Raw genomic sequence first — 144,179 nt, 5'->3', positions numbered from 1 at the left:
TTATAAATTGTTTCTTTCAGAAACTCTAGTGGTTAAAAGTTACATGTGTTCGAACACTTCAATAAAATTCTACACTTCTCTTCACATTAACCTGAAATTCAGGAAGGAATAAAACATTAATTACACTGTTTCAAGTATACTACCCTGGTAGATGTTGTATGAACTGATGGAAGATAATTAGCTCAAATTAGTTAATGTCTAATTCTTAAATGTTTCACTCTCTTAAATCACCTTTCCTTTATTTGGACTTTCCATTAAGGTTTATTTAGGAGCAACTTGGACACACCTTTTGGCTATTGAGGTATTGCAAAGTACCTATGGTGGGGCAGGGCAGGGCTTTCACATTCTGTTTTCTGACCATCTGAAAGGAGCAAGGACTTGTCAAAAGGAGAAAAAGAAAGCTCAGAAACCCTGTTGTGTGTCCAGAACTGTAATATTCAGAGGATAATTCTTAGTTTGTTAAAATCAGTAGTCGTGCTAATTCTTTGATAAAATAGGTGTAAACCTAAGATTTACAGTCAGGCAAATACGCTTACACATGTTGCATCCTTCAACTGAGGACACTTAATAGATATCAAAAGTGATATTTGGTATATAATTTGTATATATTAAGAGATACTATTTTGATCTATATTTTTAGAAAAATGTTTCTTTTTAAACACTTCCAGATGTTTTTATTTCTTCACTAGCGCACCATGGAGAAAAAGTGCTGCTGAACAAGGTCATAAACTGACGCGGTTGGTGTGACAACCAAGATTCATGGGCCAACAGTGGTTTTATCCTTTACATTATTCTGGTAGTACATACTGGTATATTAGGTAGTATATATTCTACAAATGCAGTTTGCTAGCTGAGTTAGAAGCCAAAGATACAATATCCTGTGATCACTGCAGGATGCTTGAAGAACTTCAACAGTTAATTCTTTTTCTACCCAATTTTCTTTGTTGTGTTCTGTCCACTCGAATGCATGTACTGGTCATAAAAGGCAGTATTATAGCTCTGAAGATTTGAAAAAATATATCAGAAGCAGAGAGTGTTTTAAGCGTCCTATGATCTCATTTAAGATTGCCTTATAGGTTCTAAGTACAGAAAATCTAGCCTATATAACAGTTGTGTATCTCTTTGCGAGGTGTGGCTTGAGTGTTAAGAACCACAAGAATTTCAAATTGAATTTTAATCACCTCTGAGTTATGTGACAGATCCCTTCTGTGAGGGGATTGGGAGAAACATTTATTTAACTTAATCTTGTTATACTCAAAAAATGAATGAATATATTCTTGGACATTTTTACCATATGCTTGTTCTCTGTTTTGGCTGGACTGTGGAAAAACAAATTAAACTGACATGTGTAAAACATGACTAGGAAGAGAAATTCAAATGCGTGTCCTCAGAAAACTTCAACCATAAAATCTTATGTTACTCAGATATTCTAAAATGCTTCTGCACTGAATCCATTCTCCCAGCTATACTCTCACTATTTTTGCCTTTGTGATATCTACTTGCTACTGGAGAGCAAGATGATGGGAAACAGAAAACACATCTCTCTACTACCTAGGCAGGTACAGCTTCTTGGCTGCTGTACTGTACATAGAAATTATAGAATTGTTTTTTAAATACTAGGGTTTAATGATAACCTAATATCATTTAAGCGGGGTTGAAGGTTCCTATGAGTAAAAGAGAATGGTGAAATCCAGTTCTCTTCAGTTTTTCTGAAAGGAGATATGAGAACGATCAGCTATGGCTCAGTCTTGTCATTTGATGTGCAATGATATGATGTCTCATTTGCTTTCTTCCTAAATAATCAAACAGTATGTTCCCTTTGTCATTCCATGTGGTTTATTTCCCTAGATCTCACTAGAGTTTCAAATATACTAGGAAATGTCCCTGCCCTTGTCTAGCTATTTCTCCATCCATAATGGGGATCTGAGAATTCCATAACCAGCCCCACAACCATAACCCTTGCTGATGTCACCTTGACGAGGTCCCCACTGAGATAAGAACTGGACTCCTCAACAGCTGCTGGCAGAATCCAGCTCAGCAACCCAGGTCATGGCTGCTTCTATTCCTTTAAGGCAGCTACATCATTATAAACATTAAGTAAGGAGAGAAGCTTCAGCAGAATTTGTGCCTGCAACTGTATCCAACTTAGCTATGCTAGGACTCTCAATTGGATGTACATGGTATGGTTTAAGTATTTTCCCCTTTGTTAATTGCCATGCATTCAGCCCAACTACAAGGAAGGCAGAAGTTGGTCCTAAGCATAGCCAACTCGTCAGAAACCAGCTGATCAGAAAACAACTGTTGTCCTGAAATACTTATCACAGTATGAAAGTGTGTTAGGTGTAAGTCAAAGCAATATTTCTTTGGGCATTAATGAAGTCAGATTTATAGTGCTGAGTAGGCAGTGTATTACTGGTCTTAATTATAATTACAGTATGTGCAACTACCATTTCTTCCCCACTTTATCATTAATGACAAGAAAGTGGGACCAAGAGGAAGTGTTCTCTGATCAGCGGTTTTATAATTACAATTTTATTTATTGCCATCAACACAGTGGGAAATTCTGATTTTTCATATCACAGATAGGGAAAAAAAGAAGCAAAACACAACTTCTTACTTAGTCTGTCCAACTGAATTTCCCAATATTTGCAGTTTTACAGAAGCTAATATGCTAAGCCTTATGCTTTAGTTCTGCTGACAGAGTACAGCAATTTTTTAAGACTGATAGAAGTCAGAATATATCTTCTACCATTTGATTGACAAAAAAATCAGGCTAGATTAATTGACTATTTAGACATTCAAATTTACAGCCTAGACAAGTAGGTTGTTGCATAGGATGATGTCAAACACTGAGATGCAGTGGATCATGGAGAGTGGACCAGCCTATGCAGTAAGTTTTGAAGCTGGCTGGAGTTCCTGCATCTCCTCCTTCTAATCCATATGCAACTTTTTCAATCCTCCTTAGTATAGTATTCCTCCCATTTAGCATGGAAATTCCAAGCTCATACTCCCACAGATTTTTGAAAAATAGATCTGTAACTATTCAGAAGCTTCTGTTTATTGCAGGGAAGTGTGATTTCTTCCTGTAGTGTTGACTCCTGCTGTGCCAGAATGATCTTTGAGATTCAGGGGGAAAATAGCAGGGGCTATTTTAAATGTTGTAATGTTAATCAAAAGCTACCATCCAGTAGCTAGTTCCAATTGAGAACAGTATCAAAGTATTTCAGATTCTTTCTAATAAACCCCTGTTTTTCCTGTGTGCCAGCAATATCTAGGACTATGTCATAGTATTGATTTTGTGCTTCTCTCTAGGACATATGGTTTCACAATGTGAAAGAGTATGTGAAACAGCCTCTGAATAACAGCACTTAAAATTATAACTCTTTTTTCATGGAGTAGTTCTTGTCAAGAGTACCTTCAAACAGTGGCTAATATTAAATAATCGAACCAAGACATTTTGATGTATTTCTAGTGTTAAGGTCCCAAACTGCAAAGATAGACTGGCAGTGAAATGTAATGATGTATAAATATTGGAGTGTATTAAATAAATATGTTGTAGATATTCAAATTAAAGTGGAATAGATAAACTTTAGTTAATAAGATTTATGCAGATTATTTAGGCTGGTTGAAGATTGTCATGTATGTTCGTTTCTTAAACTAGGGAAGACTCCAGCAGAAACTTAAGTAAGGATCCCAGCCATTTTTGCTCTTCTCTAAAGGCCTCAGACTTCAAGCATAGTAAATATGTATATTTAGTGCAGTACCTTCTTACAGCACTGATGACTTTTTTTAACCTTATGTTGAGGTTAGATAAAAGAAGGTTTGTTGTGTATGTGATGCTGCTTTTCATTGCTGTGCAGCATTAGCCTGGAGCTCAGGAGAATGAAGTTGCATTCTCAGCACAAATGAATATTTCTAAGTGTCTCAATCGTACTTCACTTTCAGAGAAGTGCAATAAATTTTATTTCTCTGGTATGATATATCATAGGATTTTGAGGTACTCACATGCTAAAGAAGCAAAAAAATGTTTAATATTGAATGCAAAATTTTAATATTTGCACAGAAGAGCGAGCAGAGGATCATTATACTCTCCTCACCTTGCAGATGTTCAAGGATGTGAAATAAGCCTCCTATATTAATGTGAGAAGAAAAATACCCACACATGATATATTTCCTACAAGCTTTCTTAGTATTCATAGCATACAAAAAGAAAATTATAGTTTTGTTTATCTGACATGCCAATATATTTTCACAATGTTTTCAAATGTTAACAGCAGTATTTCTGAAATATTTCTGTCCTGGGAAAATTTCAAGTAAATAAGCAGTGTTTTCTGCCACTACAAGCAGTCATCTTTTTTTGCATTGCTAGCACACTTCTTTGAATTCACTGTTTATTCGCTTTTATTCACTTATTTATGTAAGTTTAAATTATATACATTTTCCTCTGAAAAGAGAATTGATGCCATTGTTTTGCCCTGTGTCTTAGACTTAAACAGTTGCATAGTTTTGAAGTTATTTGGTTCTTTATGTAGAGCTAACAAACTCCTCAGATGTCATGGTCTTTTTCCTTTGAAGATAGTAGAATCGTTATTTTTAAACCAGTAACATAATTAAAAAGCACTGTGAACTTCTTTTCAAATTATTCCAGTTTAATTTGTCCATATAACTTTTCTGTTCTTTTTATCACTTGTTAAAGACACATGATTTACAATGCGTATTATTGTGCAATGCTGCTTTTGAAGAAATGCATTAGATTTCTGAAAGTGATTGCATAAAACAAAAGAGTCTCTGCCTCTTGAGGTTCATTCATAACCAGAACAGAAGCTGAAAAAAATTTTCTTCTTTTAGACACCTCTCAAAATGTCTGTGTCACAGAGTCAGTTCTGCTTTGTCTTGCCCAGTTGACTTCTTCCAGAAGAGGAGGAAGGGCAAATGTCTACATGGGTAGTTTTGGGAAAGTCACTAAAAATTTGTGTTTAGGCCTCTAAATAAAAAAAAAACAAACCAAAACAAAACAAAAAAAAAAAATTAAAAAGTCCTCATGGACAGTAATGTCCTTTACTAATGAAATGGTTTACATTTGTGCATTGTGAATGATTCATTACAATAATTTCTTTATGCAAACCCAGGGAAGAGAAGATAAATGCTTATTCTCTTACCATTGAGCTCACTTTAAACGGAGATCTCAAGTGTTTTAGCTTTTTGGAGAACCCATGGGTCTGTTTAACTTTTCATTGCTTTTAAAATAAGACATATAATCAGCATGAAAATCCACTGCCTTCTTTATTCTGAATGTTGTGTAAGTGAAAAGCTGACCTCACCTGGATGTCTTCACAATTAAATACTTTGAAAGTAGAATGTGCATTCAAGGAACACTGTAGTGCCAATGGCTCAGCTGGTGTGTTGAAATGAACTGGGAAGCCTGGCTGGTTGAGGCTGTTGAATGAAGCATTTGGGGATTATGGCAAAGTACAGGGTCAGTTCATCTGAAAGCCTTCATGATAGGGAGGTCCACCTTCACACCCCCCCACTGTTCCCAAGTCCTGAACTTTAGAACTGTAACAAAAAAAAAATCTTAGTCCTATTTACCTCCTCTGATAAGCACAGAGAACAAAGGAGTGAAGTGCAGCATAGCAATACAGCCCACACCAAACCAGGATATACATTACAGGCATCAGTGGGGAAGAGGATTCTGCCAGCACAAAGGCAATGAACCTGTATGGGTTGTTGTTGCTGCTTGCTCTGATTGTAATGGGTGCTGATGTATTTTGTGATCAAGAAGCAAGAGATATGGGACCAAATCAATTTCTGTAGATACTTGAAGATCAAAATAATCATGACAAACTGAATTCAGAGCATTCTTCTTCCACCTTGTCCGGTGCTGCCCCTAAGCAAGGGGGAAAGTTCTACTGCCATAAGAAAACACTAGAATGACCATGGGTGATTGTCTAATCCTGATTGTGAAAAGCTGTGGATTAGGGTTCCAGTTTCCAACCTCTGGGAATTTTTTTACTTGGTTTGATTGGGTTTTTCTTGCTTTGTTGGTCTGGTTTTTTGGGGGCAGGGCGGGAGTGTAATTTTGTATTTGTTTATTTGTTTGCTTTTAATTTTGTTTTTAGAAGTATTTTGTCTGAAATCAAATTTTAATGTAAAATTGTTCTATGAAGGACAAACTAAGCTTGAAGACATGCTAGAGTCTTCAAGTGTTCAAGAGGAGCTAAGAATTGAGAAGAGTTTTAGTTGAAATCCTACTTTTTAGTAGTTTTTCAGCTATTACAGAAAAAAAATATGGGATCATCCTTGCATCCTCTGGCCTACTCCTTTGAGAAATTATCAAAAGTATGATTTTATTACATTGCAGACCTGGAGGACCTTCTTCTTTCTTGAGTTCCAAATACACATGGGGTTTTTTGGCAGCCTTCCATCCTATGCAGGTTTTGAAAGTATATTTGGCTGAAATTTAATTTTGTCTTGCAGCAGTAGTTAATTAACCTTTGTCCCTCTGAGATGAAGATTAAAAACTGTCAGTAGTCTGTTATCTATCTCAGTTTTCACAGGTAATTGCTAAATTGAGCTGACAATGCACTCCATCAGAACGTTGTCAATTTTGGTAGCAATCTGTGAGAAACTCTTTGGTACTAGTAAGCCTGTAGAGGCAATATCTGATAAAACAAACATAACCATCTCACATTGTGTGTTCAGCTTCTACTGATGACTCAAGCTCTTTTCCTACACAGAATGAAGTCAAGATTATTGGCTAAACTACACATGTCCTTTCCCACCAGGCACAGTACTGTAAGTACTGTTTAATGCATAATCCACAGCATAAGGTACTGCAAGCAACAAGGCTGCCTCTCTATACCTTATTTATTCTAGCCAAACCACATAAAAGGATGGATTAAAATGCTGACTCAAGATATCCCTAAATTATGTCACCATTATGTTACAGACTTGTCTCAGCAAAGATGACTCAGCCCTTTGGTGGTGAAGTAATTTCCTAAATTGTAACATAGCTATAGAATGTTGAATACATTGCCCAGAAATTACAGTGGAAGGCAGAAGGCAAGAGAAGTGATGCAACTGTTTTTCTTCACTAGATTTCTCCCTGGTTTTTTATTTGGTTGGTTTTGACAGTCTCCTAAGATGTTTCTGTTCAGCTAAACACCAGGTACTTAGCTACCAGTGCACAAACTTCACTCCACTGACTTCAGGTTCCATCTTCTCAAAAACTCTGAGGTCAACAGTCAGCCACTGATCTTGGTGACAAGTGGAAACCCAGATGGATTTTGTCAGCCACAATGGAGCCATTCCAGGTAAACCATGTTTTAATAGATTGGAATCTGGCCTGCTTACTAATTCCTTTTCCTATAGTATTTGTGGAAAGTGGAAAGACAAAATGAGAGAATTCTTGTCCAAGGAGAAGAGTTTACTCAGTTGCCTAGTACAAATATATAAAGGAGGTAAGTAACAGGACCCATTTTTTGCCTCAGTTGCAGCACCTCAATGTCCTGAGGCAGGAAAACAACAGAATTAATCAAAGAATATGCTAATTACTTTCTTTCAAAAAGAAATTTTATTAAGGACTTTATTTGGTCAGATTAAAAATGATTGATCCTTAAATTTATGTATTTCTTCCTTTCCTGGCAAAAAAGGTATCAACACACACATGTTCACATAGGCTTTCAAGGTATCTGTCTGTCATAGTTCAGAGCTGATACTCCCAATATTTTATGTACATCTTGAAGCTGCATTTTACACTAAATTTGCTGTCCTTGGTCAAGGCATTCCCAACCACCATACTGTTTCCCTCTAAGGCCACTTTGCAACATGTAAGCCTGGGAGTCCTGCAACTTGTCACCCTCAGCTCTTCAGTCTTCACTATTTTGCAGCAGATTTAAGTCCATTGATTTTACTTATTTTGACTTTATTTTTTACAGCACTTTACTTTTTTTACAAGTGTCTTTTGGCTTTTCAAGAATAAATCTGGGCAATTTCTACTGTCTTCTCAAGCTCTGTAGCTCACAATGTGTTACATAGAGCAATTTTAATTGCTGCCTTCATGTCCTGCTTCATTATTCCTAGTATGTGGTGTTTTTCCCCACTAGTCACATAAACTAGGAACAGGTGTCTGTTAAAATCTGAAAATGTTCTTTCTTAATGAAAATGAAGATAATAGCACCTGTTGGGTTACAATTGTGTGCTCCTTATCTTCAGATACTTCTTAATACATAAATTACATGTGAACTTGAAGGAATGCTAAGTCTGCAGATGGAAGGCAGAGAGCCCTTGACAAATCAGAGGGCTTGACAATGATCAGCTGTTGGAAGTTCAACAGGGGCCAGTTCTGGATTCTGCACCTGGGAGGGGGCAACCCTGGATGAATTGGCAGAAAGAGGAATGACATGATGGAGAGCAGCACTGCAGAAATGGATGTGGGGGCCCTGGTCGAGGGCAAGTTGAACAAGAGTCAGCAGTGCCCTGGCAGCCTGGGGGGCAGCCCTGTCCTGTCCTGGGGTGCATCAGCCACAGCATTGCCAGCTAGGGTGATGGAGGGGATCGTCCTGTTCTGCTCTTCACTGGGGGCTACCTCAAGTGCTGGGGCTTTCTATTCTGGCAGTTTTGGGTACCAAAACATAAAGAAGTAATTAGGAGCAAAGGTGGGCTACAAGGATGGTGAAGGGCTTCAAGGATAAGCCATATGAGGAATGGCTGGAGTTACCTGGTTTGTTCAGCCTGAAGAAGAGAAGATTGAGGGGAGACCTCATTGTGGTCTTCTACATTCTCATGGGGGTAGGTGGAGGGGCGTTCACCAATCTCTTTTCTGTGAGGAACAGCGTCAGGGCTTGAGGAAATGTCTTGAAGCTGTGCCAGGAGATGTTTAAGCTGGATATGAGGGAAAGGTTGGACTTGTGAGTCTTTCAACTCAGAATATTCTTTGATACTACATATTTTTACTGAGTCCTTTACTGTCTCCATCTTTCCCTTACTTGACACTAAGCTCTGAAGCCTGGCATTGTCCAGTTTGGAAAGCACTCTAATACTTGGATTCTTTAGTCATTTAACAGGTGCACAGAAGGAAGACCAAAAAGAAGCTTAAGGAATAGAAAATGGGAAGAGCAAATAGGAAGCCCTTGAACTAAAACCATTTTAAAGTAACTAAATAATGAAACTAGTAGGTAAGAAAGGCCTTTTTCCTGAATCTATTTGTGGTAAGAAAATCCCAGTCTGAAATGGTGGCCTCCTCTGTCCCTGCCCCATGCCATTCCCATTGATGTTCAGATAACAGCTTTGTTGATTGTAAGTATCGGTCTAAAAACTTCAAAGAGTGCTTGTGCAGCACTACAGATTTTCTATGTACTGCTATATATTATGTGGAGTACCAATCTTATGTTAAGCCTGATGTATGCCCTACAGGCAGGAAGAATTGTATATTTCAGGTGCGTTTGCAAAAAAAAAAAAAACAAACCGCAGCCAGAAAACCCAAACCCCAGCCTGCCCACTTCTCTCTCAAGATACTAACTTTCCATCAAATACCAGGCAACTCTTGGGTGCAGACATCTTTATGAAAAGCTGGACATTTACAATGGTATGTTGTAACTTTTTAATCAATATTATAAACTTCCTTTCTAATGCCAGTGAATTAGACTGCCATTTGGGATTTTTTCAAATAATGAAGGAGAAAAAGAAAATATTACAACAAAATGCTGAATTTTTATAGCCCTGGCCAAATGTTTTTTCTTCAGATTCAGTTCTCAGGATCACACATGGTGGTGTTGTGCTACAGGAGAAGATCTCTTAGCATTGCTGGGGAAAAAATAGCTCTCTCTCCCCGTTCCTCAGTCTGATCAGGGGCAAAAGGATTTTTTACACAAGGAGTGATTTGTTACTACAAGCTCTCGTAAGCCATGCTTATACAAACTAGGCAGTCTCACATGAATGATGGCAGAGTAGAGGTAGTTCTTTGTACATACATTTTAAATGGGGAAAATTAGGTTTTCTATACGTAAAAATCCTGTTCACCTTAGACCTAATGACATTTAAGCAACATAGGTGGGAATCAGACCAGCAATTTTGTTCCTTATGCTGTACATGGTATACAATGACAAAAATGTGGCATGTTTCCATTCTTGGCAAAGCACATCGACTTAGTGTGATGGAGCACAGAGCTTCAGACTCTCTTGAATGCATTTAGGCCTTACAACCAGAAATTAATTGCCTACTGCAGTGGTATGGATTCTTTTTAATAAACACTTCAACACAATTTGAAAGAAATTTTGTTGAACTATAATGAGTCTTTGTCTGTAGAGAATGAGTTTTTGGGAAACAGGGAATATATTTCTCAGTCCGTTTGAGCACAGAACTGTGAACCCGTGTAAAAGATCCAGGGCAGACCATGTAGTGACAGTTCTGAGGATTTTGTGGGTATGTCTGGCTGAGTTTGTGGTGGGTAGGTGCTGATGTTGTGTAACCAGTGATATTGGGTAACCCTGCAACCAATATGAATTGAATAGGTTGAGCAAACTCAGTTGTCCCGAGCAAGACACCTGAGCTGTAAAACCTCCTGAATGACCCAAGAAGAATGATGAAAGAGTGAGTAAGTCAGGAAAATTAATATAACCCAGGAAGCTGCCCAGGAAGCTGCTCTATCACTTCCCCTCCTCAGCAGGATGGTGGGACAGAAAAACAGATGAAAAAAGCCTTGTGGATCAAGACAAAGGCAGTTTAATAAAGATGGAGCAAAGGCTATGCATGGTAGCAAAGGAGAACAAAATATATATTCTCTCCTTCTCATCAGCAGGCTATGTCCAGTCAAGTAGGGCTTCAGAACACATAGCACTTGGGTCCAGATGACAAACATCTAAAGAACTAATGCTTCCCACCCATTTCTCTTATCTTTTATTGCTGAACAGATGTATTAGTTTATGGATTATTCCTGGGTCAGTTTGTCTCAGCTGTCCTTGTTGAAGGACATCCTTGAGCAAAGGGCAGCCTTGAGTGAAGGGCACCCTTGATTGCTGTGGGAGCCCTGCAATCAAAACACTGGTATGTCACCAACACCCTTCTAGCTCCAAATACAAAGTACAGCATTATCAGGACTGCTGTAGAGAAAATTAAATCTACCCCCTACAGACCCAATACACAAGCTGGACATGATACCACAGTGAGTCAGTGGTGGAAGTTTTGTTTGAACTAGTTTTGGCTCAGTTTCCACTCTCCTAGCCTTGTGAAAGAATAAATCTCCCTGGCAGTTCAGGCAAATTAGATTCCTAGAAAATAAAAAAAATTATCTAAGACTATAAAATGAATACACCCTTAAAGGAGAGAGAAATTAGCTGTAAATAGTGTTTTCTACATATGTTATTTGGAGTAGCATAGCTCTGTAACAGGCTGCAGTATAGGGAAGAATGAGTAGATCCATATCCTGGAGTCAAATGTACCACACTGTAACCAAGTGAGCTCTGTTATTTGTTTGAGAGTAGCTCCAAGAACATGGGAAAATTATTGTGGTAAGCAACTAAAGAAATGTTGTGTAATGTGGTGCTATCTGGACCAAATTGCTATCTAGCTGTACAAACTTAATACTGTCCATATGCACGAACACTGAAATAGTCCCCAAGAAATGCAAATGCAGTCTGCATTCAGTAAACAAGGACCACAGTATGCACTGGGGAGCTAGAGCTGTGGAGGAGCTTTCTAGCTGGTGTCTGAGTGAGGTCAAGCTAAAAAATACTGATTTCTTTGGAATTGTCAATGATCTACATGTTTTTCTGTAGAAAATGCTGGAGTACATATAAAAAAAAGTGTCTGAAACAGCCTGCAAATTATTGTGAAGCAAAATATTTTGTAACCTGAAGAATATATGAAGAGGTTCCAATTTAATATTTAATTTTAATACCAGCTTCTTATCTTGTGTCTAAAGCATACTCATTTCGATGTCTCATGACAGCACAAAGAATTTTAAGTGAGAATTTTTCTCACTGGGAGCTGTCAAACAAGCCTAAATAAACTCTGTTAGCTACTCCTTATCCCATGCAGTTATATCCTCAAATATAAGACCCTCTGCAATCATGCTGAGCCAAAAAAGTTTGAAAGTCTCACTCATCTGAATTCATAAACTACCCTGTGTGCCAACACAGAAAACAAATGCATGTTTCAAAGATGTACGCTATGTCTTTTTACCCTACTCTCTTTAACCCCAGTAAGCAGAACAGGGCCTAGCCTGTTAAGGTTTTTTTCAGATCAATCAGTCTTTTGATGCATAACGTTACCTTCTCATACCAGTAGTGAATTGCTTTAATGGGGAGGAAAGACAGAGCTGCTGATGCCAGTTCTGCTGGCATAGATATGAATAAGGGGCCTTCAGAGCAAGTGTTTACCCATGGGAGGTCAGGAAATAGGGAAGGCTGGAGGCTGCGGTCATGACGGCAAGGATTTAATGTTTTACTGGGTAGCAGCCAATGCTACACCTGCATGAATATATAAAGCTAAAATTCTCAAAGAAGTAGCAGCATTGAGATGTCTCTCCCAGCACCTCATCTGTTACATCTGCTCTCAATTCCTAAACAGCCAGGTGCATCCAGAAAGACTAAAGTGATTGATTCCATCTAAGCTGTTAGCAGAGACAGGACTGTGATACCTCATCAGTCCGATTATATGCAGTTCTCTGCACATACATAAGGAAAGCTCTACATTTATAAGCTTTCCAAGGGTGTTCCCTACAAAAGTATCACAAGTAGATCACAGTGGTTTATTTCTGTGGTTTATTAGTCACAAGCAATGATCTCATTATCCCAGCAGAGGGAAATCTGGAGACATTGTCAAAGCAGATGGAGTTTTACAGAAGTGAAAGCAGCTCAATGTCATAAATATACCAGAATTAGCTAGTGAATGCCTTCCTTTTCAATTATATTACTGCAGAAAATGATTAGCTGATGTTATTGCTTATTATGCATTAGGAAATGTTCGTTTTTATGCTGCACTCCCAATAGTAGTATCTGGAACCTTAAATTCATCAGTGGTATCCCTTGACTTCCTGTAAAAATTACATCTGATTTGTAAGTTATTCAAACTTCTAAGTTATTGATAGAAGTGTGATATAGTATTTGGAATTTTTTTTCCTTTTTCTTTATGTATTTTACATGTGCCAAAAGTAGATAACAGTTCTTCATAAAAAATAAAGAAGTTATGCTTTAATATATTAAAAACATCAGGTTTTATAGAAAGGGATATATATTGCTTAATGAAAAATCTTCTGGTGCTTAATAGAAAGTTACATTGTGGACAAAAAGACGTTTTTTTTCCTTTCTTTTCTCTCTCAAGTTTTCGTCTCCTGCAGAAACTAGAGAAAATATAATAGTATCTCCAAAAGGGAATTCTGCTGACCTACCTAGGGTGGACAGTAACAGGAACTTCTGATACCTGAAAAATGTGTAAGTGGCCATAGTCTCTAATGTAAAGGTAATCATGAGAAAAAAAGATTCCTGATTAGTCATGAGAGTGAGAAAGAATAAATACTTGAGTATTATTGAATGTATTGAAACTAGAATAGAACCACAACTGAGTGGCTTAGGATAAATTTGATCTCATTGTTCTAAAGGAAAAGTCTGGCAAAAACTACACAGTGCCAAGTTAGAATTATTCTGAAGTGATAGGAAATAAAATATTTGCAAAAACAACCAACTACAGACTCCTATTCAATTTACTGAGCCACTCTCCTTGGCCTTCTAGGCAAGCCCTTACCACAAAACTGCACTCCAGAATTTGAAATTTTGTTTTAATATTGCTAGTTCTGAAGAGGAAAAATAAACATATAAGAAATTGAACCAGAGGCATACTGCTACTTGAAGCTCAAGAATCACAAGGAACTCACCATCACAAGGAACTTCAACACCAGTGGTTGATTTCTCCCTTCCTCAAGCCTTCCCCACAGACTAGAGACCCCAGCACTACAGGAGCATGCAGTGCAAACATATATATCTTCTCCCTATTCTCCTAAGTTCATAATATAAACTAAGGTCATCAACAGTTTATACATGTCAGGCTGGAAGCAGTGGTAGGACTGTAAAGAGTATGCCATCCTCACTGTAGAAGTGATGGGTCCATGGATAGCTGACTCCAGAGCAAAGATACTTTTTTTATTTGTTTATTTAAGAGTTAATTTTAACCTTAGTCAGTTCCTTGGTTTTGTCAATTGTGGCTTTAGAAGCAGTCTCACCAACTTCATAACCACCAAAACTGAGGGAGGACAAGACAGGGGGAAGATGCCAGGGGACAGGGAGGCAGGAACTGCTGGCTTTAGTTTTGCCAGGAAGCAAAACTTTGCAAAACTTTGACAGAGAAAAACTTAGCTCTGTCACCATAGCCAGCAGCAGGGCAAGGGACAATGATGATTGTGGGAACAGGAGGTCTTCTGGGCCTGCAGCTGAGCCTACTGCACATACAGTTTAATAATGTCTGCCTAGACAGCCTGGGAATTCCATAATTTGTTTCAAGGATAAACTGTCCCAGCAGTGTATAGCAATTTGTGTCACTAGTCAGCTGTTCTGCAGAATACCTTGGTAATCTTCCTAGCCCCATTCACAAGTGCCTTCTAGGTGTTAAACTAGAATATTGAATTCAGAAACTGTGTGTTTGAGCACCATCTTTAGGATTTCAATGTTAAACTCCTCATCATCAGTACATAAATCTGCACTGACCTAAAGATATAGATGAAAAAAACCCAACCACACTGAAAAATCATATCACTGTATTCTAATTTAAAAAAAAAGAGAGAAGAAAGAGCAGGTTGATTTTTAGAAGTTGGTTGTAATGGTGGAATGACTTTTAATTTTCTTAAGCAAGTTGACTTTATTCCTGAGACCTTGAGCCCTGGTCAATGAAGAACTACAGGATCCTCTGCCAGATTCCTATAACCTGTGTATCTGTGAAGTTTGTCTGTTATGTCAAAGCTGAGGTGCTTTTACAGAAAGATGCCCTTTTTGCTGGACTTGTTATCTGGCCTGCATAGCAGGGCATAATACATTGTACTTATAATATAATTGAGGATAAACACACTCAATTCCTCACTTTGCATATATGTCAACTAGACACATTGGCTTTTTAAATTGCTGCTTCACACTGTATAGGTGATGAAGGTACCACGTTCTATGCAAATACTCATGAGAAAAAAATCACATTTCTGCATCACCTAAAACAGCTAACCATTAAATTGTCAAAAAATGGGTTGCAGGTGAGTCAGGGGAAGAGGAGGATTTTACACCTGCTAAGCAAACCATTGCCAGGCTAAGTCAGTATATTGTCAATTTATTTTGCTGGTGGCTAAGTATTTAGCATAGAATAGTGCTTACTCCACATTTGTTGGCAGGAAACAATCTTGTCATGTGGAAGTACCATAAAAATTAACCAGGATGTGCAGTTTAAGATACAATAGCTAGATAATAGGCCTTCCTAACTCACAGCGCTGCCTGGAGTTTTGATTTATCTCTATAAGGAATGAGTGTTATATGTGTTAGCACTAACACTATATGTGGTCCCACAAGAGAAGTCTTTATTCTCTGGGACAAAGCCTCTATCTGATCAGCATTTCAAACCTATCTGGAAGTGCTAGGTCAGCAGCACTTTAATTTTAATTGGAAATTTGTGACTGGTTTGACAATCCAGGAAAACTAGAGGAATATCTCATAGGTTTGTATTTTTAAGACGCAAGTATGTTGAGGTCAGTAAGTCAAAGGCCTTACAGAAGCATCCCCAAATTTTTTCAATTCCTGTGTCAGCAGAGCACTCTTACTATTTAGTATTTTGAGATTTACTGCCAGCAGGAAACCTCTAATGCAAAAACCCCTGGGGCTTGTGACTGTATAATTCTAAACAGTGTAACAATATATTTTGTAGCTTTTATCGCTCTGATGCCTGAGGCTGACAAAGTGCAGTTCTGTGAGGTTTACTTCCTCAGAATGATTTAGGAGAGGGTATTTGAGTAGTAGAGATGTTCAGAAGCGAAATGAGAGTAAGTGCTCTGTGTCAAAAAAGGGAACTGAAAGTAAAGGGGTTTGCTTGGGCAGACATCTCCTTCTGTTGCTTTCTCCTGCTGCTACTACTCTTTTCCCATGCAATGCAATATGCTCCTTCTGCACAGTGATTTGCTGCTCCTGTAGCTCTCCCATTGTTTCTGGCATATCTTTTCCAGCTGTTGCTTGGCAAGAGCCTTCCTGTCACCCTGTCAGTGTCTCAGTCTCTAGTGGAATGTTTGAAATGTGTATGCTTTTGGAAAGGCATATATAATGATGGTCTAGGCAGACCCTTGATGGTAGCTTCAGGCAAAAAAAAGGACAGTGTGACTAATACCCAGTCCACATTTTGTGCTTTTACTACACGTCACAGAACACAGTAATGTTTTCAGAATTTCTTATCTCTTTCATTAAAGAATTATATTTTGATTTCTTTTATAAGATTCTGGGATGTTCTTTTTCAAAACTGAAAATATAGTTTAAGCCTTTTTCTTCAAATTTATCATCCTCGTTCTGTATGGATTATTAACTTTGGTTAATAATCCATATCAAGGCAGATAATAATAATCCCTACTGAGGCAGATACCATAAATTTTTAGGGGACTAAATGTATTCACGTTGAGATGCAAAGTTCCCCTCCTTGTTTCCAAGCTTCCTGCCTCACACCAGGCCAGATTCCTTAATCAAGAATTCAAAGGAGTAAAGAAACCCCTTGTGGTCCATCCAAAGATAAACTGATGCTTTAAGTCAGATGCTTTTAAAATCTGCATTTACTCTTCCTTCAAAGACTTACCCAATTTTTTGTCTGTAGAATTTCTCTGCTTTGGAGCAATAGCAACATGAGAAATTGTTTCCAGTACATGTTCCATGCTGTGATGTGCCTTATTTTCCAATAACTCTACATAGAAGAGGTAGTTCTTGCTACCTGCTGAACTTGGTCTGTAGCTTTGGGCTGTTTGGAGTAAACCCATTTCCTGTCCCCTCCTCAATACTCTGTTAAGTTATCAGCTTCTACTAGTTCTTAAATGTGTCATGTTTGGTTAGCAAAACGGAAAACAGATTTAATTCTGTTGTATAAGAATTCCTTAGATATGGTTTGTGTATGGAGAAAAAAAAGGTTCTGTCGCCTTCACTATCAGAAATTTCTGCTCAGGGCAGTTAAAAAATTTATTATCAAAAATCATATCTCATTTCTTGGAAGACAATAAATGTGGGTAACAAGAGTGAATGGCTGTTGGATGAAACATTTAATTTCCCCATTTTAATCTTCCATGCAAAAATTTAGTGTTCAGTTTTTAACAGTTCTACTGGGAATTCACAGTAAGAAAAGACACATTTTGGTGGGACAATGTCATTATTCCATCACTGGTGAGCCAGATCTTAGCCCAGAATATTGATATCTTTGTCCATCAAGATAAACAACTCCTTTATTGCTTGGATTCTCTGATCTGTATCCTTTTTAATATTTTACTGCAACATAGGAACCAAAGAGCTGGTTCCTCACATTTTCTTTCTTCATCAAATGCCACCGGGTCAATTCCTGCTAAGAATGCATTGAATCTCATGATCTAATTTATCTCCAGATTTATAACTGCTTTCTTGATGTTCATAAAATGCACATTTTTCAATAGATTTTGAATTTTGTCTAATAAAATTAGAGAACAAATTGTTTGGCTTGGTGTGTTTTGTTTTGGTTTCATTTAAGGTCTTTTATTTGTTTGTTTCTGCTTTTTCCTTTCTAATCTTACAGATTTGAAAGAAAACTGCCATACTGAACATCAACACTTGTGAATTACCTAATATACTGTTTTGGAACAAATTATTATGACATTCATGACCTTTTCTCCCTTGCTAAGTTGCTGAAGATTTTCCTGACAAATCTGAAATGAGTACATTTCTGCATGTATTTGTGTATTGTCAGACACATATTTGAAAACGTGGAGAAGCTTGTGTTTCAGCAACCTACCCAGTGTGCTTTCATCTAGCATTTTTTACAGGCATGGAAAATATCTCTTTGCATGCATGAGAGTAATTAAATCTCTTGTTTGCAGTAGCATTTTTTTTGCTGACTGAGAGGTCCAGCATCAGGCTTGCTTCAGCCTATGAAAAACTTTGCCAGTCAACAGAACATCTGACTTAAGGTACTAAACAAATAAAACCTTTACTAAGTGGATGTTTTTCTGCCGTTCTGTACATATACTCCATTATTTGAGTAAAAGCTACATATGACTGCTTACTGAGCCTTTCTTCAGCCTTAGGACTGGGGCTCATGAAATATCAGTTTCCCTCATTTAATCTTCTTCTAGAAGAAACTCCTTTCTGATACGATTTGTGCATGGATAGCTTTGCCTGAGCTAGACAAAAATCATTTTTTTCTTTAGCAAAGGGGTTGGAAGAGCAGAAATGCTTTGATGCCTCTGAACAAGAGAAACGTGACACACTGGATCTCTTGATGTAAGGGGACAAGGAAGAAGAAAAAGTAGATTTGGCTTGTTTGCTATGAGGTTATTCTAACACCATTGTGTAGTAAAATAAGGAAATAAAACATAAGGAAATTATGAGTAGAATGTACGTCACATCTACCAGATACAAGCAGAAAACACACTTTTGAAGAAGGCAGGTTATTTTCAGATGAGAAAGCACATTGGAATGAACATTCCCTCATCTAACTCCTACTTTTTTGGTAGCTTTTTTCTAAGGAATGTTTTTTCATTGGGAAGGATTCCCGAGAGCTATTTCTAGGAGAAATGATAGAGAAACCATTGTGGTTTTCCTTTAAACTAGCATTTAATTACATCAGATGCCACCTACAATGTACTAAACCATCTGGCTTGTATTTCTTTCATTACTGTAAGTTGGCTTATGGAAAAAAAGAGAACTAGATTAACGTCAGTTCAAAGCTTGGACTGGCACACCTATCACCTACAGAAAAAGCTATGGTGATGTTAAAGTTATTAATTCAGCAATTGTTGTTCACTGTGGGCATCAGTTATACTTTTTTAATAGAATAGAAAGGGAGCATAAAGGCTTTATATTTCACATGTTTTTAGGACTGGTGAAAGAAAATCACAAACTATTTCTGCATAAATACTTCCCAATTTGGCCTGTTATCTCCTTCATGAAATTATGCCGCAACCTAAAGGCACTAAATTTTTTGGGGTTGAAAATGGGAAATTCCTTGTATTTTTGATCTCACTCCAAAAAATGATGTTTTATCTCTTGTTTTTTTGGTTCAGATTTCCCTGGAGAGCTTACACCGACTAAACTGACTATCCAGAGCGTATTGAAAATGGTGTTCTCAGGCAAAGCTGGAGCCTCTAGGCATGATTCTAATAAAAAAAAAATTTAAAAAAAATCCAAATTCACTATATAAATGAATTTGTAGATATCCTAAGGCCCTTATTTTCCCTTGAGAGTTATCTTAAGTATACTAATTATTTAGCAAGCATGACACTGCAGATTTAGTCTGAAGACTGCTGCTAATACACTTCTCTGTCCCATTGGTTGCAACCTGTCCTTAAGAGCATGCATGCACTATTCATGCTTGTAAGTCAGGATATCAGCCTACTCTTCTGACATTGTTTGAAAGTTTAGTTGGCTTGAGCAGTTAATAAAGATTTATAGTTGAGCAGAGACTTCAGAAATGTACCAACCCCATTATTAGCTGGGGACTCTATGCTCTTGTATATTGGGTTTGCTTCTAAGTGGAAGAGTGGAAAAACACAGAAGAGGTCAGAGTGACCTGACCCGACTCAGTTCCTCTCAATCTTTGTCCTACACTTCTTCCTCCACAATCCCCAAAAATGTCAACAAGAAATGGTCTCCAAGTTTCACTTCAAAATAACTGTCCCTTCTCAATCTGCTGTTAATTTAAAGCCAACATTACAGTACTCATGCTTGCACATGGTAGTGATTTACTTAATTTAGCAAGACTGATAACTATCTTTATAGATATTTGTTAAAACAGATATGTAGCCTGGTACTGAAAATGTAAAAAAAAACAACAAACCCTAACAGCTACTAAGGAAAGGAAAAAGCAAACCAATATTACACTTTTCACATTCTTGGGAAGCACTTATTTTTCTGACCCTCTGGCTCCTATTTTGACATAGCTCAACTTTTCTGTCAGCATATTTTTGCAAAAACATCACAAAAGGTGTGCAACACTTTCAGAAGTGCTTGTAATTAGGATTCACTGTTTATGGGAGCACCAACAGCTGAGAGGGTATGTGGATCACACACATTTCTTTCTTACTGCATTTACTGCTATGAGTCATGGAAAAGAGATGAATGGGTGATCCATCAGTTTTCCAAAACTGCAGCAGCCAAGTTCCTTTTGGTAGCAATTATTTGCTTACATATGCATATTGTACATAGATAGATTAATTTTGGTCTACTTAAATGCAGAGAGAATATCTTGTTAAAGACAGAGAGCCCAAATGGAGGAATACCAAATATAGGTGCCTTGTGTGTCTCATCAGCTACTGGCCAATGAGTATATACTTTTCACCAAGCTGTTCAATCCTGGCTCACCATGACAAAACTATTTTAAAGCAGTTCACCCATATATGAATGACAAAAAAGAAATGAGAGAAGCCTAACTATCCCTGATGGCATTTGCCCACAGTTACTTCCTTTTGTTTGAGTCCTTATATATAGGTTTTCATTGTGAAGGTTGGAAATTTTTGTTGTTAGTAGCTACAGGCCACATTTAGTCGCTGTTTTCTCTTAGCTCCACACAACCCTCAGCCTCACAGCTGAGTTCACAGCTGTCCTGTGATCTTCCTACATTGTGCCTCATTTATTCCTTCTTATGAGATGTACTGCTGGAGTGCTGTTTCCTCATCCCTAGTAAAACTCTTACCTAAGGAATCAAGTCACAAAAAGAAAATACAGGACAGAATTGACTGTATATTCAGGAGGTTATTTTCTAACAGGCCCATTCCTGTCACTACTGCCTGCAGAAGAGATCAGCAGGAGCTGAGGAAATCACCATACTTTGCAGAGCATACCTGAAGTACAAGTGCAAATGCACTATCTACAGTGCTATTGCTTTGTCAGCCCCTGTGCTCTGTCATGGACTTGGGAACTCTTAACATTAAAACTTCCTTGCATCTTTCCTCAAGTGTATAACCACTAATCAAAGAAAAGCTCATAGATTGAGTATGGGTAGTCAAGGCACCTTTAATTTTCCACCCCAATATACATCACTTCCTGAGGCCCGCCAGCCTGAGGATGCTCCCTTACGGTAGATGGGACCCAAGAGAAACTTACTCACAGGAGATAATGATTTGTGGAAATAATGCTAGCATCAGAGGTGAGGACACATTTCACCGAAGATCAAAGTGTTCTAGTAGCTGAAATATTTCCCTGCAGAGCAGCTTTTGCCAAATGCTTCATTGCTATAATGAAGAACCTTAATTATATGAGCAAGAGTTGCTAGAGTACGTAGTTGCTGGTAGCTTATCACATTTATGGGACAGTGCACTATTATTGTAGTTCCAGATGTGTTGTTCATATGCTCATTTACTAATCTTCTCCTCTCCCCTGATATTTTTTTTCCTCTTTTTTTTTCTATGTCAAAGGTTGACAAAATAGAGTTGTGCTTTGCATTGTCCTTTTGTGGTCATGTATAGAGGAACTAGAAAAAGGGACGCACACCACAAGGTTCTGCAACAACACCAGAATAAATTAGGGCAAAAAGAGAACAAACAGAGAATCATGAAAAGCGTGAGGATGAAAAAATTAAGGGAACACTATAGCATGGAGACAAGGATAAAAGAGCATAAGGTAACAGCAGTGGAAGACTAGCCAGAGCTTTGGCCACAGGGTGAGATCTGTGAGGAGACTTGAGAAAATGGCTCTTTCTAATGCTGCTGACCCAAGCTCAGAGCTCCCATTCAGACTACAGCAGAGCTTCAAAAGTTCTCCGGTTCTGGTGCTTTTGTCCAAGCCTCCTCAGTCACATTTTGTTCAATGCAGTTTTAGGAGAAGATTGCACTTTTTTTCTCAGTGTATGAGGAGTTTGGGAACAAGTAGAAGGCTGGGGGAGAAAACAATTGATGCACAAATATCTTGAAGATTTTCATGCTACAGACAGGCACAAGACAATGGGTTTTATAGGCAAATGAAATGCATGTGTGACAATTTTCATGCCCTATACTTGCAGCATACCTTGCTCTGGTTATTACATTACAGAATGCTAACTTCACATTTTCTTTACTGCGGGGAGGACAGGCCCTATATGTGTGATACATGTATCTGACATCTTCTAACAATCCAAGGTGTGCAGACACATGGAGTGAAGGGAGGGGAAAACTGGGCTATGTGTAAATTGTTGGAGCAATGTACCCAGCAGTCATGCTGCCACCATTTTCAGTGCGCAGGAAACAGCCAAGATAGCAGAACTGCATGAAGCACAGAGCAGCTATTCCCTTTGTAGCTGAACAGAATAATACCTTCAATGTAAATGCCTTCATCAAGAATTGCAACAATGCCCTGTAGAACACCTAGGCAGCTTTAACATCTACTCTCAAAATACTTCATGTGTCTGCAGAGCTGGTTTCTTATCCTAAATGACAATTTGGAGAAGCATGCATGAGCTTTGGTGTTGCACAAAGCATATATTCCCAGGGCTGAGGGATGGGAAACTTTCTTTTCCTGGTGTTGGTAGGGAACTTCTACATGTGGTGCTAAAAACCAGCTTGTCCTCATGGAGCAGCATTTCAAGGCACAGCAAATCTAGAGGCCCAGAGTGAGAAACACTCAGTCACTCTGCCATCCCCTAGTGGAGAGAGACTGGAGCCTTCCCAAGCATCAGAGGAGCATGAGGCCCCTTGGGATTACTGCAGATATGATGTGCTATCTGTGTGGCTCATTCCTTATGCTTTGTGCTGTTCATGCATGCTGGTCCTGCATATCCCACATTGCTAGGATCAGCTTTAGAACAGGAGTGGGATGTGAGAACAAAGCACTGCAGGAAGACCTGAGTTGAGGCAGGAAGGCTAGTTGTGCTCTTTTGCTACTTGGTAACAACTCATGCAACCGCTCTCGCAAGCAGTTTAGAGCCAATGAAGCTTTGAAAACCAACACCAGGCTGTAGCATGACCTGAGAACCAGGCATGCTTATGCCTGCACTGCTTTGTCCTGCGTACACTCTTCTTGTACAGCATGTTTCAAAAACAGTATATTTCCTAACTAGTTCAGAATTGCCTTTATTCCATCTAGACAGAATAAAGGTGGTTGCACAAACAGCTCTTTGAATTTATCTATAGGGAAGTAATGGAGATGAAAGATGTCAAAAACCAACAATGGTTTCAACAGTGCTTGCCAGGTCAGCTGCTTGCCAGGTTTAAGATGAGAAAAGAGATCAAGAATTCAGCCAGTCTTGTTGGAAAATGATAGTATCATAGTTTGAATAATGCATTTTCCTCTGCCTCATCTGTATTTTTGTGCTAACCAGGGCTTACTTCTGAGAGCCAAATGCAGCAGAAAATGTGTAACATTCTTCTTGGTCATGCACATATTTATTAGAACTTATTTCTCTCTTGCCATGGGGGAGGGAGGAAAAAGCATTGTCACCAGTTATTTCTTTGGTTTGATCCTCAGAGATTTGGGACAGTCTTAAGGGACATGCAGAGAAGATTTTGTATTTCTGAGGTGGTAAATAACTTACGGCAGTAAAATGTTTCTTCTCAGTGTGTCTGGTGTGAAATGGGTAGTCTCTGGGTGGAACTGGTACTAAAATGCCTGGGAGCAAGGCTCACAGCTAGAGTAAGGAGAGACAGTGCAACAGGAGGTAGAACAGGTAGGATTTTCAGCTTTAGCTGAAGTGAAAGATTAGAGCAGGCAGTAATATGGCACATATGGCACTGCGTCAAATAAGCAACTGTTTTACCCTTAAGAAGGGAACTTTGCTGCCTTTTTTGCCTCTCCTTTGAGCTGAGGGCTCTGTGACCATCATCACAAAGCTAATCATAGCGGGTGCTAAACTCTGCCTGTGCTGCCGAAAGGCACAGCCCGGAGGAAGAGGGGCTCACAGTGCAGATGGGCACACAGCAGGAGTCCCAGTCTCACACAGCTCAGCCGAACCACCTACTGTAAGCTGGTTCATAGCAAAACTTTATCAAATGTTTGGGATCTACTGGATAATGTCACACTGGGTTTATTCTTAATTTACATGATTTTTCAGGGCTTCAGACCGTTTTAAGACACACAACCAAATGCTGAGTGATAAATGGGGTTGCACTGTGTGAGACAAGTCTCTGTGAAACTGCAGAGTGTTCTGCAATGGCAAGAAAGCGAAGTCAAGGGGGAGAAAAAAAGCATATAGGGTTTTATTATCCTGGTCTTGATCCATGTGTTTCTATTTTCTTGGAATGAGAAACCTATATAACAACCATGTCAGTGTGCTTCTCACCTGTTCATGGTGCCTTCTTCCAGAGCGACATGCAGAGGACCCAGGGCAGCAGCACACCACAGAGAATTACATGGTGACTCCCACCACCACTTGCTGTATGCCAGAGGACCTCTGAACCCTTGAGGTTCTGCACCAGTTAAAATCGCCATTATACTCTCAGAGGTAGGTCACCTGTTAATATGAATTTTGGTAGCAGACGTCTTACACCACCTGTTCCATGCAATGTTGTGAAGAAAATGAAGCTTAGCACTGACCAGTTCACCTTGTCCAAAAGAGGATAATGTCAGCCCACCATATTTTTCAAAGAAGCTCTCAGGTATAAAGTAGAGCTTAATAACAGGGGTGTATTGGGGTTGTTTAGTTTGTGCAGCAAGGGTTTGATAGAAGGGGTGCAGGGGTGATTCTGTGGGGTGATGCCAGAAGCTGCTCCCAACAGACAGTGCCAGTTCCAGCAGGCTCTCAGATGCACCTACTGCTGGCCAAAGCTGAGTCCACCAGGAACACTGGTAGCAACTACGTGATGGCATAATTAGGAAAGAGTGAAAAAAACCCCACTGTGCAACAGCAGCTGGGAGAGAGGAATGAAAATGTGTGAGTGAAAGAACTCTGCAGACAGCAAGATCAGTGAAGAAGGTGGGGAATGAGGTGTTGCAGGCATCAGAGCAGAGATACTGCTGCCCTACTGTCACTGGTGAAGACTATGGTGAGGCAGGCTGTCCCCTCAAGGATGTCCAGAGTGGAGCAGGTATCGACTGCAGCTTGTGAAAGACCCCATGCCAGAGCAGCCTGAAGGATGCTGTAACTCTGTGGAAAGCCCATGAAAAAGCAGGGTCATGTCCTGCATGCACCCATGCACCATGGGGGACCACACTGAAGCAATCTGATCCTGAAGCACTGCACCCTCTGGAAGGGATACAAGCAGGGGCAGGTCTCACAGAGCAGCAGCCAGTGAGAAGGATCCATATTGGAAAATGGATCCAGTTCATGGAGAACTGTCTCTCATGGGAGGGACCACTAACTGGAGCAGGGGAAGACTGTGAGAATTAATCTTGCTGGGGTGGAGGGAGCAGCAGAGACATATGATTTAATAACCTGTTCTCTGTCCCCCTATGCCACTGCAGGGGAGGAGATGGAGAATTTGGAGTGAAGCTAAGCCTGGGAAAATTACTTAGCTAAATTAAACTGATTTCCCCAAATGGAGTCTGTTTTGCCTGTGATGGTAATTGCTGATGATCCTTTCTTGACCCTCTCTTGATCCATGAGCTTTTTGTTATATTTTCTTTCCACTGCCCAGCTGAGGAGGGGAGGGATAAAGCACCTTTGGTGGGCACCTGGTGTCCACCAACCCACCACAGCTGGCAAACTGACACAAAGGTCAAAAGTAGAGGGAATGGAGCTGGACAATATAACTGTTCCTCACACTACATGGCACGGTGAGAAAACCTGATGGGGAAATCAGGGTTGAAAAGACTCCTGCAACAGTCAAAGTATTTCAGTTCATCAGCAGCTATCACTATGTCTTTCACCTTAGTCACTTCTGCATCAAACCCATCACTGCTCCTCCTGAAGACAGCTGCTGCTGTTCAAGCTCAGTTTCCAGTTTTCTGTGAGATTAAAGAAATTAATGTCACTTAGCCTGCCATCTTCCTTGAGTCCTGATGCTGACAGTTGTGTCATCTGAGACCTTCCAGATTGCCATTTGTCAGTCCATAAGGACAAGGTGTCTGTCCCAAAAGGCTTCCTTCCTTCAGGGACCAGGTGTGGCACCTCTCCAAAGACTTTTCCCATGTTCCTCTCTCTAGGCAGTTTTACCTGACCAAAGAAAGTGGAACCCGGAAGTGCAGTAGCTGCTGTATTTTCCTTTTTTCACTCTCAAAAAGTGCTGCCAAGGTTGGCTTGTATTTGTGGGCTTTTATTTTGAGACCTGTGCTCAGCCTCAAAGCAGCTGGACAGCTTCACTGTGGGTCTGGCTTTTTGGAGAACTGCTGATTCTGCAACACACACCTTTTAGTGTACTTTCACCTCCAGGCAGGCTGGGGTTTTTCTGTTGCTTCCCATAACACATGAATGCCAACATCAAACCCACTTGCTGATTAAGGAATCTCAAACAATCAAAATCAATATTGAAGCATTTAGCCCTGATGAGTACATGGTGCCATGTTCACAAAAACATTTAAATTAATCACTCTCTCTGTAAGATGAACAGGTGGCATGTTTTTCACACCTCTGTTCTCAGAGATAAGAGGTGAAGATGGTATTACATCAGTGACAATGTTGTGTCTTGGGGCTGACTAAGAGGATGTCTTACTGTTGTAAACAACTTCTCTGATGATCATATGCAGGCATAGAGCCAGAAATATTTGTCAAAACCATGCAAAGTTGCACGCCAGAGAGCTCTGAGTCTTGCAAAGAGTTGCTGATATACTGTGACATATGAGCAAAAGGCCAGATGAGCAGCCCTTGTGGACAGAGCTCTCAGTTGCAGCAGTCACGACTGTGACAGCCACCCTCCCGCTCTTCTTCCCTCTCTCCCTGGATGTATTGCTTATAGGAACCAGAAGTTTCCAGTATAGAAAAATGAAGTATCCCATCTACCTGCGTAAGTTCCTGAGACTTACCCCCTATGTTTTGGTGTTTCTTTCATTGTGTCAAGATGTCAGTAACAGGATTGTCTCTGCAGAAGCTTGGCAGAGGACAGATCTCGTTCCTGTGTCCCAGCAAATGAATAATTGAGACAGATGTCACTAAAAGCTGTATCTGAAGCTGTATTAGAAGTGGAAGTTTCTTTCTTTTTTCACCAGATGATTCTAAGTGTTCTTACTGACATAAATGAACAAAATAAATGTAAGTTCCAGTGACCTCTGGTAAGAAAAGTTGTCCTATCCTGGCTTAGTTCCTGCAGTCCTTGTTCATATAAATCTTTTTATTACAACAAATGAGGCTTTTTGACAAGAATACTGTGACTCTTTTTACTTTTCTCAGAGGATCTATTTTTTTCTTATGTCATGGTAATTGCTTGAAGCAGCAGAAAACTCTCTTGTTACCCTGCTTCTCCTGCAGGAGTCTTACCTTTCTGACTACAGAACACAGACAAGGGACAAGGCAATTAGTTTATGGAAAAACGGCTGGTTTTATATAATTATTACTAAAAAAATAGATGAGTTTTTCAAAGTGTCTATTATGCCCTGTGTGCTTGTGCACCTCACTAGGAAGCTCTGAAGTAACCTTACAATAAGTACTACTGATGAAGTGAGGGTAAGGCATGGGATGCCAGTCATTCGATGCAGTGTTACAAAAGCAGCGCTGCTACCCTTTAGAAGGTTTTAACCCCCAAACAAAGTTCAAACCACTGCTGATTCTACTGGTTGAGGAGCATTGTAGATACTTAGGGGCAGTGTTCCTATGTTTGCTGTTTCAAGTCTCACTTAAATTCATTAGCTCTGGCTGCATATTCCTGACAATCCATTGAGATACCAATGGCTATGATGCCATTTATGGTGGGAGAATTAAGACATTTCTCAGGTGCGAAACAAGAAGCAGCAACAGCACATATAGTTTTTAGAAATAGTTCTGAGGAGCCCCAAAACCTTAAGCAGTACACAGTGAAGGAATAAAAACAGATGATGTGATGTACCTGAAATTTGGGCAAAAGGTTCTAAGAGGAAAAGGCAAAGCACTGAAATCTTGAACCGCGAAAAAGTATTCTTAGTTCTGTAAAAATTCTCTAAACTCTTTGCACCCCTCTGATTCTGGATTCTCTTGGTCTGATTAGAAAAAAACATTTTCATTTGCAGTTCATTCATGGTCAGAGGACTGGACTGTACATTTCTCAACTGGGAAATAGTTCAGTGTGCTGTGAAACTGGGTTTAGCCTGAGACAATAGGGAATCTAAAGCAGTTGCCCATCCACAAAGGTCAGTGCCCACTTTCTAATTACCTAAATATTTATTAAAATTTTTAAACATATTGTAATGTAAACATCTATATTGCAAATAATGGCGCAGGGCAGGGAAAGGTTATGGGCCCTGTGGCATGTTTGTTGGATAGGGCTGTGGAAATTTCTTACTTAAAGAGCTTAAATTTAGAAGGCATGTCTGTTCCCTGGAGAACTTTTCATCATAGGTGTGGATAGCTTTCCTCAGTGAGAAAGCTATTCAAATGAGCAGCTGCACATACTTGATCAGAGTTTTCCAAGCAGTGACAGCTCTGATTATTGTACTGATAATAGACAGCTCCAATAGCCCTTCCATGAACTGACTCTGCTGGCATAACCCTGGTATATGGGGGCAGGGAGCAGGAAGATCTGACTTTCTTCACAGCATTAACCAAGTGCCCTTTCTTAGAAAATGTGATTTGAAAAGGATTTTCTTAGTGCAGTACTGTGCAAATTTGCACATGGAAAGACAGCAGTGCAGCCCAGGAATGTGACATAAATGCCTCACTTAGTGTGTGGGGAGGCTGGGCAAGTCTGGGCTGCCTCAGCTGCCCCTTGCGCAGGGCAGCTGCTGTAGTGGCACGTGTTGGCCAACTCTGCAGGCCCACTGAGCTGAGGGCATGGCACTTGCATCAGGCTTTACCCTGATTTTTGTTGCAAGCACACACAAAAATTGCTGCAAGTTCCTTGCACCAAATGGCTTCGGCACTTCAGCTTAGGATACCATGTCCATCCTATCAGTGCTGTGCTGGCCTTCACATTGCTGTGGGAGGGATGTTTGAAGTGCTGCTCCAAAAAGAAGGACTCTCAGACAGCAGCTGAGAAGTGCCTTGTGCTCTCAGAAATTGCTAGGCACTCTTAGAGACAGAATTACTATGTCTCCTTACGGCACATACATGGCAGACAGTATGGGCCATTGCACCAACACAGATCAGAAAGCTTTAATTTTGCTCTATGAGGATATGCAAGTGTGTTGTAAGAGGCTGAAAATCCTACTTAAAATTGTTTTAGCAAGCAGTCATCTTCATATAACTTCACAGTTCAAGGTTTTATAAAGCTGCTGTTTTAGCCACAGTATTTCCTTCTGTCATGTATTTCCAGTGCTCTGGTTGTGATTCAGAGAATAAGCAAAGAAGCTCTTAAATAAAATCATGGCATGGCAATTTAATTCCCTTCCATGGACTCGGCTGGGTGCATTTTGGCAGTCTCTGAGGAAAACAGCATCTGTGCAATTGCAGTTAGATGTAAGCAGATAGAAGCGGGTGGTTCTAGTGGGACTTGAATCTACAGCAGTAAGTCCAAGTATCATCTTGATTTTGTCCAGCTCCAGTAAATGAGTCTGGAAACAGACTTCTGAGTAAGTTTTTAAAGAGACATGAAGCTACTTGGCCATCTATTCACCATCCTATGTATGTTCAAAGTAAGAAAAATAGTTTACATTTAATACAGACTTTGAAAATTGTCAAAAAGAGTCTCATTTCCCAGCTCCGTTCACCACACGGCCCTGTTGCCCTGGGCTGCTCTACTGCCCATTCTGACAGATCCTGATTATGCCAGCTGGAAACCAAAGAAGCACTGCAACTTAGAGTAATTGTCTTGGAACCTACTACCTAAAACAGTGAAAAATGAATAAACCTCGTGGCACTGGGCTCTGGTTTTTGTGGCTGTTGCCAATAGCTCCTTCTCAAAAAGGATGCCGTGGGGAATACATACAGTGCTTGGTCATCTATCAAAGTTTAGCCTTCCCCTCCACTTAATCTTCTTTCTTTTCACTCACTCATCTGCCCTCCCTGTTGTCCTCCATCCCTCCAAACCCAATACTGCTTACTGAAATGTGATTTTTTTATTCCTTATTTCCACCCTTGGAAATGTTTCTCTTCATTATAAATGTGAAATGAAATGCTGCGTAATACCCCCATATCAATGCATTACTCTACTGCTTAATGCATATACCATACATGAGATTATTTTTAATGTTCCAGAAGGTGGAATTTTGACAAGTAAAAAAATCTGTGGAGTGCCAGAATGTCCATTAGCATCAACCACTTTGAAATAGTACTCTTTTCCAAGATGTATGGCTATTTGAAAGTTTTATTGAGAGTGTAAAGATGATTTCCTAAGGAAAACTGTTTCAGATTAGCCATTTCCCTAGAGATACCACATTTCAAGAAAGCTGAGGACTTCAAAATCAATTTCAAGCAGTACTCATTTTCCTCCTTGAGGCAATGTTTTAAGAACTGGCCTTGTGCAACAACAGCCAACCACACACATTGGATGAGGGATCACGGTGAGTGACAGCAGGTGCAAAAGATAAACCTAGCCTCCTCCATGGTGCATTAGAGTTCCTCACACCACTGCTCCATCAACTGGAGTCATTCACCTGGAGCTTCCCAGCAGGAAGGGCACAAATTTGATATACATTTATTTTGCCTGGCAGATTATTTCAAATCAATTAAGACCTACAAAGACTGATGAGGGATTTAAAAAACTGAAAGCCAACAACCCCTTCCTGGAACTGAAGGCATAGTATACAAAGCATACTCCTGGGAAACAGGGATATGCTGAGGACCCTGACATGCAGGACACTGGTATAAGACTAGTACTCCTAGAATGCTGACATCAATATGTAAAGCTCTCTTACTGCTTAGTGACATTCAGTTCACTTGGAAGAACTGATAAGCCAAACGTAACACACTACTGTTGGTTTCTGCTGATAGGCTCTGTTACTATCTTGTATATAAAAACGCACTACCAAATTTCTTGAACACCCCTGACAAACCATGAACTTGTTTATAGACAATGAATGCTATAAGCTCACACAAATGCTGAAATAGCTACAAATGAATGGAGCATGACAACTTAGTTATTTCATAAATAGACCATCTGCATCATATTGAAGGAAGCAAGTTTGGTACTCATCAATTTATTGCCAACTCAACCAGCACTTTGAGTTTTCCAGGCTTAATAGAAAACTTGCTTCAAATCTGAACTTAAAATTTCTCTTGTCTTGTGTGAAAGTAGAAAGTGATTTCTTGTGCAGTGCTGATAGATGGAATTACCACTGATAGCAGAAATGAATCACACTGCATGAGGATGGCTGACTCTTGGTGATGATGGGGTTGTTCTTTTCACATGTTCAACATGCTCTGTGCCCCCAAACCAAGAAGAATACTCTGGACAAAGCTGGTGAGCACAGTGCATGGAAAAAGAGCTTTGAAAATGTGGAATTAGTCTTTCCAATAGATGCTGCAAAGCCTGAATTTTCTGTTTTGGCTGGGTTTTCCTTTCGGTTTTCTTTCTTTGTGGTTTTGTTTGGGTTGTTTGCGTTGGTTTTATCTTCTGTTTTGTTTCTTGTTGGATTGCTGTTGTTTTTTGCGTTTGTTGTTTTGGGTGATTTCTTACAGAAAAAGCTTGATGTTTTTCCATGGCCAAATTATCAATGTTCCCTGTAACAGATTAGCTCTGATCCCATGACACTCACTCCCATGCTCCCATGCTTACTCTGAAGAAGCATTAGGAAACTGATCCAGGTTCAAACTAACCAATGTGGTCATACAACCTTTCCTAGAGGTCAGCATCCACGAGTTAGCTGCCAAATCAGTGTCAGGGCTAGCATGGACTGTAAGGGTAAGCAGATGGGACCAGTCCAAATCAGTTTCATGGGTGTGCTTTTGAAGTACTCCTACTAATTACTGGCAGAACCTTTAATGTCACACACTGAAAATGCATATACAGTGGAACATTTGGTCTTCAAAATATACCTTTGTAGACAGTTTTAAGTGTCTATAACCTCAGCATTAAAAAAAAGAACTCTTTAGCTGACTGGTATAACATGTATTTATCTCCATCTTTATTTTACTTTAAAACCTTATTTCCTTCTAGCTGCTTTTTTCCCCCTCAACTGGCAATTTAATGGACTTGGCATGAGCTAAAGAATTCATTATCAGTCTTCATAAGAATTTAGCATGAAATTTAAAGTAGTACGTTAGTGTTTAAGGAATAAACGTTCAGAGTGTCAAATATAAAAATTAACTGACCCAAATAGTAGGCAATACTGTGCCTTGCAGGTACTTTAAATGAAGATGGGCATATTATGGTGACAAGTCTTTTACTGATCACCACAGTAACCTGCAGCACAATCAGGAAAGTAACACACATATGAGTTGCAGTCAAAAGGAAAGATTTCCAAAGTATTTTTAGGACACTCTCCCTTCCTTGCAGAAGCCCCTGGCATACATGTTAAATCAACGTGACAATAATACTGATAAAATTACAGGCAACAGAAGGGTCAAGTGCAACGAAAAAAACTCAAGCCTGCAATTTATTTATTGACACTAATAGGTTACTTTTTTCACCACAAATCTGTCTGTAAGATGCAAGTGTTTTTCTAATGCAAATATAATTTATGGAAAGGAAAAAGGGTAGGCCACCAACTGAAAGAAAACATTTATTGAATCAAAGTCAATACTTTCCTTTTAATATCTACAAGCCAACACTGAACTGACTTTATTCAAGAATGAACACAATGTACAAAAAAAGTATGTCTGTTATAAAAATATGTCAATTTTTTTCCTGGCTATTGAGCTGAAAACATTTTGGCAAGTGCAAGATAGTTTTGGCAAGCAAATTTAAGCTGCTATTACCAATAACGAAGATCAAATAATTTTGTAATAGTTTTGTAGTATATTTAAGAGTCATTGTTAAGTGGCATTGGAAATGCTAACCCCTAAAAAAATATATGTATCACTGCACCGCCATGTACTTATGCATCCAGACAATTGAACATCTCATCAGGAATCAGAATCTTTACCAGTGAACACTATTCAACCTACTTTGAACTATTCAACCAGATAAGTGACATCTACCACTGAAATACAACCTAGGGAAGGCAAACTACCTCCATAGCTGTGTATTTATGTGTTGTTTACAAACAGAGAGAGAAGCTTAGGTAGACTCATAGATATTTAAATTACCAGCTGTTGCAATGTGAAATCAGGGAAAGAATAGAAAGAGAATAAAGAATCATTTATGAGTAGTCTACATGCGTATTTGCACATAGAAATGGATTTGATTAGGATCAGTTATGCCTTATTTGTTTAGATGGTTTGGGTCTTTTTCCCTCATAAAAATCTAATGTAACCAGGCCTCAAATAATTGACTTCTCTAAAACCACCAGCAAGAAGCAAAAAAGGGACCATTTATAGAGATAATCTGAAAACAGTGCAATATTAAAATGCAGTTTCACAACATGTGAAAGAAACATGCTTTGGAACCTGAGCAAAAGGCATTTTACTGACTTAGTAAAAAGTCACCCTGTATGTTGTTTTCATTGGCACCTGTTCTGCCAGATTAGTATGTCGCTCTTAGCAACTTCCATGGCCCTAAATATTTAGTACACAGATACTGCCAACCACTTAGAAAGGTCTACTAAACTTTTCAGCCAATATTGCAGGCAGTCTGACATGCTGCTACTGGAAATGACTGTACAGGTTGAAATTAATTGTAGACAGAAAAAGAAGCAGCCAAACATGTTGCTCTTCTGTGTAAATAGACTAAAGTGATTCCACAACACTTAGATACGGTACTACACTGGTTTACAGTCTCAAGGTCAGCTCTTTCAAAATAAATATACTGAACATTTACAACAAATGCCTCATGAATGCAAGCTCTCTCTTTATTATTTCAAGACCAATTGGATAAAAACTAAAATAAAGACATGACTGAAGCAGCTAAGTTACAAGTCCTTTTTCAGAAACAGGCATGACTTGGTGCCACAGCAAAATTTTTCACATCTGCAGTAAGCAATTTTTTTTTCTTTTAGCACCAAGCAGGCCACCATAAAAAGCAACCCCACAAAGCATGCGGTCATCTACTCTGTTATTTTGTATGAAGTAATTATTTGTGCTTGCAGGTCTCAGACCTTTCAAAAATTCAGTGAACATTAGGTAATTGAAGACACTAGTGGAAACTCATTCATTTCTAAACTATTTGACTGGAGAAGAGATTAAAAGACTAAAAAGCAACAGAATGTTGCACATTAGTATTTCTGAGGAATGAGGAAAGCTAAGATTGGCGCTTTAATGTGCCTTAGAACAACTGAAAAGTGACAACCAATCCTAAACAGCTCTACATCCATGATACTGGTAGAGGCCAATGCGTGCATGCCACTGAAAGGCACAGTCGGACCAATCTGATAAGTGGCATCATCAGAGCAGAACAGCAACTTTTCACTGGACTAATCACGAAGGGTGAACAATGAACCATCACTTCTCTTGTCATGAGCACAGAAAGCAGTCACCAAGGCAAAAGAGAGGACACAGGAAAGAAGATACAGGAACTCACATAAACCTAAAAAACAGAAAACATGCATTAAACCAATTTTTGAGCATTCTGACCATTTTCCAACTGCAATACTGCTATACATTGACTTAACACCATACATCTTATGGAAGCACTGCAGAAGTGGTACCATAATCACATCACAAACTTCTTATGAGATTTGTTTTACAAATAACTTTGCCTGCAAAGATTGACCTATGAGATCACCTTTAGTTAAAACATGCTTAAGGTCAGACTGACACAGTCAGAACAATCTGCACTCCATTCTGTGAAAAAGTGATATTCTTACAAGATAGCTAATTTTTAAATCAGAAATGGATTTAAAAATTGGTCATCATAAGGACACAGATTTTTATAGGGAGATAATTATGAAGCAGTATGATTGTTTTTCATACTGCTCTGACAGCACCTAAGAAGTAGAATGAAATACTTACAGGAAAGTTATCCCCAAGGTTATCCTGCCTTTGTATCTACGAGTTGCATTTGAACATTTGCAGATATGCCACCTCCATAGCCTCCCTTGGATTGCATCTGATTCTGAATTGAGCTGACCTGGGGATAGAAGGGAAAAGAGGGGTAGAAGAAAGATGAAGAACAATGAGTTGTAGCATCTTCTTGCTTTTAATTTTATTTTTTCTCTAGGTTTGGTTTCCAAGCTCTCCTTTGTTACCAGTAAAGCTATATTACTTTTGCACAAGGACACGTGCATCCAAAGCTTGCTGAAATTTTAACTTCAGCATGTAGCTCAGCAAAAAAGATCAAAGAAGTGGTGCTGAGGCAAAAGTTTTTCCTCTGTCCTAAAGAAAACTGGCTGATTCATGGTTTCACTGACCCACTTGATTAATAAAAAATTGAAAAATCAAATCTTTTACTGGCCTTGACGCCACCTGACAAACTAAAATTTATCTTGTTATATGGAAAATGTTCTCAGGTAGGTATAATGAATCACACATTTATCACTAAGTAAACATCATTATATTAAAGGTATAATATCCAACCTGCAAATATCTGTATGGCTAATTCAGATCATTAAAACGGGGCCAAACTAGAATTTCCTAAATCCAAAAATGGAACTTTTGGTTTGTGGAACATTTTTGATTTATCTATTTATGTGACAACATACAATGCTTGCCTTAATTGATACTGATCCTTTAAATGGAGGATATCTACTTTTTAAACCACAGTAAATGTGAACTTTCCTGAACACAGCTTATTTGAAGGTATTTTTAGTCTGATGCATATAAATCTTCGTGCCCCCCTTTTCATGCCCCATGTTTGAACACATGCACATCCTGCTATGACTTTCACTGGCTCTATCAACAAACAGAAAAGGAAACCCATAGTTCTTTCCTGGTTGTGTTGCATGAGTCAAAATAATAATGTCCAAGTGCCTGCAGGAAGACAACTTGAATCTTAAAGGTTTGGCCCTTTCTTCTCTGCATCCCAGAGCATACATAACAACTACACAAAGAGTGGAAAATAACATTCATTCAAAGCTATGCCTGCAGGGCACCACTTGCAATTATTTCATCTATGCTCCTCCTTCACAGAGACCTAAAAACACTACTGGAATATCACTGTGCTGTGTTAAAACAGCACAGGAGAAATTTCCAAGCAGCTTGCATGATATTCTCTGTCTACAAAGATGAAAGAAATATATTTTCTTTTCCACAGCAAACAAAACACAAGCACATGTACAGAATGCATCAGCAAACTCATTCTTCCATGCAGTTTGTCAAACCTATGCGATAAAAGAGCCTGTTTTTTTGATCTGTATCCTCAATGGCATACTGCAATGCTATGCAAAGGATTGTGGTTTTTTTATGTATTTAAGAAGTGCAATGTAAAACCATTTTATACTTTGGCCTTTTGCTGAAATAAGTGATACAGCTGCAGCAATGCAATACTATAATCTTATTTTTCTTCAGGGAAAAGTGTTCAGGGCCAATTTTCTAGGGCATCTGACATCAAAGACTACAAACTCAGTAAAAGAGTGTGCTGAAGTGCATGGGGACGTATTTAAGAACTTTCATATTCTACCACACCACTCATCTTCTTCACTAAGCATCTTTTGCTGCCCATGGAAAAAAACAAAGTCTCAATTCAAGTTTTTTCCTCAGAAAATAATGAATCTACACATAAATGTATTCACAAGAGTGAATATAGGATGCTGGTAATTTTATCTGAATGAACGCTGAATCCGGCATAAAAAAACCTACAAAAATCTGCAGGCCATATCACCTTTCCACCTAAAAACTTGCTTACAAGACTTGAAAATTTTGGAGAGCAGCAAATCAACACAAATTGCTGGACTGAAGTATAGGTTTTCAAGAGTATTTCTAAAAGTTAGACTAATTTCATGAGTCACACATGAGTACCTGGATAAGGAAGTATCAGTCTTAAATTCAGAGACTACTGCCCTTAAAACAGAGAATGCAACAAATGGAACTAGTCTGCATTAACATTTCAGTAGCTATTTTGTATATGAAAACTTTTGTAGGAGACATACAATTTTAAAATTGCTATGCAAAAAAGGTCCTACATTTGTAGGCTTTTACGGTGGCATTCTTTCTGAAGCACCCTCCTTTTGAGGCTGAGCAGTAAGAACAAGCACTGTGAGATGTAATTTTTGGTTTTTTTCTTTCCCAAAGATGCCATTGCCTTTCTCTGATGATATGCAAGAGCAAGGTTCTTCTCTCTTATGTCTAATTTAGATGGGACTTAAGGATCTTAAAGATTTTGGAAAGGAAAGAGGATTGTACCCATTAAGGGACATGCAAACTGTTGTGTTGCTTATGCATCTCATTAAATTTACCTATTTCCTTTTTTTTACCCTCCCTTTTACAATTAGGAAACAGTACAGACAGATCTTGAGAAAGAAAACAATTGAAAACTACATGAAATACATGAAATCAAAGACTGAACTGAAGAATATGAAGCATCAGAGGAAAGAAATTTCACCATGTATTGTGAAAGCAAAATAATAGACTATGCGACCAGCTTGTTTGATTACTTTTTTAAAGTGTGGCTTTTGCTTTTTCAGTAATTGTTTTTTTCAATTTATAATGGCTTTAAATATTAATGTAACATATCCCATTAAATAAGGAATCAGCTTTAACTAAATTGTATCAAGTGGAATTTGTGTTTGGCCATTTAACTTGCTTACAGAGGTTTTACTAAAAATCATTTCCAGCCCACTATGTTGTTTTTGAAAAATATTTTATGATGTTGAATTTTCTAGCTATATCCTTCCTCATTACATGCCAAGTTAGAAAAAATTTTTGTGTGATCTCAGTAACACCAACTTAAACTAGCTGAAGATAAAAATTACTTCCCTTGCTTACATTTAAGCTTTTTTAGCTCCGCTTTCCATTCTGATATTTCTGACAGAGAGATTTTTCCTCTTTGTCAACAAGTCTTTGTCATCTCCAAATATGTTTTCCTTTAATGACTATTAATAAAGTCAAGAAGTACTTTTCATCTACATACAACCATTTTCTATATTTTATATTATTGACCTTAGAGACAGATTGATATTTCACAGAAATTTGAAGCTGTAAAACATACACCTCTTTCCATAAGCTCATTTTCATTATTTATCTTAGCTTCTGTTTTTTCACTTTCAGACAGCCAAAAATATTTATTGTGGCCATCTTCTACAGGAACCCACAAAATCTTACTGTGACACTGTTTGCTCTTGAAATAATTCACACTGCAAAGAGGGCTACAGAATATAGAAAAAGCTCAGCAAGAGCACCCAAACATGAATTTGTTTGCACCATAAACTGAGGTAAGTTAGAGTTCTACATGAAGTATATTTAAAACAGCTTGAGGCATTTAAGGTAAGAAATCTAGTTAACTATAAGACACTTGGATTTTTCTATATAATACCTGAATATATTTTCAAGTATACATCTGTTTTGGTTCATACATATAATCAGAGAGGATTTTTAGTTATAAAGTATTCTATATAATTTATACAGCATCTAAAATGTGTTATCAGTAAATATAGGAATTAAAAAATAATCCGTATTCTTGAATGCTAGTGTTTAGGACTTGGAATTAAAATGCTATAAGGTCATTCTTCAGTTTCATACCGATGCTTTCTTATAGCTGAAAGACTCCTTGCTTCAGCTACAACATACAAATACAGTGCTCCTGTATTCTGTCTAATATGAAATGATGTTCATCCACTCATGCTTACTGAATTCATTCCACTGAACAGGTCTCCAGATCCTACATGAGCTGTGTGAACAAAGTTTGTCGGCTCCCCAATCATGCTTCGATCAATCCGCCGTCGTCTTTTCTGAAAGAAAGGTAAAGAAAATATCTGAAATTCACTGAAAAGGCAAAAACTGTACATGTCATAAAGGCAGAAGTTAACCATCTATAGGAAGGATATTGCATATACTGTAAGGTACTTTAACAGAGTCAAAAAACAGAGACCAAATTCTGAGGTTAACCAACTCACTGGTATTACTGTCCTTTTTACTTGGAGGGTGTGTACCAACAAGCATGGATACCACTCCCAGCATTTAGGCCAACAAAACATTTCTTAATAACCCTAATAAATTCCACATTTATTAACCAGTATTTGCAATGTTTCATACAGTAACTTCTGCCTATATTTGTATTTAAATCATGGTGGGACAGATCAAATTTGAGTAATTCAAAACAAGAATTAATGATTAAAGTGTGTTAGAATAGTCTATGAAGCCACAAACTTACAGAATTTCTTATCTGCATGCCCTGATATTACTGTTTGCAATATACTTCATGGCAATGTCCAGAACAGTGCCTTGAGTTTGATCAAGGCTAGTCACAGATGTATCTTTACTGAACTCTGAACACATACACTTAAGATCACTTCCAGTATGCATGATTCTCGACTGTGAGCTGAAGGGGTGCAGTGCAGTACTAAGGCAAAATGCCAGCTCAGGGACTCTTCTGATTCCTATACCATGCGACAGAAAGCAAAAATTGCTTAAACTCTGCTTCCCAATTTTCAGAGTCACAGCTTCATTTTTCAGTAATCTAATAACATGGAAGTAAAAAAATTAGAGGCAGTAAAGAATTTCTCTAATTAAAGCTGCTTTGGTTGCCTGCCTCCAGCTAAGCATTGCATTTAAAGGATAAAAACAAGAAAACCCTATCCTCATTTCTTAGGCCACAGCCAGGAGCTTACACGGAGCAATTCGTGCAGTGTGTAGTCACCATATGCCCATACTCTGAAAAATGCCTGCATTTAGAAAAAAAAAGTTCACAATTCCAATATCTCACTTTAAGGTATGTTGTACAAAGTAGACTTTAAGAGCTAAAAACTTGACCTCAAGTGAAACCTTCCTATTACCTTAAAGTTCATTTGGTCTTGTTTTTAATGATCTCTATTTCTAATTGGCTATGAGGTTGTAAGACCACACAGACTCAAGGCAGGAGGGTACATGCCTCGAGTGGGCTAACTACTATTTCAATAGCTACAGATGAAATCTTTATGAATCAGAGCCCATACCTATGAGAATACATCATAAGGTTTAGCCAGCAAGTACAGAACACATTTAGTCCTGTCCTGCTCCTTTTCCCTATTACAAAAGGAGATTTCAGTAGGTTTCAGTACCTTCTTGCATGCTATGAATAGCTGGGATGAGGAGGAACACATAAAATTCTGAGGGAACAGCTAAATACAATGATCTGATCTAAGCTAAAACTACTAGTTTTCTCTAATTCCAAAGAATTTTGGAATTGGAATCAATCAATTGATCAAATAAAATATTCCAGCTGTAAAAAAATTGTATTACACCATCCTCTACTGTAATATCCTGTAATGCTGACACATGATCTAGACAGCTGTATAAAAATACATTGCTTAAATTAAAACACTTAAAATTATTTAATGCCTGTAGCAGTTGCCCCCTCCCTCTTTTAAAAAAACAGCAACCAAATGTATGTATCTACACAATACGTCCATAATTCATTTTAATAGATTTTTGATGCAGAGAAGATATAGACAAACTCAAAGACTTTAGACTTTTCTTATCTTGTTCATGAGTTTTTAAGACAATTTAATTTTTTTTTTTTCTGTTCAAAGTAATTTATTTTACTCCCTAACTTGTTAAGATCACTGGCATGCCATTAACAAGTGCTGGATCTTGTGAATGACTATAAATGTTTCTCCACTAATCATCAGGTAGTCAACCAGTAACCACTACTTAAACTGCACTGCCAACAAACCACGTCTCTTATCTTAACTAAGTTCCTTTTCAGAGGCCACCAGCCTGCTACATCTGCCTGACATGTGCCCACTGATGTGAGTTCCATGAAGCTGTGGAACAGTATTTAAATGCAGTGCCACAAAATAGATCACTGTGAAAGTGAATAAAAAATTGATTTACTTTTTTTTTTTCCTGCAGGCGTACCCATCTTCCAATTACATTACTGTTTTAGCTTGGATCCTGAGAATGCTTTTGAAGCAACTTTACCACTTCTCACTTATCATGATTCAATTTTAATTTTAGACTAACCCTAATGGAGTGCAAAAATTACACTTTTTTTAAAATGTAGCTGAACTTGAAGACTAACTGATGTTCTCCCACTGCTATCAGACATTGAGGCAAATGAACCAGGTGAGCCAGGCTGCAGTAGATCACAAGACATGTAATACACATCATGACTCCCCAGCAGCAACTGTTCTGCTATCCTACACAGCTGATCCTACTAGAATGTGCTGTTCCTGTAGACATGGTCTCAGCCACAACCAAACGGACCAATTAGAATGTGTAAAGACATTGGGAGCACTGCAAAAAATAATCTCTTTACGAGGAGTGTAACACAGGAGAAAGCAGTAGGGGAACATGCTTGAAAAGGTTAAAAAAAAGCTTTTACAGAGGACACCAGAAATATTAGCTTTGCCAGGATTTTATTCTGAGGTTGTATTTTTGGGGGCCTTGTATCTGTAATAATACATGCATAACAATGTATGTATGCTAATGTAAGAATTAACACAGGAGATCGATTTTTTTCAGCAAACTGAATTTCAAAGAAGCAGCATATTCATCTCCTACTTAGGAAGAAATTAAACATAGTTATGCTGATTTCCCTCTACCATCTGTGGTTTTCCATGCTCTCTCCTTGTGCAGCTCACAAGCCTTTTTACATGACTGATTTGTTGTGGTGAAGGACTCACTTTGTGTTCTGGGAGTTAAAAGTGCACTGCTTGGGAAGGGGCCCCTGTCTTCTCCAGGGCCACAGAAGCTGTGGCTGATCAGCTGAGATAATCACCATTACTTTCAGGAGGGAAAGACACATAAAATACTTCATGTTAAAAAATAAATAAAAAATACTGACAGGGCTCAGCAAAATTTAATGGCACTAGGCTTCACCCACATACCTCAAATTGTCTGACATCATACCATAATTAATTACCCCTAGAATACATTTACACACCACTGATTTAGTAATAAGTAGTCATGAAATGTGACTAAAGGTCATCTATAAAACAAATGAATGTTTATGACACTAGTGCAAAGAACTTCAACATACACACCCCTGAGTATTTGTACCACCTAAAGCTTTGTTTTCAAGATGTTTCTGACTAAAGAAATAAATGCCACAACCTAACTAAATGTCAGCCTAACTACAATGAGTCCTGTGTCCCCTATTTGCATTCCCTGTGGATTTTTTTCCTAGCAGGAGGGAAACAGAAGAAGGTTCATATTATGATTAGCTAACTTGACTGTTATCTTTTCTTACAGTTTAGGTCAAGTTGCTAAAACACTCGGTATCAGTGGACAAAAAACATTTAAAATCTGTATTACAATATTTTTCCCCCTTTGCCTTGTGCCAAAGCACATCCCCTTTTACTAGGAGGGCAAGGAGTGACAGGGTTGCCTGCCTCCAGGCAGATGAGATGAGAGGAAAAGACCTGTAAAAGGATCCTGGAAGTATACCATGAAGTGCCATCATTAATGGCTTTACTCAGTTTGTTCCCTTGACAGAAAGCTGAAGAATTTGGATTGCAAAGTAGATACCACGCAATCTTTACACCATGAAAAGAAAAACTGATCTTGAAATTGAAGCAGAAGAGATGCAGGCTTGTGTGTTAAATGTCTTGAGAGGAATGGAAATAGTGTGAAGATCCACCTAAGAAGCCCTGTTCTGAATGTGTACTAGATGCAATGAAACAGGATCACAATTCAGTTACCATAGAAATGAAGTAAAAATTGATCTTTTCTATTCTTAGCGTGAAAGTGATGCTTTGCACCCACACAGTAGCATTTGCTTCGAAATACAAGATTAGAAATGCATCACACAAAATATTTTAAGCCTGCAAGTTTCTTGAAACTTTAAACAATTTTAAACTTTTGCCTAAAATGTTAAACTAATTATACCATGTATTCAACCTGGGCTTCAGCAAAGCCACAAACATTTCACTGAAATCCTGTTTTTCACAGTTCCAAAGACTTTTTGTGGCAAGAAATTCTAAACTGTAATTTGTTTCTTTAAACATACTGATGGGTCCAGAAGTATGTAAAATTTACTTTCTACTCCCCTGTATTTTTGGCTTTCCAGGAAGACGTTATCTTTTTTCACTATCTCCAGATTTCGTCCAGAGCTCAGGCTGTGCTTCTTTAGCTCAAGCCCTTTTGTAAGTGATGGCAACACCTTCATGAGAGGTCCTCTCAAAAACAACAACAACAACAAAAACCAAAAAAAAAAACCACAAAAAACCAAAACCAAACAGTTAGGACACAGAGTGACACCAAGGTCTCAAACATATTAAAAAAAAATTAAGTGATGTCATTTAGATCTTGGGAGGTTGGCAATTACTATCCTGCTAGAAGCTGTAGTATATGGTAGAGATAATTCATGCTATTAATGTATAAAATACTGTAAAATCCAAGCTATGTCTTTGACCACCCCTGGCCCGGAGCAGTCTTATTTTCATTCAATTAGCTCCCGGACAACGTTAAGATAATATCAAGTCTTTGATGTCAGAATGTATGAATGGAACCTTCCTGGGCCATGATCTCTGACTTCCCCGGAATGTCCGGGCCACTCAAGAGCGATCTGCACCTCAATCGCATCCACCACACTGACCCCCAGCACCTCCCTGTTACATGTGAATGCCGACTTCTCCGGAGTGCTCTGACAACATCTAGGCACCTGGATTGGACTTTTGTCTAACCCTGCACATGTATGGCCTCGGTTCTGCATGTGAAGGGACACAAAGGAACACTCGGTCATCTCTGCCTCAGGCAGAATAAACTGTATAAGAACTCACTGCGCAAAGCAGTCGGTGTGAACGGGGAGACTCTGACTCCCGGAAGTCAGATCTGTGCTCACCCACCGTCGAACCCGGGCTCGACGCTGCCCTTGGATGTGGTGGGTTTTTTTCCAATCGAAATTCTGTTTCACTGACAATTTAATAAATAATTGCTAAATTTTCTTATAAATTTAGCTCTCGATTTGATCATTTATAACAAAGCTGAAGATGCAAGTGAAGTCAACTTTTGTATGAAGTTTCATACAAAGATATTCCAAAGTCAAGTGCCAGCCTACATTTGGTGGGTATCAAAAGCAAAGCAATCTGTTAAGCTCCAGAAGAGCACATTCTGCTAATTCTACCCCAGATATTTTGAGATGGCTGTGACAGACATATCAGAAATCCAAGTCTAAGTGAAACATAAGCGACAACAGCATTCCAAAGAATCCTACAACACAAAAGTCTGTGTGGATTCTACCTGCAGCAGGCAGTCCTCAAATGAAAGGTGTACTGCAGGTGCAGATGAGGAATGTGCACTAAAGTCCATGGTGGAAACTGAAGAAATTCAGGGGGGATGATGTATTATGGCCATATTGTGAATACAAAATCACTGAAAACAATGCTTCTTTATTAAAATTCACACATATGGCATCTTTCTCCTATTGCTTACCCATTTAATTTATCCTACTTTACAAAACAAGAAAAAGTGCCAACTCTTCCACAGAGAAATGTTCTTTATCCAGCTATATGATGTCCTGGCTATTTATACCTTAGGATCTCAGTAAACTAGACTGTTAGAAACCAGACAACAGAATACCCACTGTCCCCAATGTCTACATGAGCAAAAACTCAGTGGTAGGGACGGGCTGGATCTTTGCACCTCACTTTGAGAATAACAAAATTTGGTATGTAAGTCACAAGTAGTAAATCCTTGTTTTAATCACTCTCCTCTAAAACTAACACAGATATAGTTATGTTTGGATTGAGGAGAACTTTTTAAAAATTAATACTCGCTAATATCATCAAGCTATCACAAGGGAAGGATAACTTTCCTACTGCCAACTTTTTAGCATTTACTCAAATGTTATGAGTAATTTTTAGTAACTGTTTTATACATATCGTTTTTATTTATTCCATATGCAGTAAAAATACACTGCACATAGCATATTTATGAGTTGCTTAAGTTATATTAATATATCATACATCTAAACACATTTTTTATATCATTCCATATTTATCTGTGTCCCAAAAGTACAGGGCACAGTACAATACATTAGAAAGGAAATAACATGTTGATCTGATCTATCTAGTCTGATTTTGTGCAATGTGTTTCCAACCAGATCCAAATCAATATGAAGTGTTCGATATATAAAATGCCAAGTGATGTACCTTCCTTTTTTTAATCAAGATTATCTAGTCTTTCATTTTAACTATCTGTAGAAGAGGAAGTTTTGTTCAAATTTGTCGCAATTTCTCCTTATTCTTCAAGACACAATTATTTTTCATGACATATTATTTTGGCTTGATACATAATGAGGAAAAAACAAAACCATGTACCATGCTTTGGCACCTCAACCGATACAGAGCTTCCAAGATTAATTTTCCAGTCTTGTATCAATTTCTTCTCTAATTTCAGACTATTAAAAAATTAAATTAAAAGGAGTGGAGATTGTATAGAACAAAGTATTAGTAACACTCCACATTTCAGTGGGTTATGGCAGGAATACCTGTGGCTTCAGCAGGCCCCGTTCACCTGCTAGGCTTGCCTTCGTAGAGTCAGCAATGCTTACTGTTGGCTGGTAGGCTCAGCAACCTTGCCAAGCCAAAAAATAGCTTTCCACTTTCCTTAAATGAATACAGTCACAAAACAGGCCTATCTCTCTAGGCAAATGCTAACTAAAGAAGATTTAATTCCTCTCCACAGCCTTATTTGAGATTTAATAAACTTACTTGCTAACTCCCTACACAGAAACTCTCCCTGGTGAGTAGAGAACTAAATTATCCATCTGCACGCTATAAAGAGTTGACTTGCAGAATGGGTTTCTGTGGTCAGAGAATAATCACCTAACATTGCCTCCAAAAAGCTTTCTTTTTTAAAAGCAAAAAGATGACTGTGTATTCATAAACACTAGAAAGTTACACAGCTTTTAATACTTGTCTGCACAACAAGAGGATGAATTTTGACTTCTACCTCAGTCACTACATAGGCATCAAATACAATAAGAAACAATTCACTCTCTGATACTTCTTTGCAAGTGTGCCTTTTAAGTAACAGTATGGTAGTTAGAACATAATGAAATACAATAACTTTTAACATCATCTAACCCTTTGCAACACTAGGAGATCTAGTGCTAATACATCTGTCCATTCTAAACAAATCCAAACCTCAAACTCTCCTAAAGCAAAATAAACCCCATCCAACTGCTAAAGTAAAGCCATCCAACTGCTACTCTTATGATAGACAGGGCAAATGCAAATAAGGAATATGCTCCTGGTTTTCCTCTGCTCTATTTGTTTTCACTATATTTTGCTTTCACACTATGTGGGTGCACTATCAAGACACTGATAATACAGATACGATATGGATTTATTTTAATTAAATAAGAACTATCAGACTATAGGTTCTCACATCTATTGTGTTTGATGTTTCAGAAATAACCCTCAATCAAGCCTTTTTTGGAGAACTTCTGTTACCACTTATTCTAGTGATAATTTCATGATTACCCAATGCAAAAAGCAAACTCTTAATCTGCAAATTCACTTTGGATTCTTTTTACCAATAAAGATAAGCGTCCCTGAGGACATTTCAATGATAGAACTGTATGAAACAGAGCCATTTGCTAGCTTGGTATTCAAAAACTCAGCTGAAACTTCAAAAGCAGTTGCAGGCCAAAGATTAAAAAAAAAAAATCCCAAGGCAGAAAGCTAAGGGAAGGATTTAATCAAAGTCAAGATAGTCAACAATTTCAAGATGGAGAATCTGGATGGTCAGAGGAGAAACTGAAACCCTTCCCTTTATTTTCCTTCTTTGACCTTTCATACTTTTTGTATCTGCTCTTAAAAAATACCAGCAGCAAGACTCCCTCTGCTTTGGCACCCATCTGATCCTCCAGACACTAACACACAGGAAGGGCTAGGTACTTGCTCAAAATAGGAATTATCACCCTGTAGAGGTAGTTTTCTGTCCTCCCACATACATGCTGTTCTACTTCCAAAATAGTCTCGTAGACAGAACATCTGAATGTGTCTCAAGACAAGCTGTGGTCTGAGTGATGTGTCTCAGTTCCCAATAGTGACCCATCAAAATTGCCTAAAAAGTTTGTAGCATCTTGCATCAAACTCTACATAAGGGGGCTGTAAGGGCAAGAGTATCCCTTGCATTTGCCTTTGTGCATTGAATGTTTAAGACACATTTCTCCACACTTTCCACCCTAATTAGGAACCTACAGATTCATGTCAAAACCAACCAAAAGCATGTATGCATGTGAAGCTGAAAAGCTAACAACCATCTCTACCAACTAGACCATTAGGCAGCAAACTAACACTGTGAAAACAATGGCTGAATGTACAGGATCATCAATAAGTCAGTGTGGTATTTTTGAAGAAGAAAGGTTGCATGTTCTCTAAACATTTCCCTGAATATTGTGGTGTTCTCATTTTTTTCAGCTGTTTTAAATCTGTGAGGTTACACTGCAGTCCATCATCAACTATATAAAAGTTGATGAAAGAGACACCATACAGAGTAATATTAAAATTCCAGTCAGCAATAGCACATGTTTAACATTTCAGTGTTTAATTCAATTTTTGAACCATAAAGTGACAATGAGCATTTGAAGTGTAGGAGCCCAAATACTCTCTCAATGAGCCAGAGCAGACCTATGAGTTTCAAATGCCTCATGTCAAAACATGTCCCACACAGAAGAAACACAAAGATGCACAACTAAGGTAATGTGCAAGATAAATTGGAATGCTAGACACCGCCTCCAAACCACTGAATTTCAGTGACAGATTTATTCTAAATCAGCAACATCTGATATCTAAGCCCACTATAACAATGTTCTAACCAATGCTGTGATCTCCATCAACAAGATACCAAAGCCGCTGCCCTCACTAAAACACATTTTTCTCAGTCTCCTACTTGGGCAGTTTTTAGCAGATTGTTTAAAGATTCCTGACTGATTAAGGATCTTACAAACTGTGGCTTCATCACAACAGTAGCAGGAGGAAACCAGCACAGGCTTTGATGCCAGCTCTTAAGCAACAGAGGTAAGTAGCAGGTCTCCAGCACGCCCAGCTTTCATTAAGTTTCCAAAAGTTCATGACGCCTCATGATTTCTCTAGCTAAAGGAGTTAGGAAATTGAGACTAGGGAATGAAAAGAGGTAAGTTTTTTAATAATGTGAGCTGTTACAACTAGCATCTAATAAGCCGATTATCATGTGTACTCTGGATTTAGCTTTTACAGCAAAATCACTTGGCATGTACTGACTGACTCAAGTGGAAAAAAAATGATGAAATATGATTGTCTCTGCTCCTCAGGAAAACAACTAGCAGTCCCATTCATGTATATAAAAAAGCAAAATTAAAGGAAAAATAAAATAATCTGAAATGTCAGCAGAGACGGCATCATTAAATCTTTGCAAAATCAGATTGATTTTAAGTTTCGATTTCTCATCAAATTAATCTATTTCATAACTTTATAGATCAAACTGGATTGCACACTATCACAAACAGCTCTTTTTTTTTTGGCAAATTCACCACCTTCTAGCATCTTTTGAAGTATAAGCTTTTTGGTTTGTTTACACAATATTCCATTATATTATGATGACGTTAGTCATCATATGACAAAACTCGCAATTGTAGCCTATGTTTTCTAAATAAACAGGAAAAAATTGCCAGATGAGGTCAAATGACTCTGAAAGACAATAGGTCTTTTAAGAAATGTGTTTAGCTCACACATCAAAGGGAACTTGTTTCATTCCAGATGCTTGAACCACCTTCAAGTTACACAGTAAATCTGAATCTACTCCTTGGCATTAGCTAGAAAACACTGTCCTTTTCAAAAAACACATTAGTAAAATTTTAAGTTGACATTTGCAACTTTCAACTTGGCTGTCATTTTCTCCACAAATTTACTTATCCTTCTAATAATTTTACTTTTATTACTTTGGGTGGTTCAATGTCTCTTTCACTTGATTTTTTAAAAAGGTATTAAAAAAACCCCAGTAATCTAAAAGAATCACACTAATTTTTTACTACAGTAACTATATTGCTTTAACGTCTTTAGACCGTGAGTCTGACTGTAGATTAATAAGCAATCAATCAAAGAACAGTAGAACATCATGAAAGCAACAAATCCTAGACTCAGAGAAAAGTCTGGATTGGAAGAGACCTTAAAGACCATCCTCTGATCCTCAAGTTTCAACTGCCCTCCCAACACTTTCCACCAGAACACAATGCTCCAAGCGCCTGACAGGGATGTGGCAACAGTAACTTCCTTGTGCAACTTGTTCCAGTACCTCATGATCCTCACAGTAAGTAATTTCTTCGTGATAGCTAATCTAATCTAATTCTACCTTCTTTCATTTGAAAGACATTCCCACTTGTCCTACCACTAGCTGCGCTGGCAAAAAGCCCCTTCCCAGCCTTTGTAGGCATCCATGTCTGTCATACCAGCTTTAGTTTCTCAGCAAAAATCAGAGTATTACCATATTAACTCTACCCTTACAGCTGAATAATTTCCAATAGTTTAGCTGTTGCGTGATCGAGTGCTCATTATCAGCCTGCACAGATGAAAATAAAGTTAATCACTGAAACTTCAGAGTCAATCCACATCTATGACATGGGTAAGGAACAAAAACTGCTGTATAGGACATAGGAAGACAGACTAAGATACTGGGTTTGCTCATCTGTAAGAAGTGAGACATCTCCTTGTAGTCTTAATTGTCTTCCATTACCTATATAGGAGGGAACAGAAGACAGACAGCCATGAAGGTGCACAGTGGCAGTTTGAGCAGTTACAACCCAAAGTTACAACGTAGAAAAGATTAATTAAATATATGAATACAGTAAACATTTATGTAGGTGGTCAAACGCTGGACCAAAAACCCACTGAATCTGCATGTCCATCCTTTGAAATCCCCAGAATACAACTGGTCCTGCAAAGTCTAGCTGGTTCTGCTTTGAGCAGCTGCATTGCACCAGATGGCATGCAGAGGTGTCTTGCAGTCTAGACTACAAGCCTCTAGCTTCAGATGGCGATGAAGAGTAGGCTGCAACTGACTTTCCTGCATATTCTCCCCCTGTTGTATTGTTCTTACATCCCCCCATAACGAAAAATGATAATAACATAAAACAGAGGTTAAATGAATGATACAAGGACTCACCACAGCACAAACTTTCTGGGAATTTCTAATAGCTTCTTATAAAAAATCAAATCATGAAGTCTTGATAAGCGCATGCCATGAACTGTATCATGTTGAGCTTTCTTTCCATTAGCTTACTGACCTTTCCCAACAAGAACACAGGAAATACTTGCAAGATCATCTGGCATGATGAGAACTGCAGTTCTCTAGAGGATGTAGCCAGGATTACATGTAGCCCCTCCTGCTCAATCAAATGAACGTCTCCTTACTTCAAGATACAACACAAACAAAAGCTTTGGATGTGCTTAAGAACACTGAACATTGAAACAGTTTTGTTAAGAAATTATCTTCCATGCTGTAATAAGACTTCCTAGAGCTAGCTGACTAATCTAAAGAGGTTTGTTATGTCTTGTGTGTGCAGGTGTCTGAAAACATTTGCATCTTGATGGAAGCACACATGTTGCATAAGGTACATTACATGCAAGCCTTCTCTACTCCTTTGTACATTCTGTATCTTCTACAACACAATGATACGCACATTCAAAATTTCACTGCAGAAAACGAAACAAAAAATAAGCTGAAATATTACCTTAAACAGGTAATAGCCACTGTCAGACACAGGATTCTCACACCCACCATATAAAACCAATCCCTTAGTAAGCTTAACACTTTCTCTGGACCAACTAAAGTATCTACTGCACTGAAGGTAATACCCCTAAAGGCACTGCCATATGTTCTCACAAGCCTGCACATTCTGATTCACCTTTAACTATGACAATAAATCAGGGCCCATGTGGTATTTTCAAAAAATATCTTTATGAAACTCATTGTAATACCCTTACTGGGAAACAATGGATTTTTCATGAGTTATGGCACTGCTTATTTTTTAGCAGTAGGATTAATGAGTGGAAGATCTAGTACTTTTGCTACAGGCAAAGACAAAGCCACAATAATTAATAGCAAAATCCTCAGCAATCAACAAAAACACATGTAGTGAATTCATGAATTTTTAAACACCTCTGTGAGTATAATCTTTGAATCTTTGAAACTTGGCATTAGTTTGCCCAGACAGCAGCAGCTTCTTGTTGATATATGTGTGTATACGTATATATGCACATATATGCAACAAAATACCTGAATATTTTCCTGGTTTTCTAATAATATACTGTACTACTTACTTCTCAGTGAAGTTTTACCAAAATGAACTTGCTCCAAATGTAGATACTTTTTTTTTTTTTTTTTGGTACAAATCCCTTTTTAAGGGAAGTGATCCCATTACAGCTTTCTGTGTCTCAGTCTGAGACACAATCCTAACAGCTAACCTTTCTGGAGATCCTCCCATTGGCATTTCCTTGCGAAGTTATTTGTCACCTAAGTGACCTCAGCATTGTCTCGGGATTGTCCCTCCTGCTCCAAAGGTATGCTGATCAGTTACAACCTCAGCATGAGTGCTGTCTCAGAGCCTTGGATACCCCCATCTGCAGTAGGGGAGAAGAACTTGTAAGCATGAAATCACAAATTTCCTTCAGTGGCAATCCCATTTCCTGCTCTTGAGAGGACTTCTGCAAAGCTCCCAAATTTGACTGTCAGTCTGTTCATCCAGCTCATTTTAGGCAAATCATTTTGTAAAAAATAAATCCCAAAATACATTATTATGTGACAGTCTGTCTTTGCTTGTGCTTGAGACATCAAAGTAAAAAGGAGTAAGAACCTACACAAGGGAAGCAGGAACAGCCTCCCATGTTCTTCCCATACTAAGAAAAATAGTCACACATTTGAAACTTGATCTCACTAGTGGACATTGAAATGGTGACACTGTACACAAAATTATTAAAATACAATACAATAAGCAGCCAAGACAATTTAGCAAGGGGTGGCCAAGTAGGTATTTTAGAGATCCTCACACATCAAGCCTACACACAGCATGGCTAAAAGCATCTCTGGAAGAGTAGTCTACAGGAAGTCTTAAGGAATGTTCAAATCAGCAGCTGTGCTTAGACTTAGACTAGCTTTCTGCTCAGCTTTTGACATATTCAGAATAGCAACTAACACAAAAGCGTATGCCTGATGTGTGGCAAATATCCCCAAATGACAGAAGGGAAGTTGTTCAGGAACCAATTAACAAGTTCCAACAGAAGCATGGCAGCAAAGGAGGAGCAACACGGTGTGCCATTGAAATCCTGTGGGTTCAAATGACAGACAATAAAGACAAAAGGACATTGTGTAGGAAAATTAGTCAAGCACTGTAAGCCTACATATTTCATTACAACAAGGAACATAAAAAAGAAGTCCTTTCAAGAAGTGTCCCGCTTTCCTTGGCAAAACAAAGGAATCTCTACTGCCTGGTCCAATGTGCCATCAAAAGGAAAGCACCCAGACATGTGCAGACTCCTTTGTATACTCTTGCTGAGGCATGCCACAATTCCACAGGTCCTGAGTGTAAACAATCACTACTATATCAATTTCATCAAGTAAGGAAGAACCCCATATTCCTAACTTACTTGTCCCATTCTACTCCTCTAAATTCAGTGTTGTTGAAAAGATGTATTCAGGAGCAGTAGCAGAAAGAGCTTCTTACTGTACCACTAGCTGCTCTACAGAAATTTTGTAAAGTCAGGAACATTCACTAGTCATAATTTACTGCTACACTCACAAGTAGTATCAACAATATCACACCATCATTTCTAGAGATAGTGTTGGCTGTTCATACTATTAAGGAGAACCTTCCTACTTACTAATCCATTCTTTGGCAGCCTATCCCTCCTCATCTTGCAGGTTTTCCACACCAAGTTATCCATGATAAATTTATTCCTGCAAAAGTAGATTTTCTATTATTCTCTATGTCTTCTACTTGCATATTTTTGATACCATTACATACAATTCCCTCAGCCTAATATTGGCAATTCTGAGGCTGAATTCACTGTAGAAATCCAGGAAATACATAGTGTGGCTTTCTCAGTGTGTCAAATCTAGTGATCTTACAGACTAAAATAAAATATTGGAGCTTCTTATGACAGGAAGAATAGGAAAGCATGGTTTCCTATTGACAGCTGCACAGGAAGCTTTGGCATTGCAACACTGAGCACTATGGATAAACCTAAGGTTCATGCATTATTGGCAACTTCAGGGCGACTGCTTCCCAGTTCCACAAGTGTAGTCAGCTTCTCCCAAAACCAAGATACCCCCAACATCAGCTTTTGGCTATAGATCTGCAGTGACTGGCAGTTAAAGTCAGAATGAGGAATAAAAAAGAACAATAAACATACAGAGCAAAATCAAGTCTTCTGAAGAGCTGCTGGCTGGGAATTCTTAAACTGGCTGCATAATAATAACTGTACATTATTTATAGTAAGTATTTTTCATTTTACTCTTCAACAAATGGAACCATGGGATATCTAAAAGGACAGAACATAACTCCATATTCCTAACAACTAGAATTATGAATACAGAATTGAAAAGTAATTTTTGGTAGGAAGATAGATATTGTTCCTAAATTAAAGAAAAATGCCAACAACCAAGATAAAATATTACCACCACCACTCTGTGTTTCATAATTTGAAACAGGACAGGTACGCTTTACTAACACCCAGGTTTTCAGTGGACTATGGTACCTGTGCCAACTAAAAAAAAAGCTCTGAACTACTGGCTTGGCAGCATGGCAACTGCCAAATCTTGACCATGTTTGGTTATTTTAGGAGTTGCCTAAGCCACAATGTCATCAGGCTATATACCACCCAGAAATACGTTTCCATGATCAAGGCACAGAATTTGCAAGAACTGAATTTTCTTCCCAGATTTCTTGCATGGTTTCTATGCCCAAACCTTGCTTCAACATCTCACCAGGCTTCCCTGAACATCTGTCAATGTCCTTGAACAGAGGCTTCAGAGCAGCCAACTACAACTGCTGTCGTGTAGACATTGACAATGCTTCTCAACTATGGTGAAGTTTTAGACTATGGAGAGATGGATACTACATTAAAATAATTTAAGACAATAACTGACTCTGGTTTTCTCTATAACATCATTACAGACAATTTTAAAAGTAATTTCTTAAGCCTTGAAGGTCATTTTAATGCATACTGAAAATGCAAATACATTTTGAGTACAATTTTTGAATACAGTATTTGTCAAAACTCAAGGGAAAAAAATATTCTCCACAAAGAACACAACAAAGGTGTTTGCTTTCCAGCTGCAAAGCTAGAAAAAAATCAGGATTCAGCATTTTCATGAGACTCAACATATCCTCTTAGGGATTACTACATGAAAATATTGAGAAATTCAAACCTTTCTGCCCTTCCCAATTGTTTCCTAGCAAGGTTTACTTTCAGACCACTCTTCTGGGTTCAGGAACTGTATAGTTGCAGTTCATTTTCTTTTCAAGAAACTAAACCACATAAATCTGCATGTGGCTGTTTATCTGGGATAACAGTAAAAGCACAAACCACACCACAGTCTGTGTATCCTACAGAATTTCTTGTCTTAGGCATTATAAAAATAAGTGTCTGCTATGTTTGGGCATAAAAAATACTTTGTCAGTAATACCCCTGCAATGCCTGCAGAGCCAACATTGCTAAGAACCTAAGCTGAATTCTATTCCTTCTTGGGCATGACCAAATTATTTACTAAATTCCAGTGAGCTGAAGCAGGGGGATTGTTCACATAAAGCTTTCTGTACCAGTGTGGGAAAAAGATTCAGCTTGACTCTCTGAACACAGTGGGAGCTTGTAGAGCTGGCAACTGGAAGTTCAAAAGTGATTCCTTACCAGAGTCAACCACTTGATGTACATTTTAGTGATCAACAAAGAACTTTAGGGTGAAATAGGTTTTTGAGCTGTCTCAGAGCATCCTTCAAATGGAAAAGTTTGCTGGTCATTTAGACGAAAGTTACAAACACCCCAATACCAAATAAAATCTCACTCCCTTTATAATTTTCCTTTGTTTTTCACTGGGGAATAATGTGAGCTGACTAATTCCAGAACACTAAATTACGTAAATTGTTATGTAATGTAAGGTATTGTAGGATACCTGGTCACTATTCCTATAATAAAGATAGATCAGACTAGTCTAAGCTCTTCTGTTTTCTTTTACTAAACAAAGTGAACTTTATTTACACAGGTGTCTAGTCTAGAGGCACTGAGAAACAGACAAAGATATTGCAAAACATGATTTTGGTGATATGAAACATGCTACTAGTATACAAGGAGAATAATTTCACTGACTTGTGGGATGATCAAGACACCTCACATTTGTAAGGTGTTACAGCATTTGTTTTGCAGCACTTATGTCAGGTGAATACTGGCCCTGTCAGAAACTCTTCTTGTTTTATAATCTGATTAGATTCAAAAAAGCTGTTTACAATGAACATCTAGTAAGTAAAACAAAAAACAACAAAAACCAGAACCAAACCATGTAATCCAGAACTAGCACCACCCATTTTAAAATCTAGCTACAATAAATTTTTGCCTTAGCACCCAAGATGAGCTGCGTTCAAAGAAAACCATGATGCTTATACACATGCCCCATAAAAACTACTAATAAGCTTCCAAGAGTATCTTTGCAGTCAGCAGGATCCCAGGGAAGCACCAAGGAAAATACTCCGGCAGTTGCGCCTGCTGTAATTCAGCAGATTATCCCAAAACAGAAAAAAGAACCCAAAGCAAACAAAACAACCCCACCAACTAAGCAGCAACAACAAGAAAACCCCAGCAACAGAAAAAACAAAAAAACGACCACTACCACCAACAAAACCCCAGCCAAAAACCCCCCAAAGCCCCAACCAACCAAAACAGACCAAACAAAAATCAACTAAACAGCAAAATCCAACCCATAATACAACAAATATTTTCACAAATCAGAAAAAACGTCTTTGCTGTGTAGAAGAACCTGAGGTTCACAGCCTGCAGAAATCCTCACAGTATTCAGCTCTTTAAACACTAAATCAGCTAACACACAACTATGTTCATGCCTCAATCACTTTTTTCTCTGGTTTTAATCTAGGTGTGTATGTATGAAAAGGTGTGAACTTCCTCTTCATTGTCTTCTCTGTGTAGGAACATTAATCTCCTTTAATAATGGAAATATTGGCATTTTATTCCTGAGATCAAAAGAGCAGCTGAATCTCAGTGATGTGAGATGCATGGCACACGTTTTGTTTCTTTAAGGGTAGGACCATGCAAAGAGGCCTCAACTGCATCATTTCTAGTTTTCCAACAGCCAGTTTAATCCAAGCTTTCATTACAACCACATATTTTAAAAAACTATTTTTTAAATAGTTTTAAAAAGCAATAATTAAGGAGCTCACACACAAATCTTGTTTCTTTATTCCCTGAACTACACAGATTGAAGCTTTTTTCCTTCCTCCCCTAAATTTTCCTTTCTTTGCACTATTAACCCAGAAGTAATTTAATTTTTAAAATTTAGTTCCGATTTTAAAAAGAGAAAACATGCATTTGATATTCTTCCATGGAGAGTAAAAGGCCTGTGAGCTCTTTTGCCTGCTATTCTGTGGATCAGCAAGCCTATTCTTGCACTGGCATTTTTCCACGCCTCACAAGTTCAGCAATGCCAAGCTGCTGCCACAAACACAAGCAATGCATTAGGTTGCATATGTGCATGTATGTGCGTGTGTGTTTACACATCCCAGCGTATTTCTCCGGAATTGTGCCTGGCAGGATTTATTCTCCCATTTTAACAGTAATCCATTATTTGACCACCATCCGAGAGCCTAGGGATTAAATGGGGTTTTAGTAACTGCAATACAACAAGCTGTATTTAAAGGTAATATTTGTTCCAAACAGAGTAAAATAGGACAAGTCCTGTATAGATTTTACTCTAGTCTTTCAAGAAATATACTTGAAGTGCATTTTAGCTTATAAGCCACCTACATTTAGAATATCATAAGAGTAATTTCCTTCCATAAGTAATACCACTCCTTTAATACAGAATTCCAACTCCCAGCTGAACACAGACATATGAGCTTTCTTTAGGCAATTTAATGCCTGAAAGCATCAGCTTTTCAGTTCACAAAATTTAAAAAAACACCCCAAATGATAAGTTTTATGCAAATATACATAATGAGGTGAAGATTAATAACTACATTTTGTGCAACTGTCTTTCTTAAAATTTATTTCCCCCCTCTAAAGGGGGGAAATGATCCTTTAAGTTTTAGTGTTCATAGTTTTTAGATTCTGCACTGCCTAGGTGTCTAACTCTGAGCTTCATATTAAGTGTAAGTAAGTTCTCTTCACAGAGTAGGTAGACAAAACAATCATTTTCCAGCTTGAGACTAAGGGCAACTCTTAGAATTTTCAGTCCCAAAAATCTTAAGAGTGGACTGAAGAGAGAAAACAAGAAGGATGGGACTCCCTAACCTGAAGCTGTAATTGGACAATTCACTCCAATTTTCAAATAGATCAAAACTTATAAAAATGTGAGACCTTGTGACCAGTTGTCTATTTTGTGACCATTTTGGGTCCATCTTGGGTGTAGCCCTGGCTGGGCTCTTGTACTGCCCAAGGTGTATCCATTTTAATAAATACCTACTTTATTCCTTTAGCTCTGTCTAGTCTCTGTTCCAGGTCAGCCTCCCAAGACATCATTTCCACCTCTAAAATTCTATCATTCTGCTGTAATCTCCAATTAACATCTATTCATAAATCCTGTTGAAAGTACTTTCTTCCATTTTATTCAAATTAGATTAATTTTTCACGACGTCATCCTGTACGTCCCAATTTTTCTGTTCTTTCCTAATTTAAGGTCACAGGTTCTGAAGTCGCTGATGGACGACCAAGCAGCTCCCCAAGTAACCTGTCTAACATTTTCCAGCTGTAAAACAAGAATTGCAATGTTGAACCTTCAAGTGAGTCAAGCCTGAACTGGGAGAAAACAGAACTTGGCACCAGAGACAGAACTGGAGGGTTTCAGCGAAGGCGAGATTTGAACCTACTTGGAGCTGACACCAGAATAAAAGAATGCTAAATTTCCATAGCATTTACCTACACTCAGCAGTCATGACACACTGCCCATGGGAAATGTTTTGCTTTTTAAGTAAGTACAATACTTTTCAAGGTCACAATTTATTTTAACAAACTTGAAGTACAAAGCTTTGTATTACACCATATCCCACTCAGAGAGCTGGATGTAAACCAGAGGGCATGCAGACACTGATAAGCAACAAGCAATAACTATTTCCTCCTGTGCACTGTGATGAGATCTAAGTCTGGTCCAGAGATGGAAGACTCCAGGCGGCTGAACAGTACAGCATGAAATGCCACCCTATGTCAGCAAAGAAAGGCTGGTCTGGGCAAACTTAAAAAGATAAATCACAATTTGGGCTCAATTAAATTTCTCATTCCCTGGAGACAAGGCAGCCACATACCAACTTGAAACCATCTTGAGCAGATGAGAAACATGTAAATTGCAATGTGCTGAAGATAAGGCACAATTAAAGCAGTCTGATTTGAGAGCATCCCAGTACCAAAACATATGAACTGTGAAGTAGGTAGTCCTTTATGATACACTATCAAGCATCAAGGGTGGTTATGTTCACCCTGAAAAAGTTATACCACAAGCCAGAGAAAAGAAATTAAAACCCTGTCCATACTAAGGACAACATATTATAAACCCAGACTATTTTCTAAGCCTGAGTGAGCTGAATTTACAATTGTAATAAGAGAGATAATGTAGTTTAAACTATTTTTAAAAAATTCCATCTAAGCCTCATCCCTTTTAATGTCAAGTCACTTTCAGAGCATGATTTATTAAGAAATCACTCAGTGTTACACATTCATTTGAGAGAGTAAACACAAAGAGAGATGGTATCTTTCCCTGGCTACAGTTAACTACAGCTCTCTTGAGGATACATCCCAGTAACTAAAAAAACTCTCTAAAATTATTTGACAAACAAAAAATACCCAATGGGTTCAGAGAGTCATTACTTCCCCAAATCCGCATGCCAGTGCAGTTGACAGCTTCAGCTCTTCTGCCCTCCCTCCACTCTTCTGTTCTCCTCACTCTGGAGAACATCCTCATGTGGCAGGATATTCACCCAGAATTACAGCAGTCAGCATTTTAGAGTGATCGGCTAAGCCACTTTGAAGACAAAGGCAAGAAAATAATTACAAGTGATTACCTACTAAAGTCTGACTTAATGGATACCTTATAAATTCAGGATCTTTGAGAGCAGTGAAGAATAGCATTATTGTAAGTAAATGGGAACTTTGGTATCATGCATATCTCCTGTGTAAGTAAGTGTCATGACAGAAACTGCAGAACCAGAGATTTGAGGAACAGTCTGAAAAAGGAAAACTTTCAGCATTGTGAAATGCTAATGCTGGGAATTGAAAATGCAAGTGCAGGCAAAGATCTTTAAAACCGCAATTTAAAAATACATATTTTCTGAGTTGCACATTGGTCTTAAGAATTATCACCAACAGAGTAACTGAGATCCATTCCAGAAAAGTTACAATAAAAATACAGTGAGATATCAGCAGAGGAAGCCTCTAATCTCAATACTCCCTTTCATATCAACAGCAGTCAAAGCCAAAAGGCTGAACACGTAGCTTCAGGGCAACAACTCACTTCTCTATTCACTCACATAAAGCATACTTCCAAATAGTGTCAGTGAAAGTGCACATCTCTCAGGCTATATCCAGATTACTCCTGCCTCTAGCTGTTGGCAAGTAGAAATACCCTTAAATCTTCATGCTTCCCCATCTCCACTGCTCTGACGTGAAAGGCAGAATGGGATAAAACCACTGAACTGACAAACAATAGACCTAAGGCACACAAAAAACACCAGGGCTTTATAGCTTCAAGTTCCATTAGAAAAATTACAGAAAAATGACAAAAAATTGCATTGTAAATGCTTCAGCACAGTGTCCAAGGGTGTTTGCAAAACTATCAACTTTTGCTAGGCAGCATCAACTAGTTCTTGTGGAAGCGCCTTTTGTCAGTCACTCATACCAGGGTTTTGCTCTTGAAAATGTCTTCTCACTGAAAAATTTGGAGATTTAAGAGAAATAAGAAACAAGCAATTCAAGGGCTCTAGCACTGGTGTCCAGATCAACAAATAGCACAATCGACTTCCTGCCCACGTTTAAGTGGAAAGCCTGAGCTCCATGGAGCCTGCAGATATTAAAAGCATATTACATCCTTCTTCAACTATGCTGATAATGGCAAGACACATTATCATCAACAGAAAGCTGGCATAATTCTTGTTTCCAACATCCTTCAAGGAGCTATTTTCCATATCATCAACTAGTATCATATCAAGTAAATAGCAACAATGCGGCGAATTAAGGGCTAAAAATTTCCCAGCCATTATAAAAGAACATAAAATATTCAGTTAATTTTCATTCAGGTATTTATACATAAACACAAAACACTTCCTTTGTTTTCTTTGTAAACAGTTTAATAATTGAACATCTCCAAAGATATTTTAGGATGTGTGGTGGCTAATTTAAAGGTAAAAGAAAAATCCAGAGCAGCTCTATCAGGCTTAAAGCCATACAAGCAGATCAGGTTTTATAAATAAAAATCAAGCATTTTGCTGCTTTTTTGATTCTGCCCCCTTTGATAAGGTGTTCCCTCAAGTTACTTCTAACAACAGCACTGAATAGGAAAAAGAAAGAATTTCAAGCCTCTAAACTGGCAGTTCAAAATATAACTCAGTTGGGTAACTCTGAAATCTGAAGGTTCTCTAAGGTTGTCATCTTTTACTGAGTCTTTCCTAGGATTACTGAATGCAGTAGAATGATTGAATTTAATGAAAAAGAAAGCCTGAGTTTTAGGTATTTTAAGCCAGAAGCTGCACTTGCACAGAGCACTTGTACTGAGCACAGAGGCTGTACTGAACCAGTACTTCAAGTGGCAAGGTGGTATGTGTGCCTGCTGGGGGGGTGATCTATTCTGCAGTTATAAGGCACATGAATGTGCCTTGTGAATGTTTAATGAATGAATGTTTAATTCTCCTTTATAAGAGTTGCATAAATTGCAGTGTTAGATGTATCCTTTGCTGTGTCTATGACTCCTTCTCCAGAGAGGTAGCGAGGGCTGACAACACCCATCCATGGATAATTTCGTTAGGTAACCAGGGTTAGGATAATCTATGTCTCCTGAAGCATCCGGCACTCAGTTACACAGCAGTATGTGCAGGGCTTTTCCTGCCTCTCTTTTAAGACTGGCCTCCCCACTCTAAATACTACCTGTTGATCCTCTTTCATACATCAAAAGAGACACTAAACAAACTTCACTTTCCAAACCACTTTAAACATTTATGGCATACCATGCAACAAAACTATAAAAGCCCCTTAAAAAGCCACAAAATGGAAATCATCTAAACAAGAGACAAACAACAAAATATCAACAAATTAACTAGGGAAGGAAGCCTGGAACCAGAAGTAATAGAACATAGTTTATTCTTTTGTAGCAGAGCAATAATTTTACTGCAAGGTCAAAGCAAACTGGAAAGCTCAGCTGTACTGAGCTTTGGCCCAAATCAGGTGAGAGTGCACCAGATCATGACCAAAGGCTTCTCAGACCAAAAATTAACTTTGCAAGTTAAAAATGGACAGACCAGGAAGAAAGCAGTATAGGAAAATAACAGATTCCTGGTGAAGGCGACAAGCTTAGCCTAAGAAAGAAACCATGGACACTTCCTCTAAAAACCTGCAAGATTTCTAAGCTTCTGTTATTGAGCAATGCATCTGGTAGTGGAAACTTGGCAGAGTTTAGTGAATCATAGCAGTGGATGAGATGATAGCACAGAGGAAGCAGGTGAAAAATGACTGATCTTGCACTAGGAAACAAAATCAGCTTACAGAACCTATAAAGGATATCAGTGGGAGGTGTAAGAAAACATACAATCACAGAAAGTGCTACTTTTCCCAAAACAAAGGTCAGATCATAAGAAACTGAATTCAGGCTACTTAAACCACCAAGAAAATCTGGGCAGAGTTATTAATAGATTAGTATCTCCTCCTTGGTATCATGAAAACAGATATGAAAGCAACTCGTTGTCTGCAGTCTTCACTGTGGTAAAATACATTATGAATCAAAAAAAAACCCAACTTAGAGTGTGATACAAGAACACTCTCCCTTGGCTTTTGTTTGGATTCTACTGTGGTAAGAACCACAGGCTATCAAGAAGCCACCACAAGGAACATGCTTCTTTCAGCTGCATCCCTAATTAGTTTTGTTGCTTTGAATACCTGCTTTCTTCATTTTATCACTCTGTTTCAGAGCAGCTTAGAGCTTCCAAGGTGTGTACCTTCCATGATGGTGAGTACTGCTGTTTTGGATACATCAAGTGACATATTTAGCAACCAAAGTAACACTGAGGAGAGAGAGTAGAACACTGCTTTCCAAGACAGGTGTTTTATTTCACAGCAGCATGGGGCATACAGTTAGCACTGACAAAAGACAAAAGCTGTGCCAAGATACATTTCACTAAAAGATGATGGTAATACTTGAACACTGTCTTTGATTTAAGGAACCACAAAGAACACTAGTATATAACTACAACGTTGTTATTGCTCTGCTCCGGGGTATGCTATTCACAAAGTAATGTGCTCTTATTGTCCTTCCATAAAAATGACTGAAAGGACTCATGCATGTGCAGTTCTCATGTTAAGTGCACTATAGCTGAAAAGAATATAGATGCTGTATTTGGCCATTTTAAATGTATTATGCTAGAATTTTGCCAGCAAAATTCTGAAAGTGGTGACAATTCTGGCATCCTGGATTTCAAGAGAGAATGAAATTCCTTACCTCAACGGATGCTAAAAATACCACAGAAACATGCAACTATTAAGACTTTCTTTTTACTTCCCCCTCTAGCAAGGAGAGTTAACATTTATGTCACTATCCATGACATTAAAGGTGCCTCAGATATCAGCATCTGCCAAAGATACTGAGAAAAAATAATCACTTCAGAACATGTCCCCTGGCAGAAGGAGGGGACCCAGGAGACACAGGGGAGAATGGAAGCAGGTTACTACTGCTTGTGGTGACAGGCAAGTTCCCTCCCCGCCTGCCTCACCTTCCCAAGTGCCCTCACACAACAGGTATGAGGCCCTGGAACAGGATGGACAGACAGCTGATGATGTGGGCAAGGTTTTCCTGCTGTGCTGATTCTCCTTTCTCTGCTGAACAGTGACAGGACCCGAGGGAACATATGAAGATGTGTCAGGGAAAGTGTGGGCTGGATATCGGAAAAGATTCTTCACCAGAAGGTGTTTGGGCACTGGAACAGATTCCCCAGGGAAGTGGTCATAGCACCAAGCCTGAGAGAGTTCAAGAAGCATTTGGACAACACTCCTGAGCATACAGAGTGTATTTTGGAGCTGTCCTGCACAGGGCCAGGAGTTGGAGTCCACGATTGTTTTGGATCACTTTTGACTCAGGATATTCCATAATAAATAGAAGTTTAAAAATAGAAGGAACATTTAAAACACTGATCAGAACATTCGGCAAATTAACCTCCTGCTTTCAAGGCCTATTTTGAGAGGCTGGTGGTTGTTAGTGTTGCTACAAGACCACATTAGTCCTTCCCCAGAAGAAGGGCACTCAACATGCAATGGCTGAACATGAAGTGGCTGGGACACTTAGGCAGGCCATGAAAGTGGTTGAGATGCAGGCCATAAAATGAAAGAAGGCACATGAAAGGAATAAGACTGAGCAGATTAGGCATTTCTCCTTAGAAACTAAACTCAACTGACAAGTTGAATGCACAGCGGGGGACAGACACACAACTTTTAACCAAGTTTGCATGTTTCACTTAGTTTATGATACAATGGGAAAATATGTAACAGTATTTTGGGGCTGAAAACTAGCATGTTTTTCAGCAAGTCTCTCTCGAACATGGAAGCACACAACATCTGCAGAGACAGGGAAAACTGCTTGCTTATCACTAGTCTCATTTATCAGACTTATTTGCCTCAGAGTTACAGTACACGCTTTGCTATTTGTCAGAAATGGAAAACATTCCTGTACTTACTCAGAGGCCTAAGTGTCTGATTAAACACTCCACTTAGTGCAACCAAGCATGGCAGAGCAAGTGCTGTACAACACAACAGAGCAAAATGAGATGAGTAACTGCAGGGAAAGGAAAATGAAGTGCCTCTCATTAAGTATGCCAAGAAGGACATGCATCTCTTTTTTTGAGACATATCCTGAAGAATTTTGGCACTTTGTAACAAGCAAGTCTCCTACAACACTTGAAAGACACATTTCAGAAACTAGGTTAGTGCACAACAACATGCTATTAGGATCTTAAAGACAAGGATGGTTTTAACTATCAAGCCAATGCACACCACTGTATCAGCAGAAACACAGCGTGCTGCTTCCCTTTCCTTCACTTTCCACCTACAATCTCCACCTGCTTCATGAGTCATTATTCACAGACCACTGTATTAACATATGCGGATTTCTTGGGCAGTGACTTAAACAGATCACAGAACTCAAGATTTTATAAGGACTGAGCCTCAGGATTCTCAAAAACGAACAGAATATGCCATTTTGCTATCTGAAATACTTTGAACTGTCACATCTTATTCAAATATATGTTCAAAAAAAGAGACAAATAACTTTGGCTCCATACGAGTACAGCTAACATTTTAAAAGATTGCATGGTATCCAAGCAAGAGAGGAGGATCACAGCTTCCCATTCTAGTATCTCAGAGTTCATCTCCCACAACTCTGCTTGACTAAGACTGAAATAAAATTGCACTCATTAGTTCAAAATGTTAACGGTCACACTTTAATATTTGCATGCCATCAGTCTGAAATTCAGGCTTTGTGCAAAGACAATGCCTAATGTGAGGTTCTTTTTTTCAATCCTTTAGTTTCCCTAAAGCCAAATATTAGCAGCTGAGCATATTAATGTGAGGTTTCTTAATTCACTCTGGGTTTCTCTTGGTTTTACTACTGAAATGCTACCAGTAGTAATTGGGTTTTTTTTTTAACGTGTTTGTAAAACTACTGTATGACCACTGTAATTTCTATATATTCACTTAGCTTGATCTGGATGTCACATCGTAAAATGATGTTTCTCACAGTCCTAACCATATTCCTGGTTAATTCCACCTTCACACAGGCAGAATTTCTGCCAACAGCACTGGACTCAGAAACATACTCTAAAGGTACTTAAAAATATATGAAAACAAAGAATATTTCTGTATTTTCTGTTTTCCTAACATATGCTTTGAAATTTTCTTTTATCTAACTGTTTGCTATATACTTTTTCACACAACAGCCATTTTAAATTCTATTATTTTAAAAAAGTATTTATAATATGAATGCATCCCTTCACTCTTCAAAGATTTAATCTAAATACTAACCTAATAATTAAAGATGAAATCCTTTTTAAATTAAGGTGGTGGAGGACTGGATTTCACTTTGGGCTTTTCCATGTAACAATTTTCTTCTACCATCATTGTCTAGCCACACCCAAAGGCAGGCCTCAACTCATATAGAAGTGAGGACACCTATACACCTCCACTAAAAAGTTATTTACTCTAGAAAGACAGTTTACGTCCTCATCACCTTTTTCCCTACCCCTCCTTTTCAATTCCAACAAATATAAGCTTTTTCCAAAGACTTTGGACAGATTCAGTCTCAAGAACAGGAAAGTAACAGCAGTTTAGAGCAGACTCTTTTGATCCCCCATCAACGCAGGTTATCAGTTAATTGCTTAATTCTCACCAAGGCTGGCCAAACAGCCCTAATAAAAAAAAAAGAAAACTAAAAAACATGAATAATTTAGTTAATTATACAAAAACAAAGCGGTGCCAATATTGATACTTACAGGCTGAGGCTGTTCTGCAATACAGCAGTTGAAACACAACCAAAACTCACTCATTGTTTACAGTTTGAAGTGGGAACACAGATGAAAAGCAGGACTCAACCTTTGTAAGTCTGCCTGTTCTTTGAACAGGTTTATTTTTAATGGCTCCAATGTGAAAATTTTCTTTTCTGATGAGCTCTTCACCAAAGACAAGTCAGTCCCAGGACAAAGAACTTGAAGGCAAAAAGTTATTTTAGAGTCTTCTTCCAGAAGGTTGATCCCAGCACCAGAGAAATATTACGAATGCTTCTTTGGTCCCTAGCGTTACATGAACCTGAAAACAGAAGTACATTAATCAAAAAGAGAGAATACAAAGAATCTCAAGCTCCAAGCCAGCCACCCACACCACTGATTTCTTGGTAATACCCTGAATCACAGATTGAAAGACATTAGCAAACAAGTCAGGTGCTTTTTTCTACAGTGACTACTAAAAATGACATATAACATAAATCCATATGACAGTTACATTCCAGCTTTGGTTAGACTAAGTGATACCAAGAATTGGTGTCCAATCTTTTGGCAGTCATCTCCATTTGTTTCTAACTTTCAAATGTCATTTCAGACAGTGGTAATTGCCCATACACCCCTTTATCTTCTTAGAGAATCGTGCCTGTTAACACGTTATACTTCTCGATGCATACATACTTCTCATCATACATTCACAGTCTGAGATTTAAATGGTATTTAACCTCAACCCTGTTACACAATTGTCAGTTAAAGGTATGCTCTCCTAAATGTCAAGGAAACAAATACATTTCTGCACACAGAATATCTGCAAAATGGCTAGACCTGGTCAACACAATGTATTTGCTTTCCTTCCACCCTCTTCTACCGTATGCCTCATTTACAGTTTACTTCAAAATAGAGTATTAGTTGTAGACCTTGAAATTGTTTCCTTAAACCTCTAAAACTCCTCAAGTGGAACAAATGAGGCTACAGATTCCAACCATTCTTTTGCTCAAAAAATGTTTGTTGGTAAACCTCCATTCTGGTTCCTTTCAGTAGGAGTGCAATAAAAATTCCTGTGAGACTTCAGTTATCTTGCAATGTATCACAAACTTTGCTTCCAGAGAAAGTGAGATAATGAATATTCAGAAGCTTTTACTGGCATACTCCTTAACAATCCTTTATACACCTGCATCTTCACTCACACATATGTTTGCACAACTATGCAATTTCTATTTCTATGCAATTCCTCATAGTATGAAGTGGTTTGGAGGCTCCATGCAATGCATGAAACTAGGCATATATCAGTACACATGTTCTGTGGCAGAGCAGCTCCACTTTGCTGCCACCCTCATTAGTTCTCTACGTGCCAAGCACATGACCAAAGCTGTCCCTCATTTATTACACACGCGCCAAGTCACTGCACTGTGTGGCCACGACTAGCCACGTACTTTCCACAACTACTCTCTACAACACGCACAAAAAGAAGTAGTTTCCGTACTATCTCCAAAGTTTCTGGGAAGCTCTCACATTTCTTGGTTTTTGAGACACTATCTGAAGCTCTTTGAGAAAAAAACGCGTGCTGCAGTAACAACATCTAAATAGCAAAACCCCATCTAAAGTACTCTTGTCTCCTAGCTTTGAAAAATCAACTGATACTGTCAAAATTAGGTTTATCTGCTTGTTTCTTACATTCCTTGCTTAAACATCAGAACAGGAAGGGGGGTTGGGGGAGGGATATGCTTTGCTAGGTTATCCTGTTGCTAACACCATATAAAACAAAGCAACTTTTATTAAACAGGATACCTTGAGGGCAAGAAGGAAACATAAACCAGCAAACAATCCCCGCTCTGACAAACATACTTCTACACAACCTTTTGCTTGTCAGGCACCTGAAAAAAAGGTCTTAGAACAGTGCTAACATGACCTATTTTCACTACTTAAACAATGTTTTTCCTGATTTAAAGATCACTATCTAAATCCCATGAATGGAACATGAAATTGCAACAAAACTCGGGTTTCAACAACCAGTAGTGTGAAACCCAAGAAGTCTCTACAGAAGTTCTCACTCCTTACTTAGGCGGCTTCAGACCGATTTTCTCAATTATTCTGGTGACTGAAAATTTCATTAACTTTAAATAGCAAGAGTAACAAAGAAAACCTTGACAGAAAAATACTCAGCTGATCTCTACAGGCTCAGAATTTGCAGACCACACAATTATTTTCTAAATTTGATTCAGTATATTACAAAATCAGAAGTAAAATACATTTAACTCCTGTTAAGCATGTAATATTTGGTACTTCTAGTCCAGTGGGTGTACAGCTTATGTCTCCTTAAGAGCCGGTTAATTTACTTCTAAGACAGGCATGAAGTTGTTCTGAAACACAGCAATGCCCCCACCAATGCTAGTGGTTCAGATTATGAGGAACTGAGAAATCAAACAAAGTTAGCATTTTCAAGTTTAATATATTTTAAGCTCTAGAGCAAGGAATGGGTGTTGCACAGTGAGCATTTCTTGCTGCGTAAGTACCCCAATATTCTGATTTGTGACTCCTGAAACGATGATACTTGTTGCTTCCTTACAATCTCTTTCTGACTAAGTCCAGAACTGACATAGCAAATTCTTATTCTTAGAGAGGGTTAACTTTGATCTGCGTCTTACACCCAAGTACAGAAGACACACTCTGAAGGGCAGGGAGATTTTTTTTTGTTGATCTGTCTCTGTGTTTGCTCAGTCATAACTGGTTTGTTCACACTTCTCCAGCTCACTGCAGCCTCGGGCACTGGGCTGAGCTGAAGCCCTGGGAATAAACCTGAAGAGCTTTGTGTGGGCACCTGTGAGCATGGAAAGCTCTTCCTGGTTACAGAACACCTAAGGGTGCAGAAGTCTTACTCTACACAGCCACTCTGCATGCAGGACTTGTGACCTCCAGGACAGTCAAAGCTGACTCCCTGCCTTAGATCTAAAGCTTTTGAATGGCAAAGCCAAGCTAAAGATTGTAAATAATAACCTCTGATTACATGTTTATTCTTTAAAAGGCATTTTCAATTCTACTGCCTGTAAAGTGCTACATTTGCCTTTAATTTGGTGGTTCGACAATCACCAACACTTTTTCAATCTGTTGACTTTTAATTAAAACACACAGTTGACATATCAGTATATCTGGAGAAAACTGACATTAACTGCACCCCTTAAAAGGAAACAAATGCTTAGCAGTACTTTTCAGAGCTCTGGGATTTCATACATCTTCCCAGTCTGCTAAACAAATTATTTTTACAGGAATCAAGTTAAAATAAATACCAGGTATAAATCTGTTGCACCAATATGCAAAGAAAAAGCAACTAAGCTGAAAGCAAAAAAGTGTATTGATGCTAATGGTGATGTTAATGACAACACACTAAAACCTCTCTTTCACTGTCAGTAGCTTGTTTGAAGATCAAGTTGAAACAGGAAAATTCTGCAGTTCTTTTCCAAATTATTGGTTATAAAGAAAGAAAGAGAAAAAAATATCATAGTGGCCTACAGCTTCTAGTCAGGTAATTATCTAACATTAGCACACTAGCAATCTCTTGGGAAATTGTTCCTGCAAAGCTTGAACTGCACCCCAAGCCTAGCTGCAATTAATGAGGCCTCAAAATATATGCAGTATTTCACATCTAGTTCCCTCCTTTTTCATAGGATTAAGATTTGAATCACAGAACCATAGAATGGTCTGGGTTAAAATGGACTTCAGAGATCATCTTGTTCCAGCCTCCCTTCCACAGGAACACCTTTCACCAGCCCCATCCAACCTGGCCTTGAACACTGTCAGGGATGGGGCATTCACAACTTCTCTTGGCAACCTGTGCCAGTGTCTCACCACCATAACATGGCATGGTTTGCAGCATGGCTGCATTTGTCAGAGCAGACTTGCCAGATGAAGAGCACAACAGAGGCTGAAGAACACACTTCACAGTAACAGCTCTGCCACCCTTTGGTTTTGTTCTTTGCTCAGTCTGTGGTGCTCAGAGTGGCAGAACACCATAGAGCTCACATAGACAAGACAAGACAATTACTCTGTCTGAATCAGAAATTTATCAGTGATGAGTGATGAAACACCGATTTGTTTTTCCTATGTAAACTTTCTGAACTCTGAGTGCAACTTATTTTAGAGTGGATGATTCACACTACAAAAACACACAGGATTATCATGCTGAACAACTCTGTTGCATCTTAAGGCTTTTATACCTTAGTTATGATATCAATTTCGTAACATTTCGAGAAATTCTAAGTATAAAGAAATCAAAATTTTAAAAATAATAAATTGTTTAAAATTTAAAGTAAAACACCAATAAGGTAATTTTCTTCACTCTAAGGTTTATTTCACAGTGGCTGGTCTAATGCAAAAACCAAAACTACTGCTTATTGTAAAACACCAGTCACAAAGGCAGGAAGAACAAGCACTGCATTAATGATTAGTGGGCAAAGCACACTTCATAATAGTATCACCTCTTTTTCTTACTAAAACAGTATTAGCTTTTTGGTGAGAAATATACAGAGTAGGAAAGGAGGAAAGGTAAACTAAGATATCAATTTTCCCTCTGAGCTTTTTACATTTATTGATATAGAACAGGTTAGACAGCATTTACCTTAACTGATCCAAACAGGAATGTCCATTATGCTGTGGAGAGTCAGTTAGAACAAAACTACTTATTAAATATGCAGCCTGAAAACAGCCTGGTCTTTTTAAAAAGGCATCCTTTTAAGGGTGAATTTTCTATATCCTTTGACTGTATGCCGTTCACTGTGGCTTTACACAGGAAATGTGATAACAACACTCTTTGACAACCACTTGACATAAATAAAACCACAGGAAGACAAAAAAAAAAATTACAGGTGTTAGCATCTGAATTTAACTAGGCTTGCTCCAAAGCTCTGAGTACTATTCAAGAAGAATGGGGGGGAAAAGGGTAAAAAAAAAAATTTTGTTCAAATCATGACCGAAAATCATGCCATGCCATGTTATGTCCCAACACAACATGATGCGCCATAATAAGCACATGTAGGCACAAAGTCACAACCAAGCCCACTAACAGTACTTTAGTCTCAAGTACTTCAAAAGAAAAAAACCTTCCAGCTGTTCTTACTATAGGAGATTCATCCCATGAAATACAGGAGTATTTTAATTTAGTTTTTTATGCCTTAAAGGCTTTGAAAAACCTATAATTTCTTTCAATCCTGCAAGCTGTAAGTAGAAAATTATAATTTCTGAATGTATTTCTAAGACTTCTTTCACATTTTGCACTTTAAATTTCTATTGTAGCCACAATATTTCATCTTGATGATGACTAAATTAAGTCATATGGCAAACAGAAATGAGGGGAGGAAGAGGATTAAGGGAGAGGCTGAGCTCGTGCACACTTATACACACTTACAGCTGTAGCAACCAGAGGACACTCTCCAGCTCTCAAAGGAAGTGAGAGATGTTTTCATTTGCCAGCCTAATTTTTTGAAACAAACCATCTACAAGAAGCAAGAGGTTTTAAACAAAGACAACCTACAGAGAAAGTTACTTCCATTCATGAATTTTGTATCAAAAACTTTATCTCATCAGGGCACTGAACTTACAGAAGCACTCGTCCTCCATTCCCCCCTACAAGAACAGACACTTCTGGGCACTTGGACACGGATTTTAAAGCAGCAATTGTCTTCTGCACTTTCAAATCCTGAGAAACTTGAGCTGCAAATAACTCTTGCCGCACAAAAGCCAACACTCGCCATCAACATAACCTGCATGAGGCTGAAATTCTTTTTTCATTTCCTCATAATCTTCCCATATTGGTTCTGCATTAGTGCCTCCCAAGTCCCTTAAGGTTTAGTTTCAATACATTTAACAGTCTTCTTCAAAGTCTAAGTTAGGCTTTCTTGTGCATTTTTAAACCCTGAATGCATATGTCCTGACTCTGTAAAAAGGCTATTTTTATTCATGTCTTTGTGATGCAATTTTTCACATTATTACTAAAATCGTAAGGCAATAGGGCTTGATTTTGGGATTACTGGTCATCAGGAGTAAGTTCTTATTTTTTGCCCCTATTAATACCAAAATGGTTTTCACTAGTATATTTCCTAAAGCAACTTAGAAATAGCTTGTACTTCAAACCAAGCTCAACACAAATGAATAGCCATGAACAATTACTAGTATTAGAGCAATTTTCTTCTGAGTTTAAGGTTTGAAAGACTGTTGAAAACAGGGGAATAGTATGAAGGTACTATTTACAGCTTACTTAAAGGAGACGGGGTGATTTTTTAAAATTGTAGATGTTGCTAATAGTACAGAATCTAGCTTTAGGAATAATCCCATCTTTCACTGAACAGCTCCAGTTTTTGTGCTTTCAGTTTGTAGGAAGTCATCACAAGCTCCCCTGCAATAAATGTATCCACCTGGCATAATACATGGCAGAGCAACAAAAGATACAGGAAGGAAACCACAGCAAGTTTCTAAGGAGAAATACTAGGTTTTCCTTATCAGGCTGTTGATAGCATGAGAGGGAGATGTAAAGAAGGGGACAGCAGGAAAGCACGCAATTCTGTCAAGGAAAGTACTGGTCACCAAGTGTGACAGTAAACACATTTGCAAGTGCCAACTGTGACCTTAAAGCAGAAAGGCTTTAAACATTTTTATTTTATTTTTTTTACACTCCTATCTGCAACTGCCTGAGTTTTATTCTGTAGCCCTTCACTTATATTTATTTATTTCACGTGAGGGATCCAGCCCTTGAAAGGTCCTTACTATTTTGGGCACAGAGCCAACAAATGAGACAGTACCACTTAGTCACGTTAAAATTCATCATATCCAGTTATTTTCAAAGCTTCCTCCTGTCTTTAATTAATAACTACATTTGATATATATGGGTTCAATGCACCTTTCTGAAAGAGTCAATTCATAGCTCATACTATTCCCCACACTTACATGCCCACAGCAACCTACTTCTCTTGAAACCTCAGCACTAACAGTTCTGCACTATGAAAATTTAGAAAGACCTAATAGAAAACTAATAACCAAAATTTTTTTACTAAATAACAGGAACCCAAACCACAGATTTAATAAATATGTTCTGTCCTACCTAAAACATAGTCCAGGCATATTTTGCCCTACCTCCAAAAACAGCCAGGTAAGAACAAGTGAGAAGCCTTTGAGAATTCACTCGTATGGTTTAGAAAATCTGATTTCATACTGACTTCCTATTTGCATGAAAAAAAATGCTGTTAGATAAAGTTTTAATTGGTCAATAACATTTTCTTCTTAAGTGGCAAGTCCTATAGAAGGAAAAACAATGCTTTTCTCAGCTAGCCTCTTTGTTACTTCTAACAGGTAATACCAGTCAGGGAGGAAAAAAATGAACAGGGCAAAGTAATGGTTCAAGGCAAACCATCAACAACGTACCACTTCTGTAAAGAATGGAAAGAAAGAAACCACCCAAAAAAACTAACATTCCTGAAGAATGCCCAGTTATTATTATTATTGCCCTCTTCTACAGTAATGATGGGGAATCATCAACATTGGCATCCAGCGAGACCATAATTTTAAAAACGGTGCAGCATTAGAGAGAATGGAACAGTCTATGCTCACAACATACATGGCAGACCACACAAGATACTGAAGGGACCCTCACCCTTAGTACGACAACAGATAAAAAGCATTACTCAAAGCATTTAAAATGTTCTTTTTTTCCAGGGAAAACAGGAAACTAACACATCAAGGCAATATCCAAGGGAAGTTTGGGACTGAGGAAAGGACTAAGCGTGAACAAGAGAAGAAAGGCCATTTGAAGTGCAAGAGTTCACAGAGGCAAACTCTTAACAGTACAGGAAGTGTTCCATATAAAAAATATATCACTATGGCACACCACTATTCCAGACTTTAACCAGCCACTGTAAAACCTGTAAAAACTGTGGTGCAACACAAGTCTGACGTTGTACCTAAAGACCTTTTAATGCACTTCAGTAAATTATTGCTGCTACTTCCATTGTCCCAAATGCCTGGTGTGCAGTGCCAATTTACATGTGGACACAAGGTACTCCTATTTTTTTATTCTAGTTCTGTGAAAAGCATGAGCCAGGTGACAACCCACAAAAGGCTGGCTCCCCATTCACCAAAGCTTTACATCATTTAAATATTTCAACAAAGAAAGAAACCACAGTTCATTGGCTACAAGTTACACAGGGATCTTTCATTAGTATTACACCTTTTACTGGTTAAATGATTCTCATGCTAAGTAGTTCACATGCTCAGACTTTCTCCTGAGTCCATAGGTTTTTTTTAGTTCATGGGCTGTTGGTCGGTGGTCCCCATCTCCCTCTGTCAGAATTACTTTTTACTAGTTGGAGCTGGTCTCAACACAGTTGCTGTGTTTGCTTTATTAGTTTCTTCCTTATCGTAGGAGTCATGCCAAAAGTCCTTGTGGGACATAAATTCTGCTTTGTTTTTGTCCACTATCAGCAGTACATTCTTCTCCTCAAGCTTTGTCAACCTCCCCCTGGGTCTGAGATCACAGAAGAATGTCGAAGCCTAAATCCTAACAAGGCAATTCTACATAAAAGTAATTTATCTAATACCTGGACATCACTTCACCTCCCACTTGAGTGCAAAACAATTATGAGACCAAGTGCAGTAAGCAAAAGCAGTCTCACATTTTGTGGGACTGGATAAGTCAATGTCACTGTTACCCCATGAAACTACCCAGGATTCTCATGGGGCCATGTGAAAAGCCAGATGAATTTTCTCTGTTCAAGTCCTCCTTGGCATGCCACAATGCATGCTTCAAATAGCTAGAATGTATCAGCAGGATGTCTCTGCTTTAACTTTCAGTTCCACAGCTTGCAAAAAACAAAACAGAAATAGGTTTTTATTAAAAATGCAACAGAACTGGGTATTTTTAACCTGCTATGATTTAAGCTCGTTTAGATGACCTGAGCTCTGTATATGCATCCACATGTAGGCACATGGGATATGGCTTAAAGAAACTTAAAAGCTAAGACAAATCACATTTTCAAAGATACTTTGGGTCACTCTAGAGCAGAAGTGCAGTTTAGAACTTCAGGAGTGGGTACTCAGAGAAGTTGTAGGCAGAGACTTGTGAGCTCATGCAGTCATTTTTTCAAGCGTACTGATTCCCAAGAAGCAGTACATTTTCTTGTCACTGCCCAGTGTACTTTCAGAACTCATTGAAATGACCACTCTGCAGCTTAATACAGGTGACATCTCTTGGCTTCAATGTCTACCTCCATTACTGCTTGCTCATTTGAAGAGTGCTCACACAAGAACCACACGCACACAAGTCTAAATCAGGCTTTGACTGGTCTGAAGTGGTATCAGTTTTTCCTGACCAGACACTTGAGAAAAGTACACTGAACACTCGGTTCTTTTTACACGCAGTCCATTTTCAGACAGAAATTGGTACAGAAATATCACCCAAGTTTGGCAGGAAAAGCAGGATGTAACTGAGGCATATGGCAGAGCCAGAAAGCAAAGAAATTTTAGAACTTGTGAGAGGTGGCAAGTGCTAACTGGGCCTGTTTAGATTTCACTTTAAAGATAAGCATGGGGAGCAGCACGAGTACATTCACAAAGCAAGTCTCATAAAGAACGCTAAAGTCAGAAATCTGCATTCATGTAAAAATCGTCTAAAGAATTATGTGTGGTTTCAGACCACACCATGTAGAGAAGAAGAAAATTGGTAAAATGTTTGGCTTTTTCCTATTCTCCATCAATAGTCAGAGATTAGGCAGCACATTAATGTGTAACATACAGCATAAAGTGATGCCTAGACAGGAGGGTCAGGTTTCACCTTTTCCTAGCAGTATACAGTAGTAAATGGTTTTCTCCCCTGCCTTCAGACTTCAGTTGCTATAGGTATGTCTGGATTTTCCTTTGCCTGAAGTGACTTTAAGAAATGTCACTTAAGGCAAACAAAAATCCAGACATACCTATAGCAACAAAGAAATCTCGTCCAAGTACCATAATTTAAGTATGCCATAATGGAGGTAAGAGTGTCCTAATTCTGTAACACTTAAACAAGGGCAAAGAAAACAATGAACTGAAATACAGCCCCTGAGAAGCACACACAGAGAGCTCCCACACTTCCACAGCACAGTAAACTCCTTTCAGCCACATCTACACACAAGAAACCCACTAAATATTGTGACTGCATGTGCGTGCACACGTCCATACAAAGCCACACACACAACCTACAATTAGTAACTGCAGCAATCATAAAGTATTTCATTCCTATGGCTAAGGCTCTCATGCTATATCCAGCAAGTATGAAAATCACCAACTAGAAAGCTAATAAGCTTTTGCCTCTACAAACTTCAGATAGCCAGCTGGTATTAAGGAGAACAACTACCAATTGAAAAAAAGGTTTCTAGGGATACCTAATTAAAAAAAAACCAAACATGTATTAGAGTTGTAGTCAGTATGAAATAACATTTTTCAGTTCAACAGCACATTTTGATTTTTTTGCTGGAAGGAACATTTGTTTTTCAAAAGACAATGAAATTCAGAAAAGGGAGAAAAATCAGAAACTCTTCAGATTTTTTTATACACACAGTTGCTCTCACTCAGGCATTACACATGCCCAAAGTTATACCTCCTTACTAGCAATAACAGCAGTACCCATACAGGGTTGTTTATGATAGAAGAAATACTGTAATTTCCAAAATATCTTTTTTGGTAACTAATCTTCAAATTTCAGCTTGATTCAGATAAAGCACATTAATAAAATGCATATTAATTAAAAGGAATTACTGTTCTTTGCTTCCCTCTTTCCAAAACTGAAATTCACTGCAAATGATCCTTAATATTGAGTTGAATTTGAGTATTTATTTTACTCTTTAAAGTAAGTACTTGATCAAGAGAGCTCATGCTGCTTACACTGATAAAAATGTTTACCTCCACAGAGTATGAAAAAAATGCAACTACAAACAAAATCTTAAAAATCCTCACTGACTTTCATTTTGTGACAGATGCTTACTAATTTTTTTCTTAGAGATCTTGTTTTTTGGCACGTCCATGATGGATGAACCCATTCTGAGTGAAGAGGCTTTGATCCAGACAGACATCATCAACAAGAAGGTCTGACTGAAGTCTGTCCTGCTGTGCAGAGCTCTGCTAGGCCCTATCTTCACAGGAACTAAGGAATATAGGCCATGTCCTGCCACGAGCTAACAGAAACAGCCTGAGCTGACTGTGATGGTGTCATTCCCTCAGCCTTATCTTCTCCAAGCTGAACAAACCAAGCCACCTTAACCACACTTCAGAATTCTTGCCCTCAAGACCTACCACCATCTTGGTCACGCTGCCCTCTCTAATAGCTTTAGATATAAAGATATTTAGATATTTAAATTGTGTAACCCAAAACCTAGCACTCAATGTGAGGCTGCCCCAGTGCAGAGCAGAGTGGCACCCTCCCTTGCCTGGCTGCTGATGCTGTGCCTGATGCACCTCAGGACACAGCTGACCCTCCTGGCTGCCAGGGCACTGCTCACTCATGTTCATACTCAACTTGCCAGAAAAACCAAGCCCCAGATCTCTTTCCAACTCCCTTTCTGGATGGTTGCTTTTCAGACTCTTGCTCCCCAGTTTGTATATTCAAGCAGCATTACTTTGGATCAGACACAGAATGTGGCATTTGCTCATTTTACAGTCCATATGGCTGGTGACTGCCCAGCTCTCTGGTCTATCCCCATCTCTCTGTAGGGCCTCTCTACCCTAAAGGGAGTCCACAGCTCCTCTTAATTTAGTATAATTGGTAAAGTTACTTCATGTAGGACAATTTACTTAATATCTGCATTCAGAGACCATTTCTTAAAACACGAAAGAGCCCTGTCCTTAAGACACAGCCCCATGGAACCCCACTAGTGACAGGTCACATCAGTCTGATGTCACCCCATTCACTGCAGCCCTTTGTGCCTGACCCATGAGCCAGCTGCTCACCCACCACGTGATGTGTTTATCCAGCTGTGGGCTGGACATTTTCTCCAGAAGGGTCCTGAGAGAGACGGTATTGAAAGCTTTACAGAAATCCAAAAAAGATTACATCAACTGGCTTTGCTTGGTCAACTGAGTAGGTTACCTTGTAAAAGAAAATTAAGTTTGGTAAACAGACCTTTCCCCTCATAAACTCATGATGGTTGTGACCAATGACTGCATTGTCCTTATGATGTTCTCAATAACATCCATACGAAGTACTGCAGTGAGACTGACAGGCCTGTAGTTACCACTCCTTCTCACCTTTCTTGAAAATTTGGTTAAATCACTGCTTAGTTCGCATTCAATTACTGCTTAATTGATTACCATTTAATTTCCATTCAATCACTGATTAACAGTAATTCACCATGTAATCACTAATAAAAGCCTTTTAGTTAACATTATAACCATGACTTCTCTAAGTTCACCTGCCACTTTTTATTTTATACATCAGACAATATGAACAGCTTTACCAAATTAAGTTCAATAATAACTTATTAAAATTTAGAAAAGTAAAATAGAAAACCAGGTAGTGATGTCTAGCTTTGAGCCGAAAAGACACTATGACATCTTTCCTACATATGCAGAAAAATAACTAAGAACATATAGCCAGCTTAAAATAAAAACACGTGGTGCACAAATTTTCAACACTTCAATGCAATTTCATTGAAGATACCAGAATTATTGACCTAGTTAAGAAGCAAAGTGCTATGCAAAGAAGGAAATCTCAAAATGTTCCAGAAACATTTTAACAAAGTACATATTCTCAGCAGAACAGTTTCTGCTGTTCTGCAATCTGAACCCAAAGGAAACTAGATGGTCTCCTCAGAAATGAGCTGCCTATCTTGCCAAGGAACACTGACTTGGGTTCCCTGTGTACCCACAAAAAGGTCATTGCTGTTAAAAATGTCCATTTGGGAAATGTCCTGTGGGTAATATCTCAGTGGCAGAGTAAAACTCACCTGGAGTTCTACAGTCAGTAAAAAACCACTGCAAACCTCAAACAGTTTGACTTTCACAGGAAACACCACAAACAGTGGTCTATGGCTTACCTACACTGACAGGTATCCAGGGAAAGGAAAACCTAGAATAAACCTGTCAAGACTACAAGCCATTTTTCCTAATAGCTTTAAATTAGCTTGTTCCTAACAGTAAATCTTAAACAGATTCATTTCAGCTCCCGAAACCGAAAGCTGCTGACAAAGCCATAAACAGCTTGCAGTACTTCACTAAATATGGAAGAAATCTCGCGCCTCTCAATTCTTAGCTTCTCACTACAAAGAAGTAAATAGGTAACGTGAAAAGCATACTCTGACACCAAAGTAACCACAGGATGACACTATTTGAACTCTGCAGTGAACTCCTAGTTATAGCAACAACTCCAAATATAGTAGACAGAAAATACAAGCAACATCCTCTTAAAAAACAGGCATATTCACAGATAGGATATAATTTGATAGATGTAAATTCAGCCTGCCAACAATACACTAATAAATTGCAGATGATCCCATGTCACAAACTCCCCTATCTATCCAAGAGCCTACTAACCGAATGTGTTTAAACATTAAAACATGCTTCATAGCATAAAAGACTGCTCTTTTATATTCTGAGTTTTGGGGGTGTTTTTCATAAAAACAAAAGAAATCAACCAAACCTCAATTTCTTAACACTGTCAAAATTATATTCCTATGAAATAAATTGTGAAAAATATGATTTATCAATTGAAGAACCCTCTGTTCTCTGTGATGCAAAGTATTTTCTATAAGTTACATTAATAAGCATGAGAGGACTGAGACATTATACCTGGACATTTCTTGTTCTGTTCCTCAGAACACAACTAGAGAAACTGTCCAGGATACATCTGGATTCAGCACATGGTGTCTTGCCTGCCTTCAAGATAACAACTTTCTTTCCTGGTTGTGTCTATTTCACCATTAGCTTGGAACTTTTCTATGAAACAGAAGCATTTGGTTTGCTTAAGATCTGGGCTGTGTGACAGCAGGGGACAATAAGCAGATTGGCAGGCACCCTGGCAAGATCTGGAGCAGGTTCTTGGCCAAGGGGGCAGCCACTGGGCATCCAGCTGGCTCCAGACTTCACCCCAGGAGGCAAGCCCTGGGCCAGGGATCTCACACAGCCTTCCAACCCCCAGGTACAGCCTCGTGGATGTTATCTACCTCTGCAAGCAACCTCAATGCAGGTAGCTGATGTTTATAAAAGCTGAAGGAGGAAAATAGATGGATATGTAGGTTACTAAGGTTTTATTTTGCTCCCCACAAACAAAACCTGATTCACCTGAATTACATTTACCCATTCATTCTGACCGCAGAAGTACTTCAGCCAGCTGGCTCTGATACAGTCATGCATCTGCTGTTAATTCTCTTCCTTAAAAATGAATTTTGTTTGCTCTTAAGCATATTTTGCACCAGAAACACCCTATTATTTTTTTCCAGTACATTCCAGATTAAGCTCACATCACACAATATGAATTATATTCACTGGAGGCAAACATGACATTTGCAAAGCTGAGTCATGACAGCTGCTAAATACAACCTCTTTTAAAGAGGATTTAAAGAACACATTTTTTTAAAAATCAATTAATCCAGGGACTGCAAAGGTAAGCTGTTAACCTTATTGTTGGTAGAAGATGTTTTCTGTATGCTAAAACTTAACTCACAACAAAGTTACCTGCTTCTCCATTAAATTCAGTTAGAAAAACTCTATATCCTGCTACCCTGTGCTCAGAATTTGATCTTCTGAATGCAGAGCAAAAGACAGTGCTTGTGCTATCTGGAGTCCTAATTAGACCCCGATTTCATTTAATAAAAATTAACAAGGTGCCCAGCTCTACTTATCAGGTTCATGTTCTTGGACTGATCGGAGAGCTCTATTCTGAATTAGTAAGGAGCCATCACAACAATATAAAATGTTGCCAAAAAATCTTAACCACACAGAAGAGCCCACAAAGAACCACATCACAATCCTCCCTGCCCCCAAATAATGGTATTTAATTATTTAGCTCAAGGCCAGACAGCATTTGCCGCTTAATTCCTTTTAGCTTTCAGCTACTCAAGTTTCCACACAAAAATTTTTGCCTTTGAATGTCTGTTCTTAACATAATGCACAGGTTAGAGACCAATTTCTTAACTAAGAAATCAGAAAACATATTCTGGAAAGGAGGAAAAAAGAATGCAATGAGGAACACACTGGATATGAGGCTAGATCTGCCCGTGGTTAGACACACTATGCCTACAGAAGAGGTAGATGTTTAGCTGCCTGAGACGTGATCTCATGCAAAATCACTGCACTACACTTCATCCACATCCCATGATGGCACCTCTGGAAATGCCAGGTGTGGCTGTGTGTGAGGGAGCTGACTTGCACCAGCAGAGCAGTGCTAGCTACCCCAGACAGAATTCTGGAGCAGACTACAGAAAGTGAGTCTGGACCAGCTGCTGCAGCTCCCACAGACAGACATGACCCAGACTGGCCAAGCCTCAGAGCAGAGCCTCTCCCAAAATGCCTCCCTGCCCCTCACACATTCTTGTACATCCACCCCTTCATGGCCATCCCTGTAGGGTTGACAGCTGGGCATCCAGAGTTAATCTAACTTTGTTTTTTAAGATGTGATAATTGCAAAGTAGAGTCATGCCATATGGTCTAGCTAAAAATTAGTTCAGACAAGTGTTTTTTCTCCTGAAAAATGCAGTGTATTACTATCCAGCACAAAGAAATCAGAGTTGCATCATGTCAAAACTAAGCTATTTCCATATAATCGTAACAACAACAAAAAGAGGTACTTAAGAGATCTTGAGTTTGGCCTAAGTAAATGCTCTACAGTAGCACTGTGCTCATAAATTGCTTCTCTTGTAAAATATTGAGTTACTTGTCAACAGCTACTACATAGCACAAACAAGCTCAGAGCACGTTGCCAAGTCAGGCACATTGTAGGACACTTGTCTGTCAATTTCACAGAAAGACACTGTTGCTCTGAAGGGGAAACAGAGGTGCCTAAACTGAGCATAGATGTGGGTTTCTCATTTAGTTGATGCTAGCTAGAAAGTCCTTTATTAACAGAGTATTTTTAATCACTGTGAACAATGAAGAGACCAGTACAGTGTTTCCAACAATAAATAAAAAAAAATCAAAGTTAAATTACAAAGGATAAACATGAGATCAAATTATCTAGCTTATTTATCAAACATAGGAGGTTTTTATTTGCATGGTTATGCTTTCAGATGAAAGACGGAAGCATAAAACAGAACTTTAATTACAAAAATAATTATTATGTCCAAAACAAAAAGGACATTGTTCATATGACTGGGTTATTACTTTCTTCTAATGCTGGTTTGCAAAACAGCACTTTTGTACTCTGACACACTGACTCCAGGCCCCCGTTACTCCATTAAATCAAGTTAAATGGTATAGGGGAAAAAACAGAAAGCTATTACCAAGATACATTTCCCGGAGTTAAAAAAAAAAAAAATTAATTCATTAATGATTCAAAGACTTTGCCAAAACTTTGAAAAATAGTACCAAGCAAGTAACCAGCTTTTGCTTTTTCCCTGAACAGGCATGATTCATCATCCTAGATCCAGTGACTTCTTTGATATAATTTGTGGCGTCAATTTTGAGATAGAATTGTCACAGCAAAGGCTGGTAGTTACTGTAAAAAAAACCCCATGCATTTATATAAGGACTTGTGAGCATAATCAATCATCATGAATTCTATTTCTAGTATTTAATAGGAATTAGTTTAATTGCTAAAACATAACAAACAAGTAAACAGGAGGCTCATGGCAGGTATAGGCTTTAAGGAAGTCTGACCTCTCCCTCTTTATGTGCGTGGGAAACTAAGGCATGCAACAATTGTATTTTAAGGCAGCCAAGAACATTCATAGTCAACTTTGTTCTAAGCACACACATTTCTACCATTTTAAGGATTTCCATGTGTATCTTCTCCCAGAGATAAGGCATTGGAACTGCTCACAGATGCTAAAGACAGAGATCCTTTCAACAGGCCAACAAATATCTACTAGTTTTTGAAATTCTGTGTGTTAATATTTTACAATTTTATGAACAGACGTACTAACAGTAAAATATGCTACCTTTTCCTAGAAAGCAACACATATATGCGTCAGCAGAAGTTGTTCTATACTCTGCTCACAGAACTCTGCAGTTCATTGAATAGCATGCCTTGAAATAACTCCCACTGAATATGCACTGCTGATTACTTTAATGTGTGATGTATTTAAAAAGAACTCTACACATCTGCCTTGGTATCTGTTTTCATTGCATTCTAGCAGTACAACTATAAAGACATATTCAGACAATTTCATGACAAAATCACATTATTTTTAAAAGGAATCTTTTCAGTTATACAGTTTTACTGCTCAGAACAAACATAAAAAGTGGTCTTCTGCATGCCTGTTAGTAACACACACTGCTTCTCAATTAACATAATATTCAGAGAAGACCAGGTTTAATCCTTCTTTAAGTGGAAAGACTGACTGAAGTAAGGAAATATAATATGAATATGCTGCAGTGGCTGCAGTGTCCACGGAAACTACTTTTTTCACTAGAGGGGCAAAATTACAGTATCCACCAGGCGATTTAAGAGTATATACTTATCAAGCTTTATGTACTCTTAGCAGCATCATTCCCCTTATGTCAATCTTGTGTATTTATAAAAGCTCTGCAGTATCCTCAGCAGCTCTTTGACAAAACCATCTAACAAACCCCTAATGGATTCAGGGAGTCTGTTCTTTAGGTAACACTAATAAAACACACACACAGTTGTTAGAGCTGTCAATGCTTACTTGCCAGATACACGCCAAGCAAAACGTAAAAGAAGATTTGTTCTCTTTGCTACAAATAGGCAACAACACAGGACTGTAACTGTGCCAGATAACACTTCATTTTTCACTGTTTATTAATACAAGGATTTGTGCAAGTCACTAGAATTTCGTACTCTAGTTTGAAAGGGTTCTCATGTGGCATAACAGGATTTTTAAATGCCTCATTTTTTTCTCAAGATACATACATTATATCTTGAGATTACGTACAGGAGTCAAAAGCCTTGTGAGACAATGCACAGTAGAAAAACAGATTAAAAAAAGTCTGGAAAGAAACCTCGGTTACTAATGCTGACCTACGGAATTTACCAAAAAACCTAATAAGATCCTGGTTTCTGATGGATATATTTGCTACAACTGCATTTCTTTGCATAACTGCTCTTTACCAAGCATTATTAAGTTGAAAGTATATTTAAAAAAAACCAAATATATAGTTAAGTCATTGGTTAATTTGTGTCCAATAACATTCTTGTACTGCTTCATATTTACCTAAATGTTCATTTCTTCTTTCATGTTTGAGAGTTTCATCTTATTTTGTAAACTAAGAAGCAGAAAAAACCTCCCTGAAGTTTGAAACTTCATTGTGTAGATAAATGCCAGAGAAATTAAAGGTAACCTGCCTTGTCTAGTTGAAAACAGAAACAGTGATAAATGGGCAGGTGTGCTTCCCATCTGAAAAGGCCTCCACAACACCATTAACCACTACTCTACACAAAGAAACATTAAAGTAATAATTGAAGATCTTGAACCTCTAGTCCATTTGTATAATTTTTTAAATAGGCATTCAAACACCATTTGAAGAAAAGAAGTGAGGCAGTAACCATTAGTGCCCTTAGAAAGTTATTCTGATGATTGAGCCATCTAAGTCTGAAAAATATGCCCCTTCATTTCCTCACAGCTCACAAGCACTTTCTCATCCTGCCCTCCTTCCTTAAGTTTTTGCCCCTCTTTCTCAAAGAATATTTTCTCTATCTCCTCACTTTAAAAAGGCAATATACAGGAAGAAGGACAAATAAGCATCTGAATAGTGTGCATATTGGGGAACTAGTGCATCACTAGCCTTTTACTATTATTTTCATAATGAATGACATCCCACGTAAAGACATACAACACAGACTGTTTTCTTTGGAATAAATTAATCAAGGCTTTATAGTAACTTTCCCTATTTCACAATTTACCTTGACATTTTTGCCATGAACGCATTCCCCATATGTTTTGGGTTTTAAAAAAATTAATAAATATTCTGTTGCTCTTGTCTATGTATCTAGCTTCTGTAGGATGATCAAACTGGTACAGCTCAAATCTCAAAGAAATAAAGATACCAGAGTGACAGACAATGCAGAATTTGGGAAAAGTAACCCCCAAACTACTAGGCATATTCCTCAAGATACTTGCACTAGTATGCTGCCGTTCAGGCTGAAACTAATGTTAGAATTGTGTGCAACTTCTATCTTTCTGCTGGTGCTTCAAACAAACAAAACAATAACCCTCAAGGTGTATCAAGCTACACAATTCTCAGTCTACTAGTGCTTTTCCTTCTGTGCTGTCTGTTCTTCCCTTTCTGCACTGTGAAGCAGGCACGTTAGATCCTGAGGACAGTAAGGGTAGGAGCCAAAAGTTAGAAAACAAAACAGAAAGAACAAGCCAAGCAGTCCTTTCATGCTGTGTTCAGCTCTTTATGCAGTGATGGTGATAAACAGCCATTGAAAGAGAACTAGGTTCTTTTTGCTACTGAGTCCTTTTATACTTATGTTCCTACAACTTCTGTTTCTAGAGGAGCCTGTGCTTTCTGCTTCTGCTCCATGTTGTCCAGGTCTCCACACTAGCCCAGCACAGTCTTCAGACATTTCTCTTACCTACCTCTTGATTTCTCCTCTTTCCCAAGAATAGCTGTTCTTCTCCATTGAACACATGTGGCAAGGAAAAATTATCCATTAAATATTAATTTCTGTACCGGTAAAAGTAGTATCTACTTACAGCAGGTGTTATCAGCATGAAATAAAATCTTATTGCTGTAAGATGGCACAGTAATGAAGTTACATTCTTCTCCCTGTTGTGGGCACTTCAATTTGGCGATCACATTACCGGGCAATATTTGCTTATCCACACTGAATGAACGCTTTCAAGTACAAAGACCTCACTCTGAAGAATTTGTTTGGTAGGGAGGAAGGGGGAGTAATTAGATTATTTGTAAGAAAACATATTTGAAAACAGTATCAACAACTGTGATACACATCAGAGGCATACTGTCTCCAAGCAATCTCTCTTGCATTATATCAGTTACTTACCTGCTTGCCAACAGGTAAGGAAGGCAAACAAAATACACAACATACTTCCCTCTAGTCCCCAACCTTCTGACTTAAGCAGAAATCCTAAGTGAAGCCTAAAAAATAAACAATGCTTAGACTATAGTATTTCTCATGCCAAAACAATGACAAGTCATGGAGTACTTCTGCTGATAACTTTAAAGTTCTGAATAACAAATGTGAAGTATAATACTTGCACTGCCTCACCATGAAAAGAATGCTGCTTCCACACCGAATAAGAATCTCAATAAACATAAGCATGAAGACTCAAGTGTTTCTCACATCATTCAAAATCATTTACCCACTTGAAACAGGGAAATACAAGTTCCTTTACTCAAGATCAGCTACAGATTTTTCAGACAGCCAACACAACAGGCAGTTTTTTCTAACATACGCGACAAAGTCATAAGGAAAATGGTAGTGACAACTATTGCAGCTCTTTGTATTGGGAAGGATTACCACGTTCCTTCAAGACCCAAACTAGCCACAGACAGCACAGTAAATTACAAGGCCTAGCTCCTGATGGACTTCATATCTTATGCTTTCAAGTTTAAGCCCAGAAAACAAACTCTTTTCCAGAACCTTCTACACTACTCTCAGTATCTGGTGATTCTACTCTTCTGACAGGTAAACTTATTAACTAAGTTATTTCTCTTGGTGACTATTTAGTGCCTTGGACCACAAGGTAAACATATATTCAGAAGCATCTTCCTGGCTCCAACTGTTATTATGGTGAAACAAGACAAACCATAAGAATTTCCCAATATACAAATCCACTACTTTTACTGGTATCCATGGTACTGCCATGGTCAGCACATGCTTCCCTTTCAAAACAGACGTAGTCTCATTTAACACAACAGAACTTTTCCCATGCCTTCATTGCAGCAATGCAGAGATAGAAACCACTGACTAATACAACGGCTTCAATTTTTCTCAAGAACTACTGTGGCAAATGACCACAAAAAAGGCATTACACAAGTTTTGAAAAGACAAAAATAGCCCAAACTAGCACACTGCCTTTTACAAAAGAGGTACAGTGAGAGATTTTTTGACTTTGAGAGAAGAGGTACTATTTTCTTTAGCTCTATGGAGACGCTTTCCCCACTCTCCAAATGCCTTAAACTCCTAAGAAGCTTTGCAAACACTTTTGAAAAAGACATTGTAGTATCTCTGAAATATACAACTGGTATTTACAACTGGTAAATACCTTCATACTGAAGTTTTGCTTTAGTGCTCTGTCTGCACACTACAGAACTACTGCGAAACTCCATTATCAGACAAGTTAAGTTGTAAAACTCAGTGGAAGACTCTCTATCACAGAAAAAAAGGTGTTTCCTGCCTTCACACTTGTCTTAATTGCGTCTGGTTTTGTTTGTTTGTTTTGAGTTATTTACTAGCATAAGGGTATTTCATTTATATAATCCTTCCCAGTGAAATATCTGTTGCCGAGTCATTAGAGTTTTGCTGGAGGATGCAATCAAATCTGCATGTGTAATTGACTTTAGTAAATAAACTCAAGTGAAAGAAGCAATTTACTTTGACTAAATTGTCAAACAGCTGCATGGTGACAATTCAATTTACCATAAAAAGTTTCTCTGTTTTGAACACGGTCCTATCTCCCCCAATGTCACACAACTGTTCATTTTTCCTTCTCTGTGTGTGGGTGGGGTGGGAGGTATTTTCCTTGTATCTGCTGACAAAGATTCACTCTGTGTATTTGGAAACAAAACCCCAAAAAACCACACACCAATTCCTTTGCCTGGATAACAGTTTTTATCTGAAAGTTTAGATTAAGGTGTAAGAAATATGCACTTAAATAAAAGTTGCAGTTGTTCTTGAACGTGTTTTTCCTTCTCAAATAAAGGAAAAGGACTGTTAAAGATGATGTCGAACTTTAAATCTGTAGCTTTGATTTCACTAGAAATTTCTGAAAAGAGCGCAAGATATAATTACTCAATTAAGTATTTAAGTACAGTCTCAAGTCCTCTCCCAAACCATTTTTCCTGCCCTTTACAAAAAAATACAGAGAATTCTACAACTTCAGTATTGAGGTGTCTCCAAATATTTTAACACTTGACCTTTCCCGCTGCACTTTGCAGCAAGTCAACAAATATACCTAGTAAAAGGAACATGTTCTCCTTAGCTTTCACCTTCACTGCTCAGGTCAAGAGGCAACAAAAAACGGAAGCCAAGAAATCAGAAACTCATTCATTCTACCATTAAGCTTCATTAAATCTTGCTTGAAGAGTTTAGTGGGACGATAGTTCTTCACCCAGCTCCTGTGCAGGATGATAGTGCCTGTGTAGTACAGTCAGCAGAAGTAAACCTGGTCCTGGACTTGCAATTGCCTCAGGTCAGCATTTTGGCCTGATCAGAAAACATCCAGGAATCACCACATCTGCTGCTCCATTTGCTCTGGGCTGTGACTTACAATCAGCTTGTAGGACAAATATTACAGACTGCATCTAGGAGGTATGAAAATGTACGGGAGAACAAAGAAAGACCTGTACATAACGTCTTAAAAAACGTCCACTGCATTTGACAAAAGACTGGAAAACAGAACTAAAATAACCAAATTTCCTCATTACAGTAACTAGATGAGCACCACACAGTCAGTAACAGCACCTTCACCAGCAAGGTACACTTGCTTCCTAAGCGGATTTATTTCCCCTTTTTCTCTTATTTCAGGAGAAATAAGGAGTGAGGGCTCACATGAAAGATTCAGCATGCAAGCCAGATACGGTTGTGGTCCTTTCACACGGAATAATCAGTCACTGCCCCAAAGCCCCCTTTGTCTGCCACTCAGACACAGATAATTTGGTTTAAGGTATTCATTATTCAGTCTCTCCCTCAAACAAACGCCCCCTCTCTTCCAGACATGCAGACCAAACTGCGGCTTGTGAATCCCTATCCACAGCAAGGTAATTAATGAAGCCTATCGTATTCTCACCAGTAGAGTTATCCTCAACTCATTGACGGAACCTCCCATGGAAAAAGATCAGATTGCTGCATCTAAAAAACGAAGTATTTAACATCAGTTTCTCTAGAATCATCTGTCACAGTAAGTATAGTCACTTCAGAAGCACCAATGCAAATAACCCTTTGAACTAGTTCACTTTTAAAAAAGAAAGTCCTTTCTTAAACCACTGCATCTTTAAGGATTTTGTGTACCTACACTATAAAAATCAAAACTGACTTCTTTTATGCTCTTTAACTGGTGACAACGAACTGTCTGCACTGTACCAAACAATGCTGTGAATTCTCCAGAAAATGCACTAACAAGACTGTTAAAAGCAACAAAGACTTGTTAAAAGCAAGTCTTTAGTCATTGGTTTATCGATGTACTAAAAGACACTTGGATATACTTCAGTCTAAGTGTCAAAATTAAAACAAAAAAAATATCCCTAGTAAGAATAACAGGCACACAGGTTCATCTAAATACTATGCTACCCATTTAATTTGCTCATCCTTAACCCCTTGGCCATCCTGCGCTGGGAAGCTGCCCTCATTCTTTTCTCCAGGCCCTTGTTGCTAGGGTTGCAGCTGCACAGCTCATTGCTGTTGAAGCTCATGTCTCTGGAGGGGGACACAAAGAGTTTCATTATCTGCTCCTCCCAGCCGCCAGATAAGAGCATTCCACCCTCTCCCCTCACCAGGAGCAGGCAGGCAAGCCTTTGCCAGACGTGACCACTGACATGAGGAGCTGCAGAAGGCACAGTGCCCTGCTCAGCTGCCTGTCACCACCAGCTTGCTCCCTCCCTCCCAGGGACGCACTGCAGAAGCTGCTCATTTATGATCCAGTCTTGACTCATGACTTGATGGGGAGCTCACATTGCAATTCAACTTAAGAACTACTGAGACAAGACCTGTATTTTTAAAACTAGTGAGAACAGTCTCCTAATAAACCCAGTCTTCCAGAAAGAGCTCTGTTCAAGAGAAGTGGCCTTCTCTGGGGCATACAGATTGAAGACAGCAAACAGGAAAGGATTCAATGACCAAATGAGCATACTGTGCTGTGGTCTCAAGCACTGTTCATTCACACTGAACAACCTTCCCATGGTTTAATTTAAATACTTACTGGCACTAAGAGCTAGATTCATTCTGCACACTTGTGAAGGAGAGGGCTATAGGCAGTGTTTCCACTTAAGAAATGCAGTTAAATAAATAAAATTAGAAATATTGAAAAATTCATTATTTCTTGGACAGGTTTTAGTTTCTTGTTAATTGTAAATGCCAGAATATTGTCAGCAATTTCCTAAAAGGAAGTTGTTTAGCATTTCTGGTGTCAGAAGAAAGAAAACAAAATTAATCGTTGTCATTTTGGATTTCCCTTTCTCAGAGCAAAAATTCATTGCTAAAGAGCAGAAAATTACTAGAGAAGAGAAAGATATTAACTCTTCATGACATTCCTGAGTAGCAACACACAATATCTCATTAAATATGGGGGTTTTTGCTATGTGCAAGTAGTTTACAATGGAAACAGAATACTTATTTCATGTACATCTTACACATACACTTTAAAGATTATCAGTTCTACATTAATAGCAGATGTAGAAATTGAATAGTGTACAAAAGCATTCCCACACAGGGTGCCAGACTATCACACAGCAAAAGGTAGAAAGGAAATCACAGTTTATCTAGGCCTTTACTAAAGGCCAGACCAGTTTTTCACTTAATGTCATCAAATCAGCAGTCCTGTTCCTGAAGGCCTGTTTCTTTACAACAGTGGACAGTGAAGGAAACATCTAGGATCTGTGCCAGCTCTGAGGAAACCTAGTCTCCATAGAAGGCAATATGAATTCCATTGTTTCCTGCCTGTAAGACTACCAGAGCATGCTGGCAAGGCTGTGCACTTACTGTACTCCAGAACAGCCAGGGGATGATGACTTCCAGATAGTCAGAAACCAAAAGGCTGGTACCTGTCCCATGATCTGACAATTGTGACCTGGGCCATAGGCAGAAGCACGCTGTTTTAACTCTGTGTTAACAAAGGACAGCCCAGTCTTGTTCATGGCAACTTTTTGAGAAATAGGTTAGATCTTCCCTCATGGGTTTCCCCTTGGTAATTCTACTGAGGTCTTCTAGCCTCACTATTATTTCTGAAGGGCACGAGGAAAGCAGAGCTGAGCAAACCACACTTCTTTCAATGAAATAAAAGTCCACATTTTGAAAAAAGCAGCATATTTACAATTACCTGTCTCCGTTCTGTGTAAAGCATCTAATCCTGAAGAATACAACCAGTATTATTCAAGGACCCTGAGTGAAATACTTCTAGTACAACAAAAGGTTTATTTTTTTTTTAATTACCCTACAATTGTGGGCTTTCTTTCATCATGAGAATATATCATAAATATTTAAAGCAGGAACAGAATAAGATCAAGAAATGGTACAGGTACCATTGTTTACTTGTAGTACTATGTATTTCAGTATTTGATTCCACCTGCTCTTTCATCTAGCCGTATCTCATATCTCTGTCTCCCCCTCCTATTGCACAGCTCTGTAACTGGGATGATAGAACAACCAGGAGAGAGAACTTCAATTTCCATGTTAAAGACATACATCAGCTAGAGTCCAAGAAAAAAAAAAAGCAAAAAACACCACAAACAACACATGTATTTCACATTAGGCAGCTAACAAGGCAGAAGTAACTAGAAAAATAAAGAGGGATAAGAGAGGAGCAGTAGAATAACACACAGTGATGCTGAAATTCAATGTAGTGAATAATGCCTGTCAAAAGAGAGTGAATTTTCTTTTTATGTCACTAGTACACCCATTATTGAACATCTGGAAATAATAGCAGGTATGTATATTTTTACATAGCTAGATAGGTACCTCAAGCATTTCAGCTTCTCTAGTGAGATGTGCACAAACCTATCACTCTCAAAAAAACATACTGATTTAACTTGCTTTGTACTATACTGATATCCCAGACAGCTGCAAAATTTAGACAGTACTGGTAACACCAGCAGTAACAGTCAGTGCATATTGGTGATCAACTTTGACAAATACAGACTGGTATTTTGATGGAAAAAAGGCACAGTGCTTATGATTTTTGCAAAAACTCTGAAAACAATAGTCTAAAATACATTCTTTCACTTCTTGATGAATATCCCATTTTACTGTAATATTGAAAATGCAGTTTATCAAAAATTAAATGCTCTTTAAGTGTACCAATACTAACAGCACAATAATGAGATAGTGAGAAGTCTTTTAGAAGCTCTTCTGAAAAGTTACTGCTCTTAATTTGTCAAGTAATGGAGTTTTGTTCCTTTTGTAGCTGCATGTTACTAGCAACTGTGTTATTAAACAGACTCTCAGAATATCATAAGCTTCTGCAAAACAAGCTATTATTTCTGGATATATGTGAATCTTGCTTCTAGAGGATTCTCAGCTATATGAAAAGGAAAAAAAATTTAAAAAAAAAGGCAGCGAAACAAACAAAAAACCACTTCCACACTTGAGCTCAACTTGAACTACCAAATTAGCAATAGATGCAGTGCTACTCTATTGTAAAGCTTCCGGTGAGTAAATGCTACGTGACTTGTTTAAACACATATGGGAATGAAAGTATATCAACCTCTAGAGACTGGAACAAGCAGATGCTTTTTAACAGTTTGTTTTGGGACACAGATTTTTCTGCTACAAAACTTCACACTGGGGAATTAAGACATCTATTTACAAGGGGTTACCAATCACAGCAAAACAACATGTAGGACCAATACATAGGTTAACAAAGAGTATCCATGAGTCTCCAATACTACCTTAAAGATCCATTTTAGCCCAAACTATTCTGTAATTTATAACACATATGAAGTCCCTTCCCCATAAATGGCATGACAGTGGGTATTTGCAAAGCTATCAACATTTTCCTGGGCTTTAAAACCAGAAATAGTTACAGTCTTTCTCCTGTACCACCCACCACAAAGGACTTCATGATGTAATGCTATCCATCAGCCTTCAAATTCTGGATCAAACTAACAGAATTACCACAGTGGTACCAACCTCTGTAGCTATCTGTGATAGAAGCAGCAGAAAGAAGAGGCAGAAAGGTAACAGGAAGGGTTAGTGCTATACTGGAGGTAACAGGAAAGGCTGGTGTTCTAACGGAGGAAAGCGAGGAAGAGGATAAGCAAGGCAGAACAGAGCAGAGAGAGAGAAACTACACTTAGGAAACAGGTCTGAAGTTTACATATGATATAAAATAACTGGGTTGATTTGTTTGGTTTTAAACAAAAAAATCTGAAGAATTGAAAATAAAAGCACAAGAGATAACCTACCACATTAAAAAGCTTTGCTGAAATATATCTTAATATTCACATGCAAAGATAGTTGTAGGAAATATGAAGGAGCTAGATGGAGAGCAAAAGAATGAGGGTACAGAAACAAAGGAACATGGTATTTATGAGAGAGCACTTGTTGGCAAAATCATTCTATGGACTGGGTTATCTGAAGGTAAATAAAATTTTGACAGGAAGTTGTGTTTTTCTTCCATAGCAATTCTGTTAACAATGAGAAATTTAAGCGAACTTCCATGAATTTGTTTTCACTACAACAAATAAATCAAGTAGTAACACCTATATGCAAACTGCTCTGGGGACCTGCACTTTAAAATCAGTGGCGACCAGAGATTCATGTCACTGTGTGGCTTTTCATTTACTTGTTAAGTCACAGTTCCTTAAAAGACAGTCAATACAGCAGTCTCTTGTGGCTTCTCAAGTTAGGGCCTTTATGTTAGAAGCATCTCAAAACTCAGATGGAAAGTTAGATTGTGAGATTGTCAGAAGTGTCATGTACCCAACAGTTCAGAAGTGTCATGTACTCCAGCAGTTTCCACTCAACGCCTGACAGATTTTTTGAGATGCAGCTGCTACTCAACTACAGATTTAGCTTGCTACTTTGTAAATCAAACAATTCCTCCTGCCTCCCAGTAATTAATTACAATGCTTTTCTGTGCCTCCCATCCCTCTTCTGCCTAGGGTAATTTACGTATACATAAATATAGATATAATACACATATCTACATTTATATAAATATATATGCTGTAACAAGTAACTATCACCCATGTAGTCTTCTTTAAGAGAAGGTAATTCACTCTTCCTCCTCACCACAGTAAAAGCATCTTTCCCACAATACTAGCACACTAACTTGAACAAAACACTCTTTAAAAGGAGTTAGGGTAGCCTTACTATCTTAATTTTTTAACTCACACATATTAATTAAAAAACAAACAAAAATCCATTGAAGCTACTGAAACTCCCCACTATTTTCCTGCCTGAGACAACTCAAAAGCAGCAAACCTCATTCACCTGTCAGTGAGATTTGAAGAAGTTACAGGTTGAGGCCATCCACTCTCACAGGTCTTCCAACTGTGCACCAAGGAGTGAACGGGCCCAGGATGTACAAATGCAGCCCAGCCTCTGAATGTGATCCATAATTAAGGCCCAACATGACTGACAAAGTAACTGTTGACAAATACTTGAAGTTTAATAAACCAGCCCCAAACGGAAGGTCAGCCATGCGTAATACAGTCACAGGAAGGCAGATCAATTATGCAACAGGAATAATGGAAATACTGGCCTACTTACCCCTCCTCCCCAATTTACTCAGTAATAGAAAACATTCCTGGTAGGATTAATAACTGGGAATGAAGAAAGACTAGAAGGATTAAAGACTGATTTCAATGCAATTGAAATTACATTTCAATGCAGAGCAAGATTTAGAGACAAGACAGGTTTCTTTTGAATTGCCTTGGTCAAAAGAAGAAATCAGACTCTTGAAAAATCTACAGCCACTACTTCATACTAAAGAGGGCAGGAGCAGGAAGATAATTGCTTCACTCTTTGTGTTTTACAAAGAAAATTACATAACTAATTGATGTCCATGCAAAGCATAATATGATATGAATGAAGCATATTCCAAGAAACTGATCAGTCTCTTCTGGACCTAAGGTAGCACACAAACAGTCCAGTCAAATAATTCTGAACATCAGTAGACATGTCACAGACACTCGGTCTCTGTGAAATGACAGAAAGGAAGAAAGAAGTCTGTAAAATTTGCACCTCCAAAGAAAAACATTACTAAAATTTTCAAGACTGTATTCTGAATCTATGTGTAAAACTCTGAACAAGTGCATATCAGAACACATCACTCCTTCAAGGGACACAGGTTAAAGTGCTTTTCCTAACAAGGATGTAAGCTGCACATGACGTTAAGAACAAAGCTAGAACAAAATCCACTCTGTTCTGCAGTGTGCTGCACCAACTGTTGGTCCAAAAGACAGCCTGCAAGACTGTTTTGTGTAGCAAAGACAAACTTGAGAATTAACTTCTGCTATTAGCACAAGTCTGTTTATTACTCGAGCTTTCCATCTTAATACTAGATCATTCATACGGGACAAAACAGGATCCTTTTCTTTCCCTTTCAAGAAAACGGACAGCTGCATGATTAGAAGCTCCACCCAGAATTCAAGAACATTTAGACATGTTACTGGAACAAACAGATCTCTCCTCCTTGTGCTCACTTTCAGCCAGTTCTTAGATTTCACAGGAGCTTTTCTCTGCCTCTGAGCTGCCTAACTTACTAGGTTTTAAGTATTTCAAGTAACTTCATGCTGCAGAATAGGAGTCTTTAATTATTTCACAACTATAGCAATCTTGTCTGACTGTGTAACACCAAGGCATTGCCAGGCAGCTTTAGTGAATGCATAGTATTGCCCATACAAACCTGAAGTACAGAAGACAAACAGTAAGCACTGAACATCGCAAGGACTATTAACACTCAGCCCAGGCTCTCCCAGAAAACAGGATGTCAGTGTTCAAGTACACCCAAGACATTTGTCCTTGGCATTCTCTCTGCAGAGAGCACTTTGTCCCAGACATTAAGTATTGAATGGACTTTGGGGCATTTTCCGTGGAGAAGCGATTATTCAAGGTGGAAAAAGCCAGAATTATACTCTTAAGCTTCTTAGGCTTTGCGCCGTAAATACAAAATGGCATATTTTTTTCCAGTATAAAATCACTTTTTTTTTTTAAATATTCATTGCAAAGTACAGTGTAAGAGGGCAGGACACAGGTTTTTCAGGAAGTCTTATTTCCCACTGCACATAAGATTGGCCAATTTAAGACAAAGATCATAGCACACAACTTCCAGAAAGGAAAAAAGTCTTATAGAAAAGAACTACTTGATCTGTAATACAAAGTGGATTCTATAGCAAATTAGAAGTCTAATTATAAAACTCCAAAAATGAAAGATCTCTCAGTTGTATATTCAATATTTCAAATTACAGAAACTGGACATCAGGCAGGTGTATTTCCCAGCATAATTCCTCTGGGGTGTTGTGCTTTCCTTCTCTTCCCCATTACAGCACAGAGGATGACAAACCACTTTACGTATCTAATTTAGACATCAACCAATATTCCCTACACACTTTTCTATCCTACTTTTTGTTTACTATTCTCTGCATACAGACAGGTATAATGAAATTTGGTTACCATGATTGCAATTGTCCTATTGACAAACTTTGTTTCCTAGCTTTCCTCTGTTTTATGGTTTCCAATGCCACAAAGCTTCAGAGAATTTGTATTTCATGTTCCACATACTGTGAAAAGTAAGAGCAAAAGGACCATGGACTTTCACATTAATATAGTTCAGCTGGATCAGCTATGTTCTATCTTGAAACACAAATAAAATGTTTCAGGGAAAAAAAAATAAAGCATTTCTGAACACTTGAGAAGCTGGATCAGTCACATAATTCAGCTGCACCCCAGTGATTTGACCCAAGTTTAACAATGGAGGAAGTGGAGGACAGTCAGATACAAATACAGATGGTACAAGAGTCAGCAGTAATGGAACGGCTGCACAAAAGGGCATCTGAAATGGAGTAACAGAAGGACAGTTTTCTACCTGTGTTACTTTAGTTATTATACAGGATTAATATGATGATATGAATTTAGAAGTTAAAGGTAGTTAAGCTACACTGAAAAACAAAAGTTTTTAATGAAATAAAATGTTGAGATCCAACATCTTATGTGAGTTTCTTTCCTTTCTATTCTTTCCTTTCCCTTAGAGTAAAAAGCACTGAATTAAATTTCAATTACGTAAATGAACTAAAATTTCTCTTTTTGGCATTGCTTCAAATTAATGAATCAACTATTAAATTGAAAATTAGAATCATAGAGAATTAATGGAAGTGTGGTGGATGAAGTCTAAACATTTCCTTACTCAGGAAACTAAAATCTTGCACAGAAAAGCCAGCCCACAGAGACCCAATTTGAAAATCATACACTAAAAAGGCACGAGAACACAAAAGACATATCTGAGATTTTGAAGATGCGTGTTTTTTCTATGGTGGCATCAAGATGTGCGCACAACATATGAACAGTCCACCAGCATTTTAGGGTAATGACTTCTGGATGCAAAGAGTAATGCAGAAATGTTGCACCAGCTTTTAGTTCTAGACATGAATGGAACAAAGGCTTCATTGCCAAACTTTAATAATTTACAGTTTTGACACTGCCTTCACAAGAGAGAGGTTTTTATCCACCTTTTCCCTCACCCCAGTACTCTAGAACATTAGTGAATTAGCAATAAGAGAATGGAAAAATTGAAAAAACCACCTTTTCAATGTGGTTTTTTTTTTTTGAGATTTTTCTGAGTATCCTCTTAACAGTTGGAAAGTGTATGTTTAAGAGCATCATGAGGCCAGATGAGGAATATACTAACTATGAAGAAGAGCCACAAGCTTAAATACCTCTACTTCACATGACTGGAAGTACATCCACAAAGCACATAGTCAGAGTCATGTGACAAAAGCCCTGGCATATGAACAAAGTCCACCACACAATTGCAGTGAAGCAGGGAAAGGAAAAGTTGCAGGGTTCTAGGCAAACAGGCAGCGAGAAATGGCACTAAAGCACTGTCCATCACTATCTTACATAATTCCAATTTCCGAAACCTCAAAACCTTCAGAAAAAATGAAGAAAAATATTAGGATTGAAGGCTTCTTTTTTTTTTTTAATCTGGAATAGGCTATATAGTAAGGTTTTTATGGAGATTTTACTGTCACCAACATCATAGCTGCCAGCAAGGCAAATCAGGAAGGCTGCGCTTCCTGGTCTATGACTGAAGCTTCCTGGAGACGCTCCTGGAGCTTGTACAGAAAGGCCAGACAACAGGTTGGGAACACCCACTGCACTTCACTTGTTTCTGGCACAAGAATGAAACACACATATTTTTGCACTGCGCGTTCTCTTTGCTTCCTGTCTGCTCCTGCTCCAGTGGGGATCACCACTCACTGAACCTCTGCTCCAGGAGTTCTGCTTCTTCTCCACTTGCCTTTGTGCACCAATTGTCATCCATCCCTGTACCCTCCTGCTGCTGCTTACAGTACAGCCCTTACTTCCCTCTGGTTTTAAATACTACTCTTCTTTCCCTCTGAGTTGTCTTCTTCAAATAGGTATCATCATCGTCATCTTTTACGTATCCTTATCACCCCTACACATGCTATGAACTGCCTGCCTTCCTTCTTCCATCCACCCTCAGAGGACAGTATTTTTCTGGTTGTAAATTTTTTTGAGGTTGGCAATTTATAAAACTACTTAAAAATTACCTTAGATTTGGGCTAGTAACTACAATTGGGCTACTATTTCTTTCTCTCTACCCTTTCCTGACAGAGTCAGAAGGACAGAGATTCCCATCTGCACAGCCCATTCTCATTTGCAGTGAAACATTTTTTCATATGGTGGGCACATAAAACATCTGGGAATGTCCCTGAGTCCCAGCAGCAAGCCGCAGGCCAGAGGAGGAGCTGCAGGGTCAGCAACAGAGACTGCAGCTCCTGCTCCCAGTGTGGGATGCCATTTACACTTCAGTTTCTCATGCTAATAATACAATCACCTTTCTGTCACATGCTTCTCCAGGCTAAATTCCTGTGCAGACTTTCTTGCCCAGACTCCCTGGCAGAAACGTTTTACAAGTAATAGTGAAATGAGAGCTAAAAAGATCAGGTGATAATGGAAAGGAAGTGCACAACACGAAGGATAAGCCTCAACACGTCTGGTATCGTCAGTCATACTGAAAACACTTCAGGGTGTTCAAAGGAACTTGGGGGAAGGGAGACAGAAAGAATGAAACATAAAATGTAACACTGACCAGTATCTTAAAATGTAAAATGTAATCTTACCTGTATTTAAACAAAATTCAACATTGAGTATTTTTAGGGTAAAGCATCGATTTTTACTGGTACTTGAATTACATACTACATGAATGGTGATTAGAAGCAGAGAGTAAGGTAAAATAGAAAGACACTTAGCTCCTGAAAAAGAAATCAATAACAAAGCCTGCAAAACACTACATGGAGAGTTTTTGCAATATGTTTCACAAGTTGCATCTCCTTCTGGGGAAACAACGTGTGCAAGAGATTTTTAAATACATTTCCTAAGGTACTGATATCCTACAGGATTCTTTTCCACAGAGTTCATTTGGATTTTTATAAAGTAAAATATGAAAATAGTAAAGAAAAATATTAAAGGAGAACTACAAGCTTCTAAAATTAAAATTACTATGTAGAATTGAGGTCTTAAGAAATCAGCGGTAGTTTCAGGGTTTAATTGTTTCATTGGTTGTTAGTGTAATCCACAGCAACTAACCCCATATAAATGTGCTACAATCATTATCAATGAGCAAAGTCAAATAGGAATAGATCTATCTGAGAATTGTGGTGGAGGAAAATTCAGGTAACTAAAACTACTGTCCATTCCTACACATTATTTAACACCACACCAAGGCACATGTACTTGAATTAAAACCTAGAAAGTAGCGAATTAAAGTTGGATGAATCCTTAAAATCAGAGCAAACCAGGATAAACAACTCTGTAATATACAGAGTTGCAAACTAAATTATTAAAGCAATGAAAGTTATTACACAAAGAACACCAAAAGAATTTTGTCATCTTATATTGGAATTAAGTATTGGAGATCTCTTTAGAAGCCTTAGTTGAAACAAAGGAAGTGAAATATGAAATACATGTAATTAGCAAATCCATCAAGAATTTTCCTTGATAAGAAAATTGGGAAAAGAAATGGAAGCGTATGTGGCTGCACATACCATGAATACCAGAGTCTGTTGGGGCAACAAGACAACAGTTTGTCAAAAATAGTTTGTTAAATTTATTGAGCATTACAAAGTACCCGGACCTCCTATCACATTAGATCTGAACATTAATGTATTTTTATTATGAGCACAAAGAACACTTAAATATCGTAAGTCTGCTGGACTTCTTATCGGGGCCTGCTTAGAGCTCACAAGAGGTGCAATGAAACCACATTCAGTCTTAGTAAGGTTAAAATCTGTATCACGCTTTGATGGTTTTAGTACAATGAGTATTTATAGATCTGTCATACATATTTGCATCAACATTTAAAGTGAATAGTAAAACAAAAGTATTGCCTACCTGAATTTCCCAACTTCTGTTACTTTCTTTAAGCAGCAAGTTATTCAGTGAAGATATCCCCAATTTTAGAGAGCGATGAAAAACTGGAAAAAAACCCAGAATTAAGTTACTATCTGTTACAGCACCTAATCCAAACTACTCACAGTGAAGAGCAATGTAACTTCATGGTTCCAGGAAAAAAAAACAGCTACCAAGAGGGAGAGTCAGGAGTTCCTCCAAGGCTTCTCCTTTGCAAAGCACCGCAGGTGTCAGAATAACTGAGCTACTTCCACTTGTGAATGATTCCAAGAATTACGACTACCTTGTTTACAGCACAGCTGAAAGAAACATTCACTGACTTGTGCACTCTCAGGTCCTCTTAACCCTAATATCCCAGTATGTTTACACACAGTTTAAAATACATAAATAATTTATATATATATATATATATATATATACATACACACATATGTTTGACATAGTTAAATGAAGTAAATAAGGAGTATGGGTACAAAAGCAGTACCTACTTCGTTTTGGCTGCTTCCTTTGCTAGGGTCAGACTTTTATATTAGCAGGGGTGTGTGGAAATTGTATGTATATTCCAACACTATTTCTTCAAGATTATAGCTAGTGATCAGATTTCAATTTACTAGCAATACCAGGTCGTTCAGGGAATAACTGTTTTGTACTAGTTCCCAATAATAATATGTAACATGGCAGTTAAATGCCATGAAGTGTGTGAGGTTTACCAAACAACATTTCTACTGAATCACATCCATAACATCTGCTAAGGAGTTCAGCAGTTCTCAGTTAAAGGAAGGATGTATTACAAGTACTGCAAGCAATAAAAGAAACACACTCATAAGAGCTGGCTCTGACTGAAAAGAAGAATCACTGCTACTTGAAGTAGCAGGAGAATATTTAGTGCTGTTAAACCTCTACTCAAAAAACTCAACCCAAACAAACCAGAAGACTGGTATTCATAGAGCGTCCACCTGCAATGATAGTCATGAAAGCACTGATATATCAGAAATGGGTTTCAAAACAGACAGAAGACAGGAGGAAAGCTGAAAATATCCAACAATCTAGTTCACACTTCAAATGTGCATATAAAAATAACATAAATGTGGTAGTAAATGCAATTTTGTACATCTCTTGTATTAGATAGGGCAATGTTTTGCAGATTTCACTAAAATAGAGCAAACAGAGCAAAACAACGCCCCAGACAAAAAGGTCCACCTCCCTTCTACACTTGAGATTCCCAATGTTTGAACCTTCACACTATATGGCGAGGCATTTGCTTGCTGACTTCTGCTGGGGGGCTTTTTTATCATATCTGAGCCCTTCCTTGCCCACACACTAGGGAACCAAGTCTTCTCTTTCTTCTCAGACTGACATAAGACAGATTTTAAACGTAAAATTAAGGGGTTTTTATCTTTACCCATGTAGTTTTCTAAAAAGATCGTCAAAGAAATTATGAACTAGGAGCGAAGAGCTAAGGCAGATGAGAGCAGGTATAGCAGACTATAAATGCAGAAAAATGGTTGCTGAAAAGAAAAATATTGTGAAGGAAAAGAGGAAAGGGATAAACTTGTCTGCATGGCATTGCATGGCAACAGCTGTGAAAGTCCAATATGAAGCAAATAAAATTCTTAAAGCCAGAAAGGCAATCATGTCTTTTTAGAGTAGATGTCAGCTTTATAACAGAAGTGTCACTGAAATTTAGCTACCCTCTGGTTTAAGACACTGTGGACAACACCTGATACATGGACAGGAGAAACAACTCATTTAGCCACAGTTAAACACAGACCTCCTCACTCAAATGCAATGCAACTGAAAGCAAAGTGGAGAAAGATTCACATTAGTAAATTTCACTGAGAGAAAACTGCATTATGAGAAATTAGCAAAGAGAACACATTAAAAGCACACATAACATCCTTAGCATGTCGAGACCAATTCTGTATAAACAATTTAAATATGTACTAACATTTATACAAATGAGGTAACAGTAGATATAACAGTATCTATATTTACAATCTCTAAGCCAAATGTTTTCCTCCACCCCTCTCCTAAATAAAAAAAGACTTCAACACTTTCCTAAGCTTCATCATTAGAAATCTAGGGCCATGCTGTAAGAGCAGCAGGACAGAACAATGAAAGCCATCCTTGTACAACAACATCTTAAAAAGTCAGTCAGAAATGAGATGATCTGGACCAGTGGCTGTAAGTCATCATGTCACAGCTATTTGGAATTCCAGATGTATGAATCCTGGAGACTAAACAGACATCCTAATGGACAATTTAATTAATAAAATCATTGCTATAAATGGTAGACTTTTGGCTTGAAAGGCTATTAAATAACAGCAGATAGGAAAAAGCAGTTGTTTGCAGGTACTGCCAAGGCACACTACTTATCCAGCAGTGCCAACTCTCTATTAACTCTGGAGGGCTTACTGCATACTTGCCCACATCACATTCATTAAAAAATCCAGTTACAACAAGCATCTGTATAAGTGGTATCATTTGTGTGAGAATTTGAAGCTGTATGCTTCTCTGAAGCCTTGTTTTCAAGTCTGTATTTCTAAATAATAATTACATTACTGATTTAACCAGTTGCAAAAAATCACTAATGTTGCATTAGTGATTAACAGGTCACATTAACAGGTGATTTCATTGTCATCCTGATATTATCTCTCAGATGATTTCTTATTTTACTTAGTCCGTCCCAGCTTACAAGTCACATTTGCCTTCTATGAGGAGTTCACTATAAAACCTGTGTATGAAAACAAAGATTACAAAAACCAAATCAATCGGGTTGAAAAAATGGGATATGGGTGCCCTTAGAAAGGTGAAATGTATCTATTAGTACAGTGCTTCTACTGAAGAGAGACATTATTTTAGAGAACCTCAATGCCAAAGAAGTATATTTTAGTGGAACAGCTATAAAAACATCATAAGCATCAAAAGAATTGAGAATTAATAGTGCTATTCCTAAGTATCAAATTCAGAGAGTAAAATCATTACTGTAGCTCCATAACACCTTCTAAGTTGTTTTCTAATTATTCAAAACAGGTTGGAATTTGATACAGAAATGGAAAACACAACACATGTACACTGTAAACTTTAAAGATGTATTCATACCACAAAGAAAAAGATTTTCTAAGCTAGAGAGCCTGTGAATTTACAATACATGAACAGTTAGTCTGCAGACATTCAGTCCTGTCTGCTAGAAGAAAAAAAACAGTGAACTTCAGCAGTTTATCCATTAGAAAATAAAAATCTAAAGTTTGCATTGGGTTTCACTGTCTTCATTTGGAACTTTTTCATCATTTTGAAAGTTATTAAAAACAAAAATGGAAAAAATACCAATTATTTATTTTGCACCTAAGTCATTTTTATCTCCATAGACATACACCATATATATACACACAGGTTTAAAATCTTCATTCTATTCTAGTCAAAGGCAAAGTCACATACATACAAGAAATTACAGACAGCCCATAGAGCATATTTTAGTATTTCACTATGAAGCCTGTAATTGGTACAGCAATTAATTACACAGAACCACAATGAATGGAGTCAGTGAAACATCAGTGAATTTAGACCTGTGCATATTTGGCACCAAAAGAGACATACAGTATGTAACATTAAAGATAAGTTGAAAAAAATTGTGAAGGTTCATTTTAGTTTCTCCCATTCCTATCAGAGGGTTATAAATCTCAAAATCAGAACTCCTTAGTGGACAAATTGAAGTTGGAGTTTACACTTAAGGTATGTCTTTAGGAGAAAGACACTCTGTTTCTTTAGGAGAAAGACATTTCTGTTCACCAGCTCAGCCCTAGAAGAGGACTTGGGACAGTAGCCTACTTCAACTTACCTCAGAATGCCTTTTCCTCGCCTCAAACATTGTTCTCAAGAGATCCTTAGAAGACAGCAGCACCAAGACATTTCAATACTTTACAATGTTTGCGTTTATCTTGGGTGGCCTCCAGAAAACCCCCCAAGTCTCAAAAAAAAGGCAAATAATTCTCCCAGAAACTAGTAGGGGTCAGACACCCAGAAGACTGGTGTCCAGGCCCTGTTTATCCGTACTGGAATCAGGCTTTCCTATTTCTCCTCTTTCTAATGAAATTCCTTGGCTCAGAGATGCACATGCTTGCTTTAGAAGATGAACACATAACACGGTATGAACACACTAGGGAGAAGACTGAAAGATAATCTGGGATAAGAAGCAGAAAGTGCAGAAATTCAGCTACATAAAGGGTGAACCTTGTATTTCACTTCAGTTAGGCACACTGAATTTTGAGTATGGAGAAACTCAGTATGTATTAAAAAGTTTGAGAGGGTAAACCTTTCTTTCTCAAGATTATTTTACTACCATAAAGGCTTTTATTTTTTTTCTAAACAGTGGGAGGAAGGTGCATTTAGTAGCATGCTTTTCAGAGCTGGTACTCTGTTTTCACACCTGCCAATATAGACTTTGAAAACCTGACACGAGTAATTTCACTGATTCATCAGATAAAGGATGTAGTTTACTTGAATTTTTTCTTCAAAATCCAATATGAAAAATCTGTCTGCTTTAAATCACCCAGATGACAATCAATCTGTGTGGGACTACAGATCCTGTACATAACAGAAACAGGTCAAGGGAGTGATAGAACAAAAAAAATCCCACCCAAAATTACAACAGTTCACTGTCTGAAGTCCTACTGACCCACAAGTTTTGTCTTTTAAAGACATTTCAAGAGAGACAGTCTAGTAGATGGTAAGTATCTTTCTCCTGAAAATAGAAAAAAGGACCTAGCAAGTCACTAGATATACAAATGACTACACTGCATACACAGTGATGTTCAGCCCCCGCAGAAACAGCCTTGAAAAAGCTGCTTGTTTTCCTAAGGCAAAGACTGTCAAAGCCATCACTTCCCACACTTGCACTCTCAAAAGGAGGCCTGGCATTTTGAAGGAAAAATATCACAGAAATAAGAGTTATTACTATGACAGATTGTGTACAACAAGTGAATGGCATTGTAAAAACAAAATGCACCAAGTAATGTGAACGCACACACAGATGGCTGAGATCTCCAGATGACTCCCCAAGTTAAGAACAGTCTGAAGGTTCACGTCACGCCAGGCTAACAACTCTGCTCTACTGGTGGCAAAGGCAGCTCTGGTGAACCTCCTGACTCATCTGAACTCTGATGCAGCAAGAGCATCTCAACTCCCCTTGGACCCTTCTAGGTTGTTTTGCTATAAGGTTTACCTATGCGACGATATAGTTAAGAAGCCCACTCTCTCAGGCCATATAACAAAAGTTATCATGACTTGGTCTGCATTTTGAACCCGTATCAATGCCTATAATTCTTAATAACAGTGGGTCAGTAGTTTTAAACTAGTAAGTTATTGCAAGTAATTAAAATTTCATAGACTCATATAATGTGCTGAACTGAAAGGGAACCACAAGGATCATCATCCCACTCCTGGCCCTGCACAGCACAGCCTCAAGAGTCATACCATGTGCCCAAGAGCATTGTCCAAACACTTCTGGACTCTGTCAAGCTTGGTGCTGCAACCACTTCCTAAGGGAGCCTTTTCCAGGAACCAAGCACACTCTGGGTAAAAAACCTTTTCCTAATATCCAACTTAAACCTCTCCTAGCATAGCACATTCCCTCAGGTCCTGCCACAGGTCATCACAGAGATCAATGCTGCTCCTCTATCCCTCACAAGGAAGTTGTAGACTGCAACGAGGTCTCTGCCTCTCTTCAGTCTCCTCCAGGCTCAGCAAACTGAGTGACCTCAGCCACTTTTTAAATGGCTTCCCCTCTACATCCTTCACAGTCTTCATTGTTCTCCTACTTTAAGGCTTGAGACAATCAATATAGCAATGGGGAATATAAATCATTCTTCATCCAAGTCTCCAATTTTTCCAAGTTTATTTAGACTACAGTAACATAGAGACAAAAAATGTCAGCTTTAACTTTTCTCTTGTCGACTTTTCCAACAAATTCATAGGTATTTGTAAGTTTGTCTGTAATCAGCACTGACTAAGGGCAATTAAGAATCAGTTTCAGAACAGAACACAGTTCTTCTTTATTAAAAAAACCAAACTAAACTAGCACTGAATTAGTTCTGATGCTTCAGAACTAATTCTGTATCTGAGAAAACAATAGAAAGTACAGAAGAATCCAAATATGCTTACCCAAAATCAAGCAACTTAAACATTCACAATGCTTTGGCAGAAATCACCAGGACACGCACTATCAGTAGCAAGTGTTCTTGGTAGATATCTCTAGCTGTAACACAATGACTTTTAAGTCTATCCATAAGTTCTCAGAGAGGGAACAAACAAATTGTGGAGCTTCTTTGCTACTTTACAAGATCATCATATGCCATTTTCTGAACAGAAAGAAGACAATTACCCATATTTTATTTCAGTAGAGTTGTTTCAGAAACACACATACACACAGAAAAAAAAGATTAAAAATCAGACAATAGGGGCTTTTAATTCCATGATATTACTTTGTTTTTCATTAAGCAAAGAACATGCAGTCAAAGAACATGCATGTCAAAGAACAAGCAGTGCTAGTGCCACTGAGCATATGTAATATTAACAGATTCTGTTAATGCAGATTCCAACTTTAGCCTTCCGCCTACATGCACACACGCATATCACCATGGTGATCTGCAAAATCTGCTGCCTGGGACTTCAGAACAGTACAGCATTTGACCTCAGCATCTTTGAATAGATGCAAACACAAATTAAGTTACATTTTAAAAGACACTAAGTCACAAATAGTTTGATAAAATTGTCTGTACAGAAGAACACTGACAAAAATATCTGAATATGATTTCAACCAGTAGAAACAAAGCAACAAAGCTTTCAGATCACACTTGCTGTCCTTGAAAGAAAAAGAACAAATTTTAAGTATTTGAAAAAAGAGGTAGCATATAAACAGTATAAAAAGCATAAAAGATAAAAAAAGCATAAAAAGATAATCTAGAATCATCCATTACCTCTGTGAATATTTGAGTACCTATCTGATCTGTGGAAGCATGACTTTCAGAACAACACATTTTCTTTAATGGAATTCTTAATTTGCATACTATTTCACTAAAATGCACACTTGTTTGGACTATCACAGGTCTGTGCCTGCTGTGAGTTTCTCCCAAGTGGGATCACACTTAATGCAGTCTCCTTTTATCTATTACAATTTTCAACTGATCTAAATAATAATAAAATAATCTTAAGAATTAAGGATCATCTTATAAGTGAATACATATATATCCTGGCATCACAAAGGACAAAGGACTGGGAGTAAAGGCAACAGTTGTGCCTCAACCAAATAATAAATACGTTAAAAACCAAATCCACCACAACCTCCAGTACCTGTATTTTTCTGTATATAAACCGATAATGCTCACACTTTGGTTTGTAAGCACTTCTGGATACAACTATCTGCAATTCCACTGAACAAATACGACTCCACCATAACTGCTGGTTGATGGCCAGGATCACTCTCACAAATGCATTCTTGCAGAGATGTAGCTAACTTGCTCTGCAGACCTTAAATTGTAATGAATTTAGGATCTCACTGAAAGCTTCACCACTAATTTAGTCATAGCCAGGGTTTGACCTGCAATGCTTAGAGCTGAAAGGAGTCATCAGTCCTGCTGACTTCCCGGGAAAAGCCAGTGCTAAGTGGAAGCGCCACTTTGCAATCATTCATAGAAAGTAAAGGCACACAGAAAGTAAAGGCAGGGATTTAGAAGTTCTTCTACAGAAAAAGCTTACAGGAAGCTTGGATACTGTAGACCCTAGAGGATGGTCCACATGTGAAACTGTTTGTACTGATATACTGCCCCTTCAAATTCACCTCAGTGAATTTGCAGTCTCAAGTTGAACTAAGATTTTTGAAGAGTACCACAAGGCTTTGCCATTTGCAAGACAGCTTAGAAGAAAACCAGGTACAATTATAAGAAATAGCAGAGCTGAACACGCCTAGATTTATCCTTTAAAAGAAGTCCCTATTCAACACTGAAATAAAGACTTGATTACGTAGCAAACCCTGGCTGTACCAGTGACATGCTCCTACTGTGAGCTAAACATTTGTGCAAGATGAATTTTTGATAGGACAAAACCAACCAACCAAAAAGAAATAAAGTAACAGAACACATCAAAGCTTAGTTTTCTATTACCCCTGCAAATTACTCCTTGCATATGCTTGAGGACAAAACCAAAAAATTCAGATGAGCAAGGAGTACATGAAACACCAAAAATAACACATTGGTGTAATTTGGTGAGGAGTACTCCCTGCTCCCTTTTTCCTCCCCTTAGATGTTACTTAAAATATGCATTTTAAGCCTTTCTTCCAGCCCACTGTACACTGACTTTTTGAACATGTCTACATCAAATGAAATGGGTAAACTCCTATTTCTCAAATACTTATACTTAATTTTGGCTGGAGGAAGCAACTTCTACCGTATCTCAAAATCTGTTTATACAGTTCAAGTGAACAGAACTATTTAACTTGAAACTACATTCTCATCAATTTTAGGCTTTTTTAAACTATATCAAGGCAGAACAAACATTATAAAACTCAGCTTACTAGAAAAGAACTTCAGTGCAAATATACCAGGGCAAGATACCATTCACTTGAAGGGTTAAGAGAAGAAATAGGTAGTTGAGCTCAAGTGAAAAATTGTTCTCAGGAAGCTTTAAAGGAGTAGGTGGAATTCCTCTATCAACTGGTGTTTGATGCTAATAGCTGCATCACATGGGGCCAATTAAAAGAGGTGTTATCAGACAGCACAAGACTTACTGAATATGAGCTGTAAGATAAAAGCAACCAATAAATGTAACAAGACACTTTCTGCATATAATATTTCAGTACTAAGCAGCATGACTGTTTTGACAAGGAAGCCAGCTGCAAATTAGAAAAGTCCTATTTTTGCAAGAGATTTAAACAGTTGGTCTCCAAATTCAGTGAGTGAGTACAAAAAAAGACGATTAAAAGGCCCCATATCAAAAATGAAGCATGGGAAAAGTATATAAAGGCCATACAATGATAAGCCAGAACTTAAGACAGAAAAGGTACTAAATTTAAGACAGAATTCACAAACCTCTGTGAAGGCACATATTTATTTTTTCTATGAGGACAACTGGGATTTTAACTGGGGAGGCTTTGGTGACAACACACTTTCTATTCTGTGAAAAGAAATTTTTCTTAAGGAAACATTTTCGAACTCTTTGTAATAACTGATAAAGTTCAAGGCACATACAGTTAGAAAAAAAACAGGTTGAGTTGTACAGTGATTTGTAAAAAAGTACAAGATACCAACATACCCAGCGAACCATGATGCAGTCTGTAATCAGTTACTGGGTTCATGCCCAGTTTTGCCCTTGTAATGTTCATATACTGATAAAACAAATAGCTCTCTGTTTTAGCCTAAATGGATAGAGATTCTTACAATATTTTATTACTGCTTGCCTAAAGTGCAACTCAAGGCACTCTAACTGTTTAGCTGTGGAAAGTTATTAGATGAGAGAGGTCATCTCCATGTGCAATACCCTTCCAGCATTAAAAGCCCCTTACTGTTGAGAACAAACCTTCTCCTTTTCTATGAAAATGAACTGCAATTTCTTTTCCAGAACCTCTTCCCCAACACAGAGCACTAGCTTATACAATGCAAAAAAACCCTCATCACAGGCCAGAACACATCTGTTACAATCTGTATATGGTGGGGAAAGGATTCAAACTCTGTCCAGTGAAGAACTGAGATAATCGTTTTCTACTAACTATGGTGTCAGATCAAGGGCTCAGGTAACTGCAATTCAACAGACTTTTTACATGACTGGATGTCAGCCTATAACATGATCCCTGCTTTCAACATCACCAGAATAAGTAAACTTTCGAACACAACAGAGTCCCATTTCAGTTGTTTGTTGAATATTGTTTAGCCATAACACAGAAGCAAGCTGTATAGCAGCTCCTAGCTCTTCAGGCAGTGCAATTAGCAGCAGCTTGCCTCCTCCCATGCACCATGCATGCACTAATGCACGTGCAGACAGAAGGTATCACAGAATATGCTGAGTTGGAAGGGACACCCAAGGATAATCAAGTCCATCTCCTAGCCCTGCACAAGACATCCCCAAGAGTCACGCCAGCAGCTCTCCCCTCTGACATATCGCAACAAATATTGCAAATTTGACTGGACAGAAAACAAATAAATTAGAAGAGGAAATTAATATAGTTCATTTATGTTTCAGGAAGAAGCCTGCAAAACCTGCCAACAATTTCATTTACACCTGATGTCTTCCTCCTCACACCCCCATCCTAAGCCATTCTGTTAATGTGAAACTGACAAAGACTATGTAAGACTGCTTTGAAGGAGGTCTGCACTCCGTTAACTTTGCCTTCTACATGGACAAGGCAGCTCTTCTTCCCTTTGTTGTTGAGGGGAAGCAGTCAACAGAAACTACTGTTCCTCTTACGACTGCCCTTGGTCTAGTAATTTCATCTGGCACATCCACTTCTAACCACACACAAAATATCCAATTTGAGAAAGACCAAAGGAGTCCTCAGACAGAGTTACCCATCTATGTAATGGGCATTGAGCCAAGACCCTCTCGTAGGATGCTCACCAGCCTACTTTTCCTACATTCACTTTGCTACCAATAGGCAGCCTTCTCGCTGCTAAACTTCCTGTTCAATCTGCCCTTCATGTGAAGCCCCCACTTAAACATGTTCACTGCAGCTGTTTGATGGCTCTTTTACCCACGTTCAATTGCCTCAGGTTGCCTCTTCCTTGAATTCATCATCAATTCTTATCATTGCTAGTCATACAATAAAATGAGACACTCATCATGCAAGACAGACTTGCTTCATCAAAATAACACGAAACCTTTAAGTGATTGTGAACACTCAAAAGCCTCTCTTCAGATCAACTGATTTCCGTTAAAAAAAAATTAATCCAATCCACCCAACTCAAGATCAGCATCCTTCAGAGCAGTATTCCTCCTCCCCCTCTCTCCTTCATTTTCCTCCAAGGCTTGGCGACAGAAAAGAACACCATGTGCCTGCTTTTCTAGTGCATCTACATCTAGACTATTCAAAAACTAAAATAATTTATTTGCGCAGTGATAAACACTTTGCTTCAGTACTTTTTAACACAAAAGTAATACAGCAGCTGTAATATAAAAAATAACTCCTTCATGTCAACCCTGCTAAGGATACTCTGAGCATTGATAAAATTGGATTGGGAGACAGGCATTCATGTTTCAGCAGTCAACTGTCTACAGTCCTTCAGAACACATGAGAAAGCAATTCCCCCACTTTTAAAGTATGAAAACAGCGACAAACACTTTCACAACACCCTAAGTTCCTCTAAAACTCTTTTAGGCACTACACAATACAAGGCCAGTATTAAAACTAGGAGACACGAGATGGCTAATATTAAACAGTTATGGCAGCAACAAACACATTTTAATGAACATGGCACGAGGAACGAGGGCCACACTAGCCTTCATCCACCTTCTCTATCTACACACACACAGAGGCGTAGGATGAGAAACACACACCCAGGGGTAAGGCGGTGACCAAAGATAAGTGCTTACATCTGTTTACATAAGGCAACAGTCTGCAATGCTTGCTAGAATCATAGCTAGGAAATACACTTATTGCGCTAATGAATTACACGATAAACTGCTACTCACTACCTGGACTCACTCAGGCTGTCAAGTGTAATCAAGAGCTGCAACTGAGTTGCTGAAAACTGATTTGAATAGGCAAAGTATATCACTCAAAAGGGAAAATTAGTCTTATTCTAATTCTATCCAAGCACTCACTGACACTGACCAGAATCCAGTGGGTTTCTAAAACAAAACATGGTGGAGTATGCAAAACAGACTGGCACAAGATTTTCCTTAGCACTATGGTATGCTAAGTTTACATTTAATTTGTCAAGCTAAATTCACTGAAAATAAAGTAACAACAATAAACAAAAACTCAACAGGGGCAGTATCTCAAGGGAGTACTTCAACACCAGGGTTCTTTTTTTCCATTATTGTGTCATTTAATTCCACACTATGCCTCATGTCTAAAAGGTAGGTCTATAAATCACATGAAGCAGTGCTATTCCTAATAGTTTGAAAATATAATCCTGAACTTCAGGAAAACTGCCACCTCAAAGATACATCACAGAATTAAGTATGTTCGCCTCGTCAGTGGTGTAAAGGAAAAAGTATTTTTCTAATAGTGCACTGTAATTCCAGTAAGGAGAAACACAAGAGGCAAAAAAAGAAGCCCCTTCACCTCCACCTCAAGGTCAAAAGGTCTGGCACAAGTATCTTCAGGGTTTGTGCAAGCTTGCTCAAGCTACTGGGTGTTACATGGGACTCCTCTGCAGTGGACAATCAATTACACCAACAATTGCTGATTAGCACTATTTTACCACCAAGTACCACTACTCCTCGAAAAGCAACTTTGTGCTGGGAAAAGAGATGAAATGAGACATTTAATCCTTCTTGTTTGCTGTAACAATTCTATGACACATGATCTGAGATTTTTTGAAACCATTTTAGGGCTAATATTTTATCACTACAAAGAAACCTCTGATACACAGGTTAAAAAAGGCACAGTAAAATATACAGAAAGAAAGTTGGAATACATACTCAATTTCTCATTTCCTTTTTCTGTTTCTAAATCAACTCAACTTTTTTTTTTTTAACTTGATGGGATATTTGAAACATTTCTGTCTTTTCCCTATTGTGATCAGCCACCACATCCTCCAGACTTCCCACAGACCACCACACTGCACACCAAGCCACCACAGAACTTCCAAAACACAGCATCAGAATTACTAGCAAGCTTCAAAAGAAATTTATTTTGTATGGTTATACAACAGCACAAGTAAATTGACAATTATTTCTTTGCAAAACAGAACAAAAGATAATTTAACTGTAATGTTTCTGTACAAGCTACACGTAACAACAGTTTCAGAGTGCTTTGTTCCTCTGGTGCACAAATGCCATATAACATTATATGGACTGTGTGATGTAATTTTTAAGCTATAAAACTCTGGCCTAGATATAGAGAAAATTCACCAGTGTCTTGAACACTGAATAACTCATACTTGTTAGCAAAATCACTTTAGATGCCCAGACAGTTATACCCAGGTTCCAGCTTCTCACTCAAGCTAATGGGAGAACCCAAATTTAAAAAAGCAGTGACATAGCTAGTGACATGTAATGAAGTTTATGTATATACTAAATCTCATTGCTTGTTTGATCTGCTACTTATTTTATTAGTTGTTGTAGTCATTTGCTTGATCATTTCCTGCAATTTCATCTACAACAGTCCTTTTCACCCTTCAAAAAAACCCCATTGCAGTATTACCGTAGATATTTAGTATTTGATTACATCTTTCAAAAATGCATCTATATTTTAACACCGTAAAAAACAGCTCAGAAATATATCTATACCTTCAACGAGCTGCTATTAATCAGATCACCTAAGTAAAATACTTGACTAAATATGCCTTATGAGTGAGGAAAAAGCAGCATCTAATCTCAGTTATTTCAGTGAAATGTAGGGAAACACACTAGTATTACACTTACTGGTATTTCCTATACAGTGATTCAAGTCTAAAAGGCGACTGTCAGCCCTGGAGGATTAAGTAACATCCATCACCATAACCATACCTAAAGCAAGCATTTAAGGCATCACTTTTTCCCAGATTTTCTTTACCCTTTTATTTTTAACCAGTTATTGCAGTCTAGACGAGACATATATATGCAACAGGCATGGGAAAGGAAAAGTCTGCCTGGGGTCTCACTTAAATTACTTCCCAAGTTTTTATATCGCAGACATGAAATAATTCATCATCATTCATCAATCCAAGTTCAGAAAAAAAACTGGAAAACTTACAGTTTAATGCATATCCAGCTTCAGAGTTAAATGTCACAGGGCTTCACGTTCTCCTGGAACGTTCTCCTACGAAAGAGTTCAATTCTCGTAAGCGCACTGGGTCACACACACGGAGTATCCGCCTGAAAACACACACTCACCCCAGCACACAAGAGCCACATTTCAAGTAACAGCTGCTAAGCGCTAATTTTCCTCTCTAGATGCGCACGAAAATCACTGCTGTGGCACCCCAGCTCTCTCCTTCCCCCGCCGGAGGGCCTTACACTCCTCCCGCGGCCCCGCGGGGCTCGGCACGCCGCCCGGGGCACGGCAGGGCGCCCCGGAGGCGTCGCGGCATCCCCGCCGCGGCACCACGCCCTGCGCCGGGCGCAGCCCGACCCCAGGCCCCGGGGCCCGCCGCGGCACCTGCCCTCCCGCCGCACGCTCGGGAGACGGGGCGGGGGCGCACGGCATTAAAAAAGAACCAAGAAAACCTCCCAGCCAAGCCGCCAAAAGCCTCACAACAAACCAAAAAATCCAAAAAGCAAAACCCACAAAATCCAGGAAACCCAAACCCGTCTGGTTTTTTTGGGTTTTTTTAATCGCCCACCACAAAATTTGTGGCTCCCTCCTCTTTGTCCGAGCGTCGAGCGCGATCGTGGCTGAGCATCACCCGCCGCGCCCGCGGCACTGCCCGCTCCCGAGGCGGCGCGGCCGGAGCCTCCCCCGCATCGCCCCGCCCAGCACGGGCTCCGCCGCCCCCGGGCACCTCGCTCGGCCCTCGCTCGCCGCTGCCCGGCCGTGGGGCCGGCGGTGCGGGAAACACCGTCGGTCCCCGGCGGAGGCGCAACACATCCCCCGCCATCGCTCCCAGCGGGCCCCCGGGAAAGGGTGTGGCCGCAGCCCAGCCCACCGGCAGGTACAGAGCAGGGCGGCGAGCGCGGGGCCCCGCAGCCCTGCCCCGCCACTCACCGCTGCCCACGGCGGCGCCCGCTCCTTTGTGTGCCCGCCGCGCCCCGGCACCTCCGTCTCCCGCTGCCGGGCGCCCCGCGCCCCCTCCCCGCCGCGCCGGGGGCGGAGGAGGACGCAGCCGATATCCGCGGAAGAGGCCGCTACCGCCCGCCGGTCACATGCAGCGGGAAGGCGCGGCGCAGGCTCCCGGCGGCTCCCCGGGAGCCCGGCCGGCAGCGTCCGAGGCGAGCTCGGGGGTGAAGATGGCGACCTCGGCGGCGGGGGAGGGAATCCCCGGGCCGGCCCGCTCCGCTCCGCGCTGCCGGCTGGGCTGGGCGCGCCGGGGAGGGGAGGGGACAAAGAGCGGCTGCCGCTGCCCGTCAGCGCTATCGCTGTGGCGCCCGCTCCTCCTCCGCCGCCTCCGCGCCGTCCAACCTCCGCCCGCGCCGCAGCGCTCCCGGCCCGGCCCGACCCGCTCCGCTCCCAGCGCCCGGGGCTCGCTGCCCGCCGCAGGGCAGGGACCCCAGCGCTGACCCTTCCCGAGCCAAAATATGCTGGCATCGCCACGGCCTTAAGGGTGGCGGAAAGCAGGTCACGAAAGCTGGTGTGCTTGTGGTCGGACAAGGAAATGAGAAGGGGATTTGTCTTCTGACCCCCAGCTGTTGACAGCAGCAAGCCCACTCTGCGTGTCGGTAAAATCCATCGTCCTACATCCCCCGTTTCTCCGGCAGTCATTTCAGTTGCTCACAGAGGGGTGGTGAGTCATCATGGGTGCTCCGCACCTGTAGCTGGTTTACTGATTCAAAATAGGTATGGTGTCACTGCGACTCTCGAAGAGAGCTATCCCTGCTCCGTTCCAACAAATCATACATTGTCTTTTAAAAGTGAAAAATAAGGGAAAATGCTGAAGGTGACAGGCATGACTCAAATATGAAACACGATGAACTTGCAATATCAGATATTCCTTTCTAGGTGCAGAATCATGGCTGGAAGCTACACCTGGTGACACTGTGTTGCTGCCAAGCCGTGGTTCTTTACAGAATTAGGCTGCCATCTCTCCTGTGCATGACTTTCCCTGGTTTTGCACGTCATGCCACTCATTCAGTGTCATGAGTTAAGGTGAAAAATGTGCCAGATACTTTTTTTTTTTTGGTCAACGTATTTATGGTTTATTATTTCTCCAGGCTGTGTTTTTACAATTTTTGATATTTTTCTGAGAGAGCTTTGTGCCCATCAATAGACCTAATTTTCCTTCAGAAGGACAAGGTGTGAGAAGTGCCTCCATCAGGCATGCCCTGACACTGATCTTCCATTCAAGAGTCAGTCACCGAAAACCAGTTTTGGCTCAGTGCCCTGCAGATGGTGTTTCTGCTGTGTGTGTCTAGAATATGAACGCCCTTATTTAGAACCCTAGAATCATCAAGGTTGGAAGAGACGTCTAAGATTGTCAAGTCCAACAATCAACCCAGCACTACCATTGTAACCCCTGAACCACTAACCCACATCACCCAGCACTGAATCCAGATGCCTCCTAAACACCTCCAGAGATGGTGACGGCGCCACCTCCCAGGGCACCTATTCCAATGCCTGACATGTCCTAGCAGTGAAAAAATTTTCTGATATCTAATCTGATTTTCCTGTCTCAGCTGAAGGCCATTTCCTCTGATCATCTCACTGCAGACACAGTAGAAGTGACCAACTCCCACCTCACTACAGCCTTCTTTCAGGGAGTTGTAGAGAGCAATGAGATCTCCCCTGGGCTTTCTCTTCTCATGACTAAACACACCCAGCTACCTCACCAGCTCCTCATAAGACATGTTTGCTAGACCTTCATGAGCCTTATTGCCCTTTCCTCCACGAGCTCAGTGTCCTTATTAAAGTGAGTGGCTCAGAACCAGACTCGAGGTGCAGCCTCAGCAACGCCAAGTACAGGAGGATGATCACGCCCTTTTCCTGCTGGCCACACTGCTCTTGGTTCAGACCAAGATGCCACTGAGTTTCTTGGCCACCTGGGCACACAGTGGCTCACACTGAGCCAGCTCACAATGAGCATCCACAAGTCCCTTTTTGCCAAACATCTGTCTCCCCCAGCCTGTAGTGCTGCAGGGCTTTGCTGAGACCCAAGTGCAGGACATGGCACTTGGCCTTATTTTATACCTGCAAAGAACAGCTGCAGTTGTTATTTCCATTCTGCTGAAGATTATCATAACTGTTCATGGATTTTACTTCATAAGAATCCTGTTACGTAGAGGAACTATTATCCCTGCTTTCAAGATGAGAAATAAAGAGACAGTATACCTTGCCTCAGGTCATATATATGTAGTATGTGGTAAAACCAGAAACTTAATCCAGAATTTTGGTGCAGATCCAGTTAGTTTAAAACAACAAGTTCATTTTTTTTCTCAAGCTCTGTTTCTCAGGACTCCACTCATGAGAAACTATTGTGAGAAAGAGCAAAGCAATTTTGAAAAAGGCATGCTAAAATTGAATTATTTGGTTGAATTTGTGCGGAAAATAATGTGTACTTACATGGAAATGTTGAGAGTAAGCAAATTTACGCATAAAACATCAGCAGAGATATCTGGTTTCATAAGCATATGAACCAATAAGGGGAACACCATGCAATGTGTTGTTTCAATATTGTACATTTAAGGTATGAGATGTAAGAACTTCCAGTTTTTATTGGTTACATTTCATGCAGGAGCAGGTGAATTGCAGAATCATAAAATCTTTGGCCAAAACTGCTAGCACAGTAATGATATCCTGAAGGACTGCCTACATTAGTAGTACCATTATGTTCTAAAGAGTTGTGACATTTTCAAGCACTGTGATAACGCACAGTTTCAGCTGTTCCCCACAGCAATTCCTCTCAAATAACAGAGATATGTCAAGTGCATCCACAGTCATCTGTGTTAGATGCTTCTGGTACCACTTCAGAGTTTCAGGCCTCTCCACTGTCATGTGTCTCCACAGACATTGGTGTGCCCAGAGTGACATTGTGCAGCCAGCAGCACAAACCTGTAAGATGCCAGCCCCTTCAAACCAGGCCTAGCAGCAGAGTCAGAAGATTCATCTGCATTGTGAAAGCATATGCCAAATGCTTGTCAGAGGACAGTCGTGTGCCAGGCTTCTTCTGGCAGTAATGGTACGTATTCGGCTGCCATCGTTGCTAACAAAGTACTAATCATGGTGTGTGAGAGAATGAACTGTGCATAGAGCCAGCCGTGCTTGCAAGTGAACTCAAGCCTTCAGAAGATTGAACTGTGTTGGACAAATGTGCTCTGACCAACAGTTGTTATTCTGTTTTATTATAGTTAGTTCCTCAAAAATGCAGTCACAGTGCCTTTACCAATTTCCAAGTATCTCTCTCATGTCCTTCTGACTAAATACTGACAATTCTTCTGATTTCTTTCTTCAGTGACAGTCTTATCTGTATTACTGACTACTTTTACTAATTACTTCTCCCATATCCAAAGATATCAAAAGATAAACAAGATTTATCTTTCAGAATCCTCTTCCTCTCCTGCTGTCCTCAGGGCCTCATGCCAAAGTCTGAAAGAAATGGTCAGGCAGAAATAACTTTTATATGAACCTTTCATGGTACGTGGCATTCATCCCACTCTGTGGTCCAGAATGTTTGCTAGTTAACACACCAAAAAACCAGATAGAAACATCTATCATAACTGGGATTGATGGTATCTGTGAAAAAAGAAAAGATTGATTTTAAAAGTGAAAAATTAGCTTATAATTCCAAATTTTAAAATGTTTTGTCTGCTTTTTCGAATGAGCAATAAAATGCACACACTAATTATAACTAAATAGTAGTGTGTGGGTATAACACTCATGAACACAACAGGATTCCTCCATTTCTGATGTAGCCATATACATGTCAGTGAAGGTATGTATCAGCAATTAAAAGTCGTCAAGATAGCTATTCACTGAGTTCCATTAGCTGACCATAGCTGCATTTCCCACCTGTGACAGGTGTCTACCCTCATGCCTTATAAGGAATTTTTTCATGGAAATGGTTGTTAAACATCAGAATGTACTGTTTGGGGAGGTAGTGGAGTCACCATCCGTGGAGATGTTCAGGAAACCACTGGGAGTGGCACTCAGTGCCATGGTTTAGTTGGCAAGGTGGTGATCAGTCAAAGGCTGGACTCCGTGATGTTGGAGGTCTTTTCCAAACTAAGTGGTTGCTGATTCTGTGATTCACGATGGCAGCCTAGGCAAACTTGCGTTGTTCTGCAGCTGCCAGAGGCAAGGAAGCAGAAGTGCAGTCTGTTAATGTAGCTCAAGAGGCAATGTGTTATGCTCTGACTGCTTGGTCCATTGCAAGGGTCTGTTTGTGGCCTGTGCAGAAGGAGACTGCAATCACAGCTCCCAGTCTTAAGGGGAGCTCAGCCTAGTGAATGGGGGTGGTGGGGCTGGAGCAGAAAGGCTAACTCCTTGCTTGTCTCCTTTTAGGGTAAAAGAGGAAGCTGCCGAGGATATTCGCTTTTCACTGTTTCCTCTAATTGGTTCTTCTCTATGAACAAGCCAGGGTAAGGAGAAAACTTGGGCTTTTTTTCCAGAAGAGGCAGAAGTTTCCTCTAGAAGTCCCAACAAACTCTCTTAATCTGTATGTGTTTTGCATCCAAGTCCCTGTATGTGGCTTGATAACTACCCATGTGGAAGCTGATGCACCATGTGTGCTCCCATAAGGCTATATAGCTAGTATATGTATTTTTCTGAATTAGATCCAGACAACTGAAACACAAGCTGAGGTGCTCTTTCACCAAGTAGTGTGAGGCAGATTTACTACTGACAAAAAAAAATTGTGGGGAGAATGGAAAAGAATGTGTGTCCTCTTGACTCAGTAACTTCTCACTCAACATGTAAAGACCTGAATTTGGCAAAGTGGCTCAGAGCTTTTCTGCATAATAAAATGAAGATCCTTGAACAAAAGAAACTCACCAAATGGAAATCCAATGGGATTTTCTCAGATAATAGTACTTTTTCTATCAGAAAGGAACTTTGCTAAGTAGCTGCTGTAATATAGTTGCTTCATTGTGAGCCTGCAATGAAATATCTGCATACCTTCATTCATTGGCCTTTTTTTCTGACAGAAATGAAACTCCACGAACAATAGCATTTTTTACACTTGCAAGAACCCTGATGGTAATTAGGTTTCTAATATATTTTCTTTGGTAACTTCCTTTGGTTTTTATTCTGGCTTTGGAAATTTGTAATTATTTAGCATGCATCTTTGTTTCCTCTCTTACCCTCTGGCTGTCTGGTCTGTTTAGGTTGCATATTTCTGTGATGTTTGTGCTATGTTTGCACATTGCCCAATATTAAGCAACTCACAATTTGTTTGGCTTCTCTACTTGCTATTGTGATACAAATTATAAATATTTCCACACTTTTAAAAATCATTATTATTTCTGAAGCTCTAGGGATTAACTTTGGTTTCCTGTTTATGAAAATAGAGTTTTGCTGGGTTAACCATAGATTGGGCATTCCATTAGCCACAGTAAAGAGCAGGCTATGCAACATGCTACTATAAAAACAGGCAGGATAGTCTGGGAATAGGAGGAAACACTCGGAGTCCTTTGTGACATCTACTTTTTCTTCCTGTTAATATTCCTAGTGCCTTGCTAATGGTGCAGAGAGTTTTACAGACTTATCTCATTAGTGCTGCTTGCTAGGTTCAAGTATTTTCCAAGGAAACTTACTTGTCTGGGAAAAACTCCTCTGACTTTTTTAGCATCCAGCCAGCACTTTTTTTTCTTGAAAGCTGACATGGATTTAGTTCTTTGAGTTAATTTTTCTGCTACATTTTTTTTTCTTTTTTAATTGCCATTTTCACTAAAGCTGAATTTTCGTTCATTTGTGATTTGTTTTCAATGCAACTGCATCAACCCTGTTCTGAACTGCAAACCAGGTGTACTCACATTCTAACCACTATTAAATCTACCTGTCCCTGCAATAAACCAACTTAATGTAACTGAGGATTAAGGGCAAGTTGTTAAGCTTCATCTAATAACAGTATAAACATCCACTGCTTTTTCATACTTCAAGCTGTTTGAACTTATTCTGCCGCATCACCAAAATGAAACGAACATCAAAAGGAAACCAGCATTCCCTGTACATTCAGAATAATTCTATTTCTGACTTCTAAAAAGTAAAATAGGATGGTGTATCCAGTGTCAGGGGTATTTTGTGCTTTTTTTCTTGATTTCTGTCATACCCATTAAATGTTCCCTGGTTCTTAAACACAGGGAATTACCTCAGTCTGATCATGACCTTAAAACTTGAATGACTTAGTGGAAGACATACGACTCTCTTCAGTGAGAACAGTTTTTTCACCTTGTAAAAAATTTCAGGTCTTAACAGAGGGCTGTGTGTGTTTGGGTACTTTGTCTTTATGCCAGGGGCTTTTGTGTTCAGTCCCACCTTACAAAATACTGTGTATCTTTAACTTTGATTTTGTTTTTCTTCTCTTACACTGTTTATTGTAGCTAGTTAAGTTTAATTATTTAATATTAGGCAGGTGAATAGAATCTTTCTCAGCTGATGGAACGGTAACCTAAATGAGGGGTTAACTGTAAAAGCCTTCTTGCAGTAGTATTTGCTGTGCCATCAATCGCTCCATTAAGATGCCTTCCTGGTTTATGTAACTTGCAGTAAGTTGCATCAGCTCATACACTGATGGTATTTTTGATCTCTTGACAACCTGCTAGATTAATTTGGATTTTTTTTCTGTCCTAGTCCACCACAGATTGCCAACATTTATTTTGAACAGGATATTCATATTCATGAGAAGAAAACAACCGCCCTCAGCATCTGAACAGTAACTATAAGCCTGAAGCACATGCTTTGAACTTGCAACTGGGATGGCAGACAGTGATGAGTAGAGGTGTTTATTTCATGTCCACAGTACAGGTCAAAAGAAGTAGGGCTCACAACAGAAACAGTCGATGTGCTTGGAAAACCATGCTTAGATTTTCCTATAACAAGAATCCCACAAACTGCTAGCAGAGTTGTGAGTCTTTCAGAAAACTCTCAGGTCAAGCCAGAATATATAAGAAGTCACCCCAAAAATTAAATTCAGATGCTGTTCACGCCCCAGAAAATGTGTGTGTGAGGTTACAGAGGTTTTTTATCATTTTGCCATCAGCCTACCTGATTCATTCTTGGGGAAGGTGCAGTTCTGCACGTCCAGCTGCACTGCCAGACAGACAGAATTTGCCACAACAGGGCATGGGTGTCTGCACAGGCCTGCACCCAAACACTTGCCTTTTCATTCCTAAACCAAACAAACCCACTGATGGCAAATAACATTGACAATGGAGTAGAAGAACATTTTCCTGAAGCTGAAATGGATGTTAGTATCCATGCTAAATGCTAGTTTCATATTTGCAAAGGGAAGAGATATCTTCATGCCAAAAGTACGAAAGACAAAAGTATGCATATAGGTTGAAATACGACTAAGATGGACTATCAATAAGAGAATAGTAGTTCCATGAATTCTGTAACCCATGTATTCTAGTTTCTTAGACTTTCTATCATGCAATTGATTCCCCATTGTGTGGTAAAATGTCAAATAACTGAAGTATTTCTTGCAGAGGAGACATTCAGTAAGTCCCTACTATGTAATTTCTGCACAGTATAATAAAGGGATACAAGATTGTGTTGGTTTCCATCTCCTGGACAGCATTTCTCTTATCTTTTGGGCTACCTCTTTTGCTCAACTTGTAGAGTCTACAAATCTGGGAATTTACCTGTTTATGATAAATGCACAGATAGGTACAGCATGTACAATTTGAACTAAGGACATAAGAGCCTTACTTATGCAGACACAAAAAAAAAAGGAGAAGAAGAACTATAGCACAAAAATGAGAAAGAGAGCAAATAAAATAAGAGGAAAATAGCTGTAGAGAAATCTCTATTTTCATATTTATGCATTTGGGAGAATTGGCCTAGAAAATGGGTCTATCCAATTACTCAACTGATAGGATGAAAATCACACTTGCCATAGTGAGCCAGAATACATTTTTTCCAGGTTTATGCCTGTAGCAATATATAGTGGCAATAAGATCTGCCATCTAATCATACTGTAATCCAAACATTCTGTTAAACTCTATTTCTTCTGTGTGTTGAGTGACTGCCTTTTCTCCCTTGTGGCACAAAGTTAAGAAGGCATCATTTAATCAACTGTTTTCTTTCCCATTAGTATATAGTTAATTTATTTCCTTTTGTCAGAAAACCATGCAAAATGTGGGAAGCTTTCCTCAGATGTAACTGCTCATTTCTCAGTAGCAACATTTCTGTCTAACATCTCAGAACATCATGATATTTAACCTGAATTAAGTACAATCTTACTATTTTGAAGAACAAAAGAAAATACAAACATATTTCTAAACCAAGGGGATTTAATGCCTCAGAAAATGTGCTGGAAGAAAAACAGTTCAACCGTTTGAGTTAATTGGTACATTGCAAACTAAAATATAATCAATTATGCCTTCCTGAGAAGTGTCAAAAGAAGTGGGTTTCAGAAGTATGAGCACTCAGTGGAAGCAGTTTGCTGCTGTGCCTTCAGGGCTCTCCCCGGCAGCGAGCAGCAGGTGCAGCGCAGTAGACTGGTACTGGTGTAATGAGAGTAAGATGAGCAAAGCTTCCTTCCTGCTGCCATGGTATTTGTATCAGGTGTTCCTTCAGTGAGACAAGACTTTAAATTTTATTACGATAAAAAACCCTTCAAATGGCACAAAAGTTATTTTTACTGATATTTATTGCTCTCTGTTGTATTGCAAGTATTCCTGGAACCTCCTTTTCTTGTGGGACATCAACAGTAACACAGCAGGAGGTGATTGCAGTGCTGAGAAACATCATCCCTTCCATTCACTCAGAGAAATCTTGGAGCATTCAGACTTCACAACTTGTCTCACAGAGGTCTCACCTCCATCTTGTTCTGGAACTGTTTAAAGAAAATATTTGAGGTGAAAGTAATGAAACAACCACACTAAATCATACAATTAAGTTTCTGTGGGAAAAAAAAAAGTGAAGGAATGCACACCTGATTTTCTCCTTTAAATAGAAGCATTCAACTCCTGCTAATTAGCAATTTGAGTAGAGCTTCGTGGACTCTGATTAACTGCAAAGGAAAAACAGGCACAGCATGATAAGATTGGGTGAACAAATTTAAAAACAATCTATGCTTTAAATGGATAGTAAATATAATTCAGGTTCTAAATAAGATCTGGATGTGCTCCAGATATTGAACTCCCATTGAAATTTACAGCAGCTTCAGGAACATCTCATATTAAAAAGCAGTAGAATTTTTATTGTGTCTGAGTAGATTTCAGCTATTCAATCCTGTATGGTTCATTTTGTAAACATAGCACACTAGTGTATGAACCAGTTAGGTATTCTATCAGACCAGGTTCAGCACTTTGACAGGCTACCTTTTGCTAAATAGCAAAAATGATACTTTTTTAAATCTCCCCAAAACAGTCCAAGCAAATTCTTGATGAATGGTGCTCCAGTTTAAAAATCCCTGACAAAAAGACTGATTACAGTGCACATAAGAAACCAAAACCAAACAAAAATAAATAAGAAGAGTTATAATGAAAATGTTCAGGACAGCAGCAGGGAACAACTATATAAAATATCCCACTCATTTATATATTTCGGAAAGCATTCCAAGGATTTCTGTGCTGAATACCTGACTGAAAGTGTAAAAGGTCTTTTCCTCAGTCAGCCCACAGCTGAGTTGCTCATGGCAATGATATCTAAATAGGACTGTGTCCTGGAGGATATAAGGATATGTAATTTTGGCAAGTCCGTATGTACCCTGGTGCTTTGTCTCCGCCATGTGATTGCTTCCCTTTTGGTTTTTGTGTCTCTCACCCTGCTGGTCCAAATACACACTTGGAAACAAGTTAATCACGACTTGCTTCACCAAGGGTATTGCAGCCTGCCTGTGGGACAAAACCGGAACTGTCTGTGACATCCTTATTGTTGACACACTGCGTTGCCCTGTCCAGGAGCAAGGGATTCAAAACACCAAAGAGTATCACACAGGCTGTTATGGACTTTATTGGGTAGAAGAGAATGTGTAGGACACCAAAAGCAAGAGAGTTGTGGGAGTAAGACTGGGAATGATATTCCGCTTCATAATTACCACGCCCAGTGTTCACAGATTTGTCAGCAGCTGGTTATATATTGTAGTTTCATTTTGAGGCCCTGTCCCCATGGCACTTCAAGTGTGGATAGCCAGATCTCTGTTTAAATCACAATCTTGCTGGAAAATAGCCCGATTTACCCATGCCAAGTAGGATCATGTTTAAAAACTATTTAAATCCTCTCAGACACTGAGCTTTTGTTTGAAGATGGTTTTTAACCTGAATGCTGCCAGTGCTAGAGCAACTTCAGTAATGTGGAAAACAAGTGGGAGCAACAGCAAAGACATGTTGCTGGCAAAGAGTGCTGCTCAAACCTGTTCCACATAGTTGCCAGAGCTTTCCATGTAATGTTATACCAGCAGATTCACACCACTCAAAAAAGGTTGGAATTTTTTGACAAAAATATTTCTAACCTCTAGCAAAAGTTTACAGATTGGTATTGCAAGATACTTTATAAGATATTTGCAAGGGCAAATCACGTTTAATATCTAGGCATGTGTTAATGGCTGTTCAAACAAAAACAAGTACTAATTTGTAATTTGGGTTGCAGGACAGATTTGGAGGGCTCCTCCAAGGCTTTTCCCCCAGCTCATTCTAGATTTGGAAAATGATGTGACCTTTCCTGGGAAATGAAATTCTTTATCTCCCATGCCTCTTCCTCAAGAAGGCAGATGTACTTATGATGACATAACGTGATGAAATAAAAGGAAATAAGTAGCAATGGAAGGATATATCCTAAAGGCCTATTTCTGTCCCCAGTGAAATAAATTTAACAATTCCCATTTACTTCAGTGGGACCTGGGTTAAGCTTAAGTAGTATTGAAGGAATTTTAATAGCAGAATAGTGATCTACCTAAGGCAAAAAGAGAGGGGGGGACTTTCAAAGTGTCAAATTAAGAGACATGGGGTTATATTTATTTCATTGTCCACTAATTATGCCCAGACAATCTGGTGCAGGAACAGAATAACTAAATATGCTCTGGTCTTCCTTTACAAATTTCCTACTACAAATTCTCTCAAATGAGACTTAAAAAGAATACACACACACACACACACAACCCCAAACCCTCCTCTTGAAGCTATAACATTCATCCCTCCCGTCCCAAAACCTCTGCATTAAACATGCAAATTTATAGTCCAGGAACAGGACAGATCCAGTTTCAGAAAATGTTTGAAAAAGACAACTAGTGCTGGATCCTCATTTGTTGGTACAAAAATAAACCTCTTTTATATATACTTGTTTAAGTTTCAGATAAACCTGTTATGATACAGAGATCTCAAAATATAGTAGAGTGCCCTAAAAACTCACTTAGGCCACCTAAATTCACTGATGTACAATAAAAGATGTAAATTGAACAGCTATGCATAGAATATTTCACTTCTGTTAGACTGTCAGACCCTGGCCATACAAGGACTGTTTGATTGTTGTATTTATATACTCTATGGAGAATTAATAAATATTGAGATCAAATCCACGGGCATGCATGCATAGCTGACAGAGAGAAAGAACCATTTCTGTGAGGCTTCAACAACTCCATCCTGCTGTGAAGATATAAAAAAATAGAGACGTGCCTTCCAAACTGAGTAAGTGGTATGTACTAGCAAGAGCACATTTGCAAATAACAGTGTAGAAATACAAAGTAATCATAAAAATAACCTTTTAAAACTGCCTGTAAAAGAGCAAGTGGTTGATTAAAAGCGTCCCCATTGTTCTTGTTTATTCCCTTTTGGATCAGTGGTTCTGCTGCAATTCATATTGTATTTCTGAGTCACTGCCAATGCTGCTATCTGGAGAGAAACAACTGAAGCAACTTCAGTGATTGCTGTCTTTATATAGTCACAATATGCCAATACTGCAAGGCTGCTAATTCTGTAAGCTGGCTTTTTATCATTTTGTGCTTCTATTATCCCAGATAAAATAACTACTGCAGAAAATGTTGTGAATAGCTCTGTAATATCTCCTCAGGCTGGCAGCAGGGTGCTATAGAAAGCTGTGTTCTTAGCTGCTGCTTCTCCTACACATCTTTCCCAGTTGTCACTTCTCTCTGCTGTCTTTGGTGAAGTGGGTTTGCAATTGCCAACAGTTATAAACCTCTTGCAGCAATGCAGAAACGAAAGAAAGAGAGCTACTGGCAGGAAGGAATGAAAGTACCCGTGGAAGAAGGGCCCTTTCCTCAGAATCCTCTTCAGCAAGGGAATAATCTCCTTGACTTGTGATTTTTACTGGGTTAGACTGCATGAACATCTATTCTTTGATGACGCAAAAGGTTCTCATATCTGTTAACCAGAGAACAAAAATAAAAACCAAATTCCCTAACTTGATTGAAACACATACTGTAAACAGACAAAATGCAATGCAAGCAAGCCTCTGTGATTCAGGCCTGCAAACAGCTCAGAAAGATGGTATAGTACATTGCTTATGTTTGAGTGTCAGGAGATATTTGTAGGATTTAGCTTTCCCTTTTAGTTTTTCTCTGAAAATATAATTACAATAGTTCTAATACATTGCTAAGGCCTTGGCCCTTCACACATCCATGTCAAACTTCATGCAGACAAGTTGTCTCATTCATTTAACAAGTCTGAAAGTGCTAAGCCACTCGTGTCTGACACTGCCTGTCACTGTGCTGCTCTAGCTTTGTGCTGCTTGCACTCACCACGTGCCTGTTCTGAAGGGAGTGCAGGTAGCCCAGCAGTTAAATGCTGTTGACATGACCTGGTAGTCCACTTCCAGAAGCTGCAATTTTGCCTTACAGATTGCCTGTGGATAACTCCAGAATGGCAATGTGCCTCACAAACTAAAAATGCATATTTTTCTTCTTTTATCTCCTAGTATGGGAATAGTTAGATTGCCTTCAGTAAGACTGTTCACAAATTTGAATGTAGATTGATGTCCCGCTGTGCATGGAGAAGAAAATACAAAATGCTGATACTGCTTTATGTTTTTTCACTTCTCTGTCTGATAGAACAATTCAGATTAAGAGTTTAGGGTTTTATTGTTTTAGACTTCAGTATAAGGAGAAAATTAATTGTGGAGAGAAAAAGCATTCAGAGTTGAACTGGTGAACATGAGAGGAGGCTCAGGATGTTGCAAATGTTTTAAGTCTTAAAATGTCTTGTTACTAGCCAGAAGCTTTTATTATGCAGAGAAATACTTTTCCTGCCTCATGTAAGCTGACGTTCTTTATTAAAAGTATAAGTTTAACAAAGCTATTTTTATTTTCAGGAAGTCATAGTTTATATGATTTAAAACATGAATACAGGGAGGACAGCCCTGGGGAAATGAAGCCCATATCTGGAAATGCAGCAAAAGATCACTTGTGCAAGTTTTTAATTTAACAAATTCTATTTGCAGAAGCCAGAACTAGTAGTGTTCGTGCTCCCAGTTTACTCAACATAGCAATCTCTTAGCATCGAATGTCCTCCTCTTTTTCATTAATGATTTTAGCCTTGTTCTCATAATTTACCATTACTTATAGTTCTCCTTTCCTATAATTAAGTATCTCTATTATGCAAAAAATCCATGTGTCAATAATGAAATGCCTTCCAAAGACAGTCACTTAGATCAAGGTCATGAAAATTGTCTTCTTGAAATACTCTCAGCTCTGCCACCAACTTTATCTGAGATCTGCAATAAACCACTTAACCTCTCCACATCTGTTACTCCACCTGTCAAAGGAGAATGGCAACACTTTCCAAGCTTGCCAGCTACATTTTATTACGAACGTATTTTTGCAACTCATGAGTACAGAACATCTCTCAAGAGCCAGGTCTTACTGCCCAGGCCTTGATAGACTTGGCACAGTAGGAGGGACAGACATAACCCTGGTCTGAGCTGGGGGTTTGTGCAGCTGGCTGGCCATGGCTACTTTGCGGGTTGATACTATAGTGGAGGTCTACAATCACTTTATTCCAGAATTTACCTCATAGGTTTGTAGGTCTAGGGGTTACTTTACAAGCAAATTTGTTAGCAGATGTCCTATACTAATCTGGCAGAGAATCGTTTAGAAACCCCAAGGTAAAAATATTAGCAATTTTTTTCCCCACAAGGATTTTAATCTATTAAAATTGTCTGACTCTTTTTTTTTTTTTTTTTTTTTTTTTTTTTTTGCATCTTGAAAATGAACATAATTTTTCGTATGTATACAATTTGACTCTCAATTTGAAGATTTTCTGAAGTTGATAAATATATGGAGCATTTGGGAAAAGTGGAAAATGATCTTGAAAAGGGGTAGTTGTCACTCTGCCAATCTGACTTGTTCTCCTGACTCACTCTTCTCTTTTCTTTTCTTCTCTTTCCCTTTCCCTCCCAAGGCTCTTTCCCAAGAGCTATTTAACTGATGGTACAGTTTCCTTTTGCTAAAACACTGCCAGTCTTCCTGACACTCGCAATTAGTTTCAGCTGTTATGAGCTATGTTATAGCCCTGTGCTGCAACACTAGGGGAGTAACAGCTGGTTGAATAAAGGATACATCTAAATTTCACCATTTTTTTAAACCAAAAAAAAGATGGTTTACAAGAGGGCTGTTTCATGGAAAGGAGTCAGGACAGATAGATAGTTCCTTGGAGGTCCAGTAAAAGAGAGAGAGAAAGTCACCTAGCTGAAAGGAACAGGCTAACCTTGGCACTAGATTTCTCCTTATGTAATTCTGTGCTGAGAGCTTACCAATGATGGTCTTTATGAGCCCCACTTCTTAGCACATAGTTTATCTGAAGCAGTGATGAGAAATCCCAGGGTATAAACTCAATTCCACCACTAAATTACACATCAAAAACACAAAGGATACAAGATTCAGAAGTGCAAAGGCTTTATCCTTCTGTCTAGTTGCCTCTAGTTTTTTTCACAAGTGGCAATAGCTGGAATATCTCCATAGTGCAATTTAGGCCTTATTTGGGTACATTACGGTAGGGAAGGAAGAAAAGGAGGAAAAAAAGAATAATGTATCAGTCATAAGAGTAATAAATTTCATTTTTATAATTGATCTAAATTTCATATTACTGGTATTTATTACCAGCAACTTCTATATATGGAGGCAGCTGTTATTTCCTTTAATGCACTTATTTTACTCCTCTGCCCACATACTTCCTTTGCCTCAGGTATGCCTTCCTGGCAACATTGATTATGAATCAGTTTACTTTTGACAACTGTTCTCAGTACAGCTTTTAGAAAGCCATGAAATCCTTCATTTCCCAAGGTGTTTTAAGTACCAAAACCATGCTAATAATATAAAACTTAATGTTTTTAACAAGCTTGTCTACAATGAAAAAAGAGAAACTGGCTTATATTGTTACCAAGGCAGAGACAAGGTTATTTTTGTTCAATGCTGTTCACCACAAGGTAAATGAAGAAATTTTATGTGATAGATATCTGTGATAACTCTCTGGGACCAGGCAGGCAGAGATCATAAAGCAAGACGTCAGCTCCACAAAAATATATGCTCAGATACTTTTAAATGGGAGTGTGAGCTGTGACAGCTGCTGGCAGGGCCTAGATGTAATTTTCATTTATTTTTCCTCCTTTGTTTTCCTTCAATAACGAGCATGCAGCAGTACCAGTTAGTGAAAATTTCCATAAAGTCTACTAGTACCTTAGAGGACTTGAAAACAGTCTGCAAATGTCCCCAGCTATAATTGAAAGAAAAAACAACCCAAACCAAAAAACATTCAATTAATGAGAGTCACATCCAATTGGAAATCCTCTAGGAAATGCAAAGGTATAAAATGTCTGTGGCTTATTTAAAACCTTTTTCAACCCAAAACAGAGATTCCTTATGAAACAGGCCAGTAGCTGGGTTTTTTCCAGGTGCTCCGTTATTCCCCAAGAGTCAGGAGTGGCACTGAGTTGATCCTGAGTGAGGGTGTGGTTTCAGATTCACCCTGAGCTTCCTTATGCCCTGTTGCTGTTAAAAGAAGCAAATCTGCTTCCCCTGGCTATCCAGCTGCTCAAGCTTGCTATATGTGTGCACATTTGTAGGGGTCCCTCAGCCATGAGACATCAACTCTCTGATCTTACTGAAGGCCAATATTTCTTTCTTGAAGGCAGAAGTTTTCAAGCAGATCTACAAGCTTATCTCACCAAATAATTTCTAATTTTGATAGGAAAGAGGACATGTTCCTGAGACCAAGGCACAATCCCCCTTTTCAGTGGCAATTCCATCAGAAGCTTAACCCAAGCTAAGAAAGTGTCTTGAACACATTTTGCATGACCAGAACCAATTGGTTTTATGTCTTCAGTGTTTCCTTATGCAACTTCCTTTAGCATTATGGGTGTTGAAGTGTAATTTTGTCAAAAACAGCCTGCCAGTGTCAGCATCTGGTTAAGCCAGCTTCAAACACAACCATTACAGTTGCATAAGAAACCTGCAGGTTGCAGCAGGAGGTGTTTGGTTCTGTCCCTGTGCCCCTGCAAGAGCACTAGCCCTACACTTAGTCAATATCCAGTTTGTGCTGTGGAGCAGGAAACCCACAGATATAGTTCACACCTTCAGCTGAGTTCAGCACTGACAAGGGAGCTGCCCAGAGTTAGAGCCTCATGACCTAAGTCTCACCTGATGGCTCAAGACATTGAAGCATTACCTACATATAAATGTGCAAGCACACAAGATCATGCACCATAATCCAGGCATTTAATTAATTGCATAATCATGCTTTTCAGAGCTTTTTCTAAGACAAGCTAAAGGCAATCAGGCTGTGTTTTTTCTTTATGCTGTAGAAGAGTATAATATCAAACACAAGCACACACAACAATTATTACAGTAATTTATAATTTTCAGCAATTTTCTATAATCTTTCCTATCTTGTTGTGGGCACCAGCGAATTTTCCCCAACTTTATTCTGGATAGTGTATGTCTGACAAATAATTATTGCTCAGAAAATACATTCCATGTGAAATATTTTGGAGCACAGTGATGCTGTGTGTAATTCATCAGAGAATTGTAGCATTGCACCATATCTCCTGGGATTGACTTTAAGGAGTGATTTCTAATGAAAATTCCTGCTGTGAGAAGCAGAGAAATTGGAGCAGTATTGGTCCCTACAGATGTATTCTTCAGATCCCAGATTTCCTATTCCAGATACAAAGCCTAAAAAGTACTACTGTTTCACTGTAAAAGCCAGTAGAAAGTAACTTAACCTTATCAAGCCTGACCTATGACAAGATGACATTCAAACAAGGGCTGTCAAATCTTTTCATGTATGTGTTTGTGAGTGCATACACAAATATGCAAATCACATGCATAGGTATCAGTCTCCTCATATAAGGGAGGATGGTTCTAAAACTGGGCACTACAAGATGAATAAGACAAGGTACAGTTATTTGTACAAGAAGTAGACTAAAATAACAAAATAACACAGACAGGACCTGTACTAGCAGGACCTTTCTCCCCCAACAGTATTGTTGCATTCATCTCAGACACACACTGAGAAAAAAAGGACTTGACCTCCACAACATTACCCAAAGTCCCAGGCCTTTGCCTTTTCTCCAGGCCTTTATATGCTGGTTTTAGGTCTGCTGACATGTCATGGAAAACAAGGTTAAAGAGGCAAAGGCAGGTGTTTTCTTCTTACCAAACTAGTGGAAACCCTCCCGTGTTATTTCACACACCTTCCTCTTTGGGGGCAAATTAATTTAAAGATGAGAAATGAGAACTGCCTCTGCTGATATGTCTTCACAGACCTGTGCGGAGAAGGCCACCCAGGTGCATGAGCAGGTCCTGGATTGCATAATGAAAACCAGCACTTTTAAGTAGATACCCTCAGTCTGGTGCCCTAGAGGGCCAAGCTCTTGATTCCATTAATATGGAGGAGACATTTCCCCCTAAGGAAACTCTGCAATGCCACTATAACCTTTCTCTTTTTCCTAGCCTCCTTTCACAGGTCTGCTTGTGGCCAGCTGCAAGGTGATGCTATTCATGCTGTATATTCTGTTCCAGGTGAAGGAATGTCCTCTTTGTTGTGATTATGTGCATAGATGCTGATCACTCATACTCACTTTCCCCGGGACTATCTTTCACCCAATCCTGCCCATGTGTCCTGACTTTGTACAGGGTATTTGGGTGAAAAGCAGAGCAATCTCTGGTTATTCTGTACAGTCACTGTGGTGCACACTCATCACCCTGCTGCTTCTGTGCTGTGCATGCAAACACACGCCCAACACTGCTGAATTTTGCAGTGGCCCTGTTCCTGCAGCTAAATGCAGAATACAGAAGAGAGACACAGTAACTCTGAAAAGCAACTGTGGTGTCATGCAAACAGCAGAACCTGACTGTGGCTCTCTAGCTTTCTCTGCCTTTGGGAGCTATAACCTGCTCTAGTCCTTTCTGCTGACAGCATATCTTTTTTACCCTCAGCTGCCTTTAATGCACTGTGGATACACAGCCAACATTCATCTGCTCACTCAGCCAGACATCTGGAGCTCTGTGGCATTTGACCTCTTCTTCACTCTGGACCAGGCAGCGTGGGCAGGTTTCATTACACTCCCTGGTGCCTTTATGTTGCCACACAGATGGACACTCCAGACCCTGACGTGGATACCTCACTCCTGCCTTGGCTCCAGATGTTTGCTTCAGACAGGATATGTAAGTAAAGGAATCAACAGCTAATTTCATGAAGGGAGGAAAGGAGGGGAGTTATTACTATGAAAACAATATTGTGCTTGCAGGGAAAATACTTTGGACACGGGAACTTCAAAGTAGGACAAGAGTGATAAGAAACAGATCTCAATCAGAGCTTAATTTCCTGTTTTCTGTTCAAAACAGTCCTATGTTACAACCAGTGCAGTATTTCTATCCTTGCTAGGTCAGGGAGATTTTATCCTAAACACTGCTGATTGCTATGATCAGAATATGAAGAAATAACAACACACAAAATATTTTTTCTACAAAAGATTTTGACCTGGTCTCTTTCTGCTGTTCTGGTAACCCAGCTGTGACTATGGATTCTCACAACCTACTACCATGATTACTAAAACTTCTTTCTCTTTGGCTTCCCATTGCCATTTAATCTATAAAGCAGATCTTAGAACTGTTCAACTTGTATAAACCTGGCCTTGTCAACCCTCTTCATTACCTTTAGCTCAAGGCTGCTGTTATGATCTCTCAGTCAAGTGAGAACCAATTCCCCTCTAGGAATTCAGCCTCTGATGCATCTCACCCTCTACACAACCAGGCTGCTACCCTCACATCATGGTTTTCTCTCTCTGGAGGTGCCCTCAGTCTCTTTCTGAACATCTCCGGGTTCTTTTCTTCATGAAAATCATGGAAGCACACAGAATCACAGAGTATATGGAGTTGGAAGGGACCTACAAGGATGATCATGTCCAACTGCTTGTCTTGCACAGGATGTTCCCAAGAATCACACCATGTGCCCAAGAGTATTATTCAAATGCTTCCTGAACTCTGTCCGGCTGGTGCTGCAACCACCTGCGACCACCTGGGGAGCCTGTTCCAGTGCCCAGCCACCCTGTGGGTGAAGAACCTTTGTCTGATATCCAACCTAAACCTCCCCTGACACAACTTTAGGCCATTGCCTTGGGTCCTGTCCCTGGGTACCAGAGAGAAGAGATAAGAGAAAAGAAAAAAAAAAGGAAAAGGAAAAGGAAAAGGAAAAGGAAAAAAGGAAAAGGAAAAAAGAAAAAAATAAGGGAAAAAGAAAAGAAAAGAAGAGAAAAGAAAAGAAAAGAAGAGAAAAGAAAAGAAAAGAAAAGAAAAGAAAAGAAAAGAAAAGAAAAGAAAAGAAAAGAAAAGAAAAGAAAAGAAAAGAAAAGAAAAGAAAAGAAAAGAAAAGAAAAGAAAAGAAAAGAAAAGAAAAGAGTTAAATCAAAATTATGTCTATCTTAGAGTACTGTTCCTAGCAAGATGGAAGAATGAAGAAATTTTCAGTATTCTAGAACTGCAAATAGCCCTCAGCCTCTATACTGGCATCAAAATGCAAATGTAATCTGCATAGTCATAAAGTATTTGCAACCTAAAACCAATACACGTCTACACCTAATGAAATAACAGGGACAAATCTGGGCTTCTGAGCTGATTGTGGCTTGCAAACACTCCAACTACAGGCAGTACCTGCTGCTGACAGATTGTTCAACAAGAGAGGGCTCTGTAGGCCCAGAAGCTGTTGGATCACATTGAATTCTTTGGCTAAAGGAAGAAAAATTTTAGCCAAAGGGAAGAGTTTCTGTGGTCAATATAAATCGCTTTTCCTAGCTCTTCCTCTGGTTGTTGTATTCACCTGGCTTAGCTGATAAGGAAATTCCAGACAGGAAGCTGTTATGCTGCTGAAGGGAACTAAAAAACCCCTGTGGATTTCCAGGGGTCTGGAGGCAGCCGTTGAGGAGCATCATGATCTTTTCAGAAATTCTCTGCAATGTCGTCTTACCCAGCTCTTCATGTTGGGGCGATGTCCATCTCCCACAAAACACCAGCCACCTCCCACGCCTTCCCCGGTAGCTCCTCCCTCTGCTCATGCTCTGGGAGTGGCTAGTGACCCTGAGGCGGGTCACGGCTAACCACTCCTGCCTAACAGAGCTAGGGGCCGGCTACTGACCAAGGTGCTAGGTGATGCTGGCAGGATCCAGTCCTGGCCGTTGCACTGTGGGAGAGGCCATCATGGCAGCAGCACTGTTTGGGATACTGAAAGTCTGGGGGTGACTGTGCAAGGAGGTTAGGACGCTGAAAAGTGCAGCACTCCGAAGTCCTGCACAACCCACTCCCAAGAGTCAGTAACAGCAGCTGCAGGCTGAGTGTGGGTACAACTATCCCTCCCTGCTCCCATGCCATGCACTTCCCTGAGCAGTGCCCTGGGGACTGCGTCAACTGTCCCTCACTTGGTTTCATTCACTGGGCTCCTTAGGGTCAGCTGGAAATAGGCCTGAGTTCTGTCTGCCCTTTGGAACTCTGAGAAGGCACTTCTTATAGAATCAGCCTTTTACCTAGACTACCAACAATCAGTTCTCCATTCACATCTCTAGCTTTCCTGTTTTTCCTGCAAGGACACATTATTACATTTAATAAAGGAGCCAAGAGCACAGGTGAAAGCCATAAGACAACTATGTTAGTGTTTGTTTCCATCTAAGGCTGTTCAGGTACACAGATGGGCAGAAAACTGCAACACTTTATTGTGTCAAATGTACAGTTCATAAAATCAAACACATCATTCAAGATACCCTTTCAGTCAGGTGCTACCTGTTAAAGCATTAATATGCCATAAGTAAAGGCACAAAGATGAGCATAACAAATGAGGGAAGTTACAGTGTCTAACTTGCCTTTGAAGCAGCATGTCCACAGCTGCACAGCTGTGGAAGCATTCTGTAGTGTGAAGCTTTGTCAAGTTTCTTGGACAATTTTGTTGCTCCATACCAAAATGCCATGCGCAAGCACAGGTTAGAAGGTCTGAAAAAGGCTTTGTTGGTGCTCTCTGCAGTTGGTTCTATGACTTGTCTTTTTGGACTGATACGTTACACACACATATGTATATATTTAACTGTACTAGATATACTTCTTAGATAACAGCCACATTGCCAGTAGAGATAAAACACACAAGACATGAAGCACAGAGCCACTTTCTCTGAAAGTAAATCAATCACCATGTTAAGGATCTATACAGATATTTTCCAGGGTAAAATTTAAAATAGCTTCAGAACTAAAATGAGAGGTTATGCATTCTTTCTATTGATTTCTGTATTGCTTTTAGACCACTGCATACCCAAAGGCATGCAGTGCACACAGGAGCTTGGCATGCTTTGAAGATTATGCCAAATTCTGTTGCTTTATGCAAGAAGGTGAAATCAATGATATTGCTCCTGTACACAAGACAGAAAAAATTTATTCCAAAGTTCCTCATTTCCTTGGCAAACTGTCCTTACAAAGCATGCTGCCAGTTCTGCAAGCTTTTAAGCAGTGGATTTAATTAGGCTGTTTATATAAGCAGAAGCATATATTTGTTCAAATGCTGCCCAGTTCAAATTCTATGCCGCAGCTGAAATTTTTGTATGAAGTCATGCTTTAAGGAAGTAAAACACTCCTTACTGAAAGCCCTTTCCCACTGCTGTGGTAGTAATGGTGTGGGTGAGTGCCACAGAACTCGGGGCTTTAAAATTGTATTTCCATACAGCACCTTTCTTCTTCCTTGTGAGATTGATGAGCAAAGATAAGGCAACAAGAAGCACCAGCCTTTCTGGTTTTAATGGACTCAGGATATCCACAGTGATTTACATGTTGCATATACAGCTATCTGACATGGAGTAGGCTGCTGTTAACTCTTCTCGTGATTCAGGGGTAGCAGAAACATTAATCACTCAAAAAGAATCATCTGAGGTATTATGTACATGGTTAGCATCAGTCCCTATATATTGAAAAAAAGGAAGAATTTTGGTTCTCAGGAAGAAATGATAAAAATCATGATGGAAAAAAGACAAGACAGATAGTGGCCAACAGACAGAAAAGACAGAGAAAAAACACTCTTTTCTGTACATAGTCTAAGTCTGTTCTGACTCTTGTACACAAATCAGAGTCTGCTGTGGCCAACATTACATAGGTAAGCAGAACTAGAACTTCATACTTACAAGAAATTCTTCTCATATTCCTAAATAGGTTTTGAATGAACCTGAAATGTGGAATGGGAGCAGTGGAATCCTACTGATTCATGTAGATTGAGTTTTCTCATGTTTAACTTCTTGGAAATACCAGGAAAGTCCCTGCAAATAATTTTTAGCCATTATCATTTCAGGAGTCGTATGCTCAGAATCCATCTGCTGGGTAAGGACTAAATAACCCATGCTAATACAGTGTTAACAGCCAGTAACTTTACAATGTCTGTGAAACTGGCTCTGCATGGAGTTCATAAAGAGTGTGCTGCATTGGTTTAGCACAGTAAGATTTTGGTGGCTGGGGGGCTTCTGTGAAAAAAAGATCCAATGCCAGTTGTCTCCAGGATGGTCCAACCTGTGGCCAAGGTCAAGCGCATCAGCAATGGTGGCAGTGCCTCCAGAACAATGTACTTATGAAGGGGGAAAAAACATGTGCAGCAGCAGTCACAGCCAGAGAACAGAGGAGTGAGTGAGTGCACATGACAGCAAGAGCGCTGCAGACACCAAGGTCAGTGAGAAGGAGGGGCAGGAGGTGCTCCAGGGGCTGGAGCTGGGATTCCCCTGCAGCCCCTGGTGCAGACCAAGGTGAAGCAGCTGTGCCCCTGCAGCCCACGTAGTTCCACAGCAGAGCAGAGATCCACCTGCAGTCCATGGAGGACCCCACTCTGGAGAAGATAAATGTGCCTGAAGGAGACTGTGACCCTGTGGGAAACCTGTGCTGGAGCAGGCTCTTGGCAGGACCCATGAAGAGAGGAGCCCAGATGGGAGCAGGTTTGCTGGCAGGACTTGTGACCCCACAGGAGACCCTGATCCTGAAGGATGGTATGCTGTGGAAGGGATTCATGCTGGAGTAATTTGTGAAATCTGTGAGAAAAACTCATGTTGGAGAAGTTTGTGGAGGGCTGTGTCCTATAGGAGGGATCCCACACTGGTGCTAGAGAAGAGTGTGAGCAGTAAAGCATGAACAGGAGCTATTCTCTACCCCTCTGCACCAGGGGGAAGGGGCAGAGAAAACCAAGAGACAATTTTGGAAAGATGGGAAGGGTGTGGGGAAGGTATTTTAAGATTTGGGTTTGTTTTCTCATTATCTTAATCTGATCTTATTTATAAAAAATTCAACTACTTTCTGGACATGGATCCTGTTTTACCCAGGATGGTAACAGGTGAGCGGCCCCTCCCTGTCCTTATCCTACAAGCCTTTTGTTATATTTTCTCTCCCCTGTCCATCTGAGGATGGGATGGGTAGAGCAGCTTGGTGTATACCTGGCATCTAAGCAGTGTCATCCCACCACACACAGGTAGAGTTCCAATGCTCATATATAAACCATTAAGACAAAAAAAAAAAGAAGACCAGCATCTCACTGGATTTTCACCTTTTTCACCTGGCAGGAAAACTTCTTACTATAGAGATCATGGACTATAGAGGGCTATAGGTATACTCCCACCAAGTGCAGCACAACAACTCTTTTTGTTCTCTCTTTCTCCTTGTCTCCTCATTTTCTTGTAAGCAGTGGTGGAGATGTAGGAATCTCTTTCCCTTTCAGCTTGTGCTGCCTTCAGTGTGGTTGAGCACATTGCTTCCAAATTACTTTAACAAATATATATCTGGTGTAACTCATTATTTTCCAAGCCTCCAGCTGAATCCTCATTCCTACTCATTCTAATGTTTCTATTGAACATGCTCTGATACTGTGGGTGTTAAGATTTCAAACATCCTAACAAAAAGGGTGTCTGCTTTACAGGAGACAATACTTCAGTATGAGAAGTCACTGATCACAGACTAACTGACATCAGTGAGAGCTGCATTTCATGCTCTTCTTGATATTCTGTCTGTGTTTTCCTCTTTTCCTCTGGTTATGGCTGTCAAATTGTCCCAGCCTCACCTTACATTCTGAGGGCATATATTTGCAGAGTAATCATGGCACATAAGTGTGCTATTTTACACCAGCCAGCAGTACAGCTCATTCTTCTTAATTTCCTTATGTATATGGATACTGTCTTGGAGATTATTTAAACTGTTTAGTTTATCTTTAGTTTATCTTAGACCTTATTCCTAAGGTCAGATTGGAATGAACACTAAACATTATTTCTTCACCTGTTGAATAACTTTTAACATAGCTTTTCCACCTCTATTTAGCAGCTCTTAGGAATTTCTATATATGTAACAGTCCTCTAAATAAAACAAAAATAAATACATAAATAAAATAAACACAAAAATTCTTAATTTTTTTTTGTTGTTGCTAGAATTTGCAGAGCCTCATTACTTCCAAAAAGGTGGGGGGTTTTAGGATTCAATGGGATTTTAGTTTCAAATCTGTTCCAGATATTACATCTGGTCAAAGGCTATCCAGTTCAAGTGCTATTGCGGGCTTTTTTTGTTTGTGTCTTTAAACTTTTGTCTTTCTCTAATTATTTTCCTCCTTTGACATGAAGTAGAGGACATAGCAGAAGGAGAAATCCCAGAGAGACCATATGACTTAACTTTTGTGGGTTTAGTTACTGTATATTTGATAAATTACTTCACCTTTTAGAAAAGTGAGTTTTAAATTAATGGAATTATACAAGAACAAAATTATGAAATCTGCAGCAAGCTTTACTGGTTGTCTTGATCACAGACACAGTGTTGTTTATTCTTTGCCCAGGTTTTGGGGGCTTTTTTTGCACTCCTTTTCTCCTGCATATTTGGTGTTCTGCCCTGAAATGGATAAAAACCATGTGCCGACATTTGCATGTTTCTTCTCTATTTTAAGTGTTTGTAGTTTGAAATATTCATTGAAACGTGGTTTAGAAAATACTGAAAGAAATTGCAACTTGCATCTTAAAACAGAATTTCAAACAAATCTCTCTTAGGGCAATGGGAAGTACATCAAACAGCATACTTTAAAGTATGATTCATCCTTTGATGTAGCTGATGCATCATAACATGTTTCTCATCTGACAAAGGCGGGTAATGCACCCTTTACAGCCATGTGGCAAGTGTTTTGTCACTGGAGCCACAGGTTCCCTCAATTTTGCCTTTTGCACAGCAGCTAAAGCAAAGCAGTACTGAGAAGCATATCTGTCACAGTTCTGCCCACCTGAGGCCTTGCTACATGGCTTTTCCTCTGAACACACATTAAAGGCATATCAAAAGTAACCTCACAATTTCTAGAGTCCTCCTTTTTTTTTTTTTGTTTGTACTGTTAGTCTGACATAAGTTGACATGTTTCATTTTCTCACACCTAACAAGCTTATAATGATTTAACTCCATATTTTGATGAAATTGTGAGAAGCTGAGAGTTTCCTACCTAATGTGTGAACATCTACAATATTATCAGAAAGTAATATGGGTAAAGATTTGATGTGATCTTCCTCATCATAACATTTAAGAAGTTTATAGTCCTCTTTCTCTTAGAGGGGAAATTTTCTTCCTTCATTCTCCAGAAGGAATAAAATATACAGCCAGAAATCTCCACAAGTCTTTGCAACTAAGTAATTGTTTATCTAAGTCCCACTAAATGCACCTGAAATAAAGTAGAAACAGGTAAAATACACAGAAAAATTGACTGCAAAACAAGTAATTGACCCTAAACATCTCTGCTCAAAGAAATTATTTTCTGAACATGCTGCAGTTCTAATTATGACTGCAATGAAGTCATAAGACCAAGCACAAATTAATATACTCTTTGCCTTTACTATTTCTATATTCAGTCCTGTGTTCCTCTTTAATCCGAACATAATCAGTCTTCTTTCCATCTCCAGCCTGCACTGCAGACTATAATTAAACGAGGAAAATCTGACATTTATCTATAGGGGGAAATTGTTTAAAGAACTACTTAGTACATGGAATTTTTTTTTTCCCTCATGCAGAATTAGTCTTTAATATTCCTTTATTCCATCTACTTTTCCTTCTATGCATTTTAATGCTCTTGCTCTCATTCCTATGATCACTCATTTTGGACTTTATTTATTGGTTTGACAAAAACCAGACGTAGCTCTGCTGCTATTGGACAATACTGCAGTGTCCAGTGAGACCACTTGACTGCTTGTATTTCCACAAAGCATGTTTGGAGGAAAAATTACTGAGGAAACCACATGCACAATCAAATAATAGTGACCCAAAAAAAATTAAAAATCTGACATATTCTTAATATTAAAGGCTTCTTCAGGGGTTATTTTCAGGTAGGTAAGAATTCCTTCTTCGTTTGTTCTCAGTGCTACATCAGAGATCTCTTCCGCCGATACAGTATAACATGTTACAGAATAACAAGCAAACTGTTACAAAGGTTACTATATATATTATGTAGCCTTTGAAATATTATCCAGGGACATTACAAACTGAAAGCCGAGCTCTTCCCCTTGTGACACGGATAGCCACAGCTATGTGAGAAAAATGCAGGTTTGTTCCTCCCTTGTCCTTAAAAGCACTTTTTTTTCATGGGTAGTTTGTGCTGAGCTGCCAAAAAGCCTCCAAGAAACTGACTTCAGACTGTATCTCTGAGCATCAGGAGAAAATCTGAGGCAAAGGATAGTGGCCTTCCCAAGGACAAAACACACAAATGGATGGATAAAAGATCCACAAGGCAACAGCAGTGCTGGGTCTTGTGCCGGTGGACAGCAGCAGAACACTTAATAAATGCACACTTGGAACAGCAAGGAAGCATTACAACGACCTTTTTGTTTTTTTCCTTTACCAACTGACCTGGGAAAGTGTAGAGTATTGTACAGGTCACTGCTTGTTTTGACTAGCGCAGTTCTGGTGCACAGTGAACAGAGTGACAAAATCCCCGTGCTCGGTTACGGAGATGACTTTCAGCTGGAAAAGGTGGTTCAGGGCAGCTGAGTCAACCTTCAACCACGGCCACTGGCCTCAGGGAACAGGGCAGCCACTGCTACAGCAGCAGGTGTGACAGCAGGACTCTTCCCACTTTTATGGCCCAACACAAAGCATGCCATCCTCTCCCCCAGGTTCAAGAGGCCATCATTCACCACCTGTTTATTTAATCCTGACTAATCCTGGACTCAAGCCACAGCCTTTTGTGTAGATGAGATGAAAACTGAAGGACACACCACAAGGAAAAGGAAAGCATAATTTGAAAAGTAGGTACCTTTACTCCACCATCTTGAGGCAAACCAGATTACTGAAGCTCTAACTAAATGGAAATATTTGTTTCTAAAAAGAGCAAATTATTTAAACTTATTGCTCTTTTTCAAAGTATAAAGACATGACCTTCCTCTCTTTTCCTCTCTGCAGACTTATTCTTGCTGGCAGAAAAAAAAAGCCATGACACACAAAAAAGCCATGACTTCACTAGTGAAGTCTTTCAACAGAATTAGGTATTTAGATATCTATGCCACAGATTTACCCTCAAAGAAGCTAAATATACTTTACCCTCAAAGATGACTGGATTTGGACTATCAAAATATCAAATATGTATAACTGTAAAATCATGGAATCATCAAGGTTGGAAGAAACCTCTAGGATTGCCAAGTCCAATCATCAACCCAGCATTTCCATTGTAACCCCTAAACCACTAACCCACATCACCCAGCACCAAACCAAATGCCTCTTAAACACTCCAGAGATGGTGACTCCACCTGGGATGGTAACGCCCAGGGTAACCTATTCCAATGCCTGACATGTCTTAACAGTGAATTTATTTTTTCTCTAATATCTAATCTGATTCTCCTGTCTCAGCTGAAGGCCACTTCCTCTGGTCCTTTCACTGCAGGGACAGTAGAAGTGACCAACCCCCGCAGCCTCCTTTCAGGGATTTGTGGAGAGCAATGTGGTCTCCCCTGGGCCTCCTCATGACTAAACAAATCCAGCTACCTCAGCAACTCCTCATAAGGCAAGTTTCCTAGACCCTTCACAAGCCTTGTTG

At 39.0% G+C, this 144,179-nt stretch overlaps 1 protein-coding gene across 1 annotated transcript; it reads right to left on the bottom strand.

The window, feature by feature from the left end:
• Window positions 1-32,784: 32,784 nt before the first annotated feature.
• On the bottom strand, window positions 32,785-115,906 carry CDC42SE2 (CDC42 small effector 2). The gene is made up of 7 exons (XM_030969337.1): window positions 115,588-115,906; window positions 114,637-114,702; window positions 100,734-100,816; window positions 66,128-66,440; window positions 38,904-39,005; window positions 35,134-35,251; window positions 32,785-34,708 (listed from the first exon to the last, which is right to left on the bottom strand). The coding sequence occupies exons 4-6, from the start codon at window positions 66,179-66,181 to the stop codon at window positions 35,153-35,155; spliced, it is 255 nt and encodes an 84-aa protein (XP_030825197.1). The 5' UTR covers window positions 66,182-66,440; window positions 100,734-100,816; window positions 114,637-114,702; window positions 115,588-115,906; the 3' UTR covers window positions 32,785-34,708; window positions 35,134-35,152.
• Window positions 115,907-144,179: the final 28,273 nt, after the last annotated feature.

This window comes from Camarhynchus parvulus, chromosome Z (assembly GCF_901933205.1).
Source record: "Camarhynchus parvulus chromosome Z, STF_HiC, whole genome shotgun sequence".
Lineage (NCBI taxonomy): Eukaryota > Metazoa > Chordata > Aves > Passeriformes > Thraupidae > Camarhynchus > Camarhynchus parvulus.
The sequence above is the reverse complement of the archived record's forward strand: the minus strand, read 5'-3'. Positions and strand labels throughout refer to the sequence as shown.

Excerpts from the sequence above, each read along its gene's own strand:
- CDC42SE2 (XM_030969337.1), bottom strand. The coding sequence starts at position 66,181 with ATGAGTGAGTTTTGGTTGTGTTTCAACTGCTGTATTGCAGAACAGCCT. Across the intron at positions 39,006-66,127 it reads TTGCAGAACAGCCTCAGCCT|AAAAGACGACGGCGGATTGA; the intron begins GTAAGTATCAAT and ends CCTTTCTTTCAG. Across the intron at positions 35,252-38,903 it reads TGTTCAGTGGAATGAATTCA|GTCAGCTCAATTCAGAATCA; the intron begins GTAAGCATGAGT and ends TTCTATCCCCAG.